At 41.4% G+C, this 144,179-nt stretch overlaps 1 protein-coding gene across 2 annotated transcripts; it reads left to right on the forward strand.

Annotated features, from left to right (window-relative positions):
• Nucleotides 1-49,735: 49,735 nt before the first annotated feature.
• STMN2 (stathmin 2) lies at nucleotides 49,736-106,097 on the forward strand. 2 transcript variants are annotated; one of them, XM_002710651.5, is made up of 5 exons: nucleotides 49,736-49,928; nucleotides 80,281-80,376; nucleotides 83,683-83,855; nucleotides 95,796-95,987; nucleotides 104,732-106,097. In XM_002710651.5, exons 1-5 carry the CDS (start codon nucleotides 49,910-49,912, stop codon nucleotides 104,789-104,791), a joined length of 540 nt encoding a protein of 179 aa, XP_002710697.1. In that variant the 5' UTR covers nucleotides 49,736-49,909; the 3' UTR covers nucleotides 104,792-106,097. The 2 variants fall into 2 exon arrangements, with proteins under 2 accessions (XP_002710697.1, XP_069931931.1); XM_070075830.1 differs by lacking the exon at nucleotides 49,736-49,928 and adding an exon at nucleotides 52,178-52,199.
• The last annotated feature ends 38,082 nt before the right edge of the window (nucleotides 106,098-144,179 follow it).

Genomic DNA, 144,179 nt, shown 5'->3' on the forward strand with positions numbered 1-144,179 from the left:
AAACAAAATATACATGTCAAGAAAAGCACCTACCGATACAAACAAATGAGGTACTTTTTGTATCAGATCACATTCATAACCAACATCCAAATTAGGAAGAAAGGATTTCTAGTACCCCAAGAGCCCTCATTATTTCTCACCTCACACAAATTTTAAATGTAATCTTTAAATGTTGTAATGGTATGTATTTTTTAAGTATCCATACATTTTGTAGATACAGGGGTCAGCACTATGGTGCAGCAGCTTAAGCCATTGTCTGCAATGCTAGCGTCCAATATGGGTAATGATTTGAATCACCGCTACTCCACTTCTGATCTAGCTCCCAGCTAATAGCCTAGGAAAGCAGCAGAAGATGGCCCCATACTTTGGCCTCTGCACCCACTTGGGAGACCTAGAACGAGCTCCCAGCTCCTGGCTTCAGCCTGGCCCAGCCCCAGCCATTGAGGCCATTTGGGGAATGAACCAGATGATGGAAGATTCCTCTCCCTCCTCCTCTCCTTCTCCCTCCCCCTTCCCTGCTCCCCCTCCCTCTCCCTCTCCTTTTTTCACACCTCCCTCTCTCTCTTTCTGTCTCTCTCCCTTTCTCCCTCCTCCCTCTCTCTCTCCTTCTCTCTCTCTTTCCCTCTCTCTCCAACTCCGACTTTCAAATAAGTAAAAAAAAAAAAAAACTTTAAAAAAACATTTTAGAGATACATACACAAATACTTTAAAATGCTATGATATCTAGTATTTGCTTCAAAATAATCCAGAACAGAAGAGGAATTTAAAAAGTAAAGAAATGAAACAGGACTGGCTATGAGCTGATGATTATGGAAGTTGGGTGATCATTACATGAAAGCTCATTAGAGTCTCCTCTCCATGTCTGTGAGTCTCAAATTTCCCATAGCACTAGACTGAAAGCATCTGTCCTTCCCATGTTATAACTCAGCCTAAGCCAGTCCAACCACGATGGTGATCTTCAACCTCAGATCAGTTGTCTGAAAACATGATATTGAAACCTTGCCATTTTCCATTGTCAATCATAAACAAAAGTTCTATCTTGTGTCTACTTCTGCTGTGGCTCTCATTTAAGTGTGCCTGAGGAGGAATGTTTGCTGTCCAAATTCAATCGCAAAGGATACTTTTGAGACATTTCTTTGTAAAAATCAGGCATGAATTTGAAAATTAAAGAGATGCAGTGCAAAAGGAGGATAGAAGAAGTCTACAGAGATAATAATAATAGTCATTTTTATTTTACTAATGCAAAGGATATATACATTGTGTTTGCCTACTCCTGATGAAATAATAAATTTTCCTTGATGCAGGTAAAGGTGAAGTTCTATTTTATGTACATGGGTGGAAATTTAGATGAGATATGGTAGCAATAAAGAAACAGATTTTCACTGACAAAAATAAGCTTAATAAAAGCAACAATTCTCTTGCTTTAATGCTTACCTTACTATTCCTTTTCACACAATAATTTTCAGTATAAAGTTTCACTGGTAATGCTTGCCCTGTGATTCATTGGAGATAAAAATTATAAAGTTAGTATATTTCCCCGATAATTAATAAATCTATAACTTTGTTATAATTCCATGTTTTAATATTGATAATTTTTATTATAAGTTGGCTATATTTCACCTGTGCCTAAAAGCCTTTCTTTTGGGGCCAGTGTTGCAGCTTAGTAGATAAAGCTGCTGCCTACAACACCAGTATCCCATATGGGTCCCAGTTTGAATCCTGGCTGCTCTGCTTCCAATCCAGCTCCCTGCTAATACCCTGGGAAATGCAGTGGAAGGTGGTCCAAGTACTTAGGCCCTTGCACCCATGTGGGAGACCTGGATGAAGCTCCTGGCTCCTGGTTTCAGCCTGGCCCAACCCCGGCTATTGTGGCCATCTAGGGAGTGACCTAGTGGATGGAAGACCTGTATCTCTCTCTCTCTCTCTCTCTCTCTCTCTCTCTCTCTCTGCCTCTTCCTTTCTCTATATATATAACTCTGACTTTCAAATAAATAAATAAAACCTTTTTAAAAAAGCATTTATTTTAAAATCACAGGCCATGAACTGGACACAATGTTAGATATATATGGTGATTAATAAATGACCTATGCTTCACTGCGCTTATAGTGTATGTACAGAGACACAAAATTACCATGTAAAGAAAAAATAAATGCATAATTTCATGGCAAGAGCTTTGAAACAAATAATCAAGGTAAGTGGTAAGTAAGTGGTGAATCCATTGACATTTATTCATATTAAAAATATGAATCTGAACTTCTTTTTCTAGTCAAGATGGAGTATCAGGGTCTAGATTTATCCTCCCACTTGGAAAAAAATCTTTTAAAAAATGACAAAAGATGAGAAATGATGGAATTCAAACATTGGACACCAAGCAATGCAGATCAGTGATTTTTGAGGAAAGGGAAATATGTGTGAGCCATGTTCTTTTCTCAGCTTACTACCCAGAGAGCTTCCAGGCAGTGGCAGAAGGATCAAAACACTCACCTGTATTCCAATGCCCTCCTGGAGGTGAGTGTTCTTGAGTTGGGCGTTGGGGGAGGCCAGGCAATTAGACTTCACAGGGCAATTAACTTTACAGAAAAAGAGCTCCAAGCACCTGCAGGTGACTGAGTCTTCACCTAGTACCATATCTGAATGAGGCCTGTGGGCTGTACCCAAGGTTCAGGACAGGAGGAAGTGTTTTTTAAAGAGAATAGAAGAAAGAACCTCTTGGCATACCCACTGCTGGAGATGCTAGACATTCTCACCAGCAAGGGTAGAAAATCTAGCAGTACCTCACATATTAAGCACGGAAGTCAGGGCTATTGTCTTGATTTGGAAGAAAATTAGAACATAAGTTGTATGGCCTCATCCTCTTAAAAAAGAATTTAAAGGAAGCATTAGGAGTATCAAACTCTTTCCAGGGAACTTAATTGTGTCCCAGATTAGAATTCAATAGTATTTAAAGACTACAAAAATATCCAACATACAGGGAAAAAATTCACATTCAGTAAAATGCGTGTCATGGCATCCAATAAAAATGTGTTATAGGGAGAGTAAGAAACAACACAATACGACCAATTTCAGAAAGCTCCAAAATAAAATGAATGATACAATTAATAGTCAAAAATCTAGGGGCCGGTGCTGTGGCTCACTTGGTTAATCCTCCACCTGCAGCGCCAGCATCCTATATGGGCACCGGGTTCTAGTCCTGGTTGCTCCTTTTCCAATCCAGCTCTCTGCTGTGGTCCAGGAAAGCAGTAGAAGATGGCCCAAGTGCTTGGGCCCCTGCACCTGCATGGAATATCAGGGAGAAGCATCTGGCTCCTGGCTTCAGATCGGCGCAGCTCTGGCCGTAGCAGCCATTTTAAGGGTGAACCAATGGAAGGAAGACCTTTCTCTCTGTCTCTCTCTCTCACTGTCTAACTCTACCTGTCAAATAAAAAAAAAAACCTTAAAACAATTATCACTGTGTTCCATATATCCAAAAATCTGGAGGAATGAGTGATAACATTTAGTAACAACATAGAAGATCTAATAATTATACATATCAAATTTCTGAAGATTAAAAATATAATGTCTGAAATGAATTCTACAGTAGACAGTATGATAATGTTAAGAAAATGTTGGGCTTCCAAGATGGCGGAATAGGGAGGGAGCTTACTGTTCTAGTATAGGAGAAGATAATTTTTAAAAAGCAGAGAGTGCAGTCTCAAGAAAGAATTAGGTAAAATTGGAAGAATGAATATCATCAAAACGTTTATTCTTCTGAAAGCAATTTACAGATTCTATGTGATACCAGTCAAAATACCAAACACACTCTTCTCAGATATAGAAAAAAATCATACTGAAATCCATGTGGAAACAGGAGACCTTAAATAGCTAAAGCAAATTTATACAACAAAAACAAAGCTAGAAGCATCACAATACCAGATTTCAAAACATACTACAAGGAGTTATAATCAAAACAGCCTGGTACTGGTACAAAAACAGATGGGTAGACCAATGGAACAGATTAGAAATGCCAGACATCAACCCAAGCATCTATAACCAACTTATATTTGACCAAGGAGCTAAAACCAATCTCTGGAACACAGACAGTCTCTTCAACAAATTATGCTAGGAAAACTGGATTTCCACATGCAGGAGTATAAAGCAGGACCCCTACCTTGCACCTTATAGGAAAATCCATTCAAAATGGATTAATGCCTAAATCTATGACCTAATACCATCAAATTACTAAAGAACATTGGGAAAACCCTGCAAGACATTGGCACAGGCAAAGAATTCTTGGAAAAGACCCCAGAGATGCAGGTAATTAAAGCCCAAATTAACAAATGGGATTACATCAAATTGAGAAGCTTCTGTACTGCAAATGAAACACTCAGGAAAGTGAAGAGGCAACCAACAGAACGGGAGAAATTATTTGCAAACTAGCAACTGATAAAGGATCAATAACCAGAATATGTAAATAGATCAAGAAACTCCACAACAAAAAAAAAGCAACCCAGTTAATAGATGGGCAAAGGACTTAAACACATTTTTCCAAAGAGGAAATCCAAATGGCCAACAGACACATGAAAAAATGTTCGGGATCACTACCTATCAAGGAAATGCAAAGAAAAACCACAACGAGGTTTCACCTCACCCCACTTAGAATGTATTTCATACAGAAATCAACAAACAACAAATGCTGGCGAGGATGTGGGGAAAACAGTACCCTAATCCACTGTTGGTGGGAATCTAAACTGGTAAAGCCACTGTGGAAGACAGTGTGGAGATACTTCAAAAATCTGATGATAGACCTACAATATGACACAGCCATCCCACTCCTGGGAATTTACCCAAGGGAAATGAAATCAATAAACAAAAGAGTTATCTGCACCTCCATGTTTATTGCAGCTGAATTCAGCATAGCTAAGACATGGAATCAACTTAAGTGTCCACCATCCAAAGACTGCATAAAGAAATTATAGGATATGTACACTCTGGAATACTGCACACTGGAAAAAATGAAATCCAGTTGTTTGCAACGAGGTGGATGAATATGAAAAACATTGTACTTAGTGAAATAAGCCAATCCCAGAGGGACAAATATCATCCGTTCTCCCTGAGCTGTGGGAACTAACAGAGCACCTAAAATGACATCTGTAGAAGTGAAATTGACACTTCAAGAAGGGATGACTTGAGCTGCCCTTGTGTGGACTGCCAAGGAGCACTTTCAGGTTTTTAAATTTTTTTATCTTTTTTCTTCTTACTATTTATTGAACTCTTTACTTAACATAGGGCTAATTATATGTGTTTAACGTCAATTGAGGATGGATCTCAGTAAAAAATAAAAGTGGGAATAAGAGACAGAGGAGGAAGTTTGTAATTGTAAAGCCGCATAGTTCTGCATACATTCCTATGGACTTACTTCTCATGGTACAGTTTAAAAACTAGTCATGGGACCCCAAATCCCATTAAGCTAGGTGATAAAAATGCCATCTTAAGTGTTAAAGTGAGCATATTAAGTTTTAAAGTGAACATATAGATGGGATTAAGTGTTAAAGTCATCATATAAATAGGATCAAGTGTCAGGTAATAATAATCAACAGAATTAAAAAGGAGAGAATGTTCCATAATGGGAAGCAGTCCACACAGCAGATTCATAGAATGACAATCACCTTATGTAATACTCTGACCTCAAAATCAGCACTTAAGCCTTCCTTGTCTGGCTGAAAAGCCTGTGATAGCACTTCAGGCATGGAAAGCAAAAACACTGTGGCAAAAAAAAAAATGTTCTACATGAAGGATTTCTGTGAGTGAGACCCCAGTGGAAAGAAGTAGCCATCAAAGAAGGATATACTTTTCTCTAAAGGGAGGAGAAATCTTCCACTTTGCTTATGGCATTGTCTAGCTACTGATGGAGTTTGTGGATGCAAAAGGCTTCCATAGCCTGGACAGCTCATGTCAAAAGCCTCAGATGACACTGATATCATACATAAGTGTGTTCATTGTTAAATTAACAACTGAGGGCCGGCACTGTGGCGCAGTGGGTTAACGCCCTGGCCTGAAGTGCCAGCATCCCATATGGGAGCCAGTTCTAGTCCCGGTTGCTCCTCTTCCAGCCCAGCTCTCTGCTGTGGCCTGAGAAAGCAGTGGAGGATGGCCCAAGTCCTTGGGCCCCTGCACCCTCATGGGAAACCCAGAAGAGGCTCCTGGCTCCTGGCTTCGGATCGACGCAGTTCCGGCCGTTGCTGCCACCTGGGGAGTGAACCATCGGATGGAAGACCTCTCTCTCTGCCTCTCCTCTCTCTGTGTAACTCTTTCAAATAAATAAATAAATCTTTAAAAAAAATAAAGATGGGACTCTGAAGGGGAGAGGGAGAAAAAGGAGGGGTGAGAGTGTGGGTGGGAAGGCAGTATAGTGGGAAGAATAACTATATTACTAAAGTTGTACTTTTGAAGTGTCAATTGTTAAATCAACAATGGGAGTCACTGTGTACCTGTTCCCCAAGTAGGACCTCTGCCCTTAATGTGTTGTACTATGAGAATTAATGGTAAAACTACTACTCAAACAGTACTCTATACTTTGTGTGTCTTTGTGGGTGCAGTATGTTGAAATATTTACTTAGTATATACTAAGTTGATCTTCTGTATATAAAGATAATTGAAAATAAAAAAGTTGTACTTTTGAAATTTGTATTCCTTAAAATATTAATTAATTTAAAAATGAAATGTTGGTAAATCTGGAGATACAGCTATAAAAACAGTTCAAATTAAAGCACAGAGAGAAAAAAATATTGAAATCAAAAAATAGGGGGCCGGCGCCACAGCTCACTTGGTTAATCCTCCACCTGTGGTGCTGGCATCCCATATGGGCACTGAGTTCTAGTCCTGGTTGCTCCTCTTCCAATCCAGCTCTCTGTTGTGGTCCAGGAGGGCAGTGGAGGATGGCCCAGGTGCTTGGGCCCCTGCACCCGCATGGGAGACCAGGAAGAAGCACCTGGCTCCTGGCTTCGTATCAGCCCAGCACTGGCCATAGCTGCCATTTGGGGGTGAACCAACAGAAGGAAGACCTGTTTCTCTCTCTCTCTCACTGTCTATAACTCTACCTGTCAAATAAATTTTTTAAAAAATTTTTAAAAAGAAATAAAAAAAAAACAAAGTTCCAGCAAAATGTGGAAATTTTCATATGATCTAATACAGATATATATATATATATATATATTATGTATGTAGCATATACACAATAAAAAAAGAGAGAGGGAAAATTGGGGTAAAAAGTATAAGAAATAAAGGCTGATGATTTCTTATAATTTGATGAAAAGATCCAAGAAACTGAGGTATAAGTAAAACTACATCAAAGGACATCATAATCCAATTGTTTAAAAGCATGATAGAAAAGTCTTAAAAAGCAACCAGCAGGGCAGGGGTACAGGGAGGCGGGGGTGAGAGGGGTAGGAAGAAGACATAATTACATACAGGGGACCAGAGAATAAGAGCAGCCTTCTCATCAGAAATTATGCAAGCCAGCATTTTCTTAATTTTTTAATTTATTTGACAGGCAGAGTGAACAGTGAGAGAGAGAGACAGAGAGAAAGAACTTCCTTCTGTTGGTTCACCCCCCAAATGGCTGCTACAGCCGGCAGTGCGCCCATCTGAAGCCAGGAGCCAGGTGCTTCTCCCTAATCTCCCATGCAGGTGCAGGGGCCCAAGCACTTGGGCCATCCTCCACTGCCCTCCTGGGCCACAGCAGAGAGCTGGACTGGAAGAGGAGCAACCAGGACTAGAACCCGGCGCCCATATGGGATGCCAGAGCCGCAGGTGGAGGATTAACCAAGTGAGCCACAGCACCAGCCCCAATTTTTTTAAATTTATTTGAAATGAAGAGTGAGAGAGAGAGATCGTCCACCTGCTGCTTCAATTCCCAAATTCCCACAGTAGCTGGGGGCTGGGTCAAGTCAAAGTTAGGAGCCAGGAACTCCATTCAGGTCATCTGCATTGGTGTCAAGGACCCAAGAAACTGAGCCATCATATGGTACTTCCTCGGGTGTACATGAGCAGGAAGCTTAGTTGGAAGCAGAGGAGCCAGAACTCAAATCAAGCACTCCAACATGGGATGTGGGCATCCCAGTTTGTGTCTTAGCCCTCTGTACCACTCTGTCCAGCCCTGAATTCTTAAAATATATTTTTAAAATAAACCAAAAACCATGGAAACAGATAACAGATTCATGGTTTTAGAGGGCTAGGGAGTGGAACCATTGTGGCTATAAAAGGATAACATGAGAGATCCGTGTCATTACATTTGACAGACATGTGATAAATCTGTGTATATTCACACACACACACACACACACACACACACAAACACAGGTGTTTGAAAAGGCCTGAAAACATAAATAAGATATATGGATTGTATCAATGTCATGGTCCTGGCTCTAATAACATACTACAGTTATGCAAGATGGGAGAAACCAGATAAATGCTGTAAGGAAACTCTTTTTACTAATTTTTATAATTTTATGTCACACATAGTTATTTTTAAATATAATTTTTAATCTAGATGACATACCAAAAAAAAAAAACCTGTAATAATTCAAAAGTAACAGGCCTGCATTGCAATAAAAGGAAACTCTTAACAGAAAGAAAATAATACCATATGGAAATTTGTACCTACACAAAGGAATAAAAACCCCAGAAATAGGATGTATGGGTAAATATTACAGACTTTTATCTTCTATTATTATATTTGCATATCTTTAAAAGATAATATTTAAAGAATTATAGAAAGTACGTGAGGGGCAAGCATGGCCCAGAGGATTAAGCTTGGGATACCTTCTTCTCATTTCGGAATACTTGTTCAAGTCCTGGCTATACTGCTTGTTATCCAGCTTCCTGATAACACATCCTGGAAGGCAACAGATGATGGCCCAGGTGCTTGGGCCCCTGACACAAATGGAGGAGATCCAAATGATGTTCTCAGCTCCAGGCTTCAGGCTAGCCCAGCCCTGCCTGGCTGTTGCAGGCATTTGAGGAGTGAACCAGCAGACGAAAGATCCCTCTCTCATTTCTTTTCTCTCTCTCTCTCTCCTCCCTCCCCCCCTTTCAAGTAGATGGAAATAAACAAACATTTAAAAAAGAAACACCAAACAGAATTCTGGCAGTTCCTTGGCCTATGGCAACAGAATCAGCCTTCACAGGGTGTTCTCTTTATGTGTATCTATGCTGAGATTTCACCTTTTTATAAGGACACCAGTCATGTTGGATTAGAGGCCCACCCTACTTCACTATGGCTTCATCTTAACTATTTACATCTGTAATAACCCTGTTTCCAAAAAATATCACATTCAGAGATACTAGGGATTCAATACGTAAATTAGGCAGTGGGAGAACAGGGATCATGAACTCACGACAGCACTTTGTAGAATGACCAAAATCAAGTGCAGGAGTAGATGTGGAACAATCAGAACTCTCACACACAGCTGGGATTGTAAATTGTTGAACCACTTTCGAAAATAGTTTAGCATTTCTCAATGCCAATGTCTTGCAGAGTTTCCTCAGTGTTCTCTAATAATTTGATGGTATTGGGTCATAGATTTAGTTCTTTGATCCATTTTGAGTGGATTTTGGGGTAAGGTGTAAGGTAGGGGTCTTGCTTCATACTCCCGCAGGTGGAAATCCAGTTTTCCCAGCATCATTTGTTGAAGAGCCTCTCCTTGATCCAGGGACTGACTTTAGCTCCTTTGTCAAAAGCAAGGTGGATGTGGATATGTGCAATAATTTCTCGAGTTTCTATTCTGTTCCATTGGTCTGCATGTCTATTTTTTCCAGTATCAGTCTGTTTTGATTAAAACTGCCCTGTAGTATATCTTGAAATCTGGTATTGTGATGCCTCCAGCTTTGTTTTTGTTATATAAGATTACTTTAGCTACTCAGAGCCTCTTGTGTTTCCATATGAATTTTTGCATCATTTTTTCGAGATCTGAAAAGAATGTCATTAGTATTTTGATGCAATCTCATTGAATCTGTAAATTGCTTTCAGTAGTATGGACATTTTGATGATAGGGATTTTTCCAATCCATGAACATGAAAGATTTTTCCATTTTTTGGTGTCTTCTTCTATATATTTAATGCTTTATAATTTTCATCATTAAGATCTTTGACATCCTTGGTTAAATTTATTCTATGGTATTTAAGTTTTTTGTAGCCATTGTGAATGGGATTGATCTTAGAAGTTATTTCTCAGCCATGACAGTGTCTGTGTATCCGAAGGCTATTGATTTTTGTGTGTTAATTTTATATCCTGGGCCGGCGCCATGGCTCAATAGGTTAATCCTCCACCTAGCAGCGCCGGCACACCGGGTTCTAGTCCCGGTCGGGGCACCGGATTCTGTCCCGGTTGCCCCTCTTCCAGGCCAGCTCTCTGCTGTGGCCCGGGAAGGCAGTGGAGGATGGCCCAAGTGCTTGGGCCCTGCACCCGCATGGGAGACCAGGATAAGCACCTGGCTCCTGCCTTTGGATCAGTGCGGTGTGCCGGCCGCAACGCGCCAGCCGTGGCGGCCATTGGAGGTGAACCAACAGCAAAAGGAAGACCTTTCTCTCTGTTTCTCTCTCACACTATCCACTCTGCCTGTCAAAAAAAAAATTTAGATCCTGCTACTTTACCAAGCTCTGTTATGAGTTCCAATAGTCTCTTGGTGGAGTCTTTTGGTTCCCCTATATATAATATCATGTCATCTGCAAGCAGGGATAGTTTGACTGCCTCCTTTCCAATTTGCATCCCTTTGATCTCTTTTTATTGCCTAATATCTCTGGCTAAAACTTCCAGGGTAACTCTTCCTTTCAAATAAGTAAATAAATCTTTTAAAAATATTCCAGTCTGTATTTTGTCAACTGTATCTCAATAAAGCTGTAAAAGCAAATCTTCTGACTCCCTTGCAAGGATATTTCTCTTACATCTACAAAGCACCTGCTAAAAACACTAAAGGTGAAAATACTCACTATAAACTTATTGACTGGAAATCATGCTAATTAGAAATGCTGAAAATATTTAATTGCCTTCAGAATTATGCTGTTTTTAGATTTCTGATTTGTGCAAATCCATAGTATAAACAAAAGTATAAGAAATAATACCAGAGTTTCCACAAGAACCATTTATACAAAAATTACCTGCTAAGGATAATTCATTGTTATAATTTGAAATAGTTTCTCTGAAGGTTTCTATTAGGTGACACTACCAGTATGACTTGATTTAACATTTTAAAATATATATTTCTGAGACCAGACTTGTGACACGGCAAGTTAAGCCTCCACTTGTGACACCGGTATCCCATGCTGCCGCCTAGTTCCAGTCCTGGCTACCCAGCTTGCTATCAGCTCTATGCTAATGCACCTGGAAAGACAACAGATGATGGCCCAAGTGCTTGATTCCCTGCCATCAAAGTGAAGACCCAGATGGAGTTCCAGGCTTCTGGTTTTGGCCTGTGCCATCATGGTCTTTTGGGAGTGATCAAGTAAATTGAAGATCTACTTCCCTCTCTGTCTCTCCTTCTCTGTCCCTCTGCCTTTCAAAATAAATAAATAAATATTTAAATATATATATTTCATTAATCTATAACGTGCATTATATCCTTATTTGTGCTAATTTTATTTTAAATTTTTATTTATTTGTTTGTTTATGAGAAACATAGAGACAGAGAGAGAAATAAACCGAGAGAGCTCTCATTCACTGTTTTTCTCCTCAGATGCCTGGCAACAGCCAGAAGTAGATCACAGGATCGCAGCCACAGCCAGGAGTGCAATCCAGGTCGTCTCTGTGGGTAGCAGGAGCCCAGTTACTTTAGCCATTACCTCCTGGCGTCTGCATTAACAGGAAGCTGAAATCAGGAGCTGGAGCTGGGTAGCAAACCCAGGTACTCTGATGAGACAAAGAAGTCCTGACTCATATCTTAACCACCAGACTAACACTCGTGACTATTATCATTATCCTTTTAAACTCGTTACACTTTCTTCCTATTCCCTATCTAAGAAAATGAGAACTAGCTGGGGCCGGCACTGTGGTGTAGCAGGTAAAGTTACCACCTGCAGTGCAGGCATCCCATATGGGTGCTGGTTCAAGTCCCGGCTTCTCCACTTCCAATCCAGTTCTCTGCTACTGCCTGGGAAAGCAGTGGAAGATGCTTGGGACCTGCACCCTTGGGCCCCTGCACCCGTGTGGGAAGATCCAGAGGAAGCTCCTGGCTCCTGGCTTTAGGTAGGCGCAGCTCCAGCAGTTGTAGCTAATTGGGGAGTGAAACCAGTGGATGAAAGACTTCTCTCTCTCTGCCTCTCCTTCTCTCTCTGTGTTACTCTGACTTTCAAATGAATAAATAAATATTAAAAAAAAAGAAAATGAGAACTAGCATAGTTCTTTTTCTGTCAATTGGAATATCTAACAAATCAGTTTCTAAAATTTTTACTTCTTGCATGTAACTTACTGCACTAACCCAAAATGAAGATATCTACCTCTTCTTCTACTTCCCTACCCTGAGGACCTATTAATAAACCAAAAGATTTTATATATCAATTAGTTTACTATATGAGCTGTCATCTTATTACATTTATTCTTATTCAACCATAGTTTCTTTATTAAAAAATAATTTTAGTAAGTTGTGTCTTGGGTCTTCATATTTGATTTATATGATACATTTTACGATACCCTCTTTATAAAATCTCAATTTACAAAATCTCTGAAATGTGATAGAGTATAATAAAACTTTGACTTGAGATATTAACTAGACGATAAAAATGCTACCTAAGGTTCTTTGTAATGTATAAACTGCTAGCTCCAGCTTCATGCCTTGTAATTACAGGGAAATATGAAACCTACATCTAGGCCCTTTGAAGAAAACAAAAGACAGAACAAAGAAATTTGCCTTTTCATTATTCAAGAAGCCTAAAGATGAGAACACACAATGGTGATCGTCTTAGCACAAATGAACACAAAACTCCCTACTCTCCCCGGGGAACAGAGAGAGACTCTCTGCCAGGGACCAGCAATTTCAGGCAAGGACAAAACAACTCTGCAACTCTGCACTGGGTGTGGATCTGAGAATGTTGCTATAAATTCTCCATCTGTAGCTGTCCCTTTGTTTGCCAACTCATGTCCAGTATCCCTTTGCTGTCACTGAAGGGATTTTTGTTTATTTTGCCACTGACCTGATTTGTTCTCTTAAACGCTGGCAGCGGCTACAGCTTGCTTTAGAAACAGACTGCAGGCACATTGACATGGCTCAAAGGGAAGTGGAAGGATGAGAGTTTGTACTCAGATCATTCCATTCATTACTGAAATAGGTGAAGCTGTCCTGGAAGAATATTCAATCTTATTGCTATACCATCAGACCTCGCTTGGGCCACTCACCCGGATGAATTCATGACCCCACTGGAAGCCCCTGCTCCCTTCTCAAACTTGTAGTTCAATCAGTCTTTCCTTAACTAGCCTGGAAAACCTTCCATGCCTATTCCATCAGCTGTGCCATAGAAATAATCCATGTAGTGAATATAAATGATATTTAAAAATAAGAACTGTGGTGCCAAATTATATTTTTCCATGTGTAGCTTTGACCGTGAAATTAATCATTCACCAAGGTAATACCAAGTGTTTGGCCGGCACCATGGCTCAATAGGCTAATCCTGCACCTGCGGCGCGAGCACACCGGGTTCTAGTCCCGGTTGGGGCGCCGGATTCTGTCCCGGTTGCCCCTCTTCCAGGCCAGCTCTCTGCTATGGCCCGGGAGTGCAGTGGAGGATGGCCCAAGTGCTTGGGCCCTGCACCCCATGGGAGACCAGGAGAAGCACCTGGCTCCTGGCTTCGGATCAGCGCGATGCACCAGCCGCAGTGGCCATTGGAGGGTGAACCAACAGCAAAAGGAAGACCTTTCTCTCTGTCTCTCTCTCTCTCTCACTGCCCACTCTGCCTTTCAAAAATAAAAAAAAAATAAATACCAAGTGTTTGATTACTTGAGTTTATTGAAAAATGTCAAGACGTTCCCTAGACAGCTGGACTGCATTTGTCATCAGTGCCTGATGAAACAGGTGAACAAAGTTCAGGAAGCTAAGTTCTAACATTGTCCTTCACTGAAAACCCTCTGTTCAGTTTGAACATTTGGCCTAGTGGTTAAGACACTGCTTGGGATGCCCACATGCCATATTGGAGAGCCTGGGTCTGAGGCCCGCCTCTGCTACTAATTCCAGCTTCCTACTAATGTGCACCCTGGGAGGCAGCAGGTGACAGTTCAATAGCTGGGTCCCTGGCACCCATGTGGGAGACCTGGACTGAAAGCTCTTTGCTTTGACCCAGCCCAGCCCCAGCCATCACATGTATTTGGGGAGTGAACCACCGGATGGATGTGATCTCTCTCTCTCTCTCTCTCTCTCCCTCCCTCCCTCCCCTTTCCCCCTGTTCTTCCCTCCCTCTCAAATAAATAAAAATAAATTTTAAAAATTGTCCACTTAAAGGAAAAACTGTACTTCTGAAGGGATGAGTTTCTTTGCTTCGATTTCATGTCTGTAAATGGACGCTGTATCCAGACCATTTGTTACAGGTACAAAAAAGAATAGCTTATGTCAAATTAGGAATTAAGGGAGAAAGCAGCCAGATATCAATATGCATATAAGAACCAAAAAAATCTTTCTGTCTTAAAACCAAATTCTGTAAGATCTCCTTTCTTTGGATCAGTCTAATGCAAAGTTTCCCACAGGCCTATTTCATTAAATAGCATACTGATTTTAAAGGAGAGGGAGCATTTTAAAAATCATCATAAACAAAGTTGAAAGAGACTGATGAAAAACAAGTACATATCATATATCTGAGAAAGCTTTGGTAACAAAACTACAGGAGGAGTACCTAGATATCATTAAGCAAAGGATAAATACTCCAATATTAATATAGGCAATATGTAAGAACAGAAAGACAAGTTATGACATGTGAAAAAGAAATTTGATCACAATAATGATAAAAGGATTGACAACTGAAATGCTTTCCTCACTTATTAAAGTAGAAAATGTGCTTTAAATAATTTTTTTCAAAGATAATACCCAATTTTGACCAGGATCTAAGCAGCAGTTCATTCTTATATGTTGCTGGTAGCCACTCAAGTTAGTCTTCTTAAAAAGCAATGCATATTTTTAATGATTTATTTATTTACTTTGAAAGAGTTAGAAGGAGAGGCAGAGAGAGAGACAGAGAGATATCTTCCATCTGCTGATTCACTCCCCAAATGGCCACAATAACTGGGGCTGGGCCAGACCAAAGCCAGGAGCCAGGAGCTTCACCCAGGTCTCCCATGGGGATAATAGGTGCCTAAGTACTTGGACCATCTTCCATTACTTTTCTCAGGCCATTTTCAGAAAACTGGACTGGAAGTGGAGCAGCTGGGACATGAACTGGTGCTACCACAATGCTGGCCCCCGTATAATAGTTATTAATTTAGATATTATCTATTTATCCATAAAGGCACGTATTTTATATCATGAATATTAATATGTTGTTTAATATCTAGATGTGTTATTTTAGACATGTACACATTAAAGCATTTTTATCTATGCTTTATAAATTACATAATATACAAATATATATTAGTTATTACATAGTTATTTCTATAGTAAATAAACTATTATATAGCATATTGCTCTTTGGTTACCATTGCCTGACACACTTATTGAAGATGTGTTGATTCAAGTCTCCGATTTCCTAGAGTGTATGGCTTTCATGGCACACTTCTTTGGGACTCTGTTCTGACTCCTGGATGTCATGTACACTAGTGGAAAATACAATGAACAGCACTCCACAAATTAACAAAACCAAACCAGATGCATTACCAAACACTACAGGAGCTCCCTCTATAGGCAGAGTAGATGAGATTTTCTTCCAACTGAATTTTTTCCTAACAAAGTAACTTTTAAGTGTTTTGAAGACCTTCACTCTGAAATTTCCACAAGTCCCATAAAATGTGAATTGTTTTCTGTCACTAGCACAGCTTACTATGTGAAAATCCAGAAATGAAGTCATTAAAACCTGTGCAGTTTCACCATTTTTGCATGTCTATACTAAATCCTTGATATACTCTGTTATGCTTCTCTACCCTACTTGGCTCATTTGATATATCTTTTCCTGCATCATTGCCACACTTTTCGGTTACAGGAATTAGTACTATTGTTTTGTAACTTGTTTAACATGTATATACCCTTTGTGTCCAATCAAATCCCAATCTCCTTGAAGTCAGAGACCTTACATTTGTACCTGCTGTGTCGCTGCAGAAGCGCTCAACACAACCTTGTACACTCATGGAAACTCCATCTGTCTGAACCTGGTCTCAGAATTCCATAACAATCTATGTTTAAAAATATGCTTTCAAATGTTTACTCTCTCTTCTTCCTCCTTCCCTCCCTCTATGTATGTGTTTATCTGGTTTTCAAATACAATGAAAAAAAAAAAACTTTTTTAAAAAGACAAAAACTGTCTGATTCTACTTCTATGACTTCTACTTCTGACTGTTAATGAACAACTTAATACATTATCCCTCTTAGTAGTTGTTTTGTCTGTTCTACTTAATATGACTGGTTTAATTTTGTAATTAATACACAGTTATTCTTAAGTGTTGAAAATTAACTGAAATGTGATCCCTGTTAAACATAAGAGTGGGAATAAGAGAGGGAAGAGATGTATAATTTGGGACATGCTCAAGATGACTTGCCCCAAATGGTAGAGTTAGAAACATACCAGGGGATTCCAATTCAATCCCATCAAGGTGGCATGTACCACTGCCATCTCACTATTCCAAGTGATCAATTTCAGTTCACAATTGATCATAATGAAAGGACTAAGAGTCAAAGGGAGCACATAAACAAGTCTAGTACCTGCTAACACTAACCGATAGAATAAATAAAGGGGAGAGTGATCCAACATGGGAAGTGAGATACTCAGCAGACTCATAGAATGGCAGATGTCCTAAATAGCACTCTGGCCTCAGAATCAGCCCTAAAGGCATTCGGATCTGGCTGAAAAGCCCATGAGAGTATTTCAGGCATGGAAAGCCAAGACACTCTGGCAAAAGATCTCTGTGAGTGAGATCCCAGTGGAAAGAACAGGTCCTCAAAGAAGGAGGTACCTTTCTCTGAAGGGAGGAGAGAACCTCCACTTTGACTATGACCTTGTCTAAACAAGATAAGAGTCGGAGAACTCAGAGGGCTTCCATCGCCTTGGAAATTCATGACTGGAGCATAGGGAGATTACTGATGCCATAGACAGGAGTGTCAATTGGTAAAGTCAACAACAGGAGTCATTGTGCACTTACTCCTCATGTAGGATCACTGTCCTTAATGTGCTGTGCATTGAGATTTAATGCTATAACGAGTACTCAAACAGTATATTTCACTTTGTGTTTCTATGGGGGTGCAAACTGTTGAAATCTTTACTTAATGCATACTAAACTGATCTTCTGTTAAAAAAAAAGAAATGATCAACTCCCAACTTGACTCTCACTGGGATTAAACACGACAATAGGTCTGATCTGATTTCATCATCATTTAAAAAAAATCATCTGTTATTTTTCACTTTATGTTTCTGTGTGAGAGCAAACTGTTGAAATCCTTACTTAATGTATACTAAGCTGATCTTCTGTATATTAAGATAATTGAAAATGAATCTTGATGTGAATGGAAGGGGAGAGGGAGTGGGAAAGGGGAGGGTTGTGGGTGGGAGGGACGTTATGGGGGGGAAGCCATTGTAATCCATAAGTCGTACTTTGGAAATTTATATTCATTAAATAAAAGTTTAAAAAAAAAGAGAAAAAAAAAAGACAAAACTGTCTGATTCTACTTCTATGAAGTACTTAAAGCAGTCAACTTCATAGAGACATATGAGATTTATCTTTTGGGGACTTGCTTATTTCACTAAACATCATGGTGTCCAGTTGCATCCGTTTTGTTGTAAAAGATAAAATTTCATTCTTTCTATGGCTGAGTAGTGCACCGTGGTATTTATATACCACAATTTCTTTATCCTGTCATCAGTTGATAGACATCTTTCCCTGATTTGTGGTAACTAATATACAGAATACAAAAAAGTAATATATATTAGTGAAATTGAGATTTTGAGACTTGATTACTGTTTATAGCCCTTGTCTATACTCCTGAGGAACAGTGGTTTTCTATATATCACTTTTTGAACTCTTATTTAGTGGAGCATTAAGCTTGTGATCATAAAATAAATTTAAAGTATGTCATTGCAAAAAATAAAGAAAATAAGAAAGAAATGAGGAAAACTAGCAGGAGCAAGGAAGGGAGAGAGGATAGGGTAGGAAGTAACATTATATTCTTAAAAGTATATATGCATATTAAGTACATGAAATTTGTTTCCTTAATATAAATAAAAAATTGGTTAAAAGTTCATAGGAACAAAAAGTCGACTCATGACTACAGGCGATGAGGGAAGGGACGATTGGGGAACTGTTTTTCAATGTTGTTTAATGAGTACAGTTTTGGTTTTACAACATGAAAAGAGAACTGGAGATGGTCGGTGGTAACTGGAGATGGTCGGTGGTACACAACAATATGAATTTTCTTAACAACACTGAGCTGTGTACTAAAAATGGCTAAGATGGAAGTTTAATGTGCACTTTACCACAATTAAAAGTTTTTAAAGCAAAGAATCCTAATTTGCCTCTTTACCCGGACAGATATGGTGGTGATGCACCATTAATTAAAAACGTAAGTTAATGATGGAAATGTAGCTAAATTTAGGAAAAGCAGCAAAGTCCAGTTAAAACACATGAATCTACTTTGCTAGATCTGTTGACCTGAATGGATAGGGAAGATGAAACTGAGGGATGACAGTTCGGAAGAATAGCTTATGAGATAAACAAAAGAAGAAAGAAGGCATTAGCCAGTAGCAGTAACAGCCAAACTGAAAGTATTACTAATGTTTATTGGAATAAATCATTTCACCACTCAATGATTTTCCTCAGCAATGACCCAGAAATAAGAACAGAGAAAATAAATGCTGGTGGGAGATCCTACACTGAGAAATAGTATCACAAGAGGCAACAAAGTGAAGAAATCCACATACCCAAGTTCTCTCCAAACAGTAAATCGTTTACTACTCCTGGAAGTTTGAAGAGTAGACCCTTGTAGGCTTGCACTGCTCAGACCTCCTAGAACTTGCTGCATGCCCACAAACTGGTCATCATTTTACGTTTCAAATATGACTGGGCAAGAGAGTATTCATTATGAAATTTGGTTAAAAAAAACTTTCCTTTTGTTCTTACAGCAGCAAACTATAACTTCAATAATATTATGTGAAATAATCTTTACCAAGATTTCAACTCAGTCCTTTAGGAGTTTACTTCACCTTTTGAGATAGGTTTTATTTTGTTTCCATTGTACAAAAAAAGAAAAAAAGGAAGCTGAAGCCCAAAGAAGCTAGCAAAGGTCACTCAGCTGCCATGTGGCAGTGGGAGGTTGAGATTTAAAACTTCTGATTCTAGTCCTTCCTACTGCCCAAAATAGGCACAGGAAGAGAGAAAAGATGACTGTTGATGAAGGAGAGAACAAGGCTTGGCAGATGTAAAGAAACTCAGGTAAGTTCCAGTCAAAAACAATTTAGCTATCTATAAGATGGAACTGGACTGTCAATGGCAAAATCAAAATACGTGGGTGATGGTGGGGAGTACTGGGGAGTGGAAGTTAATGTTACTGACAAACTTTGATTCAGTATCTCATCCTCACCATGAATATTAATGTTGCTAGAATTTAGTGGGAGGTAAGAAGAAATATGAAGAGTGTAATGCGAGCATAGACAGGATGTCTAAGGAGAGTGATAGCAGGAAATGATTGAAATACAAAAAGCATTGAGATGCTGAGCCTTTGTGAGTTCACATGAATCTCAAAAGAAGTCAAGGATACACACAGCCTTGTTTCAACCTATCAAGACTATGTTCCAAGAAATGCATCATTAGGTAATTTCATCGATGAGTGGCCATAGACTTACATAAGTAAACTAATGGCTATGACATCGCTAGGTGATATAATCTTATGGGACCACTGCTGTAAATGACCACTATCTAAATGACATTATGCAGTATATGACTGTATGGTGTTGTCTGAGGAAGCCACATTTCCTTTGTAGGAGTAAAGAAAAATCTAAAGATAAAGGAAAGTTTCTAGCAGTGAGCTGAAAGATTAATATAAAACTATGGGATGAGAGTATTTCAGGCATGGAAAGCCAAGACACTCTGGCAAAAGATCTCTGTGAGTGAGATCCCAGTGGAAAGAACAGGTCTTCAAAGAAGGAGGTACCTTTCTCTGAAGGGAGGAGAGAACCTCCACTTTGACTATGACCTTGTCTAAACAAGATAAGAGTCGGAGAACTCAGAGGGCTTCCATCGCCTTGGAAACTCATGACTGGAGCATAGGGAGATTACTGATGCCATAGACAGGAGTGTCAATTGGTAAAGTCAACAACAGGAGTCACTGTGCACTTACTCCTCATGTAGGATCTCTGTCCTTAATGTGCTGTGCATTGAGATTTAATGCTATAACGAGTACTCAAATAATATATTTCACTTTGTGTTACTATGGGGGTGCAAACTGTTGAAATCTTTACTTAATGTATACTAAACTGATCCTCTGTAAAAAAAAAAAAAAAAAAAGAAATTATCAACTCCCAACTTGACTCTCACTGGCATTAAACATGACAATAGGTCTGATCTGATTTCATCATCATTTAAAAAAAATCATCTATTATTTTTCACTTTATGTTTCTGTGTGGGAGCAATCTGCTGAAATCCTTACTTAATGTATACTAAGCTGATCTTCTGTATATTCAGATAATTGAAAATGAATCTTGATGTGAATGGAAGGGGAGAGGGAGTGGGAAAGGGGAGGGTTGTGGGTGGGAGGGACGGTATTGGGGGGAAGCCATTGTAATCCATAAATCATACTTTGGAAATTTATATTCATTAAATAAAAGTTAAAAAAAAAAAACTATGGGAGAGATTGGCAAAAGGGAAGGTGTGGGTAGCCTATGGAATTAATAAATAAGCCGAACAGGGATGAATTTTGAGGTGTGGAAGAAGCAAGAGAGAAGAAGCAAGAAACCGAAAAAAAAAAAAAAAAAAGGATGATGTAAGGATTGGGAAGCATAAGAAAAGCCAGGAATTCGTTTTGTAATATTCTAATTCTAAACTGTCACAAGAGTAGATTCAGGCAGAGCCTCCCATAAAATTTCGCATGAAGTATTTTCTGCCTGTAATGAGCTCTTTGGTCATGCACTTTGTACTTTAGAGCAAGATCAAGCATTTTCTCTGCCTGTTTTGTTCTTAAGTATTTCTTAAATTAGAAGAAAGGTATGTGCTTACCAGAAACATGGAATACATCAAACCCTAGCCTATGAATATTTTATACACAGTGGAGAATTAAAAGATCAGATTAAATTCAGAGCAATAACTGAAACCCTGCTCAGAATTAATATACCTCATTACTTGAGTGAAGTTTTCTAGAGTAAATACTGTTCATTTCACAGTCAGACCACTGAACTGGTGACATGTTCCTAGCTAACTCAAGCAATCCACCCATATTTTAATATATTTAAAAATTTTGAAAGAATATTATAGGATGGAAGTCATGTTTGGCCATTTATACAAATTTTCATTTTGAACAAATTAATATAATTCATGACCTGGTATGCCTCGGAGCTTAAAACATTTAACTGTACTTAATATAATCTCCCGCAATGGATAAAACTACTCAGAAAAAAAGGAAGAATTGAATATAACCATAATATTAAGAAATATTAAGAAAATGTTTACTTAAATTTATAGTTGCTCAATGATTAGAAGAAATGAGTCAATTAATTTTAGGATCTTTTTCTGTGCTCCTCTATTCTACTTTTTAATCTTAGCATATTTGCTATTTGAATTTCTATGCGTTTTAAATAACAGTACATCAATTTTGCTAACTGTGCTAAGTCATTTTCCAGGATGACCTGAGTTATCTCATTCAGGGCCAGCACACACACTCCATTGCTCTCCTTCCAAGAGGAGATGAAATCATTCCTCCACCCTTTTGTCTTGGCCATTTGACTGGATTTGGTCAAGGGGGACACTGGTAGGCATGAAATAAGCAAAAGTTTTAAAAATACTTGCACGTTGGGGTTTGCTCTCTTTGACTCCAACCAGAACTTGAGACCACAATGTGAATGAGCCTAAACTAGCCTACTAGTTAGGCCTTTTGGAGTAAAACAGAGTACACAAGCTTGCCTGCCTGCTAACCACCTCTCCTGAGGCTAATCAAATTGCTGTGAAGCCACATCAGGACTGTTACCAAGTGAATGACCTAGGAAAGACAGTCTCAGAAGGACTCCCCACTGAATTCAGCCCGAATTCCTGACTCACAGAATCACAGGCAAATGAAATTTTTGTTGTTTTAAGTCAACACATTTTTATGAATTCACAGCAATAGGTGACTGACACCCTGATACACTTTCATCCTCTAAAATAAGTAGTACCCATTTACAGAGGACTGGTAAAGAGGAACAAATTTTTAAATAAAGCAATTCCTTCACTGGGCAGAAAAAGAGAAATTACATGTTAATATACAGTCTCATTTAATCACAATTTATAATACCACTAACCCTAACAAACATGGAATCTTCAGATTAGATCAGTATTCTAATACTGCAGAATTAAATGACTTCCTTGTAATTTTGTGAATGCTGGGAGTCAGTCTCAGTGTTGGATGAATACCTCATTCCATGCCTCAGTTGGTCATAATGTAGTGACCACACTGTCATTCACACTGTATCACATATGGGAAAGGCAGCTGGGGGAGATGGCCCAGCCATGAGTTAGACCGAAGTTGTAACAAGATTGTCACTTGGGCCACAAATTGAGGCAAAAATTAATCACTGGTCAGATTTGTGCTAATGGCTTTAACCAGGACCAGGCATGATAACCACCTATTTTTTTGACTTTTTCTTCACTTTTTCTCCACATCTTCTGGAAACATAGATCTATTCAGTCTGAGATGCGGTGCCAGCATCTGTTTTATTTCAATATCACAGATGCTAAATAAGAATAAGCAACTTATCCCATAGTGAAGTACCTGATTTGAGTCCCAGCTCCACTCCTGGTTCCAGCTTCTTGCTAATTCTGACCCTGGAAAGCTTCAGGTGGTAGCTCAAGTAGCTATGTCCCTGCAACCCACATGGGAGACCCAGATTGATTTCCTGGCTCCTGGTTTCTGACTGGGCTGGTCTCAATTGTTATGGGCATTTGAGGAGTGAACCATTGGGTGGGACTGCCCTCTCTCTTTTGCTCTCTTTGTCTCTCTGTGGCTCTCTTTCTCAAATAAAGACAAAGTATGACAGTAACAATGTGATATAATCTGAGAGGTAACAAGATGATTTTCCAATAATATTACCCCCACTGGATGAATATAATGATTGAAATTATACTAGTTTTTTTCTGTGGTTGAAAATACTTAATCCATTGTCTGGGTAGTTGTAGTATAAGGAAAAGACCTAGTCAAAAGGTCAGGTTTCTCTCCTGTTCACTTAATCTTGGTGAAGTCAATTAACCTGTCAGTTTCTTTCTCTACAAAATAGGGAAAGAAGTATTTGCTTGCTAAATTCCTGGTATACATGGTAAAATATTCTGCAAACTCTCAAATGTCATCTAATATAAGCAATTACTATCCTACAGTAGAAAAAAAAATAACTTCTCAGAACAAACTTAATTACTTGACAACCTATTACCTAATAAGATGCTGAAGAAACAAGACCAGACACAGGTAACTGGATTGAAAGGCAGGAAACCTCTGAAGTGGGTTAATATCTAGGATGAGAAAATCTGGTGTTTCAGTCCAAAGCCTCCATCTCCCACCTGGAGCAAAGACAGAAGTCAATGGAATAGAATAACATGACTCAAAAAGGATACTCAATGACAGCATTTCCTGCTTCTCTATTTAACCTTGGGTCATTTCAACAAATGGTCCCAAATCAAAATGGCTTAATAAAGCAAATGGCACATTTTATTCTCAAATTATGGAACATGGTAGGGAGAGAACAAGTAAAATAAGATGCACCTTGGAATAATGCACTTGATTAGAGATATTTGATTTTCATAGACAGCTCTCCTCTATCATTTTCCATTTGAAAATCAGGCTATTTATATTTTCCTTATTTGGAAGCATGGATGTATCATGGCAGGACCAGAAGAAAAATTTTCAGATACATCAAGAATGAAAGTGAGTTTCTATTCTAATTGCCTTGCAGATTTAGCTTATATGAATATTCATAACCTGCTTTGATTATGCAGTATGATTTTTTTTCCTTTTGGTGGCAATGAAAGAGATTCATTTATTGAGACCACAATAATCAAACTTTGAAAAACAATGTATGCATGTATTAGAGGGAAAAGCTTGAATACATAAAATGTTAACAACAGAAATACAGCTTCTCATGTAAAGCTTTCAAAAATGTTATATTATGATGGAGCCAGCGTTGTGGTACAGCAGGTTAAGCCTCCGCCTGCAATGCCACCATCCCATATGAGTACCAGTTCAAGCCCCAGCTGCCCCACTTCCCATCCAGCTCCCTGCTAATGTGCACAGGCAAGCAGCAGAGGATGGCCCAAGTGCTTGGGCCCATGCACCCACATGGGAGACCTGGAAGAAGTTCCTGGCTCCTGGCTTCAGCTTAGGCCATTGTGGCCATCTGGGGAGTGAACCAACCAATAGAAGATACCTGTCTCTCCCTCTCTGTGTCTGTAACTCTGACTTCCAAAAAAATAAATTTTTTTTAAAATATTATATGGTGGCAAATCCTGTACATCTGGGTCTAATAGAAATCATAGAGATGTTGATTTAGGGGAAATGTGGCAATTCCTTCCTATTTTCTAACACACAAAGCTAAAAATTACATGTCTTCTTTCTAAGTAAACTACATAGCAATGCTGAACATTTCTCAAATAAGTCAAAAATTATTTATTGATCTTTTGAAACTGTATTTTCTCTCCACACATTTCTTTATCCTATAAACTACTAAAAATTTGCCTTTTTACCCATTCCCTCTGTTTCTCTACAATAGACACAGTAGTATATACTCTGTTCTTGTAAGATGTACATAAAGGCAATGATAAAAGACGCATGGTATGGTAGCATTATCCAACTTTTCAGAGCTGAACAAAGATAGACTTTGAGATATTTCCTGACCACATGGTTTTCTTGTCTTCTGGAGATGTTTTTGCAAAGATGCAGTCTAGATTCTCATCTAGACTTTTATAAATAACTTGAGATATGAAACTAGGCACAATAAACAGACAAGTGAACAATCAATAACAATACTGTATGATAAACACCACAATAAAAGTGCTATAAGATTAAAACAATTTTATAGCACACCTTGAGGGCAGTCAGAGACTTGCTTGTATGATACACTCAATGAAGGATGAACAGATTAGTTTTCTATTGCCGTGTAACAAATTACCACAAATTCAGCGTTAAAAACAATACTCATCTGTTATTGCACAGTTTCTACGAGTCATACATTTAGGCTTGAATTAACTGGATCCTCAACTCAGGGTCTTATAAGGCTAAAATCCAGACATTGACTGGGCTGTATTCTCAACTAGAGCCTGAGGTTCTTCCCCAAGATCATTCAGGTACTGGTAGAACTCCATTTCTTGCAGCTGTGGGATTAAAGTCCCCATTTTCTTGATGGCTGTTAACGTGGACTACCATTAGTGAGTCAGGAGTGCCACTGTTCTTTCACATGACCTTATTTATTTATTTACTTGCATGCATTTGATAAATACAACTTTAGAAACATAGTAATTCTTCCCACCGTACACACCCCCCACTCCCCTGCTTTTCCCTCTCCTTTTCTCAGTCTATTTTCATTTAACTTTATACACAGAAGATGAACTCTATTCTAGGTAAAGAATTGAACACTTTGTATGAGAAAGAAAAAGAAAAAAAAACCTGTTCCTCAACAGTCCAGATGAGGTCTGTTCAAAGTCATTGCATCTCAAAGGTAATTTTGCATTTTTGTTTCAGAAACTGAGTTATCTTTAAAGAAGAGCACAAGAATAATACATCTTTTGCAAGCATTTAGGCATAATTATCACTTATGAGACAGAATATTTTCCACTTAATACTCTAAAACAAAGTAATTCTTTGAGAACAAATTTTACTATTAAATCTCATAATACAACTCTTTGAGGACAGAGGTCCTGCATGGGAAGTTAGTGCACAGTGAGTACTGTTGTTTATTTAATAATTAACACTCTTATGTAAGATGTCAGTGAACACCTGAGGTTCTTGACATGAGCTGCCTAGGCTATGGAAGCCTTTTGGATCCACAAACTCCTTCAATATTTGGCAAGGGCATAAGCAAAATAGAAGTTCTCTCCTCCCTTCAGAAAAAGTAAATCTTTCTTGGGTGGCCGCTTCTTTCCACTGGGGTCTCACCCACAGAGATCCTTCATGTAGAACATTTTTTGCCACAGTATCTTGGCTTTCCTCTGGGCTTTTCAGCCAGACAAGAATGCCATAAGGGCTGATTCTGAGGTCAGAGTGTCACTTAAGGCAATTGTTATTCTATGAGTCTGCTGTTCGGACTGCTTCCGAAGTTGAAGCATTCACTCCTTTTTAATTCTATTATTATTAGCAGACACTTGATTCTATTTGTATGATCATTTTAACACTTAATCTTATCCATATGATCTCTATAATAATTAAAATACTACTTTTACCACCCAGCTTAAGGGGATTTGGGGTCCCATGGCAAGTTTTAAAACTGTACCCTTAGAAGTAAGTTCATAGGAATGTATGCAGAACTATACTGCTTTAAAGCTATAAACTTCATACATTTCACAATTACAACTTTAGGGTCATCTCATGACCTCCTTATAAGCCATCTCTCATATGGCAGTTTAATTCCCAATCTGCTAAGGCAGAGTTTTATGTAACTTAACATAACTAAAGGAGTAACTCTTCCATAACTTCTTCCATATTTCATTAGCTAGAAGAGAATTATGCAAGTGCATGACTCCTTTGAGGCTCACTTTAAGGTGTGTCTTCCACAAAATTACACAAAAATTCCATAATCATAATGGGAGGTAAGCTTTCCAAGTTAGATTTGATTGGACAGCAGAGATAGAAGACAGTTGAAGGAAAGATGTTTGAAGCAAGAATAGAGCAAGAGCAACAGAGCAATGGACATGTGCAAGACATTCTAAAATAATAACTGGTCCATACACTGGCATGAAAACTTCCATTCTCTCCACTTTGTATAAATTCCAAGGAACTGTCAAAAATGAAACAGAGATGCTGGTAACCCCAGTGTCTCAGTCTATTTGTATTACTATGAAAAAATATAAACCAGAGAGTTTATAAAGCAATGGGAATTTGTTTTTCACAATCTGGGGTCTGGGAAATCTAAGAGCAAGGTGCTCATAGATTAAGTGTCTGGTGGGGCCTTCTCTCTGTTTCATGGATGGCTGTCTTCTTCCTGTATTCTCTCATGGCACAAGGTCAAGGGAATTCTCTTTTATAACAGCACTAATCCCATTCATGAGGGTTCCTGTTCACAACCCAATCACCATAACACTGGGGGCTAGGATTTCAACAAGTAATTTGGTGACATACAAACATTCTATTGATTGTACCAAGTAATGCCTTTGTGTGAATTGGATATAGATGTCCTTTACGCTCATCCCACCACAGAGTACAGATCTGTGGATGACCTGCAGACTAGATTTTACTCCCAGCTTCCTATTCTTCATGTGAATAGGCTGCGCAGTTGTATGTAGCAACCCTGGAGAAGGAACTGAAGAGGAATTTCAGAAGGTGATAGCATGCCACTAGGTCTCACTTGTTGAGTCTGCCCCAGCAGCTTGACCCCAGATCCATCTTGAACTTTGATGCAGCTCCTTCCAAGATTTCTACTGTTACTCGCATATGAGCATTGTTCTGTCCTGCACTGACACAGAGTACATTTCAGAGCTGGCAGGTCTGAGTTTGGAGAGGGAAAGCAATGGAGAATAAACACAAAAACATGAAAAGTGCAATGAATATCCAAGTACAAAAGATGATAATAGTGGTGTCAGGGAGAAATACAGATGCAAAGAGAAGAAATCCCTTTAAAAGATGGTATTTTATGGAAGAACAGGGTTTTGTAATGGAAGGATCCAAATAGAAAAAAGAATGCTAATCTACACATCAATAGAGTGGAAGATTTGTGTGAAGTATACTTCTAAAGGCTTAGAGAAGAAGAAGAAAACAAGAACTGGAGGGGAGAAAAGATGTTTTATCCAAAGAATAATTTACATTTTTCATAAAGTAGAAAATTTCCCCAAGCCATCATAGCTGTAAACCCTGTGGTTTTATTTCAAAACCAAGTTAGGAATAATATATTTAAATATTAATTAACTAAAAGTGACTTTGGATCTAACATTATATACGGCATTAAATGTTACACACTTATTTTCCCAAAGGAATAATCATAACTACCTATCATATGATAGGCATTGAGTTTTGTAAAGTTTGCCTCAGTTATTCCTTAGGGCCCTGAAAAGCAATCATGAATGTTTCTATTTTATACATTAGGAACTTGAGATGCCAGGATATGAGGCCAAACTCCAGGGGGTTCCATTTCTACTGCATTCTGGGGGAATTTTGGTAATTCAGTGGATATGACATGCCCACATCCACTCCTCCAATGAGAATAGCCCCACATCGTCTGGCTCCAAAGCCTTCCCACTCTGTACTGCACCCAAAAAAAAAAGTGAATTGCATTGCTTCAAAATACCAGTTATCTAACATTTTTTATGTGAGTTGCATTTTTATGGGGCTACATAATTATTAGTATGTATTTAGCTCTGACTTTGTGCCAAGCACAGTATTTGATGTTTTGCGTGTGTTTTTATTTAATCTACACAGTTTTCTGATGCAGTTACTATCATTACCTCCCATTTTACATACAAGAAAATTCATGTCTAAGGTTAATAAAACTCCAAGACACTCAGGCAGTAACTAGTATATTCAATACTGAACCCAGGTGTCCTTGATATTGTACAAAACTAACCTGAGAGACTCCAGAGGACAACACATGGTTCAGGTTGACTTCCCTACATCAGTGAATCTGAAATTGTCTTCACATTTATCACATTCCTATTAAAAACCATCATGCTATTCTACAATGATTTATCTCCATGTATCAGATTTTATAGTCACCTCCATACAAATTTGTGGTTGATTAATTAACTAAAATTGGAAGACATTCCAATGATGAAAAGTGCTAAGTATTCCTATGAATAATAATTAGCATTAGCGTGGTACTCCAACTAAATTATGAATGTCAGTATTGGGAATCAATCTGTAGAGGGAGGGTCAAATGTTTGATGACCAGAAACAGGTAAGATGGATTAGTCAAGGCAGCACAAATGACTAGAGCAGATATTAGCTGCAACAAAAGGAAACAAAATACCTTATTGAACACCTTGTGTCTGCCAGATTTCATGCAGGATCCTAAAGACAAAATGCTGAGCAACACAAAAATGGTCTCTGATCTCATGGATCTTCCAGCCTCTAGCAACATCAGAGGCTATCCCTGTATAACATTGGCCCAGGATGTCTTACAGTCGGCAAGCAGACCAGCAGGAAACAAATTTGTGACCTCAGTGACTGTGATTCAGGGTCTGGACTCCATTCCTTGGTGGAGTTAAGACAGGGCTAGGTAGGCGTGCAGTATTAGAGGAAAACCAGAACAAAGGCAAATAGGGAAATATAGCAGGGTTCCAGCTATGGGAATAGGCCAGTGACTGCCTGCAGGAAGTAAGCAAGATCTGAATACTGGAAATAAATCAAAGCTTGATCGCTAGAAATGGGAAGGTGGAATTAGCCCTGAGGTCCAGATTTGTTAAAGCTCCCTGCAGTCTACTAGAAACAGAAAGGACCCCAGAGGCTCAGGAATGCATGAGCCTATATCTTGCAGTCCAGTAGCTGCCTCTGTGAGAACTAAAGGGATGAGCCAGTCTTCCCACTCTCCCAGGCCCCTTTCTCTCTAAGATAGCTCACTATGTTATATAGCTACATTGAGAGATCATGTCATCAACCCATGTAGGTCCAATCCCAGAGGTTACTGAAGCAATAGTCTCATATAGGGTCCACCTTCCCCATCTCTACCAAAAAGAGATTTTTTTAAAAAAAAGTGTTAGATTTGTATCTCACAAATTCTCTTGCTTATCAATCCCCCTTGTAAGCAATGTTGACTCCTTCTGAAAGCTGAACTCCCTATCTTAGCTCTAAGTCAAGAAATCACTTTGAAAAGTAAAGTGTTTCTGACCAAGTTGTACACCCAGCTGTGTGCTGCCTTGGAATTCAGGGGGCCTCAGATCTCAGGTCTCTAACTGGCATTCTTATCAGGAAGTCAATTTCTTCAAAGGTTCAAAATCATTTCCTCCTAATTCTATGATTAATCTCCTTTTATACTGCAGAAGGCAGTGGCTTTTTCTTGCTTTGACTTCCTCTCATTAGTTTTCCAGGACATAATCAGGGAGTCATTTTCCTTCAGTGATGCTGTGTGTATGCCTCTAGGCTATAATCCCCTACAGTGAAAGCCACAAATTGCATGCATTTGATCAAATAAATCAGAATGAATCTCTTTTGCAGAGAGATGCAATACTTTTCTAAAGGATAAAATTTTAAAACAGGATATTTCTTGTGTCATTTACCCCCATTTCTTTAAAGACATTTGTTTTCAAAATGATCATAAGCTCATTTGTATCTAAGCTTGAACTTCTGTGTTGTCAAAGGTGACAAATATTCCACAATAAGTAATTTATAAATATTTTCAATTAAGATACAAAAGAAAACCCCAAGGGATCTTTCTGTGAGCATATGGTAAGTACTCAAGAGGCAAAATAGTCTGCACAACTCCTGATGACTTTCAGTTCTTTCATATATTTCAGATTATTTTATCCTCTCAGTAGAGCAGAATTATGATACCCATTTGGCAGTAGCATACTCATGTTTCTATGTAGGAGCCCAGACTTTAGCCCAAATCTTCTGACTGCAAATTCAGTTTTGTTCTTGCCAGTGCACTATGCTCGGAAGCTGTCATCTATTTTTACTTTTCAGTGTGTTTCTTTCAAAAATAAAAGCTGACTTCCAGGGCAGCTTATCAGTTTTAATGACATGTTAACTGGTAGAGACACAGCCTATAGTTATTCATAATTTTTTTCCTAGGCTCTTTAACATTTTAATATGGAACTCTTTAATACCATAAAATTCAGAGAAATCCAGACTTAGATATGGGTAAGAATGCAGATTAGAATGAGAAATCCCCTACAAGACAATGGAAAGGGACCATGGCAATGTGGCAAATTGTTGTTACCTTCATAGGGGCTGAGAAAGTTGAGTCATCTTGAAACAAAATCCTGGCCCAACAGCTTCTAAGAATAGCAGGTTCTTTCAAAGAATATTGAGATGATTATCTCTGTACTAAGTTAGAAATGTCTGAAGTAGTCTCCTCTTGTCTGCAGTTTTACTGTCCGTGAACAAGAGACTGCAGCAGGTCAGAATGACTTTCTACTTCTGATTCCAGCTCTGTGAGATGTGATTTCACTTCTCTCATTGGGTCATTGTATCTTTTCAACATATTTTCACTTTTTCTTAAATTATTTCAGTGGGGTTTGCTAGCGACAATCCAGTGATGGCTGATTAAGACACAAATACAGTCATGAGTCACTTACCAATAGAGATGCACTCTGAGCAATGTGTCACAGGTGATTTTTGTCTCTGGGTGAACATCATGAAGCATAGTTATACAAACCAAGACTTTTAGGATGTCACTAGGACATATAATTTTAGAGGACTACAATTGTACATTTAGTCTGTCACTGACTAAAACATCTCTATGCAGCACATAAATGTACTCATATATTCCAGAAGGAAGAAAATATTAATAAAATGTATGGCAAATTCAAAGACCCATGTTACACTTCATTTACTTCACAGGAAACCCTTAGAGCAACTTTAGATTGAAGTTGTTCTAATACTCCAAGTAGGAAAGATTGCACTTTGGGAACCACTGAGTACGTTTCAGTAGGTTGAGGTTTAGACCTGTGCATTTCCTGAAAGGCTGTCTGAAACATTTTTCTGTAAGCGGTGCTGCCATAACATACAAAATTGTATCCTGGTAGACTGAAAGGATTAAAGAGCTTCTTTCTATAGCAAGGTTTCTACTACACATCGGCTTGGGTACAGGTCAAAGACAGAATTCTAACAAAGACTATAATAGCTGGATATTGTTGCTATAGTCACAAGAAATATTACTACAAATTTCAGAGAGTTCAAGTCCTTCAGGAAAGCCTATGTGCACTGGGAGACTCTTTTTCCAGAGATTCTAATATATTTCGGATGTCAATACTAATAATGCAAACAGAAATGTGAGCTTTCCTCCAATCACTACCATTCACTTGTTCTGCTCCCTTGGACCTCTTTGCCTCACAAATCATTATTGTTTTATATGGAGTGCTTCCCAAGAAAAATGTGTGACTCAAAAATGAACTAAGAGCTATATTTTTTCTGTTTTGTGTTAAACACAATTGCCTGACTCACAGATCCTCAACCTAGTGGAGATAAACTTCTTGTCTCTTTTAAGGATTGCTTCTAATGAATGCTTTGGGATGTGAAGTTTTCAGGCATATATTTGTGCTGTGGTTATAAAATAGTGAAACTAGTTTCTATTATTTACAATAACAGTTTTTCCCAAAACACACACACACACACACACACACACACACACTACACTGATTCACACACAATGTGTATGTGATAAAGGCTTTCCCAGTCAGGCTACAGGAGCAATTCTTCACTCTATTTCACCATCAGTGAAGATGTCCCTTGCTCCCTTCTCTGCACCCACATATCTGCTCCACATTCCCATCACCACAACCTTGTGTCCCTCCATGGGCCTCTTCTTACAGGTTTCCTTCTCAGCCCTTCATCCCAACACAATAATTCCAGGCCCTTTGGACACCTGTTTCCAAACTGTGGAAAACAAACGAGTGGCCTACTGAAGGCACTCACTAACCACTTCAAGAATTCAAGAAAGGAGGGAGGAAACAGAAGTTGTTGACATCCCAAGTTAGAGTTTTGAATGTATTTTCAAACAAAAGCAATAACATGAATGAAGACAGTATCTTGAACACAGTGAGTATTATTTACATATTCTTAATTGCCTGATATGATCCAGGCAACTCATATGAGCCTGGGTATATGTATTAGTCTGTTTCTGTTGCTTTAACTAAAACACCTGAGACGTGTTTTATTTCAGCGTACAGTGTGCAGGTTACAGTCCCAGATCAGGCAGCCCCATAGTCTGGGTTCTGGAGGAATATCATCACACCAGGTACAGAGGAACAATCAGGAAGCAGAGAGAGCGCATGAGCAGGTATTGAATTCAAATGACCAATCATCTTGCCAGAAACACCCTCAGAGATTGTGCCTCAGTGACCTAAAGACCTCCCACAGCAGGCTGATGCACTGGCTTTTGCCATCCCATGTGGGTGCCAGTTCCTGTCTCAGTTGTTCCTTTTCCAATCCAATTCTCTTTTTATGGCCTGGGAAAAGCAGTGGAGGATGACCCAAGTGCTTGGGCCCCTGCACTCATGTGGGAAACCCTGAAAAAGCTCCCAGCTCCTGGCTCCTGGCTCTAGTCCTTGCGGCCAATTGGGTAGTAAACCAGCAGATGGAAGACCTTTCTCTCTGTCTCTCCCTCTCTAACTCTACCTCTCAAATAAATAAATAAAATCTTTAAAATAAAAATTTAAAAAGACCTCCTAATCATCATGCTTATATCGTCTCCATCTTTAATTCATTAACTATTAGCAACAAGACATCAGAGGTGAAACATCTCCATGAGTTTAGAATAGACAAGTCCTGTTTAACTCACAATAGTACATGACCATACGTGAACAAAATTATGGATTTTTATGGATTGGTCTTAGAACATGAGCATGACAGGTCACATTGATCCTCTAAGAAGTTGTATACTGAGTTCCTGACAATGAGCTTAGAGCATGTGATAATCCCACCAATCAGCTAAAGAATTCCTAGATATCTGTATCTGTGCATAATATAAATGCTAATTTCTCAATCAATCTAAAACTTGATAGTACATTAATTCATTCATGGACACATAGCTGAATATACTTCCTTAATATCTATACACTGCACCCATAGGAACTGGTGTGCAGACCAGAAGTCGCTGAAGATGATCTCCTTATTCTCCAATATTCCACATCATCAAATTTAAAATAAACGTTTTAAGTCCAAAGTCAAGTTTCAAATCCAAACACTTTTTAAATGTCCATACAGTCAAAGCCTAGTTACAAAGAACATGTGTTTAGGAACCAGATAGACCTGGGTCCAAATCTTGGCAGTTGGTTACTTTGCAAAACTGTGAAAACTTTCCTAGTTCTAAGGTTCCATATCAATTAAGATGGGAACAAGAGCACCTGTCTTGTAAAGTTGACAGATGATTAAGTCAAATCAAATACATTAAGCCATATATATCTGAATTAATTGACTTGGAAGCCCCTGAGACAATAGGCCTCTGTGTTCCTTCCAATAACGGTATAGTGCAAGGTGGAAATAGACAAGACCTCATTGTAGTGAAGTGGCCAATTTTATTTTTCTTTCCACCTCTGGTTCTTCATATTCCATAATACATGTTCAAATATTTCCTTTTACCAGACTTTAAGGAATTGAGTATAGTAATTCCATGAATGCAAATACAGCATAGGCCTGAGAGGTCATTGGAACACTCCACTGAAGCTCCAAAACAGCAACTGAAAGTGATACCTTTTTAAAATTAAATCTCTAAACCCACCTGACCAAATCTGGGGGGAAGATGCGGATCAGTATGATGTATGAACTGTCAGATAACCACTCCCCACAAATAATTTCCTTGTAAGACTTGGAATGACATTGATTGAGAGACAGTGTGCTATTTCTCACATAAGGCTGTCTTTAGCATTGTTTCTACCACCTCTCTCCCCAGGGTAGCCCTTCAACATACACTGTTAGTCTGGTATTGAGATTCATTCTGAAGGAGAAATACATTTACCTGCAGCTCTTCCTGGAAAGACCCTGTGATGAAGAAATGGGTTCATATGTCTTTGTCCCAGGAATCCATTTTCCAGTTAGTTTCCTCAGCATCTGACAGATGAGGAGAAACGCTTCCAATCACTCAAACACCAAGCAGGAAGGCATTAAAAAATGATGTTTAATTAACTGTCTTAGTGGAAAATTAAAACTATTCTTTTCCCAGTAATAAAAATCCTTCTGAACCCTAATAAGTTGGGGAGGGGAATCAGTTAAATGTAAAACATCAGGCAGAAAGCAAATCCCCCTGACCACATGGTTAAAGTGCACCATCTAATCTGGTATTCTCAACCCTGATGACAATTTACCAAAGGGAGAACACCTCTGCCTAAGTGATTAGACGTCCAGGCACTAAAAGTAAAAAGAATTCAAAGTCTCCGTGATTTCATGAAGTACCTTGTCTTAAAGGTGAAACACAGAGTTCATTCACCAGAATCCAAGTAATCTACTAGGTTTGAACTCTGTCTTCCACCCAAATAATTTGTTTATTGTTTATATATTGTATATCATTATTCATATATTGTTCTCTTTTTATAAAAAGAATTTTATTTATTTATTTGAAATGTAGAGTTATAGAGAGAGGCAGAAGCAGAGAGAGAAAGAGAGAGTTCTTCCATTCACTGGTTCACTCGACAAAAGGCCACTACAGCCAGAGCTGGGCCGATCCGAAGCTAGGAACCAGGAGCAAGGAGCTTCCCCCAGATCTCCCACATGGGTGCATTGGCCCAAGAACTTGGGCCATCCTCCACTGCCATCCCAGGCCACAGCAAAGAGCTAGATCGGAAGTAGAGCATCCAGGACTCAAAGTGGCGCCCAAATAGGATGCCAGCACACAGGCTGTGGCTTTACCTGCTATACCACAGTGCCAAACCCCTATATATTGTTATTTTTTATATTTATTTATTTATCTAAAAGGCAGAGTTACAGAGAGGCAGAGGCAGAGAGAGAGAGGTCTTCCATCTGCTGGGTCACTCCCCAGATGGCTACAACAGCCAGAGCTGCACCTATCTGAAACCAGGAGCCAGGAGCTTCTTCCAGGTCTCCCATCTGGCTGCAGGGGCCCAAGGACTTGGGTCATCTTCCACTCTTTCCCAGACCATAGCAGAGAGCTGGACTGGAAGTTGAGCAGCTGGGACTTGAACCGGCATCCATATAGGATTCCAGAACTGCAGACAGCAGCTTTACTCGATACGCCAATGTCAGCCAGCCCCTGTATATTGTTCTTAATCTCCTATGCTTGATTTGATAGGCTTTCAGGTCTACCTTGAAAATAAAAGCTAGGACAAACAAGATTAATAATAACCAAGGAGGAGGCCAGCGCTGTGGCATAGCAGGTAAAGCTACTGCCTACAATGCCAGCATCCCATATAGGTGCTGGTTCGAGTCCTGGCTGCTCCACTTCCGATCTAGCTCTCTACTATGGCATGGGAAAGCAGTAAAAGATGGCCCAGGGCGTTGGGCCCTTATACCCACACGGGAGACCTGGAGGAAGCTCCTGGCTACTGGCTGCAGATAGGCACAGATCCGGCTGTTGCAGCCATCTGGGGAGTAAACCAGCGGATGGGAGACCTCTCTCTCTCTCTCTCTCTCTCTCTCTCTCTCTGCTTCCCCTTCTCTCTCTGTTTAACTCTGACTTTCAAGTAAATAATAAAACTTTAAAAACTAAAAAATAACCAAGGAGGGGCTAGTGTTGTGACCTAGTGTGTTAAGACACCACCTGCAATGCTGAGATACCATATGAGTGCAGGTTCAATTTCCAGCTGCTCCACTTCCCACCCAGCTCCCTACTAATGTGCCTGAGAAAGCAATGGAGGATGGGCCAAGCGCTTGGGCCCCTGAACCCATGTAGGAGACCTGGATGAAACTCCTGGCTCCTGGCTTCAGTCTGGCCAGCACCGGCCATTGCAGCCATTTGGGAAGTAAACCAGCAGATAGAAGATTTCTCTTTGTGTGTCTCTCCCTCTACCTCTGTATCCCTGCCTTTCAAATAAATTTTTTAGAAAACTTTTTTAAAAGATCAAGGAAGACCTGGCTCTCTGGCATAGCAGGTAAAGCTGCCGCCTGCGGTGCCAGCATCCCATATGGGCGCCGGTCTGAGTCCCCGCTGCTCCACTTCCGTTCCAGCTCTCTGCTATGGCCTGGGAAAGCAATGGAGGGTGACCCAAGTACTTGGGCCCCTGAACTCACATGGGAGACCTGGAAGAGGCTCCTAGTTCCTGGCTTTGGATCAGCTCAGCTCCAGCCATGGCAGCCAACTGAGGAGTGAACCAGCAGATGGAGAACCTCTCTATCTCTGCCTCTCCTCTCTGTGTAACTTTCTCTCTGGCTTTCAAATAATTAAATAAATAAAAACATTTTTTAAAAAGATCAAGGAATAGATATAAAATAAGCATAATTGTTTTACTTTTCTTCGTAGTTTCTCTACATCTTGTTTTTGAAGAATTCATACATAAATATATATATATATATCTTTGCAGATGCTGTGCATAGATCAAGAGTAAACTTTATATTTAAAATATCCCTTTTAGTATTTTTTTTGTTCTACTTAATACTATTGGTTGAACTCTGTAATTAACACACAATTATTCTTAGGTGTTGAAATTTAACTGAAAAGTGATCTCTGTTAAATATAAGAGTGGGAATAAGAGAGGGAGGAGATGTACAATTTGAGACATGCTCAAGCTGACTTGCCCCAAATGGTACTTAGAAACATGCCAAGGGATTCCAATCCAATCCCATCAGGGTGGCATGTACCAATGCCATCTCACTAGTCCAAGTGATCAATTTCAAGTCACAATTGCTCACACTGATAGGACTAAGAGTAAAAGAGATCACATAAACAAGACTAATGTCTGCAAATACCAACTGATTGAATAAAAAGGGAGAGAATGAGCCAACATAGTAAGCAGGATACACAGCAGACTCATAGAATGGCAGATGTCCTAAATAGCACTCTGGCCTCAGAATCAGCCCTTAAGGCATTTGGATCTGGCTGAAGAGCCCATGAGAGTATTTCAGGCATGGAAAGCCAAAACACTCTGGCAAAAAAAAAGACCTAAATGAAAGACCTCTGTGAGTGAGATCCCAGTGGAAAAAAACAGGCCATCAAAGAAGGAGGTACCTTTCTCTGAAGGGAGGAGAGAACTTCCACTTAGACTATGACCTTGTCTAAATAAGATCAGAGTTGGCAAACTCAAAAGGCTTCCATAGCCTTGGCAACTCATGACAAGAGCCTAGGGTGATTACTGACGCCATAAACAAGAGTGTCAATTTGTTAAGTCAACACCAGGAGTCACTGTGCACTTACTCCTCATGTAGGATCTCTGTCCTTAATGTGTTTTCCAATGTGAATTAATGCTATAACTAGTACTCAAACAGTATTTTACACTTCGTGTTTCTGTGTGGGTGCAAACTGTTGAAATCTTTACTTAATATGTGCTAAATTGATCTTCTGTATATAAAGATAATTGAAAATGAATCTTGGCCGGCGCCGTGGCTCAATAGGCTAATCCTCCACCTTGCGGCGCCGGCACACCGGGTTCTAGTCCCGGTTGGGGCGCCGGATTCTGTCCCAGTCGCCCCTCTTCCAGGCCAGCTCTCTGCTATGGCCAGGGAGTGCAGTGGAGGATGGCCCAGGTGCTTGGGCCCTGCACCCCATGGGAGACCAGGAAAAGCACCTGGCTCCTGGCTCCTGCCAGGATCAGCGCGGTGTGCCGGCTGCAGCGGCAGCCATTGGAGGGTGAACCAACGGCAAAAGGAAGACCTTTCTCTCTGTCTCTCTCTCTCACTGTCCACTCTGCCTGTCAAAAAAAAAAAAAAAAAAAAAAAAAAAAATGAATCTTGATGTGAATGGAATGGGAGAGGGAGCAGGAGAGGGGAGGGTTGCGGGTGGGAGGGAAGTTATGGGGGGGGGATCCGTTGTAATCCATAAGCCATACTTTGGAAATTTATATTTATTAAATAAGAAAAAAATGAAAAAAATAGTTAAATAATCTTTGTATATCTGCTTTTCTCATTAAACCACAAGCTCCAAATTACAGCCTATGTCTTATACTCTTTTGTGCTAATGCATGTGATTGTGTCTTGAAAATTTTACATTTGCTTAATTTTGCTTTTGTTTTTAAGCTACAGATGTTCCTTAAATTACATTGGAGTGATGATTTTCTTTTGTGTGTGTGTGTGTGTGTGTGAGAGAGAGAGAGAGAGAGAGAGAGAGAGAGAGAATTCCTATCCACTATCACTCCTAAAAGCCCCAGAGCCCCCAGCTGAAGTCAATGCCATGAACCAGGAATTCAATCCAGGTCTTTCACATTGGAACCAGGAACTCAATTACTCAACCCATCACAATTACCTCCCAGGCTCTGCATTAGCAGAAGAGTTGGGTATGGAACCCAGGCACTCTGACATAGAACACAGGCAACTCAACCACTAGGCCAACTGCCCACCCCTGAAAAACCCACCATAAGTTGAAAATATTGTAAGTCAAACATGTATTTAATACATCTGGCCTATCAAACTTCATAACTTAACCTAATCTATCTTAAATGTGCTCAGAACACTCACAGTATGGTGGACAAATCAACTAATACAAAACCTATTTTTCAGTAACAGAATATTGAGTACCTCATCTAATTTACTGAATTTCAGACTAAAAGTGAAAAGCAGATTGATTATATGTGTACTTTCATGAAGCTGAAAAATCTTAAGTCAGGCCATCATAACTCCAAGATTACCTGTATTTAAATTTAAAGATCTAGCATGAAATATATGTAGTTAAATTCAAGGGAGAATTTGAGTTTACATTATATAAAATGAAAGAAATGCATGTCTGACAAATATTTAAAGCAATATCTGGCTCTGATACCAAATGTGTTTGCATAAATTTTTGAACCTTAAAATAATATTATAATGTATGACAAAAGCGGCACTGTGACTTTAGCTGCAATTCAGTGGAGAAAATATGGGTGCCTTAAAATGGTGTGGGGGGGGGGGTACATGTTGTGTTGCAGTCAGTTAAGCTGCAGCTTGGAATTCCCACATTCCATATTAGAGTGCCTGCGTTCAAGTCCCACCTCCACTTTCTATCCAGCTTCCCACTAATATGCATCTTGGAGGCAACAGATTGTGGGAGACCTAGATTGAGTTCCAGGATCCTAGCTTTGGCCTAGCCTAACCCTGGCTGTTGCCATCATTTAGGCAATAAAGCAGTACATGAAAGATCATTCTCTCTACCTCCCCCTCCTCCTCCCCCTCCCCATCCCTCTCAATAAAAATAAATAAGTAAACTTTAAAAAATAAAATGGTATTGGAACAAAGGAAAAATATAAATCTGGCTCTTTTTCTTTTATAGATTGAGTGATTTGATTTACAGATTGATTGATTTGCCAGGCAGAGTGACAAAGAGGGAGAGGTAGCTGGTTCACTGCTCAAATGGTTGAAATGGCCAGGGCTGGTACAGCCTGAAGCCAGGAGCCCAGAACTCCTTCCATGTCTCCCATGTGGGTGGCAGGTGCCCAACTACCCAGGCCATCTTCCACTGCCTTCCCAAGCATATCCGCATGGAGCTGGATTCCCCGTATGGAATGCCAGTATTGCAAGCACCAGTTTAACCACCATAATGCTGGCCCCTAAAGCTGGATCTTTATTTCACACTTCCAACAAACATTTCAGAGTTTAAAAAAAATACATTCAGAACAATACATAAGAATAATACAAAACAATACATCAGAAAAAAGAAATAAGGATTAATTTCTATATAACCTAGGAGCTAGAAAACATGCATAATTTGAAATGCAGAAGCAATAGAAGAAATAAAGTTTAGCTACACTAGAGTTAAAGACTTGTAGAGGATAAAATATCATAAACAAAAATAAAAAGTAGGGGCCAGTGCTGTGGCATAGCGGGTAAAGCTGCAGCCTGCAGTGCCAGCATCCTATATAGACACCAGTTCGAGACCTGGCTGTTCCACTTCCCATCCAGCTCTCTGTTATGGCCTGGGAAATCAGTAAAAGAGGACCCAAGTCCTTGGGCCCCTGAACTCACATGGGAGACCTGGAGGAAGCTCCTGGCTACTGGCTTCAGATAAGTGCTGTTGCAGCCATCTGGGGAGTGAACCGGCAGATGGAAGACCTCTCTATCTCTTTCTCTCTCTCTGTCTCCACTTCTCCTTCTCTCTGTTACTCTGACTTCCATATAAATAAATAAATATTTTTTAAAAAATTTTTAAATAGAAGATATTTCTAACATAGTCAAAACAATAATATTTTTATAGTACAAAGATATTCTAAAAATTGAAACAAATAAAAGAAACAACCATGGACCAAAAAATGTGAACAAGTAGAACAAAGGAAAAGACATCAGCTATGTGAGAAGATGATCAATCTAACTCATAAGTTAAAATTTAATTAAGATACCACTGCTCACCGATAAGACTGCCAACAACCAAACACTTGACAATACATTGTGTGATTATGATAGAAAAACCATACAAGATGCAGAAAAGCAGAAAGACATAAGAAACATGGAGGGGGGTTTGGCACTGTCTAGAAGAATGTCACACACTTTTCTTTTGACACAACAATCTAACTTCTAGGAATCCATAAAAAATTAGCAAAATTACGAAATGCTTTATGTACAAAATTATTCATTACAGAATATTTTAATACTAAAAACTAGAAACAACTCAAATGCCCATCAATATACAGGTTAAATAAATTATAGTAAGTTATTATTTAGTCATAAAAAGGACTAAGGAAGACTGCTAAACATATGTTATAATATATGATATATGTCATATATGATATGCTATCTTTTGTATATAAAAAAGAGTTTTCATCTATTTGGTAATTTTTTGAACTATCATGAAAGATGAAGTTATGGAAGGAGAAACAGAAGAAGATGCAAGGGACTGGAATTCAAGGAGAATCCTTAAAATCTGAAAGCAAAATAGGGGAAAGTCCCTAGTTGTGTACAAATACACTCAAAATATTTCTGCATATAGTTTTTTGACTTTTTACACCTCATGTAAACAGTCTAAGTGTCTAGCGACAGATGAATGGGTAACAAACCACTTTTAATGAAAACTGTTTCTGAAAAGGATATAGCTTCTAATATCAGTTTGTACTTGCTAGCATGTATGTTTTAAATATTTTGGCTTTTTTAAAATTTATTTGTTTGTTTGAAAGGTAGAGTTACAGAGAGGCAGAGAGACGGAAAGAGAAAGAGAGAGGTCTTCCATCTGCTGGCCCACTCACCAGATGGCCACCATGGCTGGAGCTGCACCCATCCAAAGCCAGGAGCCACAAGTTTCTCCCAGGTCTCCCACATGGGTGCAGGGGCCTACATACTTGGGTCATCATCCACTGCTTTCCCAGGCCATAGCAGAGAGCTATATTGGAAGTGGAGCAGCCAGGACTCAAACCGGCATCTATATGGGATGCCAGCATGGCAGACAATGGCTTTACCCGCTATGCCACAGCACGAGTCCCCATATTTTGGCTTTTTGAAACCAAGAAATAATCCCCTAGCTTTAGTACCTATGACTGATACTAATATATTGACATAGTAATCACCTTCTTCTGAGGCACATCTTTAATACTATCTTTCCTGAGAGTAGGTCCAAAATTCAGAATAAAATTCTTCTTTAAAATAAAATTTATTTTATATACTTAAGGTATACAGCATGATGTAAGATAATGTGGTGGTTACCACAATGGAATGTGTATATATATATATATATATATATATACCATCATCTTATAGAGTTACCCACTTCCCTGTTTCCAGTAGCAAGAACAGCTATAATCTCAGTTAGCAAAACACCTGAATATAATGCACTATTATTAATTATAGTCCTCCTGCTATACATTAGATCTTTTGACTTGGTCATCCTGTACAAACACACAAGGACTAATTCAAATACAACAGTATGTCTCAACAGGAGAGAAAGATATCTCAGCACTGTCTCATGCATAGCAATGGATTTAGATATTCCCAAGATACCCAAGTAGATGTCCAGCACTTTAATGCATCTGGTACATGAAGTACTCAATGACAGAGGTGAATGTGTCTGAAAATATTGGTAAGGAAACTTTTCCTCAGAGACTTAGCAGGTGACAAAATTTTGCCTTTTCTGTAATTACAATAACCCAGAAAAATTATAAAAGTAGGGCAGGACTCACAACCCCACTTTAAGGACAATTTTAGTATTTATAAACAGACTTCACTTAGTTGCCTAAATCACAAAGATTTATGCAGACTACAGTAGTTAAGTTTTACATTTTCTGGTTAGACTGATGCTTCCCCTTGCTGAAAATCTAACACTCTAACTTTGGGGAGAAGAAATTGTTACTTTACTATCCTCTTTACAAAAAAAAAAAAAAATGCTCAAGAGGCTATATAAGTTTCTTCTTTCAAAGTAGAACTTTCATTGACTCTGAGTCCCAAAACTCTGAAAAGGTAAAATGAATAGCTTACATCTTTTTAAAATATTTTTATTCTGAAAAATCCAACTGACAGCAAATCTGCATGAACAGTTCAATCAATTCTATATACTCTTCACCTACTCTCACTGACTTTTTTTTATATATAATTTATTTGACAGACAGAGTTAGATAGTGAGAGAGAGAGACAGAGAGAAAGGTCTTCCTTCCGTTGGTTCACTCCCCAAATGGCCGCCACAGCCAGCGCTGCGCCGATCCGAAGCCAGGAGCCAGGTGCTTCCTCCTGGTCTCCCATGCAGGTGCAGGGCCCAAGCACTTGGGCCATCCTCCACTGCACTCCCGGGCCACAGCAGAGAGCTGGACTGGAAGAGGAGCAACCGGGACCAGAACCTGGAACCCATAAAGGATGCCAGCACCGCAGGCGGAGGATTAACCAAGTGAGCCACGGAGCTGGCCCCATCTCACTGACTTTTAATGTCTTGTAAATTTCCTTTATCTTTTCCTTTCTCTCTTCTTCTTCTTCATATATTTATAAAATCATATGATTATCATTATTAGTACTGCAGAGCTATTGGAAATTTGATCACAGACATCAGGCCCCTTGATTCCTAACTACTCTCACATGTACTGCCTCTCAGGTTAGGAACCTTCTCCTACACAGCCAAGATCACAATCATCGAATCCAAAAAATCCAGTATGTATATAATATTAGAGCTTATACTTCAGTTTCACCAGTTATCCAAAATACAACCTGTAAGTAATTTGTTTTTTTATTGATCCAGAGTCTAATTCATGATCACCCACAGAAACTAGTTAGCACATCTCTCCCATTTTCTTTATTCTGGAACAGTTTCTCAGCCTTCTTTGTTTTTATAGCATCAGTGTTTTAGGTTACTGGTTTCATGGACTCCTGCTCAACGTGGACTTTTTTATGTTTAGTCACAACTTGTTTTTGCCTGTTGGGCAGCAATATCACAATACTGATAGTGTGTCTTCACTGCATCTTTTTTTTTTTTTTTTTTTTTACAGGCAGAGTTAGAGAGAGAGAGAGACAGAGAGAAAGGTCTTCCTTTTTCCATTGGTTCACCCCCAAAGTGGCTGCTATGTTAAGGGCCAGTGCATTGCGACCAGCGTGTTGTGGCCGGCGCACTGTGCCTACCAAAGCCAGGGAGCCAGGTGCTTGCTCCTGGTCTCCCAAGCGGGTGCAGGGCCCACTGCACTCCCGGGCCACAGCAGAGAGCTGGACTGGAAGAGGAGCAACCGGGACAGAATCCAGTGCCCCGACCAGGACTAGAACCCGGGGTGCTGGCACCGCAGGCGGAAGATTAGCCTAGTGAGCCGTGGCGCTGGCCCCTCACTGCATCTTAAGACCAAGAGACGCAAGTTAGCTTATAACACTATTAGTGCTGTTAACCTCAGGAAAAAAAGAATAGAAACAATTAACTCTAATAGTTTTTAAATTAATTTTAAACTTGAATGAAATACATTCATTATTTGCTCTCTCTGAGCCCATTTGAAACAGTTTGTGACAAAAACTTAAGTAAAGTATTTTTGTATTTCTTGTAAATATTTAGTAAAAAAAAATTTGTGTATGCTCAACTTTTTGGAATCCTTTATGGGCAATTCTTTTCTGCCACAATAGGCAGAATTTGTTGCTTAACTGTGCATTGCTACATATTGCTGAACCGGGCTCCTAAAAAGTTAGGTATAGTTTTTTAGCCTATCACTTAGGAAGCAATCAAAATGCAAGAGTCATTCAAGATACGGAGAGATAAGAAAAAATGGAATGAGACTTTATCTGTAGTTGAATTCAAAGCTAATGTTACTACCAAACTGAATTTCTGATGAAATAGGCTTTTTTTAAAGATTTATTTACTTATTTGAAAGTCAGAGTTACACACAGAGAGAGGAGAGGCAGAGAGGTCTTCCATCCACTGGTTCACTCCCCCAGCTGGCTGCAACAGCTAGAGCTGCACCGATCCGAAGCCAGGAGCCAGGAGATTCCTCCAGGTCTCCCATGCAGGCACAGGGACCCAAGTACTTGAACCATCTTCCACTGCTTTCCCAGGCCATAGCAGAGAGCGGGATTGAAAGTGGAGCAGCCGGGAATTGAACCAGTGTCCATATGGGATGCTGGCACTGCAAGTAGCGGCTTTACCCGCTACACCACAGCGCCAGCCACTGAAATAGGCTTTTAAAAATACACCTCCATCTATTAATTGATAGTTGAGGAGGATATGATGGGGGAAATCAGTTAACAAATGACTAATGGGAAAATCTCCCTTAAAGACAGTTTTATACACACACACACACACACACACACACATATATATTTTGCTTTTACATTCACCAAATTCTCCTCATTCCCTGTTCAGCTGTGATTCAAGAAAACAATGTTCTTAAGCAACTAATGTTAACTCTGTGTGTATTGTAATACTCATAATAGAGCTTTTATTTACAAAAATAAAATAAAAGACTTCTGTGGGTAAATAGAGTGAGTCACACATCTCCCAGTTTTCTTTTCCAGACACTCCAGGGTCGTCTCCATTGCATTTTCACTGAAGGGTTGTAAGCTGACTTCCTCAGTGGAACCCCAAGGGGAACCAACTTGCCAGCTTCAGTAGTGTCCAGCTAATGTTCTCCTTGTACTCAAGCTGTAAATCAACTCACGGAAAGAAGGGAAAGATTCCAGTCATTGCTGCCAGGAAAGCCAGTAATTTTTAAACATTATCCATCTAATGCAAAGACTCAGATTTTTAAATTTACACCAAGTTCTTCTCAGGACTAGAGCAAGTTAGTTTTCAGGAAGTTTCAATTAAAATCCCTATCAATAGGATTTACAAATTTTAATGAATTATTCGGCTTTAGGGATGGATTAAACTAATTACTAATATATACAAGTCCCAGTGGGCAAAAATAAAACATAAAAGTGCAAAAATGGGGATAACAATTAAGCATTCTTCTTTAAATAACTAATTTAAGAAGAAAACAATAAAACATTTTTATTCTACATTTCAGAAATAAGTAACACAGTGACATATTCCTGAATAACATAGATCCCAGTATTAATATGGAAAACTGTTTCTCCTTCCTTGGAATAACTTCATTTTGAATAAACCATATTAGATAGTTCTATTAAAGAATATCCAGAGGATCAGCACTGTGGCGCACTGGGTTAAAGTCCTGGCCTCCAGGGCCGGCATCCCATATGGATGCCAATTCAAGTCCCAGCTGCTCCTCTTACGATCCAGCTCATTACTATGGCCTGAGAAAGCAGTAGAAGATGAAGCAAGTCCTTGGGCCCTTGCACTTGTGTGGGAGACCCAGAAGAAGCTCCTGGCTCCTGGCTTCGGGTCAGCTCAGCTCTGGCCATTATGGTCATTTAGGGAGTGAACCAGCTGATGGAAGACCTTTCTTTCTCTCCTGGCTCTCCTTCTTTCTGTAACTCTGTCTTTCAAATTAAAAAAAAATAAATCTTTAAAAAGAAAGAACATCTAATCCCTTTTATTTTTCACTTATCTACAAGATTTAAATATGACAACATAATCAAAATGCTCATCGACTACTTTTTCATGTGTGATTATTTCTGATGCATCTCTAGAGATCTTTAGCTGCAACTACATTACATCCTAAAATTTTAACCACTTAAAATAATTCTGTAGCTTTTATTTTTCTAAATTCTTTTGTAATCAACTGAAGTCAAATCAAAACAATTGATTCAAGTCTACCAATGTTTTTCATGTATTACTGAGTTTTATAATTATTTTAGAATTCTTTCCCAGACACTTGATTATTAATAGCAGAAAATCATCTGACTATATTAGATGACATCAGCTAATCCTCCAAAGCAACTGTTCATCTCCATTTTGGAAAGAAATCAAGATCTCAGGCCTCCTCACAGGGATGGAACACAATAGGCTGTAATCCACAGTAATTAAAATCTCTGTTAGCATGATTTCCATTTCCACAACCTTGGCTTACTACTGTTAACAAAAATTAACAACGGCCTTCTACTGATGTGCGCTCTATCTATCCATATCCTTTAGGAAATGGGATAAGACATAAAAAGTAAATAATAGTAAGCAACCTACTATCAGGTCCCATGATGACCTTAAAAAGAAGGGTGTTTAGAAGCATGGTTATGCCCTCACTGGGTTCAATCATCTTGAAACATTTCCAATAATATCATCATCATCATCTCATAAGCATTTACTAGCTATATACCATGTGAATAATGAAGTCAGATGCTAGGAATAATATAAAGATATACACTAGTCAGCCCCTACCCTTAAATTTTTTAAACTTTAAAGATATGAGTCACACAGACAAGCTAAAGATCCCTCATCTCATGACTGATAACTACTCCACTGAGAGGGCATTAACTCTCACACTTAAAGTTGGAAATGACTACAGAGATGGAGAGAAAATGGTTATTTATTTCCAGACCCTGCCAACTTCTATATTGCTCTCTTGCTGTGTCATAGTCACAGACCTGGGCAATGACAGGAACAATAATTCCTTAATCTTCCTGTTCAAGAAATAATTTTATTGATCTCCACTTTATTTATTTTCTTCATGATTCAGCAGGTCAAAATTACTCCAGTTCTAGTAGCTTCCTATCCTTCAGCAAGATGTCTGTGGGGTTAAAATAGCTTACAAGTTAATATATGCAGAAAATTATTTCAGCACCAAGGACAGTTCTATGCTCTTCTCAATTGTTTTAGGGATTTGAAACTGGGTATTATGCACCAAGCTGGAAGAGATTTTGAAAGGGGTATGATAGAAAGCTGCTGAGAAATTATTGCATTACTTATAAAAATCCTAATTATTACTATGAAATTTGAAATTTGCCAGGATTTTATGCATATTCATGTTTGCAACATTCAGATACATTGGAATTACCAATTATCTGCTTATTTTTCTAATATCAAAATCAACTTCAACATGAGTTCAGACAGGTTCAATGAAATCACAGAAGTGTTAAATTGATGATGATTTAAAAGAGGTTCCATGACATCTTTCTCACATGATGCATATGATAAATGTTGAATAGTTATTTCAGTCAAGTGAGAAAGAATGAATTAATGCCTAGCATACACTAAGTGAGAAGAAAAGAATTAGTGAATTCCTTGTTCGAAATGAAAGTCACTTTTTGTAACTCAATATCTGAAATATTTTCACATACCCCATTGCTCAGTCTGAAACATGAACTCTCTTTCTTTGACCTGGATCAATGGAGTCTCTCCAGATTTCAGAAAAATCATGCCCCAGACCACACTTTTCATTTCAAAATAAGCTTTCAATGTCAAGGGTTCTCTTTGGTGCCCCAGAAAGATCATTAAAGTTTCAGTCTGTGTAATCCTAAACCTCCAGGGCAACATGACATGCACCTGTGGCTCCCCCAAGGCCCAAATCAACCAGTCAACCTGGCTCTGCCCTGTGACCAGATGGACAGAACATAGGCACGGCAGTCTAAACTCTGATCTTCCTCTGCCAGGGCCCCAGCTGCAGCCTAATTACTGTCCCAATCCCGAGCAGGTAGGAAGCCCCTTTCTCTGTGCCAGTGGAGAAAACACCAGGCCTCCCTCTCCAGAGAGACCCACAAGACTTCAGAGACATCCGAGTCCAGCTGTGCAAGTAAACAAGGGGCAAAAACACGTATGCCCTTGAACTGCCACCCCAGCCCCATACAGGATGGCCCTCAAGATCAAAGCCTATCTAGGACAGGCCAAGGTGAAAGAGAAAATATGCAATGGTAAAAACACAGTGCCTAACCAGATTTCCCCAGCAGCTAGCATATTTTAAGGACTTCTCAGGCCTCTGAACCCCTCTCCCTTTTTGATGTTACTGGGGCAATAACCTATGTGTGAACAAAGTCAAGCTTCCTGGTTGCCAGGTAGGCACAGCCCAGTTCTCAGCTCCTAGGAGGTTTCTGGGCTAAGGCTCCACTCTACTTGGACTGTACTATCAGGCCCCCAAAATGGGGGGAGCTTCCAGGGAGGGACTGATTTCCATTTCAAACTGCATTCTGGTACTTTGTACTCCAGCACCATTGGCCGATCAATATTTAATGCTTGGAGATTCTGACTCTGCGGGAGTCATGTCAGGGGACCTTGGGAGCCAATCTGCTTGAGCTTCTGAGTGATAATTATTCATGGGCTCCTGCCTCTTGCTCTTTCTCTAGCACGGTCCCACTCTGCAGACTCAGTGCCTTATTCAGTCTTCTCTCTCGCTCTCTCCGCTGCTGTAGCTGGACCTTTCGCCGTCGCCACCGCTCAGCATCAGCACATCCTACAATGGCTAAAACAGCAATGGGTAAGGCATCGCGCTTCGTTCCCCCTGGGCTCGACCCGGAGCCCACCGCTCGCCTTCTCTCTTGGGGCTTCGAAGGCATTTGGAGACCTTAATTTTATAAAGAAAAAAGACGTTAATGGTGACACGAGAGCCAGGAAGGACACGGGCAGCTCTGGGCGAGGTGGAAGGGTAGAAGAAGCTGGGGGTGGGGGTTCTAGCGATCTAAAGCGAAGAATTTATTTTAAAAGAACAGGTAAGTTGCTTTCCGATGGCTGGGGAATTTATTTAGGGTTTCCATATCTGAAATTAGAGCTCAGTTGTGAGGGGAGGGGGCCACCTTAAGTGTTTGCCTTAAATAGGATTCAGGGGCATTTCGGAAAGTGCTTGATAACGTCCTTTATTTCTTCTCTAAAGAAAAAATATGGGGAAGGTTGGGAGAAAGGAGAAAGAAAAATGCAAAGTCAACGCGGTCCCATCTAGGCTGTTTGAAAGATGGGTGGAGACGGGGGAGGGGGCGCGGGGCGCATTTTATGTATTGTCTCGTCGGAGAAACCGCTAGTCCCGGGGCGCGGCTCAGGGAGGTAAGGCGACGGGGGGAGGGAGGAGACGGGGGGGGGGGGCGGGAGACCTCCGCTCCTTTGTTTTAGGGAACCAGAGGGGAATCGGAGAGGAAGTCGGGCAGGGCGTGGAGGGCGCGGGTGGGCAGCTGCGGGGGCGGGGAAGCGCACGATGGGGAGGAGTGGAAGGACAGCGGCTTGGAAGGCGCTGGGGTGGGGTTTCTTTGTGTACGGACCAGCGGTCCCTGGGGGAGGCACCTGCGGCGCTGGGCGCACAATGCGGACAGCCCCACCCTGTGCGGAATTGCGCCGCCCCCCAACCCCCGCGCCCAGCGCAGCTCCTTCAGCCGAAAGGGGGCCGGGTGGGGAGTGCAGCGCGACACCCCGAGCCCAGCCCTGCGGGGAGAGCGGCGCCACGCCTCGCGCTCTGCGCTCCAGACTCGTGGCCTCGGCTTCCAAGGAGACCTGACCGCTGACCTGGCCTCTCCACCCTGGCCTCTGGCCTCATTGTTCTGTGATGGGGGGTTGGGGAGAAGTTAACATGTTTTTCCTTTCCAGAACACGTTACATAGGGCGCTTAGGCTGAGACGCATATAAAGGTTGCTCGCAACTCCTTTGATGGTTTTTTGGGGGAAGGGGAGAAGACTGCTGGACCCTAGATGTGAATATAGACTAATACAGCTAAAGGTACCCAAACATAATAGAAAGCAAAAGAGGTCAAGGTCTTAAGTGCAGCCACGTGAAATTTCCATTTTGTGGGTCAGACAGGGATGGCCAAATGTAGGCGATTTCTTAGGCTTAACCTATGTCAGAGAAAAACAGGGACTGAATAAAATTTCCAGTCAAGGCCTTTATCCGCAATGGGTCTTGGCGTCTTAAGTGCCCCCACAGTTGCGGTGCTCGATAGCCCGAGGGTGGACAGGCAGGCCGCACCCCTCCCTCGGGACCCCGGTGCGGGGCGCAGAGAAGCGAAGAACTGCAGAAAAGGCCCTATCTGGGCGACTCCGCTCTGCCCCACTCTCTCCGCGGAGCTGGGTGGACCTCAGGTTCCCAGACAGGCGGGGCAGGGGATGGGAGGGGCCCTTGTACGGGCTGCGGTCCTGGAACCCGTTTCCATCCCCGCAGCCCACAACAGCCCTGGCACCCTGGCTGTGCGCAGACAGGGGCGTTGCTCTCTGTCCCCGCGCCGAGCCCCTCCCAGCCAAAGAGGGTGGCTCTGCAGAAAAGCTGGCTGCAGCCCCGCCCGGCCACACAAAGGCGCGGCCCCACCCCGCCCGACCGCGACACCGCAGAGGTGACCCTTCCCTGGGGTGTGGGGAAGGCATTCTCTTCTCGCCTACCCACAGCCCACAGAGCTCGGGACCATCTTCCTCAAACCCACGGGCCACCCTCGGTTCCCCCCACGATTTCCCAGAGCGCAGACCCCTCGGAGGTCTCTGCAAGAAGGACCCCCTTCTCCAGCGGGCGCGGCTCGGCCCCACCTCTCCCAGCTGCGGCTCGGAGCCTCCAGCCGGCGGCCGGGTGGGGGCGCACGTGGCGACCGCGTGGCGTGGAGCGCAGCCAGCCCTGCAGAGCCCGGCGCCGCGCCCTGCGTGCCCCTCCCGAGAGCCCGGCGCTCGCCCCCGGAGGTGCAGCTGGGGAGACGAGACGGGTTTCTGCGCAGTGTCCTGAGCTACTCCTGTTTCCCACAATTCGCAGTTCGCCTGCCATTCCAGAAAGAGTCTGAGGATGAAGGGTAGGGGCTAGCCTCTTCACTGCCTGAACCCCCACTGAGAGGTTTCTGTTGGAAGAGGGCGGTTGCAAGCTCATCATCATCAGTGCTATTATTTCAAATCATCTTTATGATTATTTCATGACTCAGTGGCTTTATTCTTATTTGTTCAGCAGAGACATTGATTTTGGTTAAGGATTAACCCTTACATTCACTTTTCTTCTTCCCAGTCTCCTTCTCTCCCTCCCTGCAGAAAAGAAAATTTCGACTCTGATTGTTCATTTAAGTTATAAAGCAAATACATTTTGGCTGCCTGTCTGGATTATGCGTGTTCATGTGGCTAGGATATACGTGCAGGTGGATTGTGAAGGGCAGGGTTTCTGTTGCCAATGATTACCGGAATTTGCTGGAAAATTCTCCACAGAAAATTGTACTGCAGTGGGTGGAAATGTGTATGTGTGTGTGTGATTGAAATGGTATGATCTTCGGCATTAAGTTATTTCTATAAACTTATAAGTATTGGTTTTTATGCACAAAATTTTAACTGTTTTTTCCCCAAACTGTTTTTCCAGCTGCTGATACTTGATAATGGTCTCTGTTCTACATAGAAAATCCCACCCCAATATGACAAATGCAGGGATTCTTTTTGCCATAATTAAGCTGCATTTGCAAATCATCAAAAGAACCAGTACCTCTGCAATATTAGCATAATAGATTTGGAAGTCATTCCAATTGCAAAGCATAACCAATTAATCACCAAGGCGGATTCTTTTTTCCTGATTCATTAAACAATCATTTTATTCAGCATGATTGTCCTAGGTGCTCAGAATATTCCCATTATCTTCTCAAATGAAGTGAGTGTCTTCTAAATGAATATGTAAGTGGAAAGGGAAAGCTGAGGGTTTCAGCATGAAAATGAAGGCTAAATAACAGCAGCTTTGCTGCTAATCGCATCTGGTTAGTTCATCCCACCTGAATAAGTTGAGCTTGCAATAAGCGCCGTGTGTGTGACCCAGGTAGCATACTGCGGGTGACTAGTATCATGTAATAAACCAACAGACCTGCCGGCATCTATCTGTGCATGTTAAAATTCTCTGGAAAAAAAAAAAACCAATATTTTAAAATAATGAAAATTGGGTGATTTGTGATATTAAAATCTAAAACTTGTTTAGTCAAAATTCACAATGATTTTGCAATGTGATTTGCAGGTTTGTAGTAAATTATTCTGTTCTAATGGGGGAAAGGAGTAGTTTTATTATTAAAGCAATTGCTTCAGCCCTTAGCCATTAATATTTCAGGGTATTTTTAATATTTGTTGCACTGTTTTAATTATTTTGGGTTGTTAATTTTTCAATTACTAAAGGGTAGATGTGGAACAAGTACGTCATTTGGCACAATATGACTTCCTTCAAATAACTCATTCTCCGTGATAAGATGCAGCAAAAGACTGCATTTCTTTTAGATTCACAAAATGTCTTCTCGGAGTTCCATAAAGCTGATTCATGCAATCAAATAATTTTCCTCTCTATAATTTAGCATTAAAATGTTTATTGAATTCTGTGAATATCTAATAGTAGCTATCAAGCAAAATTTTTAAGTTAATTCTATACAATTGAAAATGAAATGGAAAATGAATCAACTACATGTTAAAGATTTTGTCATTGATAAATCCATTCTGCCTTTAGGAAAATTCCTGATTTGCCAGTCACCGTTGTTGTTTGTTACCTCTAAGACTGATTGCTAGCACAGCCGGGTAGCTCACTGCCTTCACAAAGCTGGGTGGAGCTGGCCTCTGAACACATGGGGGTTAATAGCACAAACCTGGACCCGGGTATGGCCAACCCCACGCTGCTGAGTGCTAACCCCAGCTCACACCAATTTACTTTTCATTGTGGAAAAGCACATTATTCTGTTATCACAAGATCTGTGGCTTTATATGAAAATATTCAAGGGGTTTACTAGACAAGAAGATACTGAATTGGCTGGTGACGCAGACATTTCCAGAACTTAGGCTGGTTCTCTTTCCTGGGTCTCTCAGTTGAAAAACCTTGGATTCTGCATTAGCTTTTCACCCCACTAGAGGGCAATCGAATTTTCTGAAGTAATAGATGGATGATTATTAAATATTTAGCTATTTAATAAAAGTTCTTATTTATCTAGAACATTCAGTTGTTTATTCAACAAATTAATATCATGCTTTGCTCAAGTGAATGCAAAGGTTTTTGCATCTCTTCAAGGAAACAAGATGAAATGAGTGATCCTATTCTGCAAGTAGGTGTAGGCTCTGGTTAATTATTCCCTTATGATTTTACTTGTTTCATTACATTGTTATTATAATATCATTTAGATTATTTCTGGGGATTTGTAGTGGGTAAGTGTTAGACAGCAGTAGTAATAGCAAATTATTTAGGAATAGAATGTTTTAACATTTAAATAAAAGCATAAATTAAGTAAAAACATTATTTATTTATGCATCTAAACTGTGCCTGATGTTGTGAATACAACTGAGTGTCAGAGTCATGGCCTCCAAGGAACCTACATGCTAGTGTTAAAATGGGTGGATAAAATCTTACACTAAGGAGGGGTACCCAAACCTGGGTGTTACCATATTTCCCACCTTCCATATCTCTTTTCCATTTAAAGCAAACCTTCTTAAAACAATCCAATGTGATTCCAATCTAACTTTTCTCAGCTTTCAGAAGTTATTAAGTATCTCCTTGTAACAATTTTCTTAGTTTAATAAAAATTTTATTAGTAGTAAGTAGAAAAAAATTTTAGTAAAATTTTATTTAATAATAAGTAGAAACAGATTAGCATCAACTAATTTTTAAGATTATCAATGGATTTTTTCAAGTGTGCATTGATGGAGAGTTCTTTTTCTCTTATATTTTATGTAACTCTAATCCATCTGTAGAATATTTAAGTGTCAGATTACCATGTTCCTCTAACTTAACTGTGCATGTGAAATTAATAATTTCATTAAAATGCAAATTATGATCCAGTAGGCCTGGGTGAAGACCAGACCTAGATGATACTGATTCTGACCACAAAATGTATCTTTTTAAAATATATAATATACATGTTCCCCTGGTAATAAACTCTGGTAGTAGGTCTGTTTTCATATTTTTCACCCATGGCAATCTTTACAAAAGATTTCACTTCCAAGCTTATATACTTAGGGATTTTATTCCTCTGGGGATTATGTGTTCTGCATCATCACTCTCTCTTAATTAGATTTTTAAAAATATATTCATATTACAGGACTCAGCAGTTCTACAAGAGAAATATGGAAAATGTGTTTTCTGTTTGTCTGCATAAGAAGAAATGGATGTGGCTGTGGTACAGAGAAGGACAATCAATCAATCATGCTAGCTTACTGTTATTTACACACTATGTGCAGAACAAAAAGCTCGGCCCAGAACCTTTTAGATGTGGGATAATGTGCCAAAGGTTGTAACCTCATTTCCCATACAGCTCATTCACCACAAATGCTCCACATCCTGAAGAAATTAAAACAGAGGCTTGAACTGCACTACAATTATCTCTTGAAATATCTCATTCCTATTGCTTACCAAATTATTCTAACAGTATTTCTTCCTAGATATCAATTAGATAAATTGTTAAAAATATATTGAGTATGGCTGGATATTGGAAAACAGATTGTGCTTTTTGGTTTTTTGGTTTTCTGGTTTGTTTTTTTTGTTTGTTTGTTTTTTGTGTTTTTTTTTTCTTACTTAAACCAATGATGGGACTCCATTATTTAAAACTAACTTTCTAGGAAAGCCAAACTGGAGAGAAAAATGAGCCCTCAAGGAATATCAAAGATATCATATGTCAGGTTTGCCAAGCCAAGTGAGTTGCTGGCTGTGCAAACATTCCCACATTTCTGGAAATGTGATCCTGCAAAAATACTACACATGAAATGTCTCAATTTAGAAATGTAGCATTTCCCAAATAGGCATGCAAAACATAATCCCAAATAAAACAAAGTTTCTGGAATACACTGTTGCTCAAGGTGAAGTTGAACTAAGTCTAAAGGCTATCCCTTCAATCTTTGTTTTTATTCTTTTTAACTGTTCATTTCAGGGTCTCAGGGAAGCTAGGAAACTCAATTTTTGCAATTTCTAGTACATTAAAAAGAAAGGAAGACATACTAAGACCATATTGTGTGTTTTGAACATTTAATCACAGAAATCTGTCATGGTATACATATAACTCTCATTTGAAGAAGATAAAACTCTGAACTTGAAGACCTTAATCCAGAAAGTCTTCGTAACTGGTGCTTTAATCATTTTTCTTGCAATGTTTCTTTCAAGAATCACTTTTCTGGCATAAATTTTAGAATCTCTGTATGAAATGACTTTCACTGATGAATGAACCTTTCTGTGGCATAGGTAGCCTGTGTGACAACACTGTTAGCGCTTTATACATATTCACCAAGCCTTCTGATGCTTGGAAGAAGTAGATTCTATTACAGGTGAAGAAACTGAGACGTGAAAGGTGAAGTAAGTAGCCCAAGGTCACAATCAGACAGCCCAGGAGGTCTGGGGCTCCACATTCTGTCTGACCAATACCGGCTAGTTTTATATCTGCTCTGCCTCAGGTGCTCCCCACTGGCGGGTCACAAGGCTGTGGTACTGTCATTCTGTTGAACAGACCTGAAATTTCCTTGTTCTTGCTGAACACAGACTCACCTTGAGGAAGAAGTACCTGCAGATTGACAACTAGTTTTAACAGCTAACCTAGGGCTTCTTAAAATAATTTCCATGACTTAGGCTTTCCTGGGAAGGAAGCTGTGAGTGACACCATGAGGAGGGGAGCGGTGTAATGTATGGAACACAGGCCTCTGCAGGCTCCACTGAGAGCAGCATTGTGGCTGGCACCGCGGCTCACTAGGCTAATCCTCCGCCTAGCGGCGCAGGCACATCAGGTTCTAGTCCCGGTCAGGGCGCCGGATTCTGTCCCGGTTGCCCCTCTTCCAGGCCAGCTCTCTGCTGTGGCCAGGGAGTGCAGTGGAGGATGGCCCAAGTCCTTGGGCCCTGCACCCCATGGGAGACCAGGAGAAGTACCTGGCTCCTGCCATCAGATCAGCGCGGTGCGCCGGCCGCGGCGGCCATTGGAGGGTGAACCAACATCAAAGGAAGACCTTTCTCTCTGTCTCTCTCTCTCACTGTCCACTCTGCCTGTCAAAAATTTAAAAAAAAAAAAAAAAAGAGCAGCAGTGGCTGCCGATGTGTACACCACGATGATCACAGTTTCAAAAAGATGTTGGCTTCATCTCCTCAGTCTCATCGTGGTTGGCACCTTTCAAAATGGAGCCTTTAACTCCTAACCTAGACCCCAGATATTTAAGTTTAACATTTTGTTTTGTGAAGTAAATGTAGAACTATAAACTCTAGAGTCCAGGTACCCACAATTAAGGTAACTAGGAGATATTGTTTCAAGATTCTCTTCATCCTGTCACCTCAGAAGCGGACAGGCAGGAGAGATCTACAGAAGGGCTCTGAGACCCTTGTAGAACATTCTTAATTGTCTTTAATAAAGGAATCAGACCGTGTCATTTGTCAAGGGGACGTTTGCAGTAATAAAACCTGTGTTTGTAATAACCCATTTTTATGAGTCATGATTAAAGATAACATTTTGTGTACATTTGTTCTCACAAAACACTTTTATGTGAATGTAAAGGTTAATTAATGCATTTCAGCAGTCATTTTGCCAGTCATCTGGAAATACAGCTTCTCTAGGAGTTGTACTTAAGAGAAGCCACATGTTAGAGCATAAAACCATAGAAAAAATATTTTGAGATTCTTCTCACTTGCAGTATCGTTGACCTCCAAAGTAAAACTTTAAAAGCCTAAAAAATTATAAGTTGCAAATTTTCATTTTGTGACAAAAATAGATGATTACAGTGATCAAATAGCACATTAAAATAATTTATTTTTATAACGCAAGGATATTGTCTGAAACTGAATTTTTTTTTCTTTAACCACAATTGTAAAGCAATTCCTGTAAGAGTGCCCATTTCTCAATTATTGTTCTGGAATAATTGTGTTTCAGATGTTGGTATTTGTACAATATCCATTAGTATAAGTTCTTAATATAATAAGAGATCATCATTTCATTGTATAATTTTATAATCAGAATAAAAAGAATGAAATTTATCTAAACCTAGCCTCACAAATACTTTTATAGGAGAGCATTTTAAAGTGTAGGTTAATTTCTTCTCATTCTTATCTCTCTCTGTTTTGGAAGATCTTTTTTCCTATGAACTATAGCCATAGAGTTTAACTTCCCATTTAACAAAGCTGCTCACAGTAAACCTATTAGTAATCTTCCAGTTCAGGCTTCCTAGTAAGTAGAAATCTAACTCACATGAGAAAGCTCCTACCTATATTGTATTGACTCTTAGAAAACTGAAGCCAGACAATGCCATCCAGAAAGCTTTGCCAGCATCCGGAACGCTAAGATCTCAGGCAGCTGAATGAGGCATGGGGAGGGTACAGTACCGCCACCTCCCTGGGAACCTTGCTTCAGAGCCAGATTACCTTTCCTACTGCAGAGTTCTTTGTGATTTACAGCACAAACATCACTGTTGCTATTTAGGTCTTACAGCTTTATCTGAGAGATACCAGTTAGCACCCTCAACTGTTGAAATACAGGAAAAACTGCCAGTCACTCCTAGTCTTGATGGCAAACGTATCATCCAGCCAGCACTTCTGTCACTTTAAAAATTATCATCTTTTCATTCTACCTGATTTTTTTTATAGTTAATAGCAGAAGAATACAGAAGATTGAAATTTTTTCAAAATAAGTTAAATAATTAAATTAAATAGCGTAATCTATCCATAGAAGATCTTGCAATTTTTAGAAAATATTGACTTACTCCATCCTTTGTAATCTTTGTATAATTCTTATGAGATTATAAGTGTACAAATGACTCTATTTAAAACTGAGTACATTTAAGTTCAAAGAATTTACTCTGTCGAGTTCATGTGTGTAAGCTTCAGAGTTAGAACCAAAAGGCAAATCCAAAAAAAGCAGATATAGATAGATACACATGTAGATTCAGATACAAAATGAGGCACTCACTCAGCATCCCTTAAACAAGCATGTGCAGTGAGGAAAGTCTTACACCTGGCTTTTAAATTTTATTTTATTTATTTGAAAGCCAGAGAGACAGGAAGCGATCTTCTATCCACTGGTTCCATCTTCAAATGCCCACCACAGCCAGAGCTAGGCAAGGCCAAAACCAGAAGCTGGGAACTCAATCCAGGTCTGTCACATGGATAACAGGGACTCGATTACGTCAGTCATTACTTGCTGCCTCCCAGAGTGCACATAGCCAAAAGCCTGAATTAGGAGTGGAGCTAGCACTTGAGCACAGGTGCTCCTGCATGGGATACAGGCATCCCAAATGCCTGCCCAACACTAAGCATATTCACCTCCAGTCCCATATCATTAACAGTGAAAGTCACTGGCCAAAGTCAAATAGATTGTGCATCATCTCTGTTCTGAGCCTGAGCTAGCTATTCTGAGAACATAACTAGGCAATATGTATTAGATAATATAATATATATGTGTGTATTATGAGAATATAATTTATGAAAGGTAGTCTTTAAGAAAACAAATTCCTGGCCGGCGCCGCGGCTCACTAGGCTAATCCTCCGCCTAGCGGCGCCGGCACACCGGGTTCTAGTCCCGGTCGGGGAGCCGGATTCTGTCCCGGTTGCCCCTCTTCCAGGCCAGCCCTCTGCTGTGGCCAGGGAGTGCAGTGGAGGATGGCCCAGGTGCTTGGGCCCTGCACCCCATGGGAGACCAGGAAAAGCACCTGGCTCCTGGCTCCTGCCATCGGATCAGCGCGGTGCGCCGGCCGCAGCGCGCCGGCCGCGGCGGCCATTGGAGGGTGAACCAACGGCAAAAGGAAGACCTTTCTCTCTGTCTCTCTCTCTCTCACTGTCCACTCTGCCTGTCAAAAAAAAAAAAAAAAAAAAAAAAAAGAAAACAAATTCCTGAGCATACCAAAAAATAGCGATACACAATGATAATTTATAACTATATAGAGAATCCTTCCACATTTTAAGAATTTTATTAGATTGCAATATTAAAAGACAGTATATAATAATATCCACTAGGATGTACTAAGATCCAACAAAATGCTACAAAATTTAAATGTATGACTGATCTCTGTATGAGCCAATCCAGCCAGTGAATTCATTAAAAGTGCTTGTCAGACTTTCCCAAGCATCAGCAGCAGTGGGAGAACTAGGACCCCACCCACCGAGGTTCCAACTCTGGGTCTAAAGGGGGGGGGGGGGTGTGAATTTGCATTCCTAACAAGTTCCCAGGTAGTGCTGTTGCATCAGGCCTAGACCACACTTGGACTAAACTAGCAGTGACCTGTGGAGGACCCAGAACAGTGGCCCAGGGCCCTGTGAAGAGAGTAGGAGACTCATCCTCTCTAACTGCAGTGTGAACTCAAGAAAACAGAGAACCTAGGCCCCCAGCAGCTCCACCTCTTTTGATGCAGCCCAAAAGAAAGTGCTCTGGTGCAGAATCCAGCCCTCTGTGTTAGTTCTTACTGTCATTCCCTGACCTTGCACAGGTGGATTTTCCTCGCTGTGCCTCTAATTCAGCAGGTGCAGAACAGCAATAGTAACTGCCCTGTCCTTATCAGAGGATCATTGCCAGAAGCAAGGAAATGAATGAAAGTGGTTAGTATCTGCCAATTACCATAGAAATGCAAGAGGGTGAGAGTTTTAATTGTCATTAGATATTACTATGGATATTTTGTTAGTGAAAATACCAATGCATAGATGCTTAGGATGAATACAGAAGGAACAACAGCACAGTTAGAAGCTAGACCATTTGCTTTTTAAAAAATACGCCCCAAATAATGAAATTGGGATGTAATGCTAATTGAATTCCTCAAATGACAGCATCTGACAATTTGATGGGCTTGTGACTGGAAGCCACCCGACTAGCTCTATGCTAACAGTTAAATTTCTTTCTTAAATATCTTCTTCTTAAGGAAGAAAATTATTCCTAAATAAAAGCTGGCTCAGAGGCAACAATTAACTCACCCAAAATTTTATTAAAATCAATCACTACTCAATTTTTCGCATTCCAACCTTCTTCAAGGGAAGGGTAGTACGTGGTGGCCCAAGATGGCAGCCACCAGCTTAGAGTGTCTGAGCAAAGCAGTGGCACCCCAGGGTTATGCTTCGGGTTCCCTTCTTCCCTTCACTAGCACCACATGATACTCTCCATCCTCAGAGAATGGTCTCCCTGAGCCTGTGCGTGCTCCGCTTAATCAGAGGCTTGAAAGCTTGGTTTGAAGCTGCCCTCAAGTTAAAACAGAAGGGCAAAGCTCTGTGTAGTTAAAAGGAGGGGGGAAAGCAGTTTGCATCTAAAAAGAATGCAAAATCCTGTGAAAGTTAAAAAGGAGCATCTAAGTTCCCACCAAGTACTTACGTGAAGACCCATTCCTGTTACAGATGAGAGAGTGCTAGCATTAGATGGATGCCATTTTGAACCCTGCTGCACGACTCACCATCAGAGAACCCCTGAGCAAATTATTTGCCTCTTCTAAACTACAATTCTCTCATTTATGAAATGGGCAAAATAATATCTAAATTACATGGCTGTTAGCAGGATTAAGCAATTGAATATTAAACATTTGATAATAGTAAGCAGTATCACCTTCCCCAACCCCAAAGTGAATGATGAAAACACTAAATAAAAATAATAAAAATTTAAACTAAATATCTTGATTCTCCCTGCGTGTAGTAGCAAAAATCTACTAGAAATTGAAATTGAAGGGGAAAAAATCACTGCTCAATAATTATTGTGTTAGTGGGAGAACTGACATATTTTCAACACAGTTGCCAATGTAATGTATGACCAAGATAAATCCATTCTCAGTAATTCTAGAATTTAATACTCAAGAATTTTATCTGGGTCAAAGCACAATAAACAAAAGGATCACAAACAGTCAATTGCTCTTGTATATATTTCCCTTTCATATTTCCTATCTCATTCCACTTCAGAGACATACAGTTTGCCTCCGTTATAAATGGGTTCTACATCCATGGATTTAACCAACTGCAAGTGGACAATACTCCAAACTGCAATTTCATCTGTAGTAACATATATACTTTTTTCTTTGTCATTATTCTCTATATAGTAAAACAACCATTTTTGTAGCATGTATGTTGTAGTGGGTGTTAATAAGCAATCTAGAGATGGCTTTAACATGCACCAGAGGATTGCATAGTCATAGGCAAATATGATGCCATCTTATGTAAGGGACTTGAGCATCCACAGATCTTGACATCCAGAGGGAGTCCAAGAACCAGCCCCCAGGGATACAAAAGATGACTGACTCCATGAAATTCAGCCTTTTTGCCTACTCAGGAGAGTTCACCAACATAAAAAGTTATCACATTCACCAGAAATAAAAACTGACTTCATTAAGCATTAAATGTGAAAATCTACACTGAGGTCTCTTGAAGAGCAGAAAAGAGGAATTCTATCACACACACACACACACACACACACACACATATGCATGCACACAAGCACATGTGCACACACATACACACACACACACAGCCTCTTTTCTCTTCCATGATATTGCCAGCCCATCAATTTTTGCCAAAATCCTATATCACTTGACTGTTATACAATGTCTCATCCCTACCTCTCCAGCCTCCTCCATCTGACAGCCCCTTGTTCTTCTACTTCCGTTTTCAACACCCTACCTTCAGCCAGGTCTTTTTTTTTTTTTCAAGGATAACCAATTTAGCCTTCCTCCTCTCTTCTCCACCCATTAGTAGATGAGCACAACAAAAATGTTAGAGCAAAACAGTACAAACAGAATCTTCCTTGGTTGATTGTGGTGCAGAAAATGATATACTTACAATTTAATATTATTCTCATCATCATGCCTGAAAGTAGTATCTTTAAAAAATCTATAATATTTTAGGAACCATAGTAGTCAATAATCTAGTATTGATGTTTTTGACACCTATAAGAAACTTTCGGAATATGATTCCTAGAGCAAGAAAGGTATCTCAAAAAACTTAATTTAGCATTTATCTGCATCAGGCCTTACAAATGTTTAAGAGGAGGATAATTGACTATTGATATAAAACAGCATCTTAAACATTTTTGTTTGCCCCCAAAACAGCAATTTATCTGAATATATGACACATGAACTTGGGTTTATATGTATACCATCACTGTAGATATATTAAAAGAAGTGTGATTATACATACAGTCCTTTTTTCAAATTGGATATTATTGATAGTTAATATCAATTCAATATTTTTTACTTTATAAGTCACAAAATACAGGTAAGATATACTCCTACTTTCTTATGTACATGAAATAACGACAAAGGAGAAGCTTCATTTGGAAACATCATTACCATTTAAATCTATATAAGATCATAATATATTGCACATTACAGTATAATACAGTACAATCTAACGAAGTTCTGAAATGCCTGGCCAAACCAAAAAGTAAGTTGCATGTCTCTATCCACTTTTTCCCAGTTAACTTTTTAAATAAATATTTATTTAAGAGGTAGAGTTACAGGCAGAGAAGAGAGACAGAGACAAAGGTCTTCCATACCCTGGTTCACTTCCCAAATGGCCACAACTGCCGGAGCTGAGCCACTCCAATGCTAGGAACCAGGAGCTTCTTCCAGGTCTCCCACATGAGAAATTGGACCATCTTCTGCTTTCCCAGGCCATAAGCAGAGAGCTAGGTTGTAAGAGGAAAAGCCTGGACACAAATCGGTGCCCTTGTTGGATGTCAGCGCCACAGGCAGAGGCTTAGCCTACTACACCACAGCGCCGGTACCCCAAGTTTATTTTTGTGGCAACTGTGAGACATTATCCCCTTTTGGCAAGAAAGAAAGCACAAGCTTAGAGAACTTATGTAACCTGCACAGGATCATAAACATTCAGGAACCAAATTTCTTTCTTTTTCAAGATTTTTATTTGTTTATTTATTTGAAAGGCAGAGTTACAAAAGGAGGAGAGAGAAAGAGAGAGATCTTCCATCCACTGGTTCACTACCCAAAGCAACAGAACATAGAAATGGATGTAGAGGAAGCATTTGCCTGCCCCCTTTTCTCCTTTCATGGAGAGAGTTGATTATGTGCTACTGTAAAATTGCCTTAATGAAAGACAGAAGTGGGAGGGCTTGCTTAAATTTTGCCTGTGAACCAAGCATTCCCAACTAGTGCCATTTTCTAACTCAGCAAAGCTAAAGCTCTGTGATAAGGGCTGAGACAAGAAGCCCACTTCAGAGTATTCAGAAAGACCAGTCTCAGCAACGTGAGTGAAAACAGCCAGCAAGAGACTGTGTCCTTGAAAACGAGAAGACACCTTACGACTCTTTCAATGAAAACCATTCAGTTTGCTTCTGTTTTTAGATACACACAGATCCAGCCTATGGAACTGCATGAGTCCCACTACTAGAGATGTTTCTAATTGCCATCACATTCTAGGCCATAGATCCTCTGCCTTACCCCTTTATGCTTTGACAAAATTTTTGAAAATGTGAGCCATTGTTCAATATTTCAAACCACAAGTCTACTTTTTATGAATAATATTGAGGTTGAATAAATGCAGAAAAAAGCATAAAGGAGAGTCAATGTTGTGACTATATATCATGTATGTAAGCTTTTTCATAATACCAAGCAACTTCTGCCAAGTTCCAATTCATATTATCTATGCAGAGCAAACCCTTGGTTCCATTTTTGCCTTTATTTCTTTATTGGAATGTTTATAACTAAGTTCCATGGTTCCATTTGCTGCTGCCAGAAAATTAAAATGCATAGGTTAATGCAGTATGATTTAGCTAATTGAAACAATATATAATCTATATAATCTTTCTTGTAGCTTAAGAATGAGTATCACGAATTCAATGGACGTGACATTTGGTATTTAAAAAGCCCTTAGTTAAGGGTGGACATGTGACCTAGCAGTTAAGATGCCAGCTAACATGCCCACGTCCCACACCGGGCTGACTGGGTTCATCTCCCAGTTCCAGTCATTGATGCCAGTGTGGACCCTGGGAGGTCTCTTCCTCTCCCTGTCTCCTCTGCCTTTCAAATAAATAAAAATAAATCTATTTCTAAAACCTAGATTAATAAGCAACAAATAATTTACAAAGCAAAAGTATGAAGAATAAGTTTTGCTGTTCTTTAAAATGAAGAGCCCTGAGATAATTTGCTTGGAAAAAAAAAAATAAAGGTAGGTAAAGAAAGCCCTTACGCCGGCGCTGCGGCTCACTAGGCTAATCCTCCGCCTTGCGGCGCCGGCACACCGGGTTCTAGTCCCGGTCGGGGCCCCGGATTCTGTCCCGGTTGCCCCTCTTCCAGGCCAGCTCTCTGCTGTGGCCAGGGAGTGCAGTGGAGGATGGCCCAAGTCCTTGGGCCCTGCACCCGCATGGGAGACCAGGACAAGCACCTGGCTCCTGCCATCGGATCAGCGTGGTGCACCGGCCTGCGGCGACCACTGGAGGGTGAACCAACGGCAAAGGAAGACCTTTCTCTCTGTCTCTCTCTCTCACTGTCCACTCTGCCTGTCAAAAAAAAAAAAAAAAAGAAAAAAGAAAAAAAAAAAAGCCCTTACTTTCAGAAAGCACAAAAGGATGAACCTATATGTAATGAGAAATATAGTCCATAAAAACATAAAATTTACCAAAAAGAAAACGCAGAGCCCAAGGAAACCAGTTACAGGTCAGAAAAGGGGCTTATAAATGTAAATGGTTTGTTCAAGGTCTCAAAATAAAAAGTTGGAAAATTGGAAGTTCTGAAATGTCTTCAAGGTCACTAAATCCAAATATATAGTCTGATGCTTATTTCCTATTGATAATATGGGATAATCCAGACACGTTCTGTTATCCAAGAGCACAGTTTACTTGAAAGCTTCTCAACACATTTCATAATTTGTAAAGTAAAAGGGATATGCTATTTTTCATGAAAATTTTGTAACTCCAGAAATTCTGAAGTTAATAAAGAGTGCACATCTACTGTTCCACTCAGAAATAAGAGCAGGTACCAGTCTTCCTGACACATCCTAAGAGCATGTCCATGCTTGAGGCACTGGTGTTCACGTCGAAGAATTTCCCCCAAGAGGGACTGAGAAATGCGACCCCCTTAGAAAGACTCACAAGTACTCTGGAAGGAAGAATTATAAGCTACAGGGGTCTACCACAAGCAAAAGAAATTGCCTTCTATTAACCAACACCAAAAATGTACAGGAAAAATAGGAAAGTCAAATATCAAATAAAAATATTTTTCAAATTTTTGTGTACTATTTTTATTTAAGCGAACAGAAACCTCCCATCTGCTGGCTAACTCCCCCAAATGCTGTAGCTGAACCAGGCCAAAGCTGGAAGCCAGGAACTCAATCCAAGCCTTCCACATGGGAGGCCAAGAATGCAGACACTCGAGACATCACCTTTTATCCCAGGGTCTGCGTTAGTAGGAAACTGTAGTCAGGAGTTGGAGCCAGGAATCAAGTGTAAGCACTTGAACATTGGATGTAGGCATCTTAACCATTACACTAAATCCCCACTCCTGGTTTTCTAAAACCCCACCACTCCATTCATCACATCTCTCTTCCACTTCTGCTTCCCATTCTGTCTCCAACACTGCCATCACCAGACCATTATCACCTCCAAATGCTGTGTGTGTCTGGAGGCAGATGCCTTTCAAGAAGTACAAGTCCCTGGGTCTTATCTCTTCACCTATAAAATGAGAATATCTGTAGATGAGTTCTAGTGTTCCTTCGGGTCTAGGATGCTATGACATAACCTTCTAATTGCAAGAGACATAATTCCGTTTTGTCACTTTTAATAATCTGAATTAGTAATGCTCACTAATCCAAGTGAACCAGGTCTCATAAGAAGGGAAAAACACAAATATAATAACCAAAGCAAAAAATGGTCACAATATATTCCCTTAAGTTATGAATAAATGCTCCTGACTTTGCTGGAATTCTTATTTTTATCTTCTTGGCTAAGGGTTTTGAGATCTGCCTGACAAAGAATAGAGCTGTTTTTAAAATCTTTCCAATTTTCTGTTCTGTGTGAGTGCTTGTTTCAGGTAAATAAACCACAAGTTTCAGTGGCTTCTTCTTCTCTGTAGTCCTTTGCTTTATTACAACCAAGAGCAAAGCTGTATCTGGATGTGGGAAGAAAAACCTAACAACTATTATAGCATAAGCATGCAACATTTTGTGCCACCAAAATAACCATTTGTTTCTTTTCTTAAATTTTAAAATAATTTTTCTGAGTTTTATTGAAGTAAAGTGACAAATTAAACTTCATGTGTGTGTGTTGTATGTGTGATGTACAACTCGCTGTTCTGGTATATTGTGAAGCATTTAAATCAAGTTGATTAGCATACCCATCACCTCACATATTTTTCTGTGATTAGAAATATGATATACTCGCAAAGCAATTTTCAAATATATATTACTATTAACTATACATTAAAATATGTAATATAGTAAGTATAGTCCATCCTATGCATTATATTGCCAGAACATACTATCCTGAGACATTGTATTCCTTGATAAACATCTCCCCATTCATCACCTCTAGAACTTGGCAGCCATGCTTCTACTCTTTGCTTCTATGAATTTAAGCTTTTAGTGAGATCATAAGGTATTTGACTTTCTGTACCTGGCTTATTTCATTTACCATCATGTCATTCAGCTTCACTTAAATGATGCAATGACAATTTTTCCTCATTTTAGGACTGACCATTCATCTGTGTACTTTCGTTTGTAGACATTTATGTTGATAACACATCTTAGCTATTATGAATAATGTTACAATGAACAAAGGAGTATAGCTATCTCTTGACATACTGATTTCCTTTCCTTTGGTTATATGCCCAGAAGTAAGTATAGAATATTTTGAGGAACCACTATACTGTTTTTCATGATGGCTATATTAATCTATATTTCCACTAACAGTACACAAGAGATCCCTTTTCTCTGCATCCTCACCAACACCTGCCAGGTGTTGCTTTTTATAATAGATACTGTGAAGTGATATCTCATTGTGGTTTTTACTTGCATTCCCCTAATGATTCGTGACATGAAGGGTTTTTTGTTTACTTTCTGGACATTTATATGTCTTCCTTTCAGAAAAGTCTTTCCAGGTGAAAATGACCACTCCTTAGGGGAACTTTTATTTTAAAATATCCAGAAGAAACAAGAGCGTTTAAAAAATGTGTGCTCAGCTAAGTTGTCTTCTCTATTTTGATCCTTTTTCGTAATGAAAATTAGATGACACAAAGCTGAGAAGAAGCAAAGAAAGGCTTTGGGCCTATTTCTTACTTGCAGACTCATTGCAAAAAAATTATATTAATCAAAGTTCTGGTATATAGTCTGATGGAGCCTATTTCCCAAAATGACTTAATTTGGCAAAGCTCCAGGAAGTAGCATTTGAATTCGAAAACAAAAGTGCAATTTTCAGTGTTGTATCTAGGTCAACCTGGAAGATTCCCTTGACATTGTTCGGCTAGCTCTAAAATGGATGCCGAAGACAATTACACTGTGGAAACAGGAGTAAACATTTTCACACCCACCTCGCAAACACATTACTCTCTCATGCTGCCAGAGTCACACAAAAATACAATCACTTTTTAAATATCAGGTAGTTACAAAAGTTGACAATAATTATACTTCATACTTAAACATATATCTGTATATACACTCACATATATCCAGTCTATTCTCTTTGACATAAAGTGACCACAAGACACTTTACTTAAATATGAATAGCAAAGTCATGGGACTTCTTTTCGTTCACGGGGAAAACCTTACTGACTTCAGTTTTTTCACTGTATCAGTTACATAAGCATTTAATGCACAGTTTTTGGATGAATTTTATTTTCAGAATGGCTAGTGATTTGAAACTCTACTTTTTGGGACACTATTGAGTAAATGCTAATGAATGCACATTTTACAAAGGTGTCATTGAAAGAGACCACAGAAGTCTCCTTGGATTTGTGGCAGGAAGCAAAACACTGGCTCCTACATTACATGCAGCTTTTGTGATTTCTGCTTGAAGCAGTTATTATCTATTAATTATTTATACATCATTCCTTTCCTCAGAAAGTTTCCAGGAGACAATTTATACACTACTAGATCAGAATTCTGAAGTAGGAGCTTGGTAAATATTGTTTGGCAACAACACCATGTTAAAATATTTCTTTTATTCATGGTTAATACTGCAACAAAGGATGAATTATAAAACACACTCAGAGCTAAAGCAATAATATGAAGTTCTTCAAGTGCATTGAAACTTTACATCAGTCCCAGGAAACAGAGTTTTTTATGCAAACACTCCAAGAAATATGCTTTAGATCTATAGCAAATTTTCAGATCGATGGAGGAATTAAATCAGGATATAACTGATAGGGCTTGTGGCACAAATTGTTGCAGGGTCAATGCTTAAACTGACTGTTTCTAACCCATGTTCTAAATAAGTTAGCATATTCCATTATTTGAAGACAATCAACTCCGTTCTGTTGTGATAAATAGTTCGGTATGTCTGTATCCTCAGTACGCAAACCCCTAGGTAATTCAAAAGGAAAAGTCAACTTACCCATGAATTGAGCCAAACTCATCTGAATCTTTTATTTATATATATATATATATGGCATATGTGTGTATATATATATATATATATATATATATATATGGCACTGTGATAGAAGTCTTGCACTTTCCATTTCTGGAAATTCCTGCTTCACCGAGAACATAATAGGTCACCCATCATAGATGTTGTCTCACCTACAAAGACCTGAGACATCATCAGATTACATTCCAAAATTCATGTGTAGAAGCCAAGGCTTATTTTCTGAAGAAAAACTAAATGTTACACCAGAGTGAATAAAGAAACCAACATCCTTGTCATTGATGCTCCAAACGATTGTGATCTGGACATCAGTCCCACCAGTGCAACATTCACTCTGTGCTGGAAGTGTGAGCTTTGCTGAATTACTGGATGCAAGGGATATGGCTGCCTCTTTTCACTTTATACATTTCTGTGTCTTTTCTCCAATGGAAATAGAAAGAAAAAAGAGAATGAACGCAAAGTATTTTTCTACTCTTTGACCAAAAATTGAAAAGTAATGGGGGAGAAATTTCAGTCACTTGGAAGAATTCAGTCATTTTGGAGAAACAACTCAGAGAATGTCATGGCAGCCTCAAGTGCATCCCAGCGCAGGTGCATCCCTGCTCAGAAGACCCTAGAAAGGACAGAATAAAGTCAATTTTACATGCAAATTCTCCTTAACCAGAGGCACAGACTCTCCATTTTGTTCACCCTGGCTTTGTCTTCACTTAAATCCTAAGCAATCAGACTATCGTTGCAGGTTTAATGAGTACCTAGAAGTATTCAGGGACTTAAGAGGAGTAAAAATCCCTCAGTACTTACAACCAGGGTTTGTGATTAATCTTGACACATAAACGGCATAACACACTCCTATCACTCCTTTAAACCACGGTGTAGTTTGGTGTGTATCAAAGACTCTAAGAATTTCTTTCATCAGGGGCAATAATAAAAGGACAAGACCCTGCATGATGTAGTGAGATTCTCATTAAACACAGTGGGAGCTCTAACTGAAGTCAGGAGAAAGGTAGGGTCCCAGGGTGGTAGAATTTACTGCTTCTATTACCGTTTTGATCCTAAGGACTGATTCATGTCATCCAATTTCTTTTCCTGTCATAATTGCTGGTACCAAGAATCCATTGAATTGAAATTTAAGTGCTTCATATGTTTCTGTAAAACCCAGTAATGGGTTTGTGTGGCTTTGACCTTCTTAAATGTCCCTGTATTTGATTTGGTAGCTATTTCTACAGAAAAAAAAAAAAACTGGGATGCTTTGTTTGATCAAAATATTAATCTCTCAAAACTTCCCTGGCTTAGAAGATCATAATTCTTATAGGGAGAGATGAGTAGAATGAATGAAGACTGAATCTAATTTTATATCAAACCACTTAGCATTACATCATCTAGCAGAAATATCTAGAACATTACCTCATATCAGTAAGGATATGTTAAAATAGCCCTTTGAAATCTGAATTATTTACTTTTTTTTCAAATGTTAAATCTTTCAATTGCATATTCATCAACTAAATATTTTACACTCCAAAGTTCAACCAATATGGTATGTAAGAAATATTTTAAATAAAATCATTTTCATCTACTTCATTTGTAAAGAAGAAAATCATGTGGTGAAGTTCCCAAAATGATTTCTAAATGGTGTGACATATCTAAGTAAAAAAAATTAATAATCTGTGCTTGAGTTATAGAACCTCAAAGCAAGCAAACCACCAAACATGCACACACATGCACCCACACACATGCAGTTACACACATACATATTCACCTGATATAGTCAAAGTTAAGTTAAAATGAGCATCAGGTATTTGATTTACAAAAAAATTAAAAAGAGAGAGGGGGTCAGAAAAGATCTCCAGGGTAGCTGATTCCTACCTACACGAAGACTTAGATCACTGAAGGAAGAGAGAAGATAGGATAGAATTAGGAGAGCAGCCGTGTGTGGTAGTTGTGGGTAATAGTCTCAGGTACTCTTAGAACCAATTAGCAAAGAACTGTGCACGTTTCTCCTGTTCCCATAGCACCAGCTATGAGGCTGCCAGGAAGTGGGGTCAGCTATCACCCCAGCGTGCCAGGTGCTAATGACACCTGTGGCTGGAGCTGACAGATTCTTTTCCCTAAGGAAAAAATATTAGTAAGTTTTATGTAAAGTATTTTTGTCCTTTGTATTTATCAAAAACCTGCAAACCTAATTGTTGTGAAACCAAGTGTAAGAGACCCTTCTCCTGCATCCTTTAGCATCTGATTTTATGTTCTATTCTCCCCCGGCCCCACAAAGACCTCTCAAAAGAAGAAATTTAGGTTGAATACAAACTGAGTATTTAGGACTTGCTAGAAATTCCTCCCTGGTAAACTAATGTGATGACAGAGAAAACATGTGGAAGGAAAAGAAGAAAGACATGCTCTGGCAGACGCTGGGCATTCGGCAGTGGGACAGCAGGAACACACAGCCAGGGTCAGCCACGCAGAGCTCAGAGGAGCTGGGTCCTTCTGATCACCAGGAATGCCTGTGTCAGGGCACAGACCACCGTCCCTCTCGGGGATTATGATACTTTTTCCAAAGCAGCGTGTTATTTTCCAGAACATTCTTTACAATCTTTCATATGCTAGCAGGAAATCTAATGCTAATACCTATAGTACTGTTTTTTTATCCTCAACTTCAGCCAACACTAAGGAGTGAAATAAAATTTTCTCATGATGAATAAACAGGAGAAATTGTGACCATACTACTGATTCCAAGTGAAATTACAAAATGAGAATTATGAGGCCTCATATTAATAGTGGTTCCCATATCAGCCAAATGAAGTAGAAAATTGGAACGTTCTTAAATGCCTGGTTTCTACATGTTTTGAGCCTTTCAAAAATAATGAGATATATTGTCCTGAATAATACATATGGTTTTCTTCTTAAAACAAGATACACAGGAAATTAGGGGGCATTTGAAAGCTTAAAGTTTAAGAAACGAGCTCTGAGTTTATTATATACCTTTGAGAAGAATGGAGGAAATAGTATGTGTCTTTCTGCTGCTTTGATGTGGCCCACAGTCTAATCTGATTATTAAATCTGTAGTTCCTATTGTGTCCTGTGACCACTATTTGCTTTTCTAATGAAAAGGAAAGCTCCCCAAGTTTACACACATACACAGGAAGAGAAAATAGACAAAATGCAAATAATTGGGACCGCCATTGTGGCATAGTGGGTAAAGTTGTGCCTATTACACCAGCATTTCTATGGGCGCCAGTTCGAGATCTGGCTGCTCCACTTCTAATCCAGTTCTCTGCTAATGTGCCTGAGAAAGCAGCAGAGGATGGCCCAAGTGCTTGGGTTCCTGCACCCATGTGAGAAACCCTGATGAAGTTTCTTGAAGAGTGAACTAGCTGATAGTTATAATATAATAGATATATAGATATCTATAGAGATATATATAGTAGATATCTCTATTTCTCCCTCTCTCTTTTTCTCTCTCTTCCTCTACTTGTGTAACTCTTTCAAATAAATAAATAAATCTTTTAAAAAGTAAAGTAATTAATTACCCACCCACGTGGGTGCCAGGCATTCAATTTAAGCCATCATCTGCTAATCTCTGGGTGTACATTAGTAAGGAGCTGCAACCAGGAGCAGAGCCAAGACTCAGACCCATGCCCATGCCCACTGATATGAAAACAGGCATCCAGCTATGGCTTGACCACTACACCCAACCGTGATCCTCAGAGCCCTTGCATTTGCTTGAGATCTTCTATTGGTAATTTTCAATTTATTCAAATTCCCTATATCCCAGTGCCTCAACCCATGCCCAATTTTCCACAAATCTGAACCATCCTGCCTGCCTCAGCTTTAGCAATGCTTTCTCTGGAAACTTCCCCTGACCACCAAGCACAGATCTCCAGCTTTGTTCCCTCTTCCCTCTTGTGTAACCTTGTCCTTCGATTCAGTTATGATTTCCCATCAAATCTTCTTTCATAAAATCTTTACATCCTCACTGTTTTTCCTTTGCCTCACCATTTTCTCAGTCCATACCACATAGTTTACGCTACTTATTTTTCTCATATGTGTCTCAGTTGTGCCTCCTGGCACAAGTCTTTTCTGCATTAAGTAGCAAAGAAAAATCTTTTTTTCTTTGTAAGTTTTACATTGAGCACTGTTCTTTTTTTAAAGATTTATTTATTTATTTGGAAGGCAGAGTTACAAAGAGAGAGAGAGAGACACAGAGTGAGATCTTCAATCTGATGGTTCACTCCGCAAATGGCCACAACAGCTGTGGCAGGGCCAAACCAAAGCCAGGAGCCAGGAATTTTTCCAGGTTTCCCATGCAGATGCAGAGGCCCAGCCAGCTGAGTCATCTTCCACTGTTTTCCCAGGTGCATCAGCAGTGAGCTGGATCAGAAGTTGAGCAGCTGGGACTTGAACTGGCACCCACATGGGATGCTGGCATTGCAGGCAGTGGCTTAACCCAGTACATTACAATGCCAGCCCCCAGAGAAATCTTTCTTAGAATAAGCTTTTATGATGTAATTCCCCCTTTCCATGTGTTCAGTGGCTCCCTATTGTTAGGATGATCATAATGATCACATGGAGATACAGTGACATTAACAGTTATTAACAAACATAAACTAGAATGGAGCAGACAAGCCAAGAATTAAGCTAACCCATCTATTGTCCCCTCATGTACTTCTCAAACACTCACAGAAATGTTCCTAATGAGTACAGTGGTTGAGTCCTAGCTTCAGACACCCACATCTCATATCAGAGTGCCTGGGTTCGAATCTCAGCTACTTTTCTTCCTACCTGGCTTCCTGCTAATGGGTACCCTGAGAGGCAGTGGATGATGACACAAATAAATAGAATATTCCTAAGGGTATATTCAAAACTGATCTCAATCCTAAATTTATTTAAAGTCTACATATTCAAAAAATCATAATTCCAGCAGAAAATACACTCATATGTGTTTTCATGTAAACATGATGTTTTGGATCATAAACCTTTCATGCGAACAAAAATTCATAACATCTAACCCAAAATCTTGAAACAAAATTGAACCCCAGGAAGACTTATCCCCAGGACACAACTTTTGAAAATTTGATTGTAGTATATCTATGAAAAGACTGCCCCCTGGAGCACAGAGAGTGCTATTCATAAAGACCAGGATGGAAGGAAGCTTCCAGAAATGGGCCGAGTGGCATTATTAATCCTTGGGAAACTCACTGTCCTAACCATAAAAGACTTCTACATGGTCTCTTAAGCACCCCACTTCCATGTCAACAAAATTAAATACAGTTTCTCTCTTCTTGTTTTCTTTAACTATTAAATTTTTTTTTATCTTTTATTTAATGAATATAAATTTCCAAAGTACGTCTCATGGGTTACAATGGCTTTCCCCCCCATACCGTCCCTCCCACCCACCACCCTCCCCTTTCCCACTCCCTCTCCCCTTCCATTCACATCAAGATTCATTTTTGATTATCTTAGTATACAGAAGATCAGCTTAGTATACCTTAAGTAAGGATTTCAACAGTTTGTTCCCACACAGAAACATAAAGTGAAAAATAATAGATGATTTTTTTTTAAATGATGATGAAATCAGATCAGACCTATTGTCATGTTTAATCCCAGTGAGAGTCAAGTTGGGAATTGATAGTTTCTTTTCTTTTTTTTTTTTAACAGAAGATCAGTTTAGTGTACATTAAGTAAAGATTTCAGTCGTTTGCACCCCCATAGAAACACAAAGTGAAATATACTGTTTGAGTACTCGTTATAGCATTAAGCCTCAGTGTACAGCACATTAAGGACAGAGATCCTACATGAGGAGTAAGTGCACAGTGACTCCTGTTGTTGACTTTACAAATTGACACTCCTGTTTATGGCATCAGTAATCTCCCTATGCACCAGTCATGAGTTTCCAAGGCTATGGAAGCCCCTTCAGTTCTCCGACTCTTATCTTGTTTAGACAAGGTCATATTCAAAGTGGAGGTTCTCTCCTCCCTTCAGAGAAAGGCACCTCCCTCTTTGAAGACCTGTTCTTTCCACTGGGATCTCACTCACAGAGATCTTTTTGCCAGAGTGTCTTGGCTTTCCATGCCTGAAATACTCTCATGGGCTTTTCAGCCAGATCCGAGTGCCTTTAGGGCTGATTCTGAGGCCAGAGTGCTATTTAGGACATCCGCCATTCTATGAGTCTGCTGAGTATCTCACTTCCCATGTTGGATCACTCTCCCCTTTATTTATTCTATCGGTTAGTGTTAGCAGATACTAGACTTGTTTATGTGCTCCCTTTGACTCTTAGTCCTTTCATTATGATCAATTGTGAACTGAAATTGATCACTTGGAATAGTGAGATGGCATTGGCACATGCCACCTTGATGGGATTGAATTGGAATCCCCTAGTATGTTTCCAACTCTACCAATTGGGGCAAGTCAGCCCGAGCATGCCCCAAATTATACATCTCTTCCCTCTCTTATTCCCACTTTTATGTTTAACAGGGATCACATTTCAGTTAATTTTCAACACTTAAGAATAACTGTGTGATAATTACAGAATTAAACCAGTCATATTAAGTAGAACAGACAAAAAAAAAAATACTATGAGGGATAATGTATTAAGTTGTCCATTAGCAGTCAGGGCTATGCTGATCAAGTCACCATTTCTCATAGTGTCCATTTCACTTCAGGAGGTTTCCTATCTTTAACTATTAAATTTTAACAATCCAGGTCCATTTGCTTAATTGCCATATAAAATACGAGACAATAGTTACAGCTGAATTTCAGAAAAACAGCAGGTGCTTTTAGTGTGTTCCATGCAATATTTGAATTAACACTAACTGGGTGTCCTGTATTTTTATTTGCTAAATCTGGCAGCCCTAGTTGTGAAGCCATTCTTGATTACCCTCCCTACTGCCTCAAGGCTTTGGGCTTCTTTTGAGTTTCAAATTCAAGTCAAATGTATCCCCATTTGACACCCTATTTTGCATCTGTTTTTAATCCATTTATCATATCCATACACTCCACCTCCCTGACTTGAAAGCTCCTTGTTGAGAGGAACACTCCTAAACATTTATAATTCCATAATGCCTCACAGAAACTCTTGTCTTCCTGTAAGTGGTAATCATAAAGACTTTTTTTTAAAGAATTATTCATTTTATTTGAGAGAGAGAGAGATCCCATCTGCTAGTTGACTCCCCAAATAGCTACAATGGCTAAAGCTGAGCTGGTCTGAAGTCAGGAGCCAGGAGCTTCTTCTGGGTCTCCTGCATGATGGGTACAGGAGCCCAAAGAGTTGGGCCATCTTCCACTGCTCTCCCAGGTCCATTAGCAGGGAGCTGGATCAGAAGTAGAGCTGCAGGGACTTGATCTGGTGCCCATATGCTTTGCCAGTGCCATAGGCAGTGGCTTTACCCACTATGCCACAGCACTGGCCCCCATAAAAACTTATTAATTAAGAAACTACTTTAAAATCAACAAACAAGATGGCCAACAACTGTTTATTTAGCACTTACTTGTTTCCATACCATCCAGAACTGTGCTGTGAAGTAGATGAATAAGATGTAATATTTGCTTTCAAAGAGCTTATAGTGACCTGACAAAAATTATACATCAAAAACCAGTAACAAATGAAGTTAGCTATCTTTTAACCAGGATTTTATGGCACAGCCCACCAAGAGAAATCTGAGGTCAGTGTGGGTAGATCCGAAGAGGCAGAAGCACTGAGGGGGAGTCTGCATCAGGGCTCAAAATTTGGGAAGGATTTAGATGAGCAAAGAGGATTAGGAAGGACAGTGCTGCCCGAGGGAAGTTTGGGCATTTGCACCAAGTGAGGAGGAAACACTTCTTCACAGGAAAGGGTGTTTTTGCTGCAGGAAACCGCTCAGGATTACATGGGCCAAGAGCACAGCTGGTTTTAAGGAGCTCCCAAGGATCTAGAGCGCCTGTATCAATGAGATTCTATGCAGTGGTTGCTGTTGAGTAGTATCATGCCACATAGAGTCCTAGCCCTTGATGTGAATAATAGCCAAGGTAAGGATGCTATTAAAGAAATCACTCTCAAGACTTTTTCCCCATACCACCAAGAGAGGAAAGAACAAAGGCTCTCATCAGTCACTGTATGAGACAGTTTGGGCTGCTGTAACTAAGCCCTACAGACCAGGTGACTTATAAACAACAGTTATTTATTTCTCACAGTTCTGGAGGCTGGAAGTCCGAGATCAGGGTACCAGCAAGGCAGGGTGCAGGTGAAGGCCTCCTTTGGAGTTGCACACTGCCAACTGCTTGCTGCACCTTCACGTGACAGAGAGATTTCACTGGATCTGCAGCATCTAATTCATGAGGGCTTCTCCTTTGTGATCCCACCCCCAAATGCCATCACATGGGGGTTAGATTTCAATACTTGAGTTTGGATAGGGACACAAATATTCAGTCAATGACAGTAATGCCTATTCATTACATGTGGGGCCCTAAATATGTTGGTTCCTGACGATGTTAGCACTCTCATCTCTTCCTTAGTTTGTAAAGCATAACTAGGGCAATGGACTTGTTAATAATTACTGGATTTCATTTCCAAGAAACTAAGGACAGACGTTGAAGATTATATTCTTCAGTAAAAAATTCATGTTCTTTTGCTTCTTAATGAGAGAAAAGAGATTTCATTTTGTGTTTATGTTTAGAGTGTCCTTCTTAATAAAGTGGACCTCTGATGTGCTCCATGTGCTTCTAATATGTGCTTAAGTGTGCAAAATGTTTTGGATAACGTATTGCATTTTCTTCCCCCCCAAAAAAAGGATCAGCCTACAAAGCCTTGCTATTATTGTTTTCAATTAGATCATGGACTTTAATGCATTAAACTGTTTTATCTTCTGGCAGAAGTTGTAATTTTCTCTGAATATCTATGTAAAAATCTGCTTGGGCTTTCATAAGTAACATTATGCCATTAACAAAATAAGCAAGTAAGAAAAAGAAACAGGGCTAGGCCTTCTAAAATTCCAGAGGTATGCAATACAGTGTCTCAGAATAGATGTACCAAGACTTTCATGGCACAAGGCAAATTATGCTACTTATTCCGAGGAAATAAGCTACATGGAGAGAGAGAGATCTCTGTTGGCAGAGCCTCTGGATGTGTTATGTCGGAAAAATCATGCGACAATATTTATCTCTGCATCTGGTTCAACTATATGCCAACACGCCTAGCCTTGTACACACACTGAAGTTCATCCTAAGAGTAGAATTGGAGGAAGACCTCATGGCAGACGTGAGATAGCTTTTTACCGCATTTTATCCAGAGGCCACATCTTTATCACTGGCCACGTGTGACCTTGGCCCTCAAGGCTCAGGTCACTTGTTTGTAAAGTTGATAGTGGAGTGGATGGACAGTGGACTAAACAATCTCTTAGAAACTCCTCAAACTTCTTATGGCTCTGAAGCATCCAGGTGATGGATCTATTTCCTGCTGGTCAACAAACTGTCCATAATATCCAAACTCATCTTCTGGGAATTCCCTATTTCCCAATATTCCCTCCCTTACAGAAGACAGAAGACCCTGCTAAAAGGGGAATATTATCTGTGAGGTTCAATAAGTCAGATCATAGCAGTCTGAACATAACTTCTCATAAGTTAGTGAACAATACATCCATCATTTTCCATCCATTTTCCTTAATTTATTACCTTCTCTAATTATATAATCAACAAAGGTGAGAATCCCACATCCTGATCCCCATCTGGTGGTAGGGAGATGCTTGTCCTCCTGGGTAGGAGGTCTACTAGAAAATAAAGGAGAAAATGAAACGGAGAAGGGGAGTAAAAAGAACAGAGAGGTCACCCTCTGAACTCCTGAAGCTGCTTGCCAAGATTAGCACCCAAACTGAGCTCCACAGGGAGGGGGGTTCCTTGTCAGACCTTGGATCCAGGCTTTGGAGTGTATGGAAAGAGGAACAGATAAGGACATGCACCTGGCATGAGGAGAAAGCAGCAACATAGGTCCTCAGAGGATGTATCTACCAAATACTGTGCCAATGGGTTATCTGACTATCCCCGAATGAATGTGTGATGATTCAGGCTGAACCAACAAAGGAATCCTCTCAGCCTTAGACAACAGACTCAATGCACTTTTATCAGGATGAGCTTGTCTCTCTGTTGCTCTGGTCCGTTCTCCTCTCTCCATCTCTTCCCTATCTCTCGCCCTGACCTGCCAGATTTTAATTCCTTCTTGCATCTTCTCTTCTGTAACCCCCTCTGTCCGACTTGTTACCTACCCTGCCATAATGTGCACCACACGTCCTCTGCAATAGGAAGTGTGCAAAGTTCTGTTTCCATCTTTCAATCATTTATGTTTTGTCAAAGAAGGTAACACAATGTCCTTGGCAATATTCATTCTACAGGAGAGTGTATTATTCAAATGCAAAGAGGATTTAAGTGAAATTTCAGAAAATGAAAGATCCTAATCTTGAGTCTTTCATTTCAGCCTACAAGGAAAAAATGAAGGAGCTGTCCATGCTCTCACTGATCTGCTCTTGCTTCTACCCGGAACCCCGCAACATCAACATCTACACTTACGATGGTGAGTTGCCTGCGGAACAAATGCCCCTGCTTCCTGGATCATTTAGAGCTTGCATTGTCTGTCACAGCTCCTGATATAATCAAATCAATATTTGTAGATCTCAATATTGACTTGCTGTGTGTAGCTATCAGGTCTTATATTGCTCAAATCAGCTTGAACTTGGTGCTAATAACAGCACATTAACATCTATTGAGAAACATGACTGGGGTGTTCCTAGCAGCCATGTCCAGGGTATCTACCTCCAGGATACCTCTAGAGCTCTCCTTTGCAAATAATGTAATACGCTAAGCTAAAAGTAGAATAGCTACTAATTTGCAAGAAAATACTAATATACTCAGAAAATTTAAGACATGAAATCAATAACATCACATTTTCTTTATTGTAGTCTTTATAAAGTCCCCATATTTTGTGTATGCCTGTCAACAAACTAATAGTAATCATAGTTGACTAAATAATTCAAACTGATATATGACTGAGGCCCCGGTAAACAGGTGTGAAGAGAAATGCCCGGAGCATTGGCCTGGCAGCTCACTTTAGGAAAGCACAATCCTTTAAGTTGAATGTATTCTAATTCATTTGGCTAGTCTTTTCTCTCTGGCTCTGCCACTGACCTCCTGGCCTTGGGCAAGCAGATACCTAGATCCCTAGAGCCTCACTGAACACTAGCATCTCCAAGCAGGGCTGTTATGAGGTTTAAAAGTTTTCACACTAAGTTAAAGCATCAAGATAGCTATTATTATCAACAATTCATTCTCATCTAATTCAGTCAATCCAATCAAAATATTTGATTCAGTTCTATGTATACTAGATATAGCTAAAGCATATTGTTTGCCTAGGCTGTCAGTTATTTTTCTTTTCCACATATGTAAAGAAAGACACGAAGGATCAGGTGAATGGGCCTTTGGTAGTTAACCCCCTCTGTGCTTTTAAAACCTGTAGAAAGTTGTTCCATGATGATGTAAGCATCCTGACTGCTGATCAAGTGTCTCAGAAGGAAATATTGCCCACCCCATGTAAAAAGGTTTTGGTGTCTAACCAAAACTTTTATTAGAACAGAAGCCCAAGGCCAGTTCCTGCTTTGCATAAATTCACATATACTGGACAGACCATTATTATCTGCTAGATCTGGCTGCAAGTAGGAACCATGCTATCTTTCTTAGGAGACTCCCGATGTTGGATCACTCAGTATAGATCACTCAGTGTTGTCACTGAAGATCCAAAGATGAATGTAACATGATCTTCACCTGTAAGGCACTCAAGGCTCAGGGAAAGTGTCTTTCAGTATACACATGGGCAAGATACAGAACACAGAGTGCTTAGGACATAAGAGGTAATGATGGTGTCTGCTGCTTGAGGGATTGAGAAGAGGGGTAGAAGAAAGTACAAAGTTATATATGAACCAAGTCTCAGAAGTTGAACAGATAATTCAATCTTGTCCAGATTGAATCAATACCAGAACTGGTGGAGAATATCAAATTTCTGAGGTCCTTAACTTGGCCTGTATTTCTATGTTGATAAGAATGTGAATCATTTGTTGTAGACAAACATGATAACAAATAACAGTTGTTCTTCTTATTGTTTACATTAGTAAACCCAGAGTGCCATAGGCTGTACTTTCCATTCCCTACCATTTGTCATTTAATCTTCACTGCAATCTTAAGAGAAAGATGCTCCTCTTAGCTCTGTCTTTATGTGAGGGAATGAAAGCTAAGAGAATTTAATTAACTTTGCCAGTGCCACACAGCAGGAAAGCAGTATCTAGTGTTCACCTGCAAATACAGGCAGTTCTAATACCAGTCTCTCAGCTAAGCCCTTTAAAATCCCTCATCACCTCATCAAATAAGCTATTTTTATTTGCCCATTCTCTTTTGTAATCCTTTTCTATAGGCTTACATAGATTTTATATAGTTGCATTTAAAGCATAACTAAATATTGGATGGCTTCAGGAAATTTTAAATTACTTTTATATTTATGGGAAAAGAAATGCATCATTTCCAGCTTACTTATTAAATTAGTCATCTGGATTTTCTATAAGCATTTATGGATCCAAGGTCAATTCCTGTCAGCCTGGGGTTTTTATCTGACCACAACCTCAATGTACTGCTGAAACATTAATGGAAACATAATCCTCACATTAGAAGAAGTTAAGATTTCTGCTCTGCCTTGGCCAGAACCGGCCTGGAGACCTGGCTGGCTGGCTTGCCACGATTTCAAAGGAACATTAATAAATTAGAGAGACTTATAGGTTAGGTGGCAACGTGCTTATCAAGATCTAGGAACAATCTCCCTGAAGATGCTTAGCCTGTGGTGGGAGACGTGGTACAGAGCAGCCTCAGCATGACAGCAACGTACATGGCATTTACATTGTATTAGGGAATTACATGTTAAGCTAGAGATGACTTAAGGTCTATGGGAATATTGTGTAGCATCTATGCAAACACAGTGCCATTTTACATAAAGATTTGAGCATCCCTGGATTTTGGTGTCCACCAGGCATCCTGGAACCATACCCGCAGGGACTAAAGGACAACTGTACTTGGAAGACACAACAGAGAATGTCCTTGGCTTGCAACCATTCACATCACATACAAGTTCCAGTAGAGTGATGTCAAAGGGATGCCATCTGAGGCTCACATTAAAGAATATTCATTTTTTAATCATTATATTTCACTAATTTGCGAAACATGTAATGATGAATGTCTCATCAGATATTAGTTATCATTTATTTATATTATAAATTATATTAATATTAAAACCATATTATGCAGGGTTAAAACTTGAGGGTCTGATAATCTGCTTATCTTTGCCATAAATGCCACTGATGAAAAAAAAAGCTGGCTAGCAACTATTCAGTTTTTGTACTAACAAAAATATTTTATATTTATTATGTGAAATATGTTCAAAATATGAAGGTACTTCAAAAAGTTCATGGAAAACAGAACTTAAAGGTAAGTTTTATTTGGTACAAAAAATTTTGAAATCCATGCAGGATTTTTGCATAATATGCATTTTCCATGAACTTTTTGAATACACTGTGTTACCACCGTGTGTGTGTATGTGTGTGTGTGTGTACTGTGGAATGGGTATATGAAACTAATTAACATATACATTACCTCACATGTTTGTCATTCATTAATTTGGGATGAAAACACTCCAAAACAATGTAGAGAAAATTATCATCTGTAGCATTTTACTTCTACTTCCCAGTTTAATAATGCTGCTTTCAGTTGCTGGAATTCAAGTCATTAGAATAAATCCATGCTTTGACCTCTGTATGCTTAATATTCTCCACTGTTCATTCCTTAGATATGGAAGTGAAGCAAATCAACAAACGTGCCTCTGGCCAGGCTTTTGAGCTGATCCTAAAGCCACCCTCTCCTATCTCAGAAGCCCCGAGGACTTTAGCTTCTCCAAAGAAGAAAGATCTGTCCCTGGAGGAGATCCAGAAAAAGCTGGAGGCTGCAGAGGAAAGAAGAAAGGTAACTCTTTCTAGACAATGGTGAAGTTCACTCTACGCTCTCTTTTTTGCATTCTCTCTCTCTCTCTCTCTCTCTCTCTCACACACACACACACACACACACACACACATTCACAAACTTCTAGCAGAGGTTCCAAGGGTCAGTGACACCTGAACCTGAAACATCCCAACATCTGTCAGTCTTCAATAGATGTAGAGCCAGGAGCGTCTAGATAAAATGTGCTTCAATTATGGTAAGATAAAGGCTGATTTCAAAAGAACCAAAACCACACTCCTCTTCCCCTTGTCATAAAGGCCCCCCTCCTCTAGTCTATCAGACATACACATTGCCAAGAAAGCACAGCCTTAGGTAACCGGAGGAGCTGGCCCTGGGAGCAGGAGGGAGATGGCTGCCCCCTCAGGGTCTGTGGCCGGCTCCCAGTGCAATGCACAGATCTTCTCTCAGAGATCTTTCCTGCTATTCGCCTCTCCAGTAAAGACCAGGAGCTTGCCACTTTCCTTCTCAGAGCCCTGCTGCCTGCCCTCAAACCCAGTCCTCCCAAGATCAGGACTTCTCTGAGACCTTTGGGTGTTTCCTTCTACCCATTGCCAAGCCTCATAGGGATCTTCTCGCTTTTTGCCATTGGCCCCCATTTGCATTACACAGCTTTTCTTTTGCCAAATGTTTCATTTTACACAATCAGGTACCCAAGAAAAGCCAAGGGCATTCAGATTGGAAGGTACTCAGAAATTTTAGAGACTGCAGTAGAGACAGAGCTTGTGTCTGAATGTGTCTGTTCCAAGGATATGGTTGTGGTCATTCATCCCTTCAAGGAACTCTAGATAACACAAAATGGCTTTTAGATAATTCAACCCCACATTGCATTTTTCACTTGATTTTTCTTAATATAGTTTTAGAATCATGAAGTCACCAGGAATCTGCTCCATGCAGTCTCTGATATGAGTAGAAATTGTGAATTTTAAATATTTTTCCTTGTATGAAGATGTCATCTATAAAAAAGTCAGTCAGCCAATATGCCAAATAGGAGTTAACACTTCCACGTTGAGTACTTACAAATAGAATGAAGATCATTCTTCTTCTAAATACTGGATTATTTAACAGGGAGTATAGGACAAACATGTGATGTGTTTGTGTGTGTGTGTGTGTTCACAAGAATAGAATAAAAAATAAGCTTGTTTTGGTGTAAAAAATTTGAAATCCATGCACACAAGGGATCTCAAAAAATTCATGAAAATGCATATTATGAAAAACTTAGGTGCACTACACACACACACACATACATACATACACACATATCAATCAAGGCTCAATCTTCAGATTAAATTTTCTGTACAAAAAAAATAGCCTTTATGGTTGAAAAAAGATCTTCCTACAATCTTCCTAACATACTGATCTCAATTTCAATTTTCAATTAAGGGTGATATTCTCTGAGCATCTGAGGAGTGTGTGTGTGTGTGTGTGTGTGTGTGTACACAGCATCTGACCACTTACTGTTGTTGTATAGATTTCATTTTACTTTGTTATTTGAGTGACCAAAAGATGAACAGATATAGAGAATGAGCTCCCATCTGCAATTTACTCCCCAAATGCATGCAACTGCCAGGGCTGGCCCAGGCCAAAGCTTGGAACCAAGAACTCAACCCAGGTCTCCCATTTGAAGGACAGAAACCCGAGTACTTGGCCATCACTGCTCCCTCCCAGGATCTGTATTACCAGGAAGCTGGAGTCCAGAGCCAAAGGCAGGTATTGAAGACAGGTTCTATGATATGAGTCAAGGACATCCCAGCCAGGAGGTTAAATGCCTGTCCCTAAATTTAGATTTTAAAAGGAAAAAACTGAGCTACTAACCCACGTATATATACAGGAAGCTTCCTTTAAAAACCCACTTGCCAGCTTTTTGTGGTTGGTGGTGGTGGTATTTATAGCTTTCTTCTCACAGTGAAGCTAAATTAAACTATCCAGAGTTATACTTCATCACAACTTGGCTACCGGCAGATATGACCAGTGAACTAAAGCAGTGGAGGGTGTGTTGCACTAAAGGCAGTCTAAGTCCTCACCTGAGCACTGGTGTCACACAGGTAATAGGTATAGACAAAGGTCAGAGGTCAGCATCCAGAGATGCTGTGGATTCACAAGGTTACCAAGTCAGTGAAATCAAAATTCAGCATCATGGTTTAGAATGTTGCTGGTGGTTATAGGTAAGGTATTTAACTTGAATGAAATTATTGAAGGGAACAGAAGAGTACAGAGATGATCAAAACTAGCTGTGTTCTTATAAAACTCCTTCCAGTAAATAATTACTGATTCTGATAAGACTCCCGCATAGTATTCTATCACATTTTAAGTACTACTTGTGAAAATTTTCTATGTAAAAATCACTATATAGATTATGTCCTGGTGGTACATTTTCAATTGGAAGAAAATATAACTTAATTAACAAAAGTATCAACTTTAAAAATCATTCATTGATTTTATTCTATTGGATTGTACCAACAAATAGGACCCTTTTGAAGAACTGTTAATTCTCTTGAAAGAGTTTTCAGCAAGTGCATGTATCTCAGTAATTACCTTAGTGAGGACATGTGTAAAACCAAAACCTAGCTCAACTAACTAAAATAAAAAGGGTGTATATAACTAAAAAGTCTAGGAGTGACTGCAGCATCAATAACTGCTGGATCTGGGTGATCAAGCAATATTATTGGAAAATTTCTTTATATCTGTTGTCTCTTCTTGTATATAATTAGGTCCATCACCAAGAAAGTTCTGTTTCAAACAGTCAGCTCCAAATTATTTTTCTTACAACTTAGCAACTCCAGCACAAAGACAGCTTCTCTTTCATCATAGTTCTTATAAAAGCCTTGGAATTCTTAAGAGTCTGACTTAGATTACATGCCCAGCTCTAAACTAACCTCTGCAGCCTAATTTGATTTGCTGACTTGGATTCCATGCTCACCAGCATCCTGCAAGAGGAGTTTAGGTAAGATACCTGGGGTGAGTGGTATAGAGAGGTGGTTCCCCCAATGAAAAATTAGATACTGTCACCAGAAGAAGGGAAATAGATCTTATACAAGCAAAACCACAGATGTCTACAATGTTTATCTGTAAATGTTTAGCATGACTATAACAATCAGAAAAATTATTTAGTTCATACATACATTACTCAATTTGCAACTCTCTTAATTCGCTGTACCTGGGGAAATTTAAACTGGGGAAATTCCACTCAATCAAAAGAAAGTTATCAAGTCCCCACAATTTGGCACACCTACTATTTGGTGGACCCTGTTCCAGGTACCTGGGATACCCTCATCAACCTTAATGTTCCAATGGGCAAGACATAGTTAATATATGTCAGTTGATATCAAATAAAGCAAGGCAAAGAGATTTGGGGGTGCAGGGGTGAAAGAAGCTATATTACGGGTGAGTCAGAAAAGGCCACTTGACTAAGAGAACCAGCCATGCTGCTCTTCCCTGAGTGAAGAAAATTCAGAGTACTGGAAGTAGCAAGTGCAAAAGCGCCTGGCATGGAGCCTGCTGGGTGAGTTTTGTAGACAGTGTGGGACCAATATGGCTGAAACAGAGAGAGCAAGGGAAGACTGGTAGAACTGAGGTCAAAAGGTCACACTGTAAGGACTTGAACTCTCTCTTCAAGTGAAATGAGAGGTCAGTGAGGAAAATAAAGCCATGTCACTCTTTGATGCGAATTGCCACATCTATTCAAAGAAATGGTTTTTTTTTTAAAAAAGGAAGTAACTAGAAAAACAAGTAGTGTTAGATTACTACAGAAGGCAAGAGAATGTTCTAGAATAAGCAAATGGTTCCAGTACTAAAAATACACAGAAGTGAGAATGGAGAAAACTGGGCAGTAGGCACACTACAGGCTTGGATCAGCAGATGTATGTGTGGAGTTGGAGGGCCTTGATTAAGGAGAGATTGTGGAGGGCCTTGGATGCCAGGGTTATATACAAATTCCATTATGTAAGAAACTAAATGTCAATTAAAGCTTTTAAAATATCCACACGTCCAGTCTAGGCCAGTAGTCAGCAACAGTGCCATTGTCCTGGACTCATTTCCTTTCCCATAATTTAAGGTTTTTAAAGATTTTGCATAGAAATCAAACTACATTTAAATAGTATTAATAAATTTTTCCATGGTTGTACTCAAAGACATTTGCCACTGCCAATCAATATTCCTGATTAGAGTAAGATAATAATCATTTTATCACCAGACATAATTCTAACACATATAAACAAACACATGGGTATAGATAGGAAATATGGCTTTCTGTATGGCTTTTTAGACATAAACGAACTCATGAGTTCCCGCACCTCCATTAGTAAGTAAATGTAAGGCCTGTGCCTGGGAGTTCAGGGGCCATCTGAGAATCAGTGGCCTAGGCTGTGTTGCAGGGGCTTCCTGGGCTTACAGCTGGAGGGCTGCCACCGGGGCATCTCCATGTGGGATCAAATGCACTTTGTGTCAACTGCTTTGGCACTGTCCCCATCTCCTCACTCCATCTGCTAACACTGCTGCCACCTGAGCCTCTGGTGACCAGGCTGGACAATCCAGAATCAGCGCTCCATTGATTGGCTGGTAGAAGCTTTGCTGTAAAAAAGAATTAGCCTTTTTCCAGATTTTTCTCCTTTTTTTTTTTTTTTTTTTTTTTTACTGTCTCTGGAGTCAGAAATCACCTCCATGAGATTCTACTAATCTCACATGGTCAGCTTGAAGCTCATTTCTTAAAAGCAAATTTCCCATGTTGCAACTGGCCCAAATGGGTAAAAGATAAGACCATTTTAGCCACCCACCCACCCATTTGTTCATTCATTCAGCAAATATTAGCAAGAGGCAAGTGAAGAGTCAGGCTGTCCATATATCCCAATTGGCCCAGGACAACTCCAGCTTACTTCTCTGGTTCAAAATTATTATTGGTTATTATTCATCCTAATAACTGTCCCAGTTTAGTAATCAATCATGTGGTCATTCTCAGCACAGCAAGGGGTTTAAAGGGATCTTTAAAAGCATAGTGGTTAATAACATATGGTTAATGGAATGCCTAGGATAAAATTCTAGTTCCTCCACTTCCTAGCTGTGTGCCCTTAAGCAAGTCACCTCATCTCTCTGTGTCTTACTTAGCCATCTAAAATAAGATTAGGAACAGGAACTAAATCTGGGAGATATTGTGAGAATTAGAAGGCTACCCTACATGAATATATGTAATAAGCAGTGTGGAAGGCTTAGCTATTATGTAAAAATGCACCAGTCCTGACCTTACAGGAACTTGTAGTTTTATAAAGGAAAGAAGTTTTGTTTAAGTCAAATATTGAAATGTTATTATAAAAGGGTACTTCAAAAATGTCTCCAAAAAATTGAATTAGAAAATAAGCTCATTTTGGTATAAGAAGGTGTTTTAAAATCCGTGAATAGTTTTTTCATGATATGCATTTTTGTGAACATTTTGTGAACTTCATATGATATATTTCATAAATGACCTTAAGTATAATAAAATATTCTTTATCAAGTTTCATAAAAGAATAAAAATCTTGATAGATAATAGATATGTAAATAGGTCAGTCCATCAATAGTGGCTTAAAAATTAATATTATGAAAATTGAAGAATCTCAATGACATTAATAAAACTGAACCCTAAGATAGATTAAATTAAAACAGCATCCTGCTCACACCAGCCCAGTGAGCTCTAATCGGCCCACTAACCTTACCAGCACAATCAACTCCAAAGTCACAGAACCTCCAAAATCTCTGTTCACTCTTAATAAAGGGGATTAAAAGCCGAACATTTTTCACCAAACCCGACCGGCTTACCTTTTCTATTTGTTGGCAACTCACATTGTGGCTGGCAACTAAAATGGAATCCAAGAAAAGGGGCTGGTAGCAATGGATTTTGAAATAGAAGGCTGGATTCCTCACAGCATGGCATCGGGAAGCATTCTTACCCTTAGCAGGGCTCATGGCCACAGACTCCTCACGTGGTGGCCCTCGCAGTGACCAACATGTCCATGTTTATTTCCCTCGGAGCCAACACAGAAAGCTCATCACAGGCTCCAGAATGCTAAGGCCTCACTCTAAAAGTTTTGGGATTTTAATCACTTTAGATTTCTCACCTCACTTCGGGTTCTTCAACACAAATTGAGTATGACATCTTTTGTCTTATAGAATTATACTCGATAATCACATTTCAACGCAACACTATCTGTGAACTTAGCGGGTGAGTAGTGTTTTTTCATTGTTAGCAGTAAAACCAGTAATTATAGGCACAGCATCTAACTGGCACTTTGACACTGGGGGACTAGTGTCCAATAAATGGTGGTTGCACAAAGAGGCTTCAGAAAGCTTGAGTGAAGATGGTACTAAAAGATAAGCTTATTTGGTGCAAGAAAAAAAATAATTTTATTTATTTATTTGAAAAGCTAAATAGAGAAAGAGAGAGAGGGAGAGCTAGCTATTCCACCAGCTATTCACTCCCCAAACGGCCTCTTAGGGCTCCAGCTGGGCCAGACAGAAGTCATGAGCCAGGAACTCCATCTGGGTCTCTCATAGATGGCAGGGCCCCAAGCACTTGGGTCATCTTGCACTGCCTAGGTATATTAGCAGGGAGCTGGATGGGAATAAGAGCAGCTGGGACTCTAACCAGTGCTACAAGTGGCAGCTTAACCCACTGTGCCACAATGTCAGTCCCACAAAACTCCTTTTTAAGTTCTGTGTGTAGCTTTTTAATAATGTGTTTTCCATGAACTTTTAGAAGATCACTCTTATTTCACTCCAACGAGGGGCGGGGGGGAGAAAGTGATAGAACTGTATTTACCTCAGAAATAAATGGAAGACTAGTGTCATCTAAAATGCAGCCTTAAATCTCCAAAAAAAAAGTCTCCAAAGTGTACATAGAGTTAATTGAGTTTTATATCCCAGTTAACTCAAATTTACCTCCATTTTATTTGTGCAGTAATTAAACTCTTAGAGGCAGTAATATAGGAAATGGCAATTAACCTCCTTTGAAAATGTTAAAGTGTCTCTAAATGTTCAATAATTCCTCTCTCTGTCTTACTATCTTCCCTTTCACATACCTCTCGTATAATTATTTCCATGATATTAAATGCAGTTGAGGAGGTCTGTGGCCAGAAAAATTATTCACCAATCATGTGCCCCGGGTTCTACAATTGCGAGCTGGAGTGTATTCCCTGGCCTCCCGGACATCATGTGGAATGTCTCAGTTCTATATTTTGCCTCGACATTTGCATTCCATCACCTGATCATTATCCGGTCCTCATTTTCCATTGCCATATTTCTGTGACCTTCTGTGTTAGGAACACACTATTGAGACGTGTCCTCCAAGCTAGACACTTTTTCCTTCAACAATTTACTTCAAGCAACTCGCAGCAAACCCCCACTGCTCCAGCTCCCCTGTCAGTCCGCACAGTCAAGATTCCTCCCTCCTCATCTGCCCAGCCAGGGTGAAAGTCAGAAAGCCTCCTGGAAGGTGTACTGAAAACTTCACTTGAAGAGGAGTGTTTGCACTTTTATTAATCACATGTTTTCACTCTGCAGCATTGCACTCATTTCACGCCATATTTTAGTGCAGTTTTCTGGACTACCTGCTTATTCGGTCATTGATGCAATCACTGGTATTAGTACCAGTTTCCTTCCTTGAGGATATTACTAGAAGATTAAACTGTATTCAGGTGAGAAGCAATTTCTCCAATAGAACAAAGTTAGAGAAGTTATGAGCAGCAATAGCAAAAAATATAAATAATAATTATAGTTTCCTGCTCCAGTGGAGTTACAGGGAACCTAGGAATCCCATGAAGGAATCTTTTTTAAAATTGAGTACTTATACGTAGGGACCAAAATAGAGCGCCATAAGTATTTTCTCAATACGGAATGTTTTTTTGTGTAACTGAAGCATGGCCTGACTCAGCTGGCAGGTCTTAGTAGCAGACTGATAATCTCTGCACTGCCTTCTGTTGCCGTGGCACCCCATTAATTGTGTTAATGCATGCACCTGGGGCTGGCATTGTGGCACAGTGGGTTACCACCATCTGCAACACCGGCATCCCATATCAGAGCACCAGTAGCCCAGCTACCCAGCTCCCAGTCCAGCTTCCTGCTAATGCATCTGGTAGGGCAGAGGAGTACAGCCCAAGCGCTTGAGCTTCTGCCACCCATGTAGGGGACCCAGATGGGGTTCTTGACTCCTGGCTTCGGCCTGGCCCAGCCCTAACTATTGTAGGCATTTGGGAATTGAACCAAAGGATCAAAGATCTCTCTCTATCTACCTATCTCTCTCTCTCTCTCTCTCTCTCTCTCTCCCCCTTCCCTCCATCCCTCCTTCCTTCTGTTGCTTTGTTTTTCAAATAAAACAAATCTTACTAAAAAAGGAAGAAATGCATATGACACCTGTGCTGTGGAATCTCGTTTGGCATCAAGAGCTGCCATTAGAAATCCAAGCCAAATGCTGTACTCCAGTAATGCAAAAGTCATCACTTATTGTAGGAATTCTCCATCCACTAAAATGGAAACTGTGGGGGTATTTGCCCATGCAGGCCCAATGTGTCCCACTAAGGCAAGCAATGTGAAAAGGTGTGTGTTCCTAAACCACCTTTTTTTTTTTTTTTTTTTGGACAGGCAGAGTGGACAGTGAGAGAGAGACAGACAGAGAGAAAGGTCTTCCTTTGCCGTTGGTTCACCCTCCAATGGCCACCACAGCCGGTGTGCTGCGGCCGGCAAACCACGCTGATCTGATGGCAGGAGCCAGGTACTTCTCCTGGTCTCCCATGGGGTGCAGGGCCCAAGCACCTGGGCCATCCTCCTCTGCACTCCCTGGCCACAGCAGAGAGCTGGCCTGGAAGAGGGGCAACCGGGACAGAATCCAGCACCCCGACCGGGACTAGAACCCGGTGTGCCGGTGCCTCAGGTGGAGGATTAGCCTAGTGAGCCCCGGCACTGGCCTAAACCACCCTTTTAATGGCAGAGCCTTTCAATCCTGTTTCCCTGCTTTCTCCTCCTGACTTTGACTCTTTCACAGAGAAAACAACAATGCAAAAATCAACATGAAGTTAAACACAACTGAGCAGTGCCAAAGTTAATTTGAGCATCTGAGAATGATAATCCCCACAATTGCAGTAGCCTTCTGACAGCCATCCACAGCCACCTCTCAGTGAGCTGATCCAGTGTGAAAGAGCAGCAGGTGCATGCCCCTGCCCTGAAATTCACCTCCGTAGCACCAAGCCCTCCTTACTCAGCACCCCCCCCACACACACACACACACTCATACACTCAACAGAGCAGGACCAAGCATGGGTTTTCTGAACACCAGGTAGGGGTGCATGTCACAGTTCCTGCAGAGAGGCCACTGGAAAAAATGGCCATGAAAAATCCAGGTACATCTCCTCTGGAGAAGCAATGCAAACCCTGATCTACGGGAGCAGGGCAGGGAGGGAGCTACTGACACAGCCAGCAAAAATCACATAGAGCTGCTGCACACAGCTCTGCTGCCTTCGCAGCCATGGCCAGTGAGCACACACTGCTCGGAAGATCATTACATACCTGTGAAGGTAGGAAAGTGTCTTCAACACTACCTTCAAGAATTTTGGAAAGTTCTTGTTGCTCTCTTTTGACTTACTTAGTTGTGTTTCCTGAAGCTGCCTCCATGGGTTTCTGTTCCTTACTAGAGAAACCTGGGCCTCCAATGTAACCCCCAATTTTCTGATGTAGCACGCCCTTGTGTTGTGCTAACCCAGTCCTCTTCTTTAGCTGGCTTTTCTGAGCTGGAGGTTCTGAAAGGAAGGATCAAAGTTGTTCCTCTTGTTTCCTTATCGTGCTCGCTTCACTGAGAGATCTCCTGTCAACACAGCCTCACTCCACAGACCTGTGTGTGGAGGGGATGAAGGAGTCAGAGAATGACCTGGGCTCTGGTCAGCCATGAGGGCTCCTGAATCCACCAGCTGGCCATAACCAGAGGAGTTGGAGCAAGTGCTGTGCACACATGAGCTGGCCCAGTAGGTTCACTGCCAGCCTCTCTTAGTCACAGGGACTTGAGTTTTACTTTAACCTGAAGTGATTTCCATTTGTTCAGCACCAAATTACCCACTGTTAGACACTGTGTTAAATACCATGCAAATGTCATGTCATTTGATCCTAACAAATAACCTGTAAGAACTATTTTTATCCATACACCAAAAAAATTAATTTCATGAAGACTTTTCTCAGAGAAATCTTAAAGAATGCTCTCTCTCTCTTTCTCATTTGCTCTCCCTCTCTCTCTCTCTCTCCTCTCTCTCTCTTTTCTACACACACACACACACACACACGCACACACACTACACACACTTCAGTAGTTCGGGTAGCAATAAATAAGCAAAATCTGTGTCGGAAGCTTTACCAACAGTCCCACCTAGAGGCAGAAGGATGAACCAGCTATAAAATATTTTATTCGTATTTCTCCCAAAAGGGCTCCATCTGGTTTTGAAGTGAGTTTGTGTTACAATTTCTCACTAATTTTCATCCTCATTTTCCTGCAAACTAAGACAAAGCTTAGTTTGTCTTAGACAAATCCTTAAAATTTCAATGAAATCCTTGTCTGGTTAAAGCAAGAAGCAAGGCTGGTTCTCCATGGACCCCAGATCCATCCATGATAAACCTTGGAATGAGCACATCAGTGGAGACTCGTAAGGCTGCCTGGCTTCACCATTCCTGTAGAATTGTATCTAAAGAAAGCTTCTTCTCTTTTCAGCCCCATCTGGCTTATACTTTAAGATCTATCCAGTAAATTCCTATAACCACTACCACCACTAATATGTCTTTGTATCAATGCTTTCAGGGCAACCAATACTTAATAGGCCAAGGAATAGGAATATTATTTTGATCAACTATTAAGTATTCATTTCCATAATTATTCCTCTAAAGGCTCACCTCTGAGGAACCGCCCAGGAACAATGAGGTTGGAATAGTTTAGTCTTAAACCTGGTTAGGTCAGTACTGGGTAATATTTCTCTTAGCTACACAGCTTGGAGCAGAAAATGACAGGGAAATAAGCTGAATAACACATGTAGGGTCACCGACACAGCTGAGATTTGGACACAGGCTGCACCAAAGCCCATCTACTGTCATTTGCAGAAGGCAGACTGTGGACTACCCACAATAGAATCACCAGAGTTGCTTATCAAAAAGGTAGCTTCCTGGACCACATCAAAGCCATCTCAGAATCAAAATCTCTGAAGGTAGATATCAGACTTCTGCCTTTTTTCAGCTCCCCAGCAATGGCTAACATATACCACACACGACCACGTGACCTGGTGAAACAGTATGGCACACAAAGTGTAGGGGAGCCACGGGAGGTGCATCTGTCCCTGGTCTTGCTGCTCCAATCAGTGAGCAGCAGCTGTATTTCAGGGATGCCGCAGGTGCCCTCAGCTTGTTTAAGAGGGCTGTCCGTGGCCAAACGGGCATCAGATTTTTGCTGCTCTGAGGTCTCCAAAGAGAATTTGGCAAATGGAATCCAAAGGGACAGATGTGGCATAAGAGGAGAAAGTGAATTTGAGAATTTGTCAGAACCTGCCCCAGTCCTCACTCATTTTTCTCAGGCCGCAATCAAATGTCACCATTCAATGATGAATTACAGCATTTCCTGTTGCATAAGTGCTTGGCAGCATTTTTTTAAATTCCTCAATGAGGCGTAAGTGCTTCTTCTTCTAAGACAGTCTGTCCAAAAAGTCACAGCTGTAAATGCCACCAACCATCTTTCCCAGCTCACGCCATTGTACAGAAAAGTCTAAGCCCTGGAGGTGAACACACACTGACAGCAGTACTCAAGGCTGGGAGAGCAATTCCTTGGAAAAGAACACACCCTCTCCCGTTCCGTTTGGTGCATCATCGCTCTGCTGGGTTTGCATTCGGGTCACTATAAGATGGATTTGCTTTTCTTCCCAGTCTCAGGAGGCCCAGGTGCTGAAACAACTGGCAGAGAAGAGGGAACACGAGCGAGAAGTCCTCCAGAAGGCTCTGGAAGAGAACAACAACTTCAGCAAGATGGCGGAGGAAAAGCTGATCCTGAAAATGGAGCAAATTAAGGAAAACCGTGAGGCTAATCTAGCTGCTATTATTGAACGTCTGCAGGAAAAGGTAATCACAGCAGGGTTCGAAGTAGAAGGATTCATTCACATCCGGCTCCTCTGGGTGCACTCACATAGGGCCACCTATCAGAGACTTGGTCACAACTGGCTGCAGGTACAAGACCAGAGGGGGCTGCAACATGGGAGAGGAATGGGAATCCAATGTTCAAGCTAGATTTTTGTCAAGTTTTCCAGTGGTGCATGGGGTTAGTGAGGCTGACTAATGCTTTTTAAAATGTGTAAGTTTTTTGTACAAACCTTAAGAACTCTTCTTTGGAAAAAAAAATATACTAAATTGGAAATATGAGACTTTTAAATAGCATAATAATGCCTACTAAATAGTAATTGATTCAATTAATGTTCATACATAGTATTTAATATAAATATTAAATTAGAAAAGTAGATCTGTCAGGAAAAGCCAGGATATTTAAGAACACTGATAAGCCTATTCTTTCCAAGTAGGACAATCTACATGGAAAAATAGTGTCTTATAACATCACTTGGGGCATAGCAAAGGGGAGCTGCCAGGGGATGTTCATGTCATCAACTTCTGATAGCCTAGTGCTTTCCCCCTCACTAATCTGAACATTCACTCGTTCCCATCAATTAAGATGAATAGCCCTGCAGTTCCTCTGAAAAGCACTTTCTCTTCCTCTTTCTAGGCTCCATGCTAGCTCTCCTCCTCCCTACTCCCTTCCAGAAAACTTCCTTTTGAAAATGCAGTGTAGCTGTGAGTTGTGTAGCCTTGTCCATTTCCAGATGTTGAATGAAGCTTGAGAAAAAGGAACTTTGAGTAAAATGCCTCAATCCTTTCCTAAGCCCATCCCCGACTCCCCCACCAGGACTGAAAGCTGTTAGGTGTTAGGCACTGGAGGTGCAGAAAGCAGCAGGCCTGCCTGTCACTGGGCACTCAGAGCTTCCCCACACCAGCCCCTGTTTTCTGCATACTTGTTAGGAAGCTTCCTGACTCTATCAAAGTTGGCCCATCTCATGGAGGTGCGGACTGCTGTATTCTGAGCTTCTGGAGATTCTTGGTTTCCACTCTCACTCTGTGACTATAAATATCAGGCTAGAGCCAGAGGAAATCAGGCATAAAACCTTTATGAAGTGTGATTTCATGGAGATTTTCAAGGGCATCTGTGCCCTTGAGGAATTTTTGAAAGCGTTGCAGGGGTAAAGTGTGTAGGCGGGGGTAAGGTGTGATACACAAGTAAGACATTGATGCCCTAGGGGGTTGTGGACAAGCCCTTGCCAGAATAGCCACTGGATGCCTTTGCTAAAACCTGAACGCTGGGATCAAATCTTTATTAATAAACTGCTGTCTCAGAACTCTTGCAACTGTGGCCTTATGTTTTAGACTAATGAGTCAGGACAGGATTTGGAGGAGGCAACAGAATTCAGCTTTCTGCTGGCTACCTGTGGTAGTACCATAGCTGGAACTCTACTGAGATGCAGGAGAGCAAAGTCCCATTTGCTAATATTTACACCCCTGACCTTGAACCAGTCACTCCTCCTTCATTCCACTTTTCTAGAGAATTGAAGGGATTCTTGCTTGACCAGGGCTAGTACCATGGACAGCAGAGAGACACTGTATTTGATGAGGAATAATTATGACTTCAACTTCACATCGTAGGCCCTAAAAAAAAAAAAAAAATCAGTGGACTTTCTAAGAATGGCACTTTTCCAGTATTTTTTAGGTCTTTAGTGCCCAGTGCAAGATTTATACTTGCAACCCAGGAGCATTAATGTTTTTGAAATTATGCATACACAAACCCACAGCATATACCTCTTGATTTCAATTATAAAATAGTTTGCCAAATTGACATATTTAAATAGTATTTCCAGAAGTGCTGGCTCTTTTCTGTGTGTATTTCACCCAGCTCCTGCCTACTCCCGTGTGCACTGTCTCCCACTCCACCCAGACCTAGTGCCCTCCCCCATGCACAGGTACAGGCAGGCATGCACACAGCTTCTCCTGGAAGTAATACATCTGCAGGGTGTTTACAATTCCTGCCATATGGTTGCAGAAGTTACAGTGGTGCAACCCAGCATCCATAGTTTGTTGGAAAACTCTGCACATAATTCCAGGGTACAGCTGGCTTTGAGTACATGTGGATTACAGCCTGTGAGGATAGCCTGTGTGAGTGTGAATACATACTTAACATATGTGTGTGTGTGTGTGTGTGTGTGTATAATGTGAGTGTTTGTATATGCTAAAACTACTTTTCATTTTCCCAATATTGGAAAAAATAAGCTTTTGTTACAATCATTTCTAGCCTTTTGTTTGAGTGAAATTACTCCTATGAGATTTGAAATTTGAAAGAGAATTAATACTAATGCTGAAACTTCATGAAATTGCCAATTTTAGCATGAACTGTTCTGGAAACTAAAGATGATTATTACTGAAATGACACCTATTAATAAGTTAACCATCCAATAAATACTGAGTCCCTCATACATGCTTAGGAACCTTGAAAAGGAGGTAATATCAAAAAGTATTTATGAACCATCTCCTTCCCAATGTGGATGATATGAAATCCAACAACAAATAACATAGCACCAGCAACTAGAGAATAAGAAAATATGTAGTATGCATCAATATAGACAGTAAATACAACGACACTGAAGAATACCTGTAAAAATAAAGCCACCTCTGAGTGGGTGTTTATCATAGTGGTTAATAAACCCACATCCCACATCAGAGTGCTCGGACTGATTTCAGTCCCAGCTGACTCCAGTTTCTTGTTTGTAGTCCCTGAGAGGCAATGATGATGGCTCAAGAATTGGGCTCCTACCTCTCATATGGGAGACTTGAATTGAGTTCCCAGCTCCTGTCTCTAGCCTGGCCCAGTCCTAGCCATTATGGGTATTTTAGGAGTGGACCAGCAGATGGGAGCACTCCCTCTCTCTCTCTGTCTCTCTCTCTCTCTCTTTCTCTCTCTCCCTTCAGTCCCCCTCTTCCTCTTTCTCCACCCCACTCAAATTTAAAAGGTCTTAAAAAATAAGTGCACATCAAGGTAACCCAATGTGCCATCTTTTGGAACTGCTCACTGGCTCTACCAATCAGGAGATGTGAAACAATTCCATGTGAGCTTTTGCAACAATCCTCCTACCATGCGGCCCTTTGTGCCTCTGCTTCTCAATTAAGAGAACTGAGCACTGGAGCATATTCTCACCATGGGGGTCATGATGATGTCCTTGGCGACATTCACTGATAAATTCCCAAAAACCTCTCAAAGCCCCATTCAGGTTTTTAGCTAAAATAGAAAGCCTAGAGGAAAAGCAACTCTGGCTTTACTTAAGAATCTACCAGAGGGGCCAGCATTGTGGTGCAGCTGGTTAACCCACCGGTGATGATGTCAGCATCCCATATCAGAGTGCCCTTTCAAGACTCTGCTGCTCTGCTTCCAATCCAGCTCCCTGCTAGGGTGCCCAGAAAGGCAGTGGAGGATAGCCCAAGGACTTGGGCCCCTGCCACCTAGTGGGAGATCAAGATGGAGTCCCAGACTCCTAGCTTTCACCTAGCGCATACCTGGCTGTTACAGGCATTTGGGAGAAAAGCAGCAAATGAAATATCTCCTTCTCTCTTACTCTGTCTCACCACTTCTCTGTTGCTCTGCCTTCCTGAAAAAGAATAAATAAATAAATAATCTCAAAAAAAGAATCTATGAGAGGTCTTTGGAAAAAAACATTCTGATCTAAGTATCAAAGAGGGACCCGGAAATTCATGTTATTTTCAAAGCTCAGCAGTAGGTTGTAATACTTAGCCATAGTTGAGAATCACTCAACCAAAGACCTCTTTAATATGGTTTGTTATGTCATCATAAATTATATTTAAATGTTATCCACTTTCGTCTCATAGGTGCGTTTATTCCTCCAAAGAAGAATGTTATACTCATTTTTCATTTTAATTTCCTATTTCCATAGTTTCCCACCTTAAAACTCCAGCCTAATTTATAGGAAAGAGACTAACACAGAGAAAGGATGCCTATGCCACAAAGACCTGCATTAGGCTGCTCTCAATTTGAGATCACTCAACTTGAATGACATTGTAAATAATCATACCCAGGACTCAAAATTATTGTATGTGCATTATGACTGACACACTGGTAAAGAATGTTCTTATTCATGGAGTGATATAAGATGGTGGAAGGAAACAGGGAGAGAAGAAGAGAAGCGATATAGGTGGGATACCTGTGCATGCCACGCAAGAATGATCAAAAATACATTTTCTTCCTTCTCTTCTTCCTCTAACATACTGCAGACACCCAGCAAAAAATTTACCACTTGACCCTACTAGGAACTCCAAATAGTAGCAACTCCATTACCAGACCCAATAAGGAACTATAGTGATATAGTTAATTTTGAAAACTCAGTTAAGACATGTATATTTATTTTAGCAATAATACATGCATTAATTAAGCATATAATCTTAATAATGTACATTGATTTGCCCATCTTTTGATGTTAGACCAAAACCTTTTTGAGAGATGGATCAATGAATGCAGCTCTTTGTGTTTTTTTCTTGTATTATGCATACTGTCACATTAGCTATTCTTCACAGTTTCAAAGAATTGAGTGAAGACTAAAGACACTTGCAAAATAACCTGTATATAGCATTCTTACAACTTCCCTCTGGCTTCCACTCTCAAATATTTCCAAAGCTCTCTCTCTACCCTCACAATTTTTCATTAATGTAATATTTAATTAAATTATGCATTTAAGTTTTCAAATGTGAATAGCTAAACAGGTATGGAGATAACACTGACCATAATCAAGCATGTAATGCAACCAATGAGAGGTATGTAGAAATAGTAGAAAAGAACCTGCCAGCGCCAAGCAACTTAGCCTTTAGGAGATGCCAGACAGGAGATGCATAGAGAGCATTAACCTGATGTGTTGTTGAGAAGATTTCTACCAATCTTGTTGAATTCTCCAGTTAACCTGGTCCTATCATACCCCCTTGCTTTTGTAATTATACTACATCACCCACTAGTCATCGCCAAGGCTGTCCACCTCACAGTATGGTCACAAATACCACAAGAGCTTCAATGGTGTCCAGGAGTGAGAGAAGCAAGTAACTGGGCTGATCTTAATGACTAGTTCACCCTATCCAGCCATGAATAGGAAAAAGCACTTAGGAAATAGAAGAAATTATTTCAATCTTTCAATTTTCACTTCTAATAACCTAGAAGATGTCATGAAAATATCATAACCATTATTTTAGTGATAATAACATCACATAATACAACCTCTCTAAAAGGATACCAATATTTTTCTTAAGGTAATTAGATTCTGTGTTTCTTTACCTATGTGGCAATCTGGGTAACACACAACTCTATAGCTGTAGAGTTCAACTGTTATCAATTCCTATCTATCCAAACTTTGCATTCTCCTCATCTGACTTTAGTATTCTTATCATTCTGATTCACAAATGCCATTTGGGCAGCCATTTACTACTGAAAATGTTTGATAAACGAATAATGAAAGGTAAAAAAGATGAAAACTAACCCTTATTGATTGCTCCCTATAGGTCAGGTTTTCTGCATGTGTTATCACATTTAAACTAAAAAAAAAAAAAGCTAAAAGAAATACTGTTATTATCCCAATTTCATGTCTAAGGAGGCTGGTCATTCAGAGGTTAAGCCACTTGGCCAAGATCACAGGGATAAAAGAACCACAGAGTCTAGATTTGAATGAAAATCTCTCTGACTCCAAACTTCTACCCTAAGCTAAAGGCGCTACTATGTGTAAGTCATTGACCACTGCACAGTAAGCAAGCTTGGCAACAGCATTGGAACTGTATACTCCATGGCTACCCCTGACCACATGGCTAAGTCATCCTGATGAATGAAAACACACTTTCAGCTCTTACCTCACTCCAGAACCCTCTTTTGAACTGCAAGTGCATAGTCATAAGTAAAAAGAAGGATTGCTGATGAAACTGATCTTGTCTTCATTTTAACCAACTCGCAACAGAATTTCATAGGTGGAATTGTCATCCCAGGTAAACTGGTCAATGCCACTTTATATCTGATGCTGCATGAAGTTAAGGGGACAGTGAGAAATAGGAAGAAAGGAACTCATATTTCCAATCTTCCAGTAGTGAAATCTCCTACTAAATCACACTATTTTAGAGGCCCAAAATTTTTCCTGAAACCACCTCTTATACATTTTTATTCATATTGAAGTGGTAGTTACATAAAATGCTGAAACATAATTTGTGACCTTTCCCTTATAGTTACTGTGGAAAATACAGAGTTTAGATTTTCTTGGGTCTGTCTAGCCCAGGGCCTCCGAGAGCTCCCCGCAAATATTAGGGGCTCAATAATGAAAGGAATGTGACTTTTGAAATAGTCTTCTTGATGAGCTTTCTGAATGCCACCACTGCTTTAGGGACTTTTGTACTCAAGGTCTTTGATAATGTGCAATGAGTTCACTTATAGGAAAGACAAATTATGTTGAGAACCGCCCGCTTTCTGCATGTCTGCCTTCATTGTCCCACATTTTGATATAAAGTCACATTATATATTCATGAGTATATATAATTTGGATATAAAGTGTTCAAGTAATAGATTCCCTAAAATACATGAAAATAAGCATAATTTTTCCTGGAAACTCACAAGATATATTTAAATTTCTTTTTTTATTATATCTAAAACTAATATTACACTTGTTTTTTCCTATGGCAAAATCCATTCCTTTAAAACTCATTTTGAGCTTAATAAGAAATGTTCGCTGAAGCAGCCTAATAATGCTAATTATAACATTTCCCATTATAAAGTAGAGTTTATATGAATATCTAAACTCGAAGCTTTGTTTTTTTTCCTAGTGTGTGATGGTCTGGACTTTTCCTCAATTTTCATCAGAGCTCAGCTCTCACTAATTAGTTTCTTTCTGCCTGAGAAAAATAGATTTTGCTGCATCTTTTTCCTAATAAAAGCAGAACAAAATAAAGAATCAGCTGCATCCGTGATCATTTTCCCCGTGATAGCTCCCAGGCAGGATTTGATTCCTCTTTACACGCCTTTTTTCTCTTCTCTTCATGGATTTTGAACATATACAAAAAGCTCATTTAAACCAATTAAATAAAATTGCCTTTAAACTTTTTCTCTGGAGTCAGCTTCCTGCTTACTCCAATTCTGTGTCTTTGAAAGAAATGTAGGGTGGTCTGTGCCTGTTTCTCCCAGAACCTGCACTTGAAACGACACGTTCTTCTGCAGAGTGTAAGATGTCTTCCCACACTAACACTGAGACTGGACAACCATGGCTAAGAGAGTGGGCTGTTGAGCCAGGCTCTCTGGATTTGAACTCCAAGATACCGCGAGTTGATTATGTAAACATGGGCAAGTTACTCAGCCTTTCTGTGTCTTAGTATCTTCATCTGCAAACTGAGCATAACAGAACTCCCACCACTGGAGTGTTGTGAGGGCTCCAGGAACTAATTCAAGTAAAATCTGGATATATGTGAGCCTACTATATATTAATTGCCTTAAAATGCAAGATATGATTCTATGAAACACCTTGTAAGCTTAGACTCATAGTGACTAATAGAGTTTAATGCTAAGATCTGCTTTATAGCTGAGGGCATTGACCCTCAAATTAAAGGAAACTGTAGAGCATCAAGATATTTCTGTAGCTTTGGAGGGGGGCAGCAATGTAAGAAATATTTTAAATGAAAAAATCATATTTATATTAATTTAAAGGTTAAGTTTAAAAAACATTTATTTAGCATCTATGACATATAAGACAATGTGTTTATAGTGTAGAAGCATGTGCCAAAAACTACTACATCCACCTTTCCTCCATCAGTTCCCTGCTTGGGAAATTCACTTCCCACCCCCAAGGCTAGGGCCTCCATTCTCCATCTAAATAAATGTCCATCAATCTCTTGCTGTGTGCAAAGCAGCACCGGGCCTACAAGCACAACAAAAGTGAGAAAAAGGTCCAGACCCCCAGTGAGCTTAGAGACAAATATAGCAGGTGAGACCAGAACAGAAATGTGCACAATACAATTTGGAATACAATGACTGCCACATCAAGGAAAGATGTATACAGCTGTCCAGATGGAAAGGAGATGACCTTCAGCTGCTGTCTCATGAACATCTTTGTGGAGAAAGAGACCACTGCCACAGGGCTTAAAGAATAAGTTTTGAGTCCTGACCAATGCAGGTGGAAGACTAAGTTATGAAAAGACCTGAAGTATCAAGTATGTGTAGGAGGAGGGTAGAGGCTAAGACTAGGAAAGTCATTTGGACCCAAGTTGTGAAGGGGCTTGATAAACAGGTCAAAACTTTAGGAAGCAAAACAAAAAATCTTCTTGGATCCAGTTCTTTCAAAGCGCCCATCAGCAACAACCAAGTCCCTAAAATATAAGGCAATAGGAAAGATACCATCAAAAATGACAGGGAAGCCAACATGTGAACTTTTGTTGCTGTTCTCCAGATCAGTGCAGTAGTCATAATGCTCAGAATTCTCCCAATCATATGACCTCTTGGCCATAGTTTTAACCCAAACAGGATTAAATTTTTTTTTTTAATTCTGTAAGTCTTGTAAGATCTTCTCTAATGTGACAGACATTTCTTGGAGCCCATGTTTTCCTTTCCTGTGAAATGAGAAAAATGCCTCCAGGTAGACCCTCAAACTGGGATACTTCCAGCCAAGATCGTGGTATGCAGAGGACTAGACTGGCCACCCACTCCTCTGTGTACAACAGGACTTTGTGACCTTTGCTCTCCCTTTGGTGTCTTTTAGGAGAGGCATGCCGCAGAGGTGCGCAGGAACAAGGAGCTGCAGGTGGAACTGTCTGGCTGAAGCGATGGAGGGTATGGCACGCCCCACCAATAGTCAATCCCCCTGCCTATATTATAATGGATCATGCGATATCAGTATGGGAAATGTATGACATGGTTTAAAAAGAACTCATTATAAAAAACAAAAAACAGAATCAAAAATAAAAAAAATCAATGCGGTCTCTTTGCAGAATGTTTTGCTTGATGTTTAAAAAATACCTTGGATCTTATTTTGTAAATACTTACATTTTTGTTAAAAAATACAAGTATTGCATTATGCAAGTTATTTCATAATCTTACATGTCCTGTAACAGGCTTTTGATGTTGTGTCTTTCCACTCAAATGAATTTGCTAGGTCTGTTCTTTTTGAAGCTCCCCATGTCTCACTCCATCCCCTGCCCTTTTCATTCCAACAGAAAAATGAGGTCAGTAGACAGTCTATGGTGCTAGAAACCCACCATTGCCTAATGACCTAGATGGCTTTGTAATCTCTGAGCTTGACTAAGACCATACCTATATCACAGGTATTAGGATTCCACTTGAACCTCCACATTTGTTCGCTCATAATCTACTTACTGCCTAGAAACTACAAAACCAGGCTAAGGAAAACCACCAGTCATAGCATTTACTTCTGCTTCTACCAGATTATGTGCCACAAATGTGCTTTGGCTTTAGAGAGGGATGGATGAGAAGACAGATCTGAGATCAGTCTGGGTGGAAGCAAAAGGCTGAACCTTTGAAAGCACTGAACACAAATCCAAGTCCAACTGGTTCAAGCAGCCATGCAATCGCTCTTCATAAAGTGGGCTTAATTCTCTAGTTTAAGTTCTTTTGATGGAATGAATTAATTAATGTGTCAGGTGGCTTATTTGTGGATGCCATGATTGATGATGTTCATTTTAAGCTCTTTCCTATAGTACAAGTACATGATGCTACTGAATATTTTTCCACTTGGAAACTGTGAGCTGGTTGTTGCATTAAAACACACACAAACACACACACACACACACACACAATCATAAAACACTGCGGACTTTCACCCAAGCTGGTCTTTCTTCCCCAGTGTGAGGCAATCCTGCCTTTTAAAAGAAATTACTCCATCTGTGAAGTTGACGCAGTGAAGGGGGGCTAGGCAGGGCATTTGTGCCAACTAAGAGAATCACCAGATACCCACCTTAAGTACCTATCGCAGTTTTGAAGTCGTTTCTCCCCAAACTCCCAACTCCTGAAGGTTGCTGCCTGCATATTTACTCTTCATTAGTGCTATTTTCCTGTATGTCATTGTGAGCAAGCTGTGATTAATAAAGAATTGGAGTTCTGTGAACTAATCAAGCTTTGGTCTGTTCTCTTGCCCCTTCACGTGTCTGCCCTGGAGTTCAGATTCTAAAAGGGTGGCCCCTGGGTTAGACAATCTCCCCAGCAAATAGACAAGGGCTGGAGCTGGAAGGAAGCCAGAGCCCTGCTGATCGACTTCCCTCCTAGAACAGCAGGCCACAGCTCTTCTCCCTCTCCCTCTGAGAGGCCGACACAGTAGGGAAAGGCTTCCACCTGTTCCCCTTGAACACGTACAGGACTGCAGGAGACGCCAAGGCTTAGACTGATTATTCACTGGAAGAGAGCTTCCTGGCGCCATCCCAAGCCCTCCCATGTGGCCTGCAGGACACCTCCACCTGTGTCCTAGGCCTACACCGTCTGTTAAAATGCGACTTCCCTGCTGCACTGCCCAGGCTCGCTCTGCCAGTAAACATACTGCACACACGGACACAGCAGGGGCTTGTCAGGGACCCAGATGGATCGCACAGGAACCAAGGAACCGCATCCAGTTTTAGCAGAAAATCAGAAATAATTGAACCCACACAGATTTATGAATAAGTAAATTGGGCAATGGTGCACGGGGGCACTAACAAGCCAAGGTCAGAGTTGAGCCACCTGCTCTCTATCCTGAATATCCTTTCACACTGTGGGGCCTGGAGCACGACAGCAAATGGCTACTTGCTTGAAAATATCAGCAAGATCCCACACTGTATTTGCACGCTGGTTTTAGAGAACCTAGTTCGGGTCTTCTACTGAGTCAGGCCCTGTGACAAGCCCTGGGAACAGGCAGCTCATAGTCTAGCAGCTTGTCTTTGGCCCCCAAATAGCAAACAAGATATGTTGGTCCGTCCATTCATATTTAAGGGAAATTGATCATCTTGACGAAGATTTCTGAAATGTTAAAAGTAGCTGACAAACCTTCCCCTCTCACACTACCCTGGGGGTCTCTGAACTGGAACTGCGGACCATGCAGCTGCCTGATCTCAAACGTGAAGAAGCAAAGGCTGCAAGAGGGAGGCGATGCTCTCCAGGCCACAGTACCCTCTTCCCGCCATCCTCCTTCCCAGGAGTGCATCAGCAGACCCTCCCAGACCTCGGCACACCGGCGACGGATGGGCTGTGCCTGTGAAGCACCCCTGGACCAGCGGTCCCCCGATGTTAGGGTGCCTCAGGGTTGTCTGGAGGGTGGACTAAGCACAGATCGCTGAGCCCTGCCACCACAGTGTGTGATTCCTGAGCTCTGTGTAGAAGCTTGAAATTGTGTGTTTCTGACATCTTCCCCAGCTGACACTAACACTGCTTTCCCTGAAGCCCTTGCTTGAGAAGCCCCACTATAAACAATGACGTTGGTTTCTGGTGGCTGCCACACTGAGCGTATCTATTTCTTTTTTTTCTTTTTCTTTTTTTTCTTTTCTTTTTTTTTTCTTTTCCTTTCTTTTTCTTTTTTTTCTTTCTTTTCTTTTTTTTTTTTTTTTTTTTGGCAAGCAGAGTTAGACAGTGAGAGAGAGATACAGAGAAAGGTCTTCCTTCCATTGGTTCACCCCCGAAATGGCCACTACGGCCGGCACACTGCGCCGATCCGAAGCCAGGAGCCAGGTGCTTCTCCTGGTCTCCCATGGGGTGCAGGGCCCAAGCACTTGGGCCATCCTCCACTGCACTCCCGGGCCACAGCAGAGAGCTGGACTGGAAGAGGAGCGACCAGGACAGAATCCAGCGCCCCAACCAGGATTAGAACCTGGGGTGCCGGCGCCGCAGGCGGAGGATTAGCCAAGTGAGCTGTGGCACCGGCCAGGTATCTGTTTCAATCAGGGAATGTTCCACTGGGGACAGGACATGAAGAAAGACTCAACCAGGGCTGCTGTGGGCATCTGAGCAGGCAAGCAGCACACGGAAGCCTGCTCTGTGTGTGCATGTGTAGCACATGTGTGTGTGCATCTACCTCTCTGTCCCTCTGCCTTTCAAATAACTAATTAATCTCTTTTTAAGATGGGGACATCATAGCCAAGATGTGGAGGCAGCCTGAATGTCCATCAGTGAATGAATAGCTAGAGAAAATTTGGTATATGTGCATAACGGAATATTATTCAGCTGTGTTTTTTAAATAGAATGAAATTCTGTCGTTTTTATCAACATAGATGGATCTGGAGGATTTTTTGCTAAGTGAAATAAGCCAGGTACTGAAAGACAAATGCTGCATGATCTCACTCATACATGGGGATTACAAAAGTTGGTCTCCTTGTTGTAAATAGTGGAATGGTGGCTAACAGAGACTGGGGGAGAGTGGGAGGGAGAGGAGCTCAGGTGAGACTGGGCAGCAGGACACTGTTACAGTTGGACAGAAACAGTGAGTTCTGGTGTTCCATGGCACAATATGGTGACACAGTTAATACTGGTACATTGTATATCTCAAAATAGCTTATTCACCCAATATAACTACCAGAATGTGACCACTACACAACAGCTGCATGATTCAGGTCTTCACATTGTACCTCCTGCAGATGCACAGTTCTGTATCAATCAAAAAATATTTTTTTTAAAAAAAGAAAACTGAGGTGGTGTGCAAAGGAATTTCAGATAAAAAAAAAAAACAACCATGCCTTGCAGGATAACAAAAATAATGGACATAATACACCTGGGGATAGGATAGGACAGGGAACAAGTGACTTGGCATCTGTCACACAACATCATTTCAGTAAACCTACAAACAACCAAAGATGCTCCCAACACTTTAAGAAAGTAACTAAGAATTCTTGGCAGGAGTAAGGCTATCTGTGAAGTATCCAGTTTGTTGTCCTGGTTCCACTTACGGATTTTTTTACAATCTTGGTTTCCTCACTACTACATTTAAATTGTGTAAATGTCTTTGAGATGCTCTGCAGAAATCTGCAAAATCCCTTTGTCCTGATGATTCACCCTCCTCTGCTGTCTCTTCTATGCCCAAAAATGTATGGAACCATTGCATGTGGACAAAGGCTGCCCTTTGCTCTGGTTAGAGCCCTGCCTTTGGGCTCCTCATCAGCCTTCACAACACTTCAGAGGACAAAGCAAAGCAAAAATGTACAGATAGGCATTTCATGGGTGAGGGAGAACTGGCTGCAACATCCGTCACCCCCTAGATCAGCAGGGCTGATCAGCATCTCCATGCTATCCACCCTTCTCCTACAAGGGGAAGAAAGGGGGGGGGGGGGGAACCAGTGCCCTGGCTCACTAGGTTAATCCTCTGCCTGTGGCGCCAGCATCCCATATGGGCGCCGGGTTCTAGTCCCGGTTGCTCCTCTTCCAGTCCAGCTCTCTGCTGTGCCCCCAGGGGGCAGTGGAGGATGGCCCAAGTGCTTGGGCCCCTGCACCTGCATGCAAGACCAGGAAGAAGCACCTGGCTCCTGGCTTCGGATTGGCACAGCGCCTGCTGTAGCAGCCATTTGGGGAGTGAACCAACGGAAGGAAGACCTTTCTCTCTGTCTCTCTCTCTCACTGTCTGTAACTCTACCTGTCAAATAATAAATAAATCTTTAAAAAAAGAAAGAAAAGAAAGAGGAGGAGGAGACCTGGCATCCTTAGCTTTAGCAACCGAATACTCACATCTTCTGTTCCCAGTCCTGAACAAGGCAATCATCCTTGACTTCTAACCAGGCCATTTGCCAAAAACTAGCAAGGCAAACACAGAGTCCAAAGCAAGGCTAAGGTCCCAAGCTCCCCCAAATTATCTCATATTTATCTTGGATTCCACACTGTCCGCTACTGCCCATCTCCAGTTGATCACTAGACAGCATCCATTTGACCTCCATGTTATTCCATACTCCTGCCTTCTTTTCTGCTTCCATAACCACTGCCTGAGTTGGGTTTTAATTCACTTCTTGCTACAGCCCCCTACCACGTCTCCTTCATCCCAATCTGCAGCCTCCCTAAACACGTCGGTCATGTCTCTCCACTACTCTATCACTCCCTTCCATTTATCTACAGAATAAAATCTGTACTCTACTGAATGACATGAACCTGCCGTGCCACCCTATTGCTCTCTTTTCTGAAGAATGTTACTTCCCTTGCCCATCAAAGCCAATAGCATTCCAGGCCTCCGAGCACGTGCTGTATCCTCTGTACAGAATTATCTTCACTACAACCCCAGTCAGGAGAGACTAGGTCAGGCAGTGACTAAAAACCCCCAATCATGGTGAATTAAAATCTCAAAGGTTTGTTTCCTGCTCCTGCTATGTGCCCACTATGGCTCACTGTGGACGCTATGTCAGTTTTCATGCTGGGGTCAGACTTGATCTGTAGCACCGCTTGTCACTGTGGAAGAGGGGAAGTACAAGCAGAGCAATTCCTGCACTGGTCCTCCTAAAGCTTCTACTGGGGGTGGCACACATCACATTTCATTGGCCAAAGTAAGTAAAAGGATCTCACAGAACTCCACATGAGCAGGAAAGTGCAATCCTGTCGCTCCCCCTCTTCGCGGAGGAACGACACAGGACCCTGCGCTGTTCTTTTGTCTGCTCTGCCCTCCCCTGGTTTGCTGCTGGTTCTTCCTGGGTTGGCTACTGTCCCTTCCACCTCTGTGGAAGGGCGGTTCCCCCTGCCACTTTCCCCACTTCCGCGGGGGAGCGGCACACCGCCGGCCAGCTCTCTCGGGGGCTGCACAGGTGTTCCTCTTAGATGTTCCTGGTGCATGTTGTCTCTCTCCTCCTTTATAGTCCTCTTCCACCAATCCCAACTCTGCTACCCACACGCCAAGTATGCTGCTCTCCTCCAATCAGGAGCAGGTCCTACAGTTTATTGGTTGAACTGGAGGCAGCTGTGTAGAAGCTGTTTTTACTCCTCTCCCAGCGCCATATTGTGGGAGAGCAGATGCATAGAATAAGTCTTAATTCCAGTAACTTAGCTTAGTCCAAGTTGCTCCCCACACAATCCCATCATGAGCTCAGAAGGGGGAAAACCAGAAATATTTGGTGAGTTGCACCAATAGTCACCACCCTGCTGGTCACCACGTATCCAGTTCACTCTCCTTTCAATAGGAAACACACACACACACACATGGCGCTACGGTTTGGATATATCTCCCATATTTTGTGTTGGAAACTTCATCCTCAAGTTCGTATGTGACCCATATTTAGAGGTGGGGCCTTTAGAAGTTAACTAGGATTAGATGAGGTTATGAAGGTGAGGCCTGCATGATGGCATTTGAGGCCATGCAGTGCAGTGCAGTGAACCCTACCACGTTATGATGCAGCAAGAAGACACTCACCAGAAGCTGAACAGATCCTGGCACCGTGGCCTTGAACTTCCCAGCATCGATAACTATGAGTGAGATAAATGTCTGTTATTTATAAATGGCTAAATCTGTGGTATTTGATGATAGAAACAGAAAACAGACTGAAACACTGTCTACAAGACCAAAACCCTCTGTGTCTCGTTTGGTAGTAGCATCAAGCTCCATATCCAGGACCTCAGGTAATCTGCCATGTCTCCCTCTCTCAAGCCTAGACAAGGATCCTCTTGATCAGAGACAAACAATTCAAAAGACAAGTCATCTGCTCCCACCTATTCAATATACAATGCTGTAATGGACTGAGATATTCATGATAAACAAAGCCCCTTTACCCTTGGGATGGAAGGATTCCTAGTTTGTGTCTCAATCCTACTCCAGAGAGAAGCTCCCAGCCCACTGTTGTCCATGGCCTTTGCCTCACTGTCCTCGAAGCTGGTCTGCTTGTTCCTTCAATTTCCTTGGCCACATCTACAGGGCACTGGGGATGCCCTGCTTAAATGCGAGCAGCTTTCTCATTCCACTTGCTGGCTGCTGGTCCTGGGCCCATGGATCTTAAGTGTTGACTGATCACCACAGCAATCAGGATGCTGGAAGGAAACAAGTTGCACAACACAAAGGAGTGAAGGAAGCAAATTTAATGGCAATTCTGTTAAAAGTGTTGTGTAGGTTAAGAAAAACCAATAGAGGATGGTGACATATCTAGGAAATACAAAGAGAAACTTTCCACACCTAGCCTGGAGACAGCAGCACCCTGGGACCTGGAGGGATGAACATCAAGAGAGAAATTCAGACGAGAGGCAGTGGGCAATGAGGGATCTGGTGAATAAATACCTGAATATCTTCTTCCCTGACCCTTCAGTCTCTAGCCAAGACCTCACATTAGCCAAAAACAGCCAGAAATCAAGACAGGAAGCTCAGCTGATGCTGTGTATAGAACTCAGCCTTGGAGGCTGAACAGGATGAAGAGAATCAGAGAATCTGGAAGACAAACAGAGGATGTGTTTCCTGTGGCTTGGACTACAAACCTACTTCATAAACAGCACTAATGACAATTATAACTACTCTTCCTCTTGGTGGTTGTTAGTGATGTTGACCAAACGTTTCTGTCTTCTTTCCTTCCTGGGTAGCACTTCCCCAATCCTGGAGTTAGGTTTGGTTATGTGATTTGCTTTGACCAAGAAACATGAACAGAAATAGCATGCAGTCTCTCCAAGGAGATATTTTAAGGGCACATCCATTGGGACTGGCACTGTGACAGAGCAGGTAAAACCACTGCCTACACTGCCAGCATCCCCTATGGGCGCTGGTTCAAGCCCCGGCTGATCCATTTCCGATGCAGCTCTCTGCTATGGCCTGGGAAAGCAGTAGAGGAAGGCCATGTCCTTGGGCCCCTGCACTTGCTTTGGAGACCCAGAAAAAGCCCCTGGCTCCTGGCTTCGGATCAGCACAGCTCCAGTCATTGCAGTCAACTGGGGAGTGAACCAGTGGATGGAAGACCTTTCTCTCCCTGTCTCTCCTTCTCTCTCTGTGTAACTCTGCTTTTTAAATAAATAAAATCTTTAAAAAAAAAAAAAAAAGCAAATGCATGACTTACCTACCACACACTCCTACTCTCTGCCATTGTGACATGGAATAAAATGAAAGACAGCACAGCCCCATCTGCAAGAGACATGCAGCATGGCTGAGAAGTAAGCTCTTTTTGGTTTTGCCCCTGAATTTTGTGGCTGTTTTCTATTGGCTATAAATAATAATTAGGGGTGGATGTTTGACCTAGCAGTTGACACCACTTGGGACACTTGCTTCCCATATCCAAGTCCTACATTCAAGTCCCAGCTCTGCCTTCTAATCCAGCTTCCTGCTTATGTACACCCTGGAAAGCAGCAAATGATAGCTCAAGTACTTGGCTCCCTGACACTTGGAACTGAGTTCCTGGCTCCCAGCTTCACCCTGACACAGCCCCAGCCTCTATGGGCATTTGAGGAGTAAACAGCAGATAACAAATACCACTCTCTTACTTCCTCTCTCCAGAGGAAGGAGTTGGGGGGAGGACTCCTCTCTCTTTCTGCCTCTCAAATAAATAATAATTTTTAAGATTTATTTATTTGAAAGACAGAGTTATAAGAGAGAGGAGAGATGGGGGGGGTAGATTTTCCACCCACTGATTCACTCTCCAAATGGCCACAGAGGCAGGGTTGGGCCAGGCTGAAGTCAGTAGTTAGGAATTTGATCTGGGTCTCCCACAGGAGTGACATCAGCCAAAGCACTTGGGCCATCCTCCACTGCCTTTGCATGCCATTAGCAGGGAGCTGGGTCTGAAGTGGAGCAGCTGGCACTTGAACCAGCACGCATATGGAATAATAACATCACAGGTGGCAGCTTCACCCACTGCACCACAATGATAGCCCCCAGTAAATAATTTTAAAAATAAATAAAACCAATGTATAGTTGGAGGTTCCAAGATGGTAGAGTGGGGAGGGAGCTTACTGCTCTAGTCCAGAAAAAGATGGTTTAAAAAAGGTGGAGAGAGTGCAGTTTCAGGTAAGAGTTAGAGAGAAAATAGCAGAGGAAATGCTACACAAATTACATGGACACAGTGGACCTACATGGAGGGTGTGGATACCCAAACTCAGGACTCCAGCAGCCGAGAGCCTATGCACCAATGTTGGAAAGTGAGGTGAGACCAGACCACAGCAGACCAAGCCACTGGCACTAAAGCTGCAGGAAGAGCCTAGAGGGAACCCAGCTTGGAGCCCCATGGGGGATAGTGTACCTGCCAAACTAGAGAAACCAAAAAAAAAAAAAAAAATGAGGGACACATTTCTCTCTCCCCCAGTCACTTTACAGCAGCACCTTGTAACAAGCTGATAGAGCTGGCATGCAGCAACCAGCCAAGCAGAGACTCCTGGGGAAAACTAACAGGGGGTTTGTGGCTCATGACTGTAAGAGGCTTCTGCACTGGGACTGTGAAAAAAATTGAGGCTGTGTAGGAGGACTCACGGTGTGACTGGGACTTTGGGCAGTCACTGTGGGAGACTCCACATGCCCAGGGCTTCCTGGTTACCTGGTGAGGGACACTGCTGGGGAATCTGAACTTACACTGAGGACTGCATAGATTCTTTGTGTGGTCATTGGGGCACAGTGGACGAATATTATACCCACTGGGGCTAGCACTCAGGCACTGGTCTCCTTTAAGGAGAGGAGATCAGCTGAGCAGAATAAACTTCCCTTACAATTAAAAAAAAATTTACTGTGCCAAACCTGGGTATATCAGCTTAAACACACCCTTCACCCTGAATAACTGAACAGAGCTCCCTGGCCATACCCACTACAAGCCTCTAGATATTCACTGAAAGCCAACACTCCATTTATCTACAGTCATAGTACAAAGATAAAAGCTGCCACATGGGGGAAAAAAAGAAGAAGAAGAAAAATAAATACAATTAATGTGATATATCACTTCAACGAACTAAAGAACAAAAACCATATGATCATCTCAATAGATGCAGAGAAAGCATTTGATAAAATACAACATTCTTTCATGATGAAAACCCTAAGCAAAAGGGGTATAGAAGGGACATTCCTCAACACAATCAAGTCAATTTATGACAAACCCATTGCCAGCATCCTATTGAATGGGGAAAAGCTGGAAGCATTCCCACTGAGATCCAGTACCAGACAGGGATGCTCACTCTCACCATTGCTTTTCAATATAGTACTGGAAGTTTTAGCCAGAGCCATTAGACAAGCAAAAGAAATCAAAGGGATTCAAATTGGGAAGGAAGAAGTCAAACTATCCCTATTTGCAGGTGATATGATTCTACATATAGGGGATCCAAAAGACTCCATCAGGAGACTATTAGAATGCAGAAGAATTTGGTAAATAGCAGGATATAAAATCAATACACAAAAATCAACAGCCTTTGTATACACAGACAATCCCACGGCTGAAAAAGAACTTCAATCCCAATCAATCCCATTCATAATAGCTACCAAAAAAAATCAAATACCTTGGAATAAATTTAACCAAGGATGTCAAAGATAGCTACTATGAGAATTACAAAGCATTAAAGAAAAAAAATAGAAGAAGATACAAAAGAATGGAAAAATCTTACATGTTCATGGATTGGAAGATTCAATATCATCAAAATATCCATTCTTCCAAAAGCAATTTACAGATTCAATGTGATACCAATCAAAATATCAAAGACATTCTTTTCATATATAGAAAAAATTATGCTAAAGTTCATATGGAAACACAGGAGGCCTTGAATAGTTAAAGTAATCTTATGAAACAAAAACAAAGCCAGAGGCATCACAATACCAGATTTCAAGACACACTACAAGGCAGTTATAATCAAAACAGCCTTGTACTGGTACAAAAATAGATGGATAAGCCAATGGAATAGAATAGAAACCCAGGAAATCAATCCAAACATCTACAACCAACCTATATTTAACCAAGGAGCTAAAACCCATCTCTGGAGCAAGGACAGTCTCTTCAACAAATTATGGTAGGAAAACTGGATTTCCACATGCAGGAATATGAAGCAGGACCCCTACCTTACACCTTACATGAAAATCCATTCAAAATGGATTAAGGCCTAAATCTACAACCTAATACCATCAAATTGCTAAAGAACATTGGAGAAATCCTGCAAAACATTGGCACAGGGAAAGAATTCTTGGAAAAAACACCAAAGGCATGGGTAATCAAAGCCAAAATTAACAAATAGTATTGCATCAAATTGAGAAGTTTCTGTACTTCAAAAGAAACAGTCAAGAACGTGAAGAGGCAACCAACAGAATGGGAGCAATCATTTGCAAACTATGCAACTGATATAGGATTAATAACCAGAATATATAAATAGATCAAGAAACTCCACTACAACAAAACAAACAACCCATTAAGATATGGGCCAAGGACTTAAACAGACATTTTTCAAAAGAGGAAATCCAAATAGCCAACAGACACCTGAAAAAGTGCTCAGAATCACTAGACATCAGGGAAGTGCAAATCAAAACAACAATGATGTTTTAACTCACCCCAGCTACAATGGCTTTCTTACATAAATCAACAAACAAATGCTGGCAAGGATGTGGGGGGAAATGTACTCTAACCCACTGTTGGTGGGCATGTAACTGGTAAAACCACTATGGAAATCAGTTTGGAGATACCACAGAAATCTGAATATAGACCTACCATATGACCCAGCCATCCCACTCTTGGGAATTTACCCAAAGGAAATGAAATCAGCAAATCAAAGAGTTATCTGCACCCCCATGTTTATTGCAGCTGAATTCACAATAGCTAAGACATGGAATCAACCTAAATGCCCATCACTGAAGAATGGATAAAGAAATCATGGGATATGTACACTATGGGATACTACACAGTGGTTAAAAAAATGAAATCCATTCATTCGCAACAAAGTGGATGAATCTGGAAAACATCATACTTAGTGAAATAAGCCAGTCCCAAAGGGACAAATACCCTATATCCCTGATCTGTGATAACTAACAGAACACCAAAAAGGAAATCTGTAGAAGTGAAATTGACACTTTGAGAAGCAAAGACTTGAACAGCCCCTTTCTTGACTGTCCAGGAACAGTTTTTTTTGTGTGTTTTTTTATTTGTTTTCTTAATGGAGAATGGGACTTGGAATGAAAGAGGGAGAGGGAGGAGGAGGTAAGGTGGGAGTGGGAGTGGGAGGGCGGGTACGATGGGAAGAATCACAATATTCCTAAAGTTGTACTACGAAATTTGTACTCATTAAATAAATGGTTTCTTTGGGAAAAGTAAATAAACAAATAAATATTAGGGCTGGCATTATGGCATACTATGTAAAGCTGCCGCCTGTGATACGGCATCCCACATGGGCACTGATTCAAGTCCCTGCTGCTCCACTTTCTATCCAACTCCCTGCTAATAATGCGCCTGGGAAAGCAGAAGATGGCCCAAGTGCTTGGACCCCTGCACCCACATGGGAGACCTGGGAGAAGCTCCTGCTTCAGATTGGCTCAGCTCCAGCCACTGTGGCCATTTGAGGAGTGAACCAGCAGATAGACCTTTCTCTCTGTCTCTCCATCTCTCTGTCTATAACTCTCTCTCTCAAATAAATAAATAAAATCTTTTTAAAAGTTATTTTATATGAACTGTGATATGCAAGAATCTTGTAGTGCAAACTTGTCTCAATGGCCTCTGAAAGCTACGATTCCCTAACACATCAATCCATGTTTAGAAAATGATTACTTAGTTAAAATTCTCAAAGCAAAGAGTATTTTCTCCCTATTTGAGTGATACTATAAATAGATCAAGAAACTCTACTACAAAAAAAAAAAAAAAAAAAAAAAAACATTAAGAGATGGGCCAAGGACTTAAACAGACATTTTTCAAAAGAGGAAATCCAAATAGCCAACAGACACCTGAAAAAGCTCTAAATACAAATGAGAAGTCATCGATTGGGTCAAGATGTAGGGCTGGGCATAATCATCTAAAACACTTTTGCTCAAAACCTAGAGATTGGCATTAAAATTGTTTACAGATAAACTAATTCCATGCAATAGTGGAGAGCAACAGTACTTAAAAAAAAAAAAAAGGTTCAGAAATTTTGAAAGTAAGAACAGATGCACTCAGAATGAGAGAGGAACCCAGCTGGAGAAAGTCACATACTGCACAGCCAGGTGGACGTGGGGGAAGCTCTACGCCCAGTCAAGAGGTAACAGACGTAAGGGCAATCAGGTATCCGAGGGTTTAAACGAGAGCCTCTATCTTGAGCATCTGGGCCAGCTGACTCCTTTTGTTTCCAGGTTCTAGTGAACTTTGGGGTACAATCTTTGTACTGAGAATAAGCCCAAAAGACAGAGATGCAGAGCTCAGCTATGGAGTCAATTTTCAGCTTCTGGAAGAAAAACTCCAGTTTCGGGGAATTTTCTTCATGTGTTTCACAGTTGGAATCTTATGAAATGTAGGTTAAATCTAAGGAAATCAACACTCTATGTCTTCAAATGGCACATACAATAAAGATACTACAGAATAAGCAGTACAATGACAAGCTAGGAACAAGAATTGGACTTGGCTAACGCAAAGGGCACACTGATTTGTTTTTGAATAAGTTTTTGAAGAATCTGTGGAATCTCACTGCAACAACTTCAGCCCACTATTTCCCTGGTAACTGGCCCTAGGACTCATTAATTCACTCAACAAACATTCATCAGAAAATCTACCATGGGATTTACACATCAGAGAAAAATGTCCCATCCCTTCTCTATCCTCTGGTTCTTTCTACATGTGTCTGCCCCCTTTACATATCTGCCATTTACGTCTAATATCTCCATGATTATCCTTGTTTCTCTCCTGTTCTTACTGACTCATGTTTGCATTCAACATGCATGCAGTGCTTCCTGCATACCAGGCCCAGAGCATTAAGGAATAGAACCTGATCCTCAGCTTTGAGGTCATTTAGAGGTGATATGCTTAAACACAAATCTAAAAACATGAGTGAGAGCAGGCATTTAGCCTAATGGTTAAGATACCTACATTTCAAAGCAGAGTACTTGGGTAGGACACCTGGTTCCAGTTCCCGGCTCCAGCTTCCTGCTGATGCGGACCTGGAAGGCAGCTTCGATAGATGAAGCAGCTGGGTCACTGCCACTCATGTGGGAGACCTGGGTTGGTTCCTGGCTCTGACTTTGGCCCAGCCCCAGCTGCTGTGAGCATTTGGGAGTGAAGCAGTAGCTAGGAGCATTCTCTCTCTCTCTCTCTCTCTCTCCCTCTCTCTCCCTCTCTCTCCCTCTCTCTCCCTCTCTCTCCCTCTCTCTCCCTCTCTCTCCCTCTCTCCCTCTCTCCCTCTCTTCCTCTCTCCCTCTCTCCCTTTCCCTCTACCTCTCCCCTTCTCTCTTAAATAATTTTTTAAATTAAAAACCACCATTAAAAACTACTGCTCTTACAATGGCTGCCAGCTGCCCACTGGATAATCTGAAATATGGCACATAGAACCTGCCACAACCTGGCTCCCACCCTCCCCACCAGCCTCACTTCCTACCAAACCCACCTTGAACTTCGCCGTCCAGCATTATTGAACCATGAGCACAGCTCCCTGTACCTCGTGCTCTTCCTTGGGCCCAGGCCTTTGCTCATGCTGCTACCTCTACTTGGAATGCTTTCGCTCCCCATCCTGCATGTCTTGCTCCTCCTGCTTTTCAGACATCAAAAAGCCTCCCTCGGGAGCCCATCTGAACACACCCCTAAACCCTCTTCCCCTGAGTGCATGGCTCTCTTCTCTGCTTCTGCAATCCTCTGTATTTGCCTTTATCAATAATAATCACATCTCAATGGAAATTATTTCTTGAAAGTTTCTCTGCTCACTCCACCAACTTCACTGAGGGATTTTAAATGCCAAAAACTTGACTAAATAAATGCTAAATACACACCCACACTAGAGAGGTGGGCATTTGGCTGAGCAGTTAAGATGCCAGTTAGGACGCTAGTGTCCCACATCAGGGACTTGTGTTCAATACCCAGCTCCAGCTCCTGGTTCCAGCAGACCCTGGGAAGCAGAAGTGATGACTCAAGTAAGTGAGTCTCTGCCTCTCTCTCTCTCTCTCTCTCTCTCTCTGTCTTTCTCTCTCCCCCATCTCTCAAAAAGAAGGAGAACGAAAGAAAGGGAGGGGAGGGAGGGGGGGAGGGTGGAGAGAAGGAAGGAGGGAATGGATGTGATCTTTGTCTTCATGGACTTCACATGATTGCGAGAGATCAACAAAAAAAATAGAAAAATACCTACAGCATGGGAAGATGGCCATGAAAATGAGAAGAATCATGCTCTGTTCTAGAATCAGTGGAGCCGATCAGCTGAGATAAAGTGGTTCAAAACTTCCTGTCTGTGACATGGGCATATAGTAAGTACTCAATACATGTTTCATTAACCATTGAACTGAACAAGTAAGTCTGCAAGGGAACAAAAGATTATGTGGGTACAAGGGTTTGGACTGGCGGTTGAAATGCAGCTCAAGTGCATCCTGTATTAGTGCCTAGTTGTACTACTTGACTCTGCTCCTGACTCCAGCTTTCGGCTGGGGCATTCCTTAGGAGGCAGCTGGTGATGGCTAAACTAACTGGGCCCTGCTGCCCACATAGGAGACGTGGACGGAGTTCCCAGATCCTGGCTTTGGCCCTAGCTGAGGGCTGTTGCCAGCATTTGGGGAACGAGAACACTCTTTCTTTCTCTTTCTCACTTTCTCTCTGCCTCTGGCTCTGCCTTTCAGACAAAATTTTTAAATAATGCCCATGTCAATATGATGGTGTAAGATAACATGCTGAAGAGAGGATGGACAGAAAAGAAAGTATTAGAACAAGGCAAACAGATGGAGGTGGAAGAGGGAGAGAATTTGTTTCTTTTGGATCAGTTCCCTTTTTGGAGGAAATGTGGGATCACCTCGTACCAGCAGGGGGCACTGTCAGATCACAGGTGATGACAATTCCTTTGACCCAGGCTTTGGCTCCAAAGAGGAGACACGGCTGTCTGCTCCATCTGTTAAGAAACAGAACCCAGAACACGGACTGCTATTCATTCCTTTTACATTACTAATAAATACACAATCCCCAAAATGACAACTCCTGTAACTGGATTAAAATGTACTAAAACGGAAGAAACAAAGAGGCGTTCCATATTCATAGTGCTGTCATTACCCTTAGCTAACGGAACAAACCTGCACTTCCTAATCACTGATAATTTTCATCACGGTGCTATAGGTCACAGCAGGTAGTAATGTTGGTGAGAAGTTTTCCGGTTTCTGCTCAGCATTTTTGCTGTTCAAGCACTTCCTACCGGCGCTTCCTTCAGATTGAATGATCTTGTTCAGCTTCATCACAGCTCATTGAGACAGATGAGAGGCAATTATCATTTTTGCTTGGCAGATAAAGAATCACAGCGGAGCTCTCTGCTGGTTGGGGCAGACTTGGAAATGGCCGCCCAGGCCTGACAGGCTGCCTGGGAGCCCCTCAGAGGCACCACCAGCCAGAAGGAACGTATCCTGGAGCGCTGCCATTTCTTGGCAAAAGTCACTGACCAGGTGCTGTCAAGAGTGTGTCATCCGAGACACCTAGAGCCGTTGTTCCCAACAGAGCACATCAGGACATGCACAAAGAGCTTTGATCCCGGGCTTGGCCCAGAGAAGGGTGTTCCCAGAGGCCTCGGCAGCATCTTCGCTCGGAACTGCTCATTAGAGAGATCAGATACTGTTCCAGCAAATAAAATGCCATAAAAGCTGGAAGAAAATAATCCAGGCTTCGCTTCCCGTTGATTCGGTCAATGGTCATTCATTAAACAGCACTGCATGAGTCACTCATTGCAGGGAGGGCAACATATAAAATCGTGTCCTTATCCCAAATGTAATTACGAGAGTATGGCATAAGTGCATAAAACAGTTGTAAGTATTACTATAAACCAGGCTCTGTTTTTGTGACGAAATGCAGCAGAGATCGTCAATAAAAATTCATTGATTAGCTACTAAGTGTGAGGCGTGAGTAGGAGGAAGGAGTGTGTGTAAAAGCACTGTGGTTGCCCAGGCAAATTTTGATACTCCAGTTGTAAAGTTATATGATTTGTTTGGTTTCCTAATTTATACAATGAATATTAATGCACCGCCTACAATATGTGAAGCATCATATAGACAAGAGAGACATGAATAATGCACAGTCCCAATCACAGGAAACTCAGTCTGGTAGAGGACTTGGCAGACCTGTGAACAAACAAACCATTTACTTCCAACAGAGTGTGTGTGTGTGTGTGTGTGTGAGTGTGTAAGTAATAAATACATAGAGCTCTCACTGCTTTCAAGACTGAACTATTTGTTTATAGAAAGATAGGTAGAGGAGCTGGCACTGTGGCATAGTAGGCTAAGTCTCCACCTGCGGCACCAGCATCCCTTATGGGCACCGGTTCATGTCCCGGCTGCTCCTCTTCCGATCCAGCTCTCTACTATGGCCTGGGAAAGCGCCATCTGGGGAGTGAATCAGTGGATGGAAGACCTTTCTCTCTGTCTCTCCCTCTTTCTGTAGCTTTGCCTCTCAAATAAATAAATTTTAAAAAGATAGGTAGATAGATGATTATAAATAGATGATAGATAAAAAAGTTAGATGATATGGAGATGATTGATAGATAGATGATTGATGAATGGATGATAGAGTGGTCAAAGGAAGCATGAAAACTAGGAGCTGCTTCACCACATGGTGACATTTGAGAAAGTTCTCAAGGTGTTTTCCAAGTAGACTCCTGAGTCTAGCTCTTCCAGGTTCCAGGAAGTGAACGTGTGAAGTCACACTCAGGAAAAGGGACTGTGACTCAGTAATGGCTGAAGGTCAGAGTGAAAGTGAGCAGTGATGGGAGACAAGAATGTTAGAAGGCAGGGGCTGGCACTGTGGCAGAGCAGGGAAAGCTGCTGCCTGAGGTGCCGGCATCCCATAAGGGCATCAGTTCGAGTCCCGGCTGCTCCACTTCTTCTTCTTTTTTTTTTTTTTTAATTTATTTGACAGATATAGTTAGACAGTAAGAGAGAGAGACAGAGAGAAAGGTCTTCCTTCCATTGGTTCACATCCCCCCCCAAAAGGGCCGCTACGGCCAGAGCTATGCCGATCCGAAGCCAGGAGCCGGGTGCTTCCTCCTGGTCTCCCACGTAGGTGCAGGGCCCAAGCACTTGGGCCATCCTCCACCGCCCTCCCAGGCCACAGCAGAGAGCTGGACTGGAAGAGGAGCAAGCAGGACTAGAACCCGGTGCCCATAAGGGATGCCAGCGCCACAGGCGGAGGATTAACCAAGTGAAACATGGTGCCGGTCCCCAGCTGCTCCACTTCTGATCCAGCTTTCTGCTATGGCCTGGGAAAGCAGTAGAAGATGGCCCAAGTCCTTGGGCCCCTGCACCCATGTGGGACACCAGGAAGAAGTTCCAGGCTCTTGGCTTCGGATCAGCCCAGCTCCAGCTGTTGCAGCCATTTGGGGAGTGAACCAGTGGATAGAAGACCTCTCTCTCTCTCTCTCTCTCTCTCTCTCTCTCTCTGCCTCTCAGTAACTCTGACTTTCATATAAATAAATGAATCTTTTAAAAAAAGAATATTAGCGATCACCTGGCAAAAGGGGATGGGATTCCAGCTATACACAATAGGAGCCTATTGTAGAATAACAAAAGAGGAGCCTAGGACAGTCACATTCATATATTAGAAAAAATATTTGAATTGCTACAAGAAGAAAGATTTTAAGCAGAATGTGAAAAAGGGAAAGGAAATAATTAAGAACTTACTTCAGTAGTTGAAACAAAGGCTAATGAGCAAGACAGAATAAAGAATTATTTAGGCTGAGAAACAAGGCATCATGTTAGCCAGGTGAAATGGGGCATAAGAAATGGTAAGTGTCAAGGATGGTGTATTTCCATGGAACGGTCTTAGTTTCTGCTTAGACCCTGGCTGACATCAATGGGTCAACAACTCTAAGAAAATGAATAGGAGAGGGAAGGTTAAAGGGCTCAGCTCTGAATATACTGGGTTGAAGGTACATGGAAAACATCTAATGGAGATGACTCACTAGTTGAAAGCTAGAGCAGCCCTAGAACACTTCCTGGAAAAGTTTAGGTTAATCTAGGCTTAGAAAAATAAGTAGTTGGGGCTGGCACTGTGGCATAACAGGTTAAAGCCCCAGCCTGCAGTGCCGGCATCCCCTATGGCCACCAGTTTGAGTCCTGGCTGCTTCACTTTCTATCCAGCTCTCTGCTAATGCGTCTGGGAAAGCAGCAGAAGATGGCCCAAGTACTTAGGCCCCTGCACCTGTGTGGGAGACCCAGGAGAAGCTCCTGGCTCCTGGCTCCTGGCTTTGGATCAGGTCAGCATCAGTCATTGCAGCCATTTAGGCAGTGAATCCGCAGATGGAAGACCAATCTCTCTCTCTCTCTCTCTTTCTGCCTCTGCCCCTCAAATAAACAAATAAATCTTTTTTAAAAAGGAAAGAAAAATAAGCCGGAGCCGCGGCTCAATAGACTAATCCTCCACCTAGTGGCGCCAGCACCCCGGGTTCTAGTCCCGGTCAGGGCGCCGGATTCTGTCCCGGTTGCCCCTCTTCCAGGCCAGCTTTCTGCTGTGGCCAGGGAGTGCAGTGGAAGATGGCCCAAGTGCTTGGGCCCTGCACCCCATGGGAGACCAGGAGAAGCACCTGGCTCCTGCCATAGGATCAGCGCGGTGTGCTGGCCACAGTGCGCTAGCCGTGGCGGCCATTGGAGGGTGAACCAACAACAAAAAGGAAGACCTTTTTCTACTGTCTCTCTCTCTCACTATCCACTCTGCCTGTCAATAAAAAGGAAAGAAAAATAAGTAGTTTGCCCAAGGGCAGAGGAAGAGGTGGGCAGGATGATTAGGAACAGAGAACGTTGCAAGTAAGGGACTGTCCTTGTACTCTTAAGGAAATCAGAAAAGCAGCAACAAGGATACTACAGGAGACCTACCTGAACAATGCAAAATGTGAAACAAAAGGTGCTGTTCCACAGACAGAACGAATCCAGAGTCAAGATGAAAGGACACCGTGGCGATGAGACACCATATGTAATTTAGAGACTAGAAAACCTAGACCGGTGTGACAACTGGGACATGAGCACATATTTCAAAGCATGAAGAAATGCATCTTGACAAAGGAATGCTGTCACCTTTAACAAAGTAAAATGCAGGGCCTCCCAAACTTATAATCCAAGGCTGAGTTTCCTGTTGTAAATGTGCGGTTATATAATACTCACTGATCCTCACCAAAGGTAGGCACTGTGCTCCGAATACTTTGCGTACCAGCTAATTTAATTTTCCCAGTGACATGCGCATGAAGTGCAACCACTATGACTGTCTATCGGAGGAGGAGGCTGAGGCCCAGGCGTGTCAAGTAGCTTGCTTCAGGTTTCAGATACCAAGCTAGGAACAGGAGCCTGGCTGCGCACCTGCATCTCCCACGGGTAGCGTCCCTTTGAGCACATCCATCTATATGTTCACTGCCACACCACGCTGATCCCAGGAGTAGGCTGCTCTGTCCCCTAACAGGGCTGACACCAACCAAAATTTGCAAAGTCTTCCCTAAACGGTAACAGAGATCAAAGTGGAAACACAGGAAGAAAAGCTACTTGACTTTGGAAACACAAGTCTCCAATCCCTCACAGCTAGCTTGCCCTGTTCTTCATGATCTCAGAATACTACACACACCGCAGGAGCTGATATCCATCCACACTCCTGGCCTGGGACCCTCGCCTTCCAGCCTCTTCCATGTGTAAAACATCTTTACAACATGTGCTATAAGAACAACTTCCTGGACTTCTATCTTTAAAAAGATGTTTCTTACTAGACGGCCTTTCTCGTGTCCGTGGACTTCCCTGAGGAAGCACCTGTTCCTCAGGTGATCGACATCACCCATAACTCCATTCCCCCTGTGAGGTTTCCCATCCCAGACGCCCATGCCCATAACCCTAACCCTGACTGTGGCTTTGCTCTTCCAAGCACCAGCGCATTCCCTAATGCCCTCCAGCAAACCTTGCATCCAACCAGGAAGAAGCACGTAGCTACAGACGCAGGATTATTTCCTCACAGTGTGGCAAGTGTTGCAGCTAGGAGGCTCCCCGGCCAGAGAAGAAGACACTGGGTTCAGCAAAACCTGGGTAAATGCCTGGCTGTAAGAGTTAAAAATGAATCCCCAATTCCAAATCCAGGCGACAAAGAACTAACTGTATTGAGAAATATAGATTGATGGGAAGAATTTATTTCAGGGGTTAAAACAAACAATTTACTGGGGCCATCACTATGGTATAGCAGGTTAAGCTGTCCCCTGCAGTGCTGGCATCCCTTATGGGTACCAGTTCGTGTCCCGGCTGCTCCACTCCCAATCCAGCTCCCTGCTAATGTGCCTGGGAAAACAGTGGAAGATGGCCCAAGGGTTTGAGCCCCTGAAACCCATGTGGGGGACCAGGAAGAAGTTCCTGGATCCTGGCTTTGGTCTGTCCTAGCCTTGGCTGTTGCAGCCATTTAGGGAGTGAACCAGTGGATGGGAGATCTCTCTCTCTCTCTCTCTCTCTCTTCCTCCTCTCCCTCTCCCCCCCCGATCTGTAACTCTCCCTTTCCAATAAAATAAAATAAAAATAAATCATATATATGTTCTTTATAACTTCCATACCCCGCAGGACATGCTATATTTTCGAGCAAAATATAAGTGGCAAACTAATATTTACAGCATGATCCCTTTTCTTTGAAAAGTAAGGGCAGGAACCCATATCTGTGCATGCACAGCTGAATGCGCCTGCATAAGCACTGAGGAAAAAGGAGAATCTTACCCACCACTTGGTAACTCTAATTACTAGGGTGAGATGGGCAGGGAAATGTGTCAACTTTTTCCCTATACATTTCTGGATACAGTTTGACCAGTCACTATATTGATGTTGATATTGATATTGACCAATAACTATATTGATGTCATACATCTAATGCCCTTTGGTAAAACCTAAGTAAATAATTGTAATGAAGATACAAAAATGATCAGAAGCCACATTTTTCTGGAAGAATGAACATAAAGACCAAGTCACTGACATAGCGAAGGAAAACAAAGTTCTTGGGGAAGCTCCTGCCACCGGTGGGGCTCCAAACGTGATGCAACAGCAAGAAGCTTAGAAAGTCCACAGGAAGTGAGGAGCAGATGCATGCAGCCTTACAGAGGGTCCGTATGCCATGGGGGTTGAACATTTACTATGTGCATTTTCTGTTTGCACGGAATTTCCCATTTTACAAAAATAAACACACACACACACACACACATTTCTTCTAATTTTTTAAAAAACACTTTCTGGGGCGTTGTGCCATTAGGTCATCATAGGAACCCTGTCCTGTCATCAGTATCACGTGCCCATTTTACATATAAAGAAACTGACTCTCAGATGTCAAAGTGCCACTTCCACAACCACACAGCGAAAGACTCGTGTTTTCGCAGAGGTACTTCCTGGACTCCAGAGAAAATCGGCTGCAGTAAGGAGAGCTCCCTCCTGTTGATGGATAAAGAGTTGATCAGAGAAACCTGATCTGAATCAAAATTACCCAGACTGTCCCCACGCTGAAGGCAGGCGGCTGTAACTGAGAAGGCAGCCTGTTGCAAGCTGCTATTCCTGTCTGCCACAGCTCCCCGTGAGCTCAGGAAAGTCACTTCACCTCCGAGTCTCAGTTTCCCTCTCTCTAAATAGGATACCCTACTTCCTCCAAAAAAAAAAAAAAGTGTGCTGAGACCAACTGGGCTTTGTCTGCAACAGCTTTGAACGTGAAGGTGAAAAGTTCTGCACAGGTTGCTGGGTCCAGCTCCCGGGGAAGCGACTCCTTGAGAACATGTTCAGGAAGATGATTTATAGCACGGCCATGCTGCCCGCATTCACCTCATGGTGAGAATAAGCCTGCTAGGGGTGTCTAAGAGACTAAATATAAATTGAAACCACACCTGCTGAAAGCTGTTGGGCTGCCAGGAGCTGTTAGGAAAACCTGATATCTTTAGTAGTCACTATTTGTGTGAAAGAATGTGACAAACCAAGGCCAAGGCCAAAGGGGACCCACCCTAACCAAGGAAAATCATGTAAGGGTGTGTGTGTGTGTGTGTGTGAGAGAGAGAGAGAGAGAGAGAGATAGGGGGAGAGAGAGAGAGAGAGATAGGGAGAGAGAGAGAGAGAGAGAGAGAGAGAGAGAAGCATAAAATGCAACCATGCACACAGGAAGATGTAGACAACAATTTCACTTGGGGAAAAAATAGTTTGTCTCTTATTACTGCAGGGTAACAAATTCTAATAGCCTCTTGGTTCCTGGAAAAGCTAAGAAGGAGAAACAGTCACATGTGCCATAGCTGTTGAGAGATGGTGGGTTTGTGCGTTATTAGTTCCCGAAGCCAAAAGCCATGTCTTGTGGTGGTCTACTTGGTGTCTGTTCGTCTTCCTGCCCAGCTCTCGCCTCCCTGAGGTGTTTGATGAAGGGTTCTGCACACAGAGGTTTTCTCAAGGCTGATGTTCAGACACTAGGTATTGCCAGTTGAAAGATTTGCTGAACATTCTACCTGGGATTCTAACTAAAACGTTACCCAAGCAAACAGCACGTGTTTGGATAATTATGGCCCAAGCACAACAAGTGTCTTTTTTTTTAAAAAGATTTTTTTTATTGATTTATTTGAGAGGTAGACAGTAAGAGGGAGAAACACAGAGAGAGGTCTTCCTTCCATTGGTTCACTCCCCAAATGGCTGCAATGGCCAGAGCTGTGCCAATCAAAGCCAGGAGCCAGGAGTTTTCTCTGGTTTCCCATGTGGGTGCAGGGGCCCAAGGACTTGGGCCATCTTCTACTGCTTTCCCAGGCCATAGCAGAGAGCTGGATTGGAAGAGGAGCAGCTGGGACCAGAACTGGCGCCCATATGGGATGCTGGTGCCACAGGCAGAGGATTACCCCACTGTGCCGCAACACCTGCCCCAACAAATGTCTTTTTAATCTCTTTTTTAAAAAATTATGACATGATCAGGCCGGCACCTTGGCTCACTTGGCTAATCCTCCGCCTGAGGCGCCGGCACACCGGGTTCTAGTCCCGGTTGGGGCGCCGGATTCTGTCCCGGTTGCTCCTCTTCCAGGCCAGCTCTTTGCTGTGGCCCGGGAGTGCAGTGGAGGATGGCCCAAGTGCTTGGGCCCTGCACCCGCATGGGAGACCAAGAGGAAGCACCTGGCTCCTGCCTTCAGATCAGCACAGCACGCCAGCTGCAGTGCGCTGGCCTAGTGGGCATTTGGGGAGTGAAACGGAAAAAGGAAGACTTTCTCTCTGTCTCTGTCTCTCTCTCTGTCTCTCTCTCTCTCTTTCACTGTCTAACTCTGCCTGTCAAAAAAAATTATGACAGGATCTTTTTAATCTCTTTTTTTAAAAATTATGACAGGATCAGGCATTGTGGCACAGCAGGTTAAGCTCCTACTTAAGACACCTGCATCCCATATCAGAGTGCCATTTCAAGGTCAGCTACTCTGCTTCTTATGCAACTTCCTGCTACCCTGGGAGGTAGCAGATGATGGTATAAGTTCCTGTGCCCCTGTCACATGCATGGAACATCCAGATTGAGCTCCTGGCTCCTAGCTTCAATCTGGCCCAATCCTGGCTGTTGCAGCCTTTGGGGAGTGAACCAGCAGATGGGAGATCTCTGTCTTTCTCTCTCTCTGTGTCTCTCTCTGCCCTTCAAGTAGACGAAAATAAATAAGCATTTAACCAAAAACAAATAAGCAAAATAAAATGAAATTATAGCAGAATAAACAGATTACCTAACACTCTATGCTGCTCTATTTATAGACCCCTCAAAAACAACCCTGGAAGTGTTTATGCACCTATAAATCAACCTTCTTATTACCTACTGAGCACAAACCACATACTAACACAGAATTACTGTGCTCCATAATACGTACCTGGTGTGTGGGACCTAACGTTTTCATGTTTTATTATTGTTCTTGGAAACACAGGGCCTTCCTTCCAGTAGGTCACAGTAGAATGAGGGAGATAATAACTCAGGCTGATAGTTTCTATGTCCATAAGGCTGAGGGAGCCTCAAATCTATGTGAGACACTAGGCTAGGACCTATGAGACATGAAAATGTTTTAGGCAAAGCCCTGCTGTCAAGGACAGAATTTATGGTCTCTTTGAGTCATTAAATTTAGTTTCTTTTAAATATTTATTTATTTGAAAAGCAAAGTGACATAGAGAGAAGCAGAGAAATCTCCCATCTGCCGATTCACTCCCCAAAAGCCTACAATAGCCAGGTCTGGGCCAGGCTGAAGCCATGAGCCAAGAACTCTATCCAGACCTCCCACATGGGTTGCAGAAACTCAAGTTCTTGGGCCATCATTACTGCCTCCAGATGCATTAGCAGAGAGCTGGATCAGAAGTAGAGTAGCCAGGACTCAAAACGGCACGTCCATGTGGGATGCAGCTCTTCCAAGCTGCAGCTTAATCTGTTGCACCACAATGCCTACCCCTAAATTCAGTTTTAAAATACCTGGTACATCACATCATTGCAAGTTCTGTTTCTTACCTATATAATGTGGAAGCCAAAGCAGTGGCTGGCATAATTATTAAATGAAAAAAATAAAATAAAGCCTTGAAAATGGTTATTAAGTGAATAAAGATAAAAGGCAATTTTTCCCAGTGTCTAGATCCATAGTCCTTGATAGACACCATAAAAGAGCAAAGTGCACACAGAGCATCATACAGCTCAACAGATGATTTGCACAGATCCCCTGCTTTTCAACAAACAAATAACTTTCCTTGGATTCTTTATACTAGGAAATATCGTAAGGCATTGCGGGCAGGGAGAAAGGGAAAGGAGGACAAGGAAGAAAAAAAAGAAATCATTAGCTGTTTTGAAAACTAGATCAATTTTTTTAACAGATAAAAATTCTGTTGATTCCCAGCATAAATGGGGTCACTGGTTCATCCTTTTGGCTATTTTGGAGCTACAGCGGTTTGTTTCTAGGGTCGCCAGCTTCTTCCTTACATTACAGTCACCTCCAACCTTCAAACTCATTCTTATTCCCCTCTGTCCCTACACTGTTGGCCCAAAAGTTGCTTGTCATCCCTAGTCACTGCCTCAGTACCTGCAACATGGAATCAGTGTCAGGTTTCAACTAGGAAGACTGGCTAAATTCAGAGACTGTATGAGACACTAACCCTGCTTGAAAGTTACCCACCTTGTAACTAAAAATAGGATGAGACACTAGATTCCTGGTTGAATGAGTTGCAGATTCTCTGGTGCCAGAGACAGAACAGGCTGGGACAAACAGGCACCTCCCTTAGCACGTTGCTGGGGCAGAATGTGTCCTGACATTTAGACTTTGAAGAACCATAGCTGGGCCAAAAGAAGGATCTGGAATGACACTGCAGCCTCTTCAAAGGAACTTCTGTTTAAGTATGACTGCTACAGGGCCAAGTCCTGGCCCAGTCCCAGTTCATGCTGTAGGCAGGCAATCAATCAGCACTTGGTTCTGCTCCGGGGAGCCCTGACACTTCAGACAGCAGGCCAGTGCAGATGAGCTTAGTATTCCTGACATGAAAATGCCTGGGCTACATGACCCTGAAGACAAGGAAACCCAGGAGAGATGAGCGGAGACACAGAAGGGTTCAGCTACAGTGCTGAGATCACCGAGCAAACCACTGCAGATCTCAAGACTGGATTTGGCTCCCAGAGTCTGAGCCATGAAAGAGTTCTTCTGGAATATACAAGAATCCCAGAGGGGAAAAAATCCTCAGGAGATGGAAGCACTTACTGTTAAAAACAAATCGTTTGGCTATTCTAATTCCTCCTGAATTCTTACCCCAGAACTTTGGGTTTGCAGAGTGGCACCTGAAGAATAGGAAGACATCAAATAGGAAGACAAATAGCCAAGGGTCAGGCACTGGTCTCTGGTGACAGTACCACCGGTGATCAGAAAGCCACAGAGTCCTAAAAGCCAAAAACATGTTTTGGTTTCTTTGGAGATATTGATCTCCATTGAGTAGGGGCACTAATGGTAGAGGGAAAGAGATCCCAGAGTGTGTTTGGTGGCCGACAGGTTGTTCCCTAAACAATGTAAGTAGCCAATTGTTTTCTCACTGCGATCCTGATTCCACATCACTTGGCAGGAGACACAGGTGCAGCTCTCAGCTTCCACTCTGTCCCCTCCTTGTTACTTCATTCTTGTTAGCATCAAATCTATCCCTTCAGTCATTTAGGAGTCTCATTCGTTTTTTTAAACCCTCTCTCATAGGACAGAGATTTTAGGTCAAATCCCTCTGGGTTGTGGAAGCAATACCACATTATCTGTGTCTCTGTGCAAGAGCACACTGGGATTCCTAGTCATGAGAGAGAGCCACAGCCCTTACTGATCAGTGGATTCGGAAGAAGCTAGAACACTGCAGAGGAACTATCCAAGGATGCCACCTCTTACTGCATGTCCTACTTTCTCAACATTATGTGATTCCCTCCACCTTGTGACACATGCCCTGCTTCCTGCCACCACGGGCCCTGCTCTTCAGCATCTCCTCCACAGTCCACCATCCCAAGGGAAGCACTGAATCAGATATTCTCAAGGGATTTACAGACGTCACCCCAGAGTAGCTCAGAGTTTCCCTGGGAAAGGCAACTGGGCTACAGGTTCTATCCCTATTGTGCCTTTAATCATGTCTCAAATCTGATGACACCACCCTACAGGTTCTGCCCTCATTCTTGTCATCATCTTGGAAATTTTCCCAGACTTGTGGGCAGAAGTGCTCCAGCAGCGTTGGGGATAGCAGCTTAGTTCGTAGTATGTTCCTAGTTCCCTGTGAAGTTACTAAGCAGGATGATCAGTCATAGGGCGTCTGGCTGATGAAAGAGCTACTAGTAATGGCAGAGTTTATGAAAGACTGCTACTTACTCTCTCTCTCTCTGTCACCATCACTAAGATAAAGTCTCATGCAACTCTCCTTAGCCTTCTCTCTCCTCCCAGGAACTTTCTGGTCACAAAAAGAACAAAGGTAGAAGCAAAGGTAATCATGCGTCTGTCTCTTAGGTTCCCACTCCCCCACTCCTGTTCACAGCACTGCAATCTACTTCTTTCTAAGGAAGACATCCAGGAAGGGAAGAAGAAGAAGAAGAGATGGATACCCTTTTATTCAATGTATCCAGAGCTGGAGAGAGAGCCAAATGTAAATATAACTTCTGAAGCTTGGAAAGATTACGCCATCTCCTCTACTATTGTTCCACCAAGGGTTTCACGTCCTGAGGAGGAACTCAGCCCCCACTGAAACAGCCCCTGCAGCCATGCTAACAGCCCAGCGTCTGCAAGGGGAGGCGCCGGGACTGACCTCAGCTAGCCTACCACCAGCACAGTGCTGTCTCCAGCCGGCAGCCAGAGTTCCTTTTCTGAAGTCTCTCTCTTCCCTCCATGTCCTGGATCAATTCCAAGTGACTCTTGATTCAGTCTTAAATAATTGCAATACAGTCTAGAGTCAACATCCCTGGCCTCTTTCTTGGTGCTTCTCATCTGAACCAGGTTTGACTCTCTCCTTATGTTTCTCATCATAAATCAATCTCTAATTCCTTAAAGTGTTAGTAACTACTTCGTGGATTTGTTGGAGAAACTAAATTAAGCATCCATATAAAGTGCACAGAATAGTGCACAGTTCACAGTCAGACCTCTCCCAGTATTGGCTGTCATCAAATTATTATTATTCACCCACGTTTCTCATTTTGTTCCACTCTTGAGCTTTTTTTTTTTTTTTTTTTTTTTTTTTTTGAGGATAGGAACAAAAAACTGGACCTGCCATTCTAAATGCAATGTCACCTCGAAGATTCTTAGGGAAGAACTGGCCCTCCCTCCTCCATGAAGCATTCCATCCAAAATAGCCATGCCCTTTCCCACTGAGAGATCGCATTGCACACATGGGTCTCATTAGCTTCCCATTATCGCCATGACTGTTTTGACATTCCTGTTTTTGTCATTGCTCCTAGATGCCTCATATATACTTTGAGTGATTTTCCTTAAAAACAAACAGAAACCTTCTTCACACAGATTTGTTATGGGTCGGAGTCCTCACTAGTATTTGCTACGCCTTCAGTTTAGCATCACCAACAAGTTGTGATGTACTCATTATATTTCTTTTTTTAGGTTTAAAAGGTGCTAATTGGGGCAAATACACATGGAGGCATATGTAGAAATATTTAATTAAAACACATCTGGGCAGTTAATTGATTGCCCACAGAGTGCAGAGCATGGATTTTGGAAAACATGACTGAGACTCAACAAATACTGATTGACTCCTACCTTGTGCAACTTACTACGGCAGGTTTCTCATGTGGAAAGAATGTAATCTCATGGAAAAACAGAGTTGTTAGTCAAAACATAAATCTAAATACATGTGTACGATGTCTAGGAACAGATACTTACTATAAAGACTCCTCTGAGATGTTTCACCAGCCATCTTTAGCAGTGGCAAATAACTTGGCATTCCCCATGCTGAGCTCACAGCTAATACCAGTAGTGGATCAAAGCTAAGCCAAGACGAATCCCTGGAGCCCTTGTTAACACAGCTCTTTAGGCAACCTACATCAATCTGACTAGCTTCAACTAGTCATTCATTTGTTCAACAAACAGGCAACGCGTACCTCCTTACGTGCCAGGCATTCTAGCGGGTGCCAGGCTACAGCAACAAGCAGTGCAGCATACTGTCCTCACTCACTCTCCTGGAGGGTTATTAAATGCCTACTTCACTCCTGTGCTGAGGTGGGCATTTAATACAACAGCTATGGCCATCTCTGAACTAGACTGATCGTATGCTATTTTATCTTGTCCCTCAGAAGAGTAAAGGTCAGAGAGGGAAAACAGACACAATATGCTTACCATCTGTTAATTTGAGGTTCCTAGGACTTGAAATTTGGAGTCAACAGATTGGTGGAGAGAAGGTGTTCTAGGTTACATATTCCATTTCCCATCCAGCTCCCTGCTAATGGCCTGGGAAAAGCAGCAGAAGATGATCAAAGTACTTGCGCCCCTGCACCCACGTGGGAGACCAGGATGGAGCTCCTGGCTCCTGGCTTCCGCATGGCTCAGCCCTGGCCATTGCTTCCATCTGGGGGGTGAACCAGTGGATAGAAAATGAAAGCTTTCTCTCTCTCTCTCTCCCCTCTCCCCCCATAACTCTGACTTTCAAAATAAATAAATAGATCTTAAAAAAAAAAAAAAAAAAGCCTGCCTGTAATGATATAGGATGGACAGTCTTGAAGTAGGATGGACCTCCCAAACGGTGTGATCCTGTGACTCAGCTCCATATGTCTGTGATATTCTTGGCCTCTGCTCTCCTCCATGAGCAACGCTCGTCTCCGGCAGGCAGTAGTGTCAGTGGAGTATTCTGGACCTAGGTCTATGCATGACAAGATCTAAATGAAGAAAGAAGTTGCTTTCAGAAGTTTTCACAGAAGAGAAAAAAGCCCCCAATAATCCTCTCCTCTTGCATTAGGACATGAATTAATCCTGCAATAATCACTGGCAAATCAACAGGATGACCCTTCAACCAAATAGAACCACCCATAGCATGGCTTCCTCTAGGCCAGGCATACAAGCTGGTGAGAGAGGGCCAGATGGCCAAACAAAACTGGAATCATGTTAAGAAGGAGGAAATGTTCTTATTACTCATTAGCATAACAAACCCACAAAGCTCTTTGGCCTAAAAACAGCCTTTAACTTGCAAGTCTGTAATTTGGGCCAAGGACAGACAATTCATCTCTGTTCACATGGTATCAACCAGGGGAGGAAGGTTCCATGAAGATCGGTGGGGTGGGGGCTCCTCAGGCATCTCCCTCTATCTCTACAGGGTTTGCCTCTGTGGTCTTTCAGCATGGTGGCTTCCAAATCGCTGGACTTGCACACGGTAGCTCAGGGCTCTCAGGACAGAAGTCCCAAGACATAGACAGCCAGGTGGTTGCTATGCTGTCTTCCCTAACTTAGCTTCATTCAATCACATGGTATTTGCAGAGGTGGTCACCAAAGCCCCTGCCCACACTCCAGATTCACTGGGAGAAGAAGCATGAATTCTACTTCTTGAAGGATCAGTGGCAAGTTCCGGAAACATGCATGGCTCTGGATTTATTGTTGTGACTTTCTCTGGAAAAAGAATCTGCCACCAGAAAAATGGGAGCTTGATGGGTCACCAATAATAGCCACCATTAAGAGATAAGAAACATATACATAAGCATTCACCTGCTTGCTGTACAAAGTGATAGGTTGTACAAAGTGACAGGTGCTTTAAAAATGAAGGGTACAACCACCAACAAGGGAGAAGTATGTGAGGTGATGCTCATGTTAGCTGGCTTGATTTAGTCATTCTGCAATCATGCATATATCAAGACATCATGCTGTACATCATAATATATATATAATTTATATTTGTCAGTTAAAATGATAGCAAAATAAAAGATAAAATGTCATAAGGAATAAAGTACTATTGCAACTCAAAAATGCAAGAGATTTCTAATAACAAGGGTGTACAGAGAGGGCAATGATTATAATGGACCATGAAGAATGGGGAAAATGTGTATATGAGGAAATAAGGATAAGGGAATTACAGGGAGAAACCACATAAGTAAATCCCAAGACAAAAGAAAATGTATAGAAAAGAAAATTCTAATTAAGGGACCAGGTCAGTAAATCCAGAGGAGTAGAAATATAAGCAACAGTGCTAAATTGGCTTAACCAATCATGAATGCCTTCTCCTTATTAAAGATTTATAATAATGTTTTCATAGGCTCCCCTTTAAAAACTGTTGGTTCCATAATCTGAATAAGCCAGCTGAGTAACAGGTGATCAGGTCAGCAGATAGACAGAAGGACAAACAGATGAAAGAAAGACAGGGGCAGAGAAATTAAGCACGTATCTAGCAAGTGCCCTCTACCAGGAGCTGCCAGTTTACGTGTCCAGCCCAAAAGGCTGACTGTGTTGATTACATGGCACTGGAACTGACTTCTTATGTTAGTCAGTTTTGTGCTGCTATGACAGGATGCCTGACCTGCACAATTTACAAAGAACAGAGATTTAACTCTCACAGTTCTAGAGGCTGGGAGTCTAAGAACAAGTGCCTGGCATCTGCATCCTCACATAGCAGGAGGAAGGGCAAGGGAGAAGGACCCCACTCCCACAAGCCCTTCTTGCAGTAGCTTTAATCTTTCATGAGCAAGGAGCCCTCATGACCTAAGTATCTCACGGAGGCCAAGCCACCCAGCACTGTTGCACTGGGGATTCTTTCCAATACAAGAATTTGGGGGGACATAGACCACAGGTTGATTTTAAACCACTAGGTTTTCTTAACCTATGTTATGCAGAAAGTAATTGTATTTCTCACCAACCCAGATGAGGAAGATTCAGGCTAGAGGGGAGCTGCTCCTGACCAGGGCCTCTGGCCATGCTGAGAGCTCGGATCAGTACCCTGTCATCCTGTAACCTGGCTTAGGCTGCAGTGGGTCCAAGACTCAATCGCGCACTCCAGAGAAGTTTTACAAACGTGCCAATGCAGACAAATCACCCGGGATTCTGAGTTCATTTATCCAGGGTAGAGCCAGGACACAGCACACTGTAATATTTGCTCCACAATTTTTGAATACATCGCTCTGTAACCTGATCTTCCGGAACTTCCCAGCACTGACTCTTACAGAATGAAGTCACGAAGGCTCAGTAGCTCAGAGTCCTTCACCACAGTCGGAGTTTCTACCTTGCAGCGGAATTTAATCGTTTCTAGACAGGGAAACAGGAAGAAATCCAAGATGGGAGGGAAAAGCTGGCTCTTACGTCTGTGTTATGCTACATGTCCAACCATATAGAAGCACCTGGACAATTTACTTAACTTTCCAACCAGATGTGTGATTTCATTTAGACTCCCAGGGGAAAATCTTTTCTGACATTCCTGATGGAAGAGACACCTTTGTGATTAAGCATTGAGGAATCTGATCTTCAATGAACGAAGATGGAAGTGCTCTCTGTACATCAAATCTACTTATTTCCACGTTGGTCTCTGAGAAAAAATACGCTGCTTTTGACATAGGAGTTTTCCATCAGAGGCATCAGGGGTAATGTAAGCAATTTCAGTAGCAGAAGCCCCTGGGAACTTTGCTACCTCGGATTATCTTCCTCCATTCATCCAGACAATCAAGAGTTAAGAAATGCTCCCCGGAGCCGGATCAGCCACCAACCAGTCATGAACACACAGCTGCTTCAGGGACGTCCCAATCAGGACTAAGGGAACCAGAGAGACGAAGTCTCAGAGCTGTGGATCATAATGTCTACCCAGAATATCTGAGAACTTAACAGATACAAGGTATGTAACAGTATGGTCTCAAACGTCTGCTTAGGAATGAGGCAAGAATCAAGAGGTACACTCAGAAAACAGGATTCACCAAAATCCTGGCATCCGGCTGGACCTCACTGCTAACTGGATGCTGAGAATTCTTGACTCACCTGGGCCGCTATGAGCTTGCACCACACGCTTTCCACAGCACAGCAGACCATCACCTTGGCAGTGCGGCGCCAATACACACAGGTGCATCCTAGAGAACCAGACTCAGACGCCGCCAGGCAGGTGCCCATCTCTTCCAGACTCTGAGCCTGTTCCTGTGACTCTCAGCTTTGCCTTATCCACACTTCTATTCGGAGACTCCTTTCTCTGGTAGGCAGCCATCCTGCCTCCCTTGCCTCAGCTAGCAATGGCCAGTGTCCAGAAAGTGCTGCTCCTCGTGGCAATTGCTCATCTAACTCAGGTCCATGCCCCTAAAGTAGATATTGTCCCACCGCTCACCTGAGCGCCAGCTCTGTCATCCTGTGGTTTGTTCCCATTTTGTTGTAATTGTCCTCAGCACTCCTTCATTCACATAATATTTATACCTGGTCCCTGAGCTACCAAAATTTGGGCACTTCTCACTCACTGCAGTGCCTCGGCCCTAGACAGGAATTCTCCCGCCACCCCCAACTTGTCCCTGGGAGGACGAGGCCGTGAGTCCCGTGGCAACAGCCAGATACTCAGACATCAGGATTAGCAGGAAGCAGAGCAGGCACACAGCAAGCCAAAGAGAAACGGAGCCATGCCAGGGAACTAGGCTGAAAACCAAAAGCTCCCTCGGTGGGAAAAATGAAGTAACCACTAAATCACACCCCCTCCTGGAACAGCCGAAGCTGCCACGGACACTTGTCTGTGCTCACACCTGCTGGCCCCTGCGCCTCCTGCTCCTCAGCGTTGCCACAGAACAATCCGTCAGGACCTCAGGCAATGTCTGGGTTACAGAGGAGGCCCCAGAGTGCTGGTGATGCACTCACCACTGGGTCTGCCATTGGTGACTGCTTTATGTGCAGCAAAGCTAACACGGCAGCATTTTCACAGAACAACCCAGTTGAGGTCTGAGAAGCTAAAGAGCAACCCACCTCCCCCCAGAACAGAGTACAGCCTTGGAGTCCTAAGACCCAAGTGTTGAATGCCCACCTTAAAAGCAAGAGCTTGGCCGGTGCCGTGGCTCACTAGGCTAATCCTCCGCCTAGCGGCGCCGGCACACTGGGTTCTAGTCCCGGTTGGGGCGCCGGATTCTGTCCCGGTTGCCCCTCTTCCAGGCCAGCTCTCTGCTGTGGCCAGGGAGTGCAGTGGAGGATGGCCCAGGTGCTTGGGCCCTGCACCCCATGGGAGACCAGGAAAAGCACCTGGCTCCTGGCTCCTGCCATCGGATCAGCGCGGTGCGCCGGCCGCAGCGCGCCGGCCGCGGCGGCCATTGGAGGGTGAACCAACGGCAAGGGAAGACCTTTCTCTCTGTCTCTCTTTCTCACTGTCCACTCTGCCTGTCAAAAAAAAATAAATAAATAAATAAATAAATAAAATAAAAGCAAGAGCTTGTCACTGAGTCACTCTGTAAATGGGATTTGAACAATGCCCAGTTAAGAATTTAATTGGAGAGTCGAGTATGCTGAAAATAATTTGAGCTTCAAATCAGGCAGCTTTGCATCAAAAGCTGCAACTTGCACTAACTCTAGACAATTGATCTTTCTCTGACTGATAAAAGCTCCCCCGAATCAGCCTTGACTGCTCTCTCAGGCTCCAAAGCTGGATCTCAACATGGACCAAAAGCCCTGGCCAACCAGGCTACCAGCAGACGAGAGGCAGCATGGTGTGTGAGGGGCTCCCACAGAGCGGTGGCCTCACAGGCTTGGCAGCTTGCAGCGTGACAGCTGTCAAGACAGCCCTGTCTCCTGTCTTGCAGGGCTGAAGACAACTGCACAGCAAGGGCCAATGTGTCAAGCCCCTAGCCAGAACCCACCAGCACAGGCAGCACGCGGCCGCTGCTTCTCGGGTTCCAGAGAGCTCTGCCACAGGTGACACAGAGCCCCTCCTCCTCGCCAGAAGGCTCCAGTTTCCACAGGTGAATAGCAACACAGACAAATGACTTAACCTCTCTAAGCTTCAGTGCTGTCCACTAAAAAGGGATGAAAACTGCAGCTCGCAGATGGTTACTACAAGGACTAAATAACTGCACCACACTGAAACATGACAAGTCCTTAGGAAGTGTCTAACTCCTTCTGAGTGTTGACTATTTTATTGAATCTGCCATTGACTGGACCAACAGTTTGGTGAATCACGGATCACTCTGCCAACCCAATTCTTCGCTTGAAGGGTTCATAATCTAAGGAGAACATAGACATTAAATAAATAGCTTTGGGACCATCCCAAAAAGTACACTATTCGAATTTGTAAAAGCTACCCCTTTCTTACTTTCTTATATTTTACTGCCTTTTGCCAGAAATTTCTCAAAATAAATATGCAACAATGCCTCCTGGGTATGTGCAGTACAGAGCCTTAACAACCGTACATGGGGACCTTGTATAACTGGACGTTTTAAAACATGTGGGGAGGGGCATGCAGATGCTTCAGGGCACAATTTATTAGCAATAGAATAGAGACGAAGCAGACATTCAGCCTAGTGGTTAAGCCACCCACATTCCAATGCTGTGGTCTGAACATCCCTACCAAAATTCACGTTGACCTTTAATCTCCAGTGAGAGGTACTGAGAGGTATTAGGGCAGCAGGAACTTATTCCAACTACGGCATTTGAAGATGAGACCTTTGGGACCCCCAGGAGCAAGCTCCTCATCCAATAGGACTGTGGCTTCCTAAGGCAAAGAGAGACCCGAGCAAGGACGTTCTGTTTCACGTGTGATGCTCAGTCCTGCTTGTGATTCTGCAGATCCTTCTCAACGGGTGTGGCTGCTCGATCCTGAACTTCCCAGCATTCAGAACCATAAGCCAGGGTAGCGAGTAGAGCTGCCACCTGTGATGCAGGCATCCCATATGGGCACCAGTTCAAGTCCCAGCTGATCCACTTCCTATCCAGCTCTCTGCTAATGGCCTGGGAAAAGCAGCGGAAGATAGTTCAACTGCTTAGGCCCCTGCCACCCACATGAAAAACCCATAAGCAGCTCCTGGCTCCTGTTTCAGCCTGGTCCAATTCCAGCCATTGGCAGCCATCTGGGGAGTAAACCAGCAGATGGGCGATCCCCCGCCCCCTCTCTGTCTTTCTCTCCATCTCTCTGTAGCTCTTTCAAATTAATAACTAAATCTTATTTAAAAAAATAATAAGAACCATGAGCCAAATAAACCTTCAATAAATGATTTATCTGGTGCTATTTAGTTTCAGAAATAGAAAGTGGACCAAGATTCCTGGAAATCAGCATTTTTAAGATGCATCTCAAACAATTTTTATGTTCAATCAAGTTTGGGTGTCACTGGCAGGGCATAGAAAGACGTGCAAAGTTTTGAAATGGAGGAAGACCCCAGATTAAGTTAGATTAACCTGACACTTTCTCCAATCCATGGAAGATGACCCAGCTGGACTCAGTGAGATCTTGGCATTGTGGGGCAACACATAGACATGAGAAGCCCAGGAGTTAGAAGGAAGTGGCCAAGTCCAAGAGGTAGAAGAAGAAATAAAACTATAAACAGCACACCTGTTCCTCAAGGGTAGAAGGACTAAGTCAACCATTCTATGTACACCTCACAAAGGATACACACAATAATTAAAAAGGAAGGACTATAAACACACACACATAATATATAGCATGTAGATTTTTGTTTCAGATGTATATTTATATTTATTCTCCAGGAAATATTGTTGATTGAAAGAAGCAAATAGCCCAACAAAGCACACAGGAATCTTCTTTCTTGCAAACACACCTACACACACACAGTGATGTCCCATAACCCTACAAGTGTGTAGATATTGCAAGAAGACTTCTAAAGTTTCATAGAAAATGGCATTAAAAGACACGTTTTGTCATGCACAATAAATTGAAAAGTATGCATATGAGAGAGTCTTCAAATGGTTTATGAAAATGTGTATTGGGGTCAGTGCTGTAGCACAGTGGGTTATTGCCCTGGCCTGCAGTGCCAGAATCCTATCTGGGCACCAGGTTGAGTCCCAGCTGCTCAATTTCCAATCCATCTCCCTGCTAATGCACCTGGGAAAGTGGCAAAGGATGGCCCAAGTCCTTGGGCATTTGTGGGAGACCCAGAAGAAGCTTCTGGCTCCTGGTTTTGGATCGACTCATCTCTGACCATTGCAGCCATCTGGGGAGTGAACCAGTGGATGGAAGATCTCTCTTTCTTTCTCACTGTCTCTACCTCTCTCTGTAACTCTGTCTTTCAAATAAATAAAATAAATCTTTTTTAAAAAAAAGAAAAGAAAATGTGTATTACATAAAACTATGCATGGATTTCAAACTTGTTTTGCATCAATACAAACTTATCTTTTAATTCCATGTTCCCACAAACTTTGTGAAGCACCCTCATATGCAAGTACACAGAAAACGCTCATGGAAGGGCATTCAACACACTGATAAAGATCCTCTGCAAGTGGATTAGACTTGGGAAGAATGGTTAAGGGGATATCAGACTCTCCTTAACATTCCATTCTTACAAAGAGAATGTACTTGGATGTTATGTGTAATTAAAATCAGTGTTAAGATCAGAGATCAAATGCAGCTGAATCTGGAAAAAAACTTAGACCTCGTCCCAATTTTGCTCCCCAGGTGGCTTTCACCAGGCACCCCATGGGTTATCACTCAACCAGGCAGGTGATGGAGACCCGACAAGACTAAACCTAGACTCCTACCTCCCCAAGCACCAAGGCCAGACAAAAGCTACTACTCTGAATAAACACACGAAAGAGAGGATTCTTAATTGTGCCCTCCCACTCTATGTGGATTTTTTTTGTAGCCAGCATGAAATAGTCCTCATTTACTGAGATGCATTGTTGCTGAGCAACCTAGCAGGGAGGATTTTCGTGGCAGTAAAATCTTTATGGCTTTGGGAAAAGCAGTGCATGACCACTCCACCAAGATAATAACGAACAGAAAGCCCAAGTGTGTACGATTTTCCTCAAATGCTTCCCTCTAGGCTCATGGAACTGGAAGGATATTCTGCTAGGAATAGTTCATGGACAAGCAGGTTTTCCAGTGGGATTTTCCCAAGGGGATGTAGCAGCATAAGCAAAGTTACAATTTTCTGTGTGGGGCCATTGTTCGTTCATGTGATACCCCCTCAGCAATTCCTGTAGTCAACCAAAGAAAACCTGTTGAAGTCACACACAAGGAACTCCCTGGAAGCCAAACGTTGTTGTTAAATTGAATTACATATTTTATGTGTCCCGGCTTAAAAAAAAAAATAAACTGTATGACACATTGCCAGACCAGAAACTGCAGAAATACCTCGGGTTTTGCCCTCTCCTGATTGAGAGTTCTGTATGCTTTGATTCTGTAGCAGTAACTTTTCTGTTGAGGGATCACAGGATGGATTATTTAAGGTAATCACAGAATCGATCAAAAATGGGTCAAATAACGCTCTCTGACCAGTTTCTCTGGAACATCCAAAGTGGAGAGGTAATACCCAGTGAGCTCCAAAGGGGAAGCATTACTTTGCAAATTCTGTTCTGTGTAGTGACTCAGCATGTCATCACTGCCCTGAGAATTGTCAGCATCTGCATTTTTCTACTTCTTTGCAGGTTACCAACAACAGAACAGAACAAAATAAACCTTTAAATAAAGGAGAATTTGTGTTTTCCATCATCAGTTTAATTAGTTCATAGCTAACTTCCCGATATTCATGAAATAAGCACTATACAGGAAAGCACATTTTATCAGTCAGTGCACTAGTAATCAAAAAAAGGAAACCAGGGGAACTGAATTGTTCAAGGTAGAGACTAAGATGCAGCACAGCTGAGGTCTCTAAAAGTGAGACTGATGCCCCATGATC

Source organism: Oryctolagus cuniculus, chromosome 6 (genome assembly GCF_964237555.1).
Source record: "Oryctolagus cuniculus chromosome 6, mOryCun1.1, whole genome shotgun sequence".
NCBI classification, from domain to species: Eukaryota; Metazoa; Chordata; class Mammalia; order Lagomorpha; family Leporidae; genus Oryctolagus; species Oryctolagus cuniculus.

What these genes read in the sequence shown, in the direction of transcription:
- STMN2 (XM_002710651.5), top strand. An exon ending in CAACATCTACACTTACGATG is followed by an intron (nt 80,377 to 83,682) that starts GTGAGTTGCCTG and finishes TTCATTCCTTAG; the next exon opens with ATATGGAAGTGAAGCAAATC. An exon ending in TTGAACGTCTGCAGGAAAAG is followed by an intron (nt 95,988 to 104,731) that starts GTAATCACAGCA and finishes GGTGTCTTTTAG; the next exon opens with GAGAGGCATGCCGCAGAGGT.